Here is a 144,179-nt window from a genome sequence, read left to right as displayed (position 1 = left end):
AAAAGTTCTTCCTCTACGGCTCCACAGCTGTGTTACGACTTGATTTGCTGTAAACCTGTATTTTTTTCTCTCCTTTGCTTGCTGGCCTGCTCTGCTTTCTGTTTGTTTTTCTCAAGGACACACTTCAAAAAATAATTAAATTAAATTGGGGATTCAGTGACGCACTCTGAACTTTAGATAAAATCTGTGAACTGATTTTAATTAAATATTTTTCCCCAGTGAACAACCTGACAGAATCAAACATGGCTACAGTGTGGGGCGGGTTTTCACTTTTGCCAGTGGCCGCCCATTATACATTCTGTCTGATTTTCCTTTCTACTTAAGGCAATGGGAAGGAAATTCGGGCTGGGTTTATAACGGGTGGCCAATCCGCATGGATTGTGTGATCAGATTTGCCCGTGCTAACCGCCTGACACTGTTTGCATGGCCAGCACAGACCAGTCAGCAACAGAAAGAGATGCTAGAGTCATGTATCTGTAGGGAGTCATAAATATAAGATAATCACTAATAAATCCACCAAGAAATTCAGGAGAAACTTCTTTAAAGGTTTCTTTATGGCTTCTCCTCTCCCCCTACCCCCATCACATCCCAATTCTCTCCTCGCCTCTCCTCCTGGGTCTAGTTCCACCTGCACCCTCACTCAATCAGCCATTAAACATATGTGAGCTTAACAGTGACCCGCCATTGGGCTATTCATCCATAGAGGCATCACAGCAGAGCCCCTTCCTGCCATCAACCGACGTGCACTCATAGCTAGAGTCACTCAATTACCTACATTACACCAGTGACTGCACTTCAAAAGTACTTAATTGGCTGTGGAGCGCCTTGGGACGTCCTGAGGTCGTGAAAGGTGTTTCATAAATGCAAGTTCTTACTTTCAGACAACCAACAGACTCATGAGCCCTGGCCAATGGTGCTGGCCAGTTGGAGCCCCTAGTCACTCCGCAGCTGAGATCAGCTGTCAGCACAGACTGGAGACCAAACCCAAGGCTTTACGGGTCTATCATGTTTTTGGTCATACATTGTTACCTCTCACTGTAATAGATCTTCCTTTGAGTGATGACCTTGCTCAAATGGATCTCCACAATCACCATCACTACCAATCTGAGTAACAGACGGTTCACAACTGGCTTGAGAAGGACACCAATGAAAGGAGGGACCGCACTTCAAGGGAATTCCCTCAGCCCAGTCACTGAAGCTTGCCTTTATCTTGGATGACTGACTGATCACATTTTTCATAATTTAAAAAAAACCACATGGACACATTTAGAAAATAGGAACAGGAGACGACCATTCAGCCCCTTGAGCCTGTTCCACCATTCAATTAGATCATGGCTGTTTTGTACCTCAACTCCATTTCCCTGCCTTTGCTCCATATCCCTTGATACTCATATCCAACAAAAGTCTACTGATCTCAGTCTGGAAATTTTAATTGACCCCTAGCATCCACAGCCTTTCGGGGAGATAGGGTAGTGAGAAACTTTTTCCCCTGGCGGGGAGTCAAGAACAAGGGGACATAATCTTAAAATTAGAGCCAGGCCATTCAGGAGTGATGTCAGGAAGCACTTCTTCACACAAAGGGTAGTGGAAATCTGGAACTCTCTTCCCAAGATGCTGTTGAGGCTGGGGGTCAATTGAAATATTCAAAACTGAGATTGATAAATTTTTGTTGGGTAAGGGTATTGAGGGATATGGAACCAAGGCGAATAGATGGAGTTAAGATACAGATTAGCCATGATTTAACTGAATGGCAGAATAGGCTCGAGGGGCTGAATGGCCTCCTCCTGTTCCTAAGTTCCTCTGTTCAATTCCCAGTCTCTGCTGAGTTAGGTGATCCAAAACAGGATAATGGTTGGGCATCAACTGATATTGGTGCCCACACGGAGCGAAAAAGAGAAAATCAGCCAGGGTTGCCGAATGCTGATCATTACCCTTGTCCCTCTCCATAAATAACTGGCTGGCGCTCAACGCCCTAGGGTCACTCATTAAGAAAGACCTCTTGGAGCAAAGTACCAGAAACTGGCACCGATGGAGTCCGACGTTAGTCAGCCAGCAGTTTCAGGGGAGGAGCGCTGAAATCGGAAAAAACAAAAGCCTCATGCCCACCCCCCTCCCGAAGAAAGACAGATTTATATTTCTATAGCACCTTTCACGATCTCAGGACGTCCCAAAGCGTTTTACAGCCAATGAAGTACTTTTTGAAGTGTATTCACTGTTGTAATGTAGGAAACATGGCAGCCAATTTGCACACAGCAAGCTCCCAGAAACAGCAATGTGATAATGACCAGATCATCTGTTTCAGTGATGTTGATTGCAGGCTAAATATTAGCTGCGACACTGGAGAGAACTTCCCTGTTCTTCTTCCAATAGTGCCATGGGATCTTTTACTTTCACCCGAGAGGGCAGACGGTTTATTATCTCATCCAAAAGACGGCACCTCCGACAGTGCAGCACTCCCTCAGTACTGCACTAGAGCGTCAGCCTGGATTATGGGCTCAAATCTCTGGAGTGGGACTTGAACCCACGACCTTCTGACTCAGGCGAGAGAGCGACCAACTGAGCCATGGCTGACACTACAAACAAAATGAATGAAGGTTCCTGATCTGGACAGTATACAGGAACAATTCTTTACAATTGGTTAAGGAATACTACGTATTTGTGCTCTCTTACCCAGGACTAACGGAAGGCATTGGTTCTGGTTCATTATCGTCCATTGCTCCAGATCCGGCCCTATCCCTTGTGGAAGCTGCAGTCTGAGCATTTTGACATATTATTTCTCCTTCTTCAAACATAACGTGCAGCCGATAATTAATCGTCTTTATCACAGTAAAAAGGAGAGCTACCATACTACAGTAAATCCCAAGTGCGATTTTGCTGGGAGATGCAGCCTGCAAACAGATCAGAAAAACGGATTTTAAGAGATTAGTTGTAACTTAAAAGTTCATTGATACATAAAACGCGTTCTTCTCATGGGGTTGAAAACCTGCAAATTAAACTGAGGAAGGGGTCTCACACTCGATACGTTTACTCTGTGTCTCCCTCCACAGGGGCTGCCCGACCTGCTGAGTGTTTCCAGCATTTTCTGTTTTTGTTTCCGATTTCCAGCATCCGCAGTATTTTGCTTATTGAGCTTTAACTCGTCTCTCCACAACAATACCTTGCTCTCATCACTTTGTCTTCAGTCCAGATATCCAAAACTTTACTAGGCCTCCCCCATGAAAATCTGACCATGTTGATGTCAATATTACAAGGGAGGGGGGAAATATATATTAAGCCAGGGCTCCCCTTGCAAAAGTTGTACAGCGCCTTGGTCAGGCCCCATCTGGAGTACTGCATTCAGTTCTGGGCACCGCACCTCAGGATGGCTATATTGGTCTTTGAGGGGGTGCAGCAGAATCATACCAAGACTTATAAAGGGTTACACTATGAGGACAGGTTGCATAAACTTGGCTTGTATTTCCCTGAGTTTAAAATTGAGGGGTTATCTAATCGAGGTGCTTAAAATGATAAAGGGATTCGATAGGGTTGATACAGGGAAGCTATTTCCTCTGGTGGGGGGAATCCGGACTTAAAATTAGAGCCAGGCTGTTCAGGAGTGAAATTAGGAACCACTTTTCACGCAAAGGATACTGGAAATCTGGAATTCTCTCTCTCAAAAAGCTGTGGATGCTGGGGGTCAATTAAAATGTCAGGACTGAGGTCAATAGATTTTTGTTGGGTAAGGGTATCAAGGGATACGGAGCAAAGGCAGGTAAATGGAGTTGTGGTACAGATCAGCTGTGATCTAATAGAATGGCAGAACAGGCTCAAGGTGCTGAAGGGCCTGCTCCTGTTCCTAATGTTCCTATGCAGTGACAGCTGCCACAAGCGCTTGTGTGAGGACACTGGTTAAGGAGGTATAACCCTCACTGGTCGAACAGCCCACTGTAACATGAATCGCTCCTTGGCTGAAGTATTACTGACACGATATGGAGCTAAACTGCAGCACAAGTCATTACCCTCAGAATAGGGGGAAAGGAGGACATTTGAGAAGGAAATTAAACCAGTGAAATTGGTGACAGGAAATTACACCAGTGAAATTGGTGGCAGGAAATTATACCAGTGAATCTGGTGGCAGGAAATTACACCGGTGAAACTGGTGGCAGGAAATTACACCAGTGAAACTGGTGGCAGGAAATTACACCAGTGAAATTGATGGCAGGAAAGTACACCAGTGAAACTGGTGGCAGGAAATTACACCAGTGAAATTGGTGGCAGGAAAACACTTTTTGTTGGTGTTACCCCCTCCATTTGAATCATTGGCTTATGTTATATTAAAAGAAGCATGTGTGCACACAAATGGAAAATGTGCTTTCAGTTTTTTCTCCCTTGTGGTATCGCAGAACAGCTCGTTTAATCATTTAGCTCCCGGGGGAAGGGCAGCAGCGTGTGAATACTCTCCTAGATCTGTATTTCATACTGCTCTTCCTTCAGGGTGGATATTTATACACTAAAACAGTTCTTACCTGATCACATTTATTACATAGATTTTACAACACAGAAACAGGCCATTCGGACAAACAGGTCCATGCCGGTGTTTATGCTCCACACGAGACGCTTTCCACCATACTTCAACTAATCCTATCAGCATATCCTTCCTTTCTCCCTCATGTGTTTATCGAGCTTCCCCTTAAATGCATCTATGCTATTCGCCTCAACTACTCCCTGTGGTAGCCAGTTACACATTCTCACCACTTTCTGGGTAAAGAAGTTTTCCTGAATTCCCCATTGGATTTATTAGTGACTATCTTATATTTATGGCCCCTAGTTTTGGTCTCCCCCACAAGTGGAAACATCTTCTCTACATCTACCCTATCAAACTTTCATAATTTTAAACACTTCTATCAGGTCATCTCGCAGTCTTCTCTTTTCTAGGGAAAAGAGCCCCTCCCTGTTCCGTCTTTCCTGAAAGGTATAACTTCTCCGTTCTGGTATTAGAGGGGAAAACAATGCATTTCGCACAAGGATATTCAAGCTTCTTGCAATCTATTTATTCTGTAAATCTGTCTGAGTGGTGTTAACTTGGACACAAATACAGAGAAGTTACGCACGGAAACAGGCCATTCGGCCCAACCAGTCCGTGTTGGTATTTATCCTCCATATGAGAAAACTGTCCTAATCACATTTAACCGCCCTGTTCCCATATCCCTGCATCCCTTTTTCTTTTATCCACCTATCCATCCAATCTAATCTTGAATCGTCAATGATTTAATGTGTGAATCTATTTCTATCTCAAATTTTGCAGTACACAATATACTAACATCAGTACAGATGTTGTACATGTCCTTGCAGATAGGAAGCAAAGAGTTGGAATAAACGGGTCTTTTTCCGAGTGGCAGGCAGTGACTAGTGGGGTACCGCAGGGATCGGTGCTAGGACCCCAGCTATTCACAATGTATATTAATGATCTAGACGAGGGAACTAGATGTAATATCTCCAAGTTTGTAGGCGGCACAAAGCTGGGTGGGCGTGTGTGCTGTGAGGATGATGATTTGGACAGGTTGGGTGATTGGGCAGATGCATGGCAGATGCAGTATAATGTGGATAAATGCGAGGTTATCCACTCTGGTGGCAAAAACAGGAAGACAGATTATTATCTGAATGGCAATAGATTGGGAAAAGGGGAAGTGCAACGAGACCTGGGTGTCCTTGTGCATCAGTCGCTGAAGGTAAGCATGCAGGTGCAGCAGGCGGTTAAGAAGGCAAATGGTATGTTGGCCTTCATAGCGAGAGGATTCGAGTACAGGAGCAAGGATGTCTTGCTGCAGTTATACAGAGCCTTGGTGAGACCACACCTTGAGTATTGTGTGCAGTTTTGGTCACCTTATCTGAGGAAGGATGTTCTTGCCATGGAGGGAGTGCAGCGAAGATTCACCAGACTGATACCTGGGATGGCAGGAATGACGTATGAAGAGAGATTGGGTCGATTAGGCTTATATTCGCTAGAGTTTAGAAGAATGAGAGGGGATATCATTGAAACTTATAAAATTCTAACAGGACTAGACAGACTAGATGCAGGAAGGATGTTCCCGATGACGGGGGAGTCCAGAACCAGGGGTCACAGTCTAAGGATAAGGGGTAAGCCATTTAGGACTGAGATGAGGAGGAATTTCTTCACCCAGAGAGTGGTGAACCTGTGGAATTCTCTACCACAGGAGGCAGTTGAGGCCAACTTATTAAATATATTCAAGAAGGAGTTAGATATATTTCTTAAGACTAAAGGGATCAAGTGATATGGGGAGAAAGCAGGGACAGGGTACTGAATTTGGATGATCAGCCATGATCTCGTTGAATGGCGGAACAGGTTCAAGGGACAGATGGCCTACTCCTGCTCCTATCTTCTATGTTTCTATGTAATAGTACTCCAAGGACAGTAGTTTTCTCAGTGGGTGCAATGTTCCATTTTTATTTCTGCGCATGCAAATCTATTTTCCCGTGTGTGCAAGTGCAAATGTTGCTCACAGCTTCACACTATGTTTTTTCCATGATACACAACTTTACCCATATTCCTTCTGAGTCTGTGATAAGCCACGGTGTACAGTCACCTTTGGCACCTCACGCATGTTTTAAACAAGTCTCCTTGCCACTTTACGCTTTTTTCCTCTTCAATGCTGTGTGTAAACCAGGTGCTGAGTTGCTTCTATCAGGTGTCCTACGCAAAGTAGGTTGACGCACATTTGGTCACCTGTCCTAATGTCTCCTTCTTTGACTCGGTGTCAAATTTTCTTTAATTTACGCTCCCGTAAAATGCCCTGGGGATGTTTTACTATGTTAAAGGCACTATATAAATGCAAGCTGTTGTTGTTGCTGCACTCCTGTGATTGCCTATCCCAGAAATATGGGGATTGTGGTCATTTTAACTATTTCAAAAATCCCAACTTGAAAATCCAGGGATTTCAAGATTCCAGAAGAAAATAGTTTATAGAGACATAGATTACAGCACAGAATCAGGCCATTCAATGATGGTGGGCCTTCTGCTTGGGCCTTTGCAGTCCCTATGGTAACAGTACTCCCTCAGTGCTGTTAGATAGGAAATATGTGACTGTTAACTTAGTGAAGCGGTCAAGAGCCAGTACTTCACTATATTAAATGGCCCCCTCAGCCTCACAGCGACATGGGCTGCAGTGTAATCTGGGGTGGCAACTACTGTATGTACTTTGTTCATGTGTATAGTCTCTCCTGCTTGTTCAAGCACAAAGATATCCCAAAACAAATTGTGAGGGAAGAGGAGTGACAGAAGAATCAGAACTTGTTGGATGAATATTTCCCCTGGGGCAATATTGTTTCAGTGTTGTCACAACCAACCTTTATCACATCCACACCAGCAACTCCTTCTGGTGGAAGTGACTTGGCAGCTGTCTGCTCCATCAGCATCAGGCTATTCTTGGCTCCTTGACCACTCCCCGAAGCCTTCAAGAAGTGCTCGATATCAGCCAAAGCTTCCTCAGCATGCCACATAACATCACTAACGTCCTCTGCACTGCTTCTAGGTCCAACTCCAGAAGGAGCATTAGACATGTCAGCAATCCCTTCCCAAAACAAGACATGCCTCTCTAGCCCCAAGTGTCTTATTTTAATGATAAAAGTTTCTGCAACTAATTCCAACTCTTTGCCCTTGAAGCTTTTCTTCTTTGAGCTTCTCCCCATTTCTCTTTACCTCGACTCGCCATTTTCCCACTAATACACACCAATGCACACTTATGTCTGTTACGCCTTCGAGAGAGAGCTGTGCAGAGATCGCATCATACCAGAGGCAGGTACCAAGTGATGCAAGTCACAGTCAATGTGGTCTCCTGGACTAGTCTCGATCGCATAGAGGGTTCGGGGAGGAATTTTCCAGATTTCTCTTCCCTGGGGTTCCTGATCTACTTTTTCGCCTCTCCCAGGAGACTACATGGCACCGAGGGAGTAAACAGTCCATTGCTAAAATCCATGGTCTTTTTCCATCTGACATTTTCGTATGTTCGTATGTGTAATCCATTGCTTTCCTGCATTTTGCAACTATTTGATGTTTGCAAAATTGTACACGTGCAATTTACCCACCAGTCGGGATCTAACTGAATGGCGGATCAGGCTGCTCCTGCTCCTATGTCCCTATGAACTGACTGCCATTTTCTACCAATCTTCACAAAACCCTCCTCTCCTCTCCCATGGTCCCTCCCCTATATCCATCTTCTGCTCCAACATCACCATTCCTCCTCCCCTAAACTCCTCTCGCCCTCTTCCCTATCTCTCTTCCTCCCAAACCCCTTTTATCATCCTCTCCTTCACCCTCTAACCCATCCCCATCTCCACCCTCTGTTTCCCGCCCCTTCTATACCCACCCTAACCCCTCCCAAATAAAACAGCCACGGGGTAATACGGCAAATGAAAATAAAGAAATGGCTGACTTGTTGAATAATTACTGTGTGTCAGGCTTCACAGTAGAGGAAGAGGATAATATACCTGACATTCCAGGGAAATTAATAATGAATCAAGGACTGGAACTCACTAAAGTTAACGTAAGCAAGAAAACAGTATTAGAAAAAGTAATGGCACTAATGACTGATAAATCCCCAGGACCTGATAGTTCCCACCCCAGAGTTTTCAAAGTAGGTAAGGAAATTGCAGATGCTTTAGCCATAATCTTGCAAAACTCTCTCGATTCAGGAACTGTCCCTTTAGATTGGAAAATTACAAATGTAACTCCATTATTTAAGAAAGGTGAGAGGGAGAAACCAGGAAATTATAGACCTGTTAGTCTAACATCTGCTGTGGGGAAGTTATTGGAATCTATAATTAAGGACAGAGTGACTGAGCACGTAGAGAAATTTGAGCTGATTAGAGAGAGCCAACATGGATTTGTAAAGAGTAGGTCATGTCTAACAAACCTAACTGGATTTTGTGAGGAAGTAACTAAAATAGTAGACAGGGAATATCTATGGATATAGTTTATATAACGCTCCACATAAGAGACTGTTAGAACATAAGAATGTAAGAAATAGGAGTAGGAGTAGGCCATTCGGCCCTTCAAGCCTGCTCCGCCATTCAATAAGATCATGCCTGATCTTCTACCTCAACTCCACCTTCCTGCACTATCCCCATATCCCTCGAGTCCCTTAGTATCCAAAAATCTATCGATCTCTGTCTTGAATATATTCAATGACTGAGCCTCCACAGTCCTCTGCGGTAGAGAATTCCAAAGATTCACAACCCTTTGAATGAAGAAATTTCTGCTCATCTCAGTCCTAGATGGCCAATCTCGTATCCTGACTGTGACCCCCCCAGTTCTGGACTCCCCAGCCAGGGGAAAACATCCTCCCAGTATCTACCCTGCAAGTCCCTTAAGAATTTTATATGTTTCAATGAGATCACCTCTCATTCGTCTAAACTCTAGGGAATATAGGCCTAGTCTACTCAAACTCTCCTCATAGGACAATCCCCTCATTCCAGGAATCAGTCTAGTGAACCTTCGTTGCACTCCCTCTAAGTCAAGTATATCTTTCCTTAGGTAAGAAGACCAAAACTGTACATAGTGCTTCAGGTGTGGTCTCACCAGGGCCCTATATAATTGTAGCAAGACCTCTTTACTCTTATACTCCAATCCTTTTGTAATAAAGGCTAACATACCATTTGTTTTCCTAATTGCTTGCTGTACCTGCATGTTAACTTTCTGTGATTTGTGTATAAGGACACCCAGGTCCCTCTGAATACCAACAGTCTCTCACCATTTAAAAAATATTCTGCTTTTCTATTTATCCCACCAAAGTGGTTTAACTTCACGCTTCTCCACATTATATTCCAGCTGCCATGTTCTTGCCCACTCACTTAACCTGTCTATATCCCTTTGCAGCCTCTTTGTGTCCTCCTCACAGCTTACTTTCCCACCTAACTTTGTGTCATCAGCAAACTTGGAAACATTACACTCAGTCCTCTCATCTAAGTCATTGATATAGATTGTAAATAGCTGAAATTAAAGCTCATGGAATTGAAGGCAAATTATTAACCTGGTTAGGAGATTGGATAGGCGGTAGAAGACAGAGAGTAGGGATAATGGGTATGCACTCGAATTGGAAGGAAGTGACTAGTGGTGTCCCACAAGGATCTGTGCTGGGGCCTCAACTATTCACTATATTTATTAATGACTTGGATAACAAAATAGAGAGCCATGTATCCAAGTTTGCCGATTACACAAAGATTAGTGGCATAGTAAGTAGTAGATGGGAGCTTAAAATTACAAAGAGACATTGATAGATTAAGTGAGTGGGTGAAACTGAGGCAGCTGAATTTCAATGCAGTTAAGTGTGAGGTCATTCATTTTGAACCAAAAAAGGATAGATCTGAGTATTTTTTAAATAACTAGAGGGCTAGAGTATAAAAGGGGAGGAAATCTTGCTACAGCTATACAAAGCCCTGGTTAGACCACATTTGGAGTACAGGGTACTGTGTAAATTATGAGGACTGATTACATAAACTAGGCTTGTATTCCCAGAAATATAGACGGTTAAGGGGTGATTCGATTGAGATTTGTAGGATTTTGAAAGGAATTGATAGGATAGATAGAGAATGTTGGGGAGTCTAGGACAAGGGGACAGAACTTTAAAATCAGAGCCAGGCTATTCAGAGGAGAAGTTAGGAAACATTTCTTCACGCAAAGGGTGGTAGATGTGTGGAACTCTCTCCCCCAAAAAACAGCCATTATCTCAATGAACAGCAAAACAGGTTTGAGGGACTGAATGGCCTCCTCCTGTTTCTACATCCCCATTCCCTCCTAACCCCATCCCTTCTCCATGATCCCACCCATTAACATGATCCTTTCCTTATTATAATTACCCTGTCCCTTCTTCCGCTGGCTCCACCCCACTTCTCACCTCCCCTCTCCCAAGCCCCAATCCTTCTCCCATACTCATGCCGCTCCCGACTCCACCCCAACCCCGGCCCCTCTCCCCTGGCCTGCCTATCTCTCTTGGCCAGCCCCCTCACGCCCCGCCCCGGGCCCACCCCGCTCTCTACCCCCTGGCCCCACCCCCTCTCTCTCTGCCCCCCCCCCCCCGGGCCCAGCCCACTCCCCCTCCCCCACTCTCCCGCCCCCTCCCCCACTCTCCCGCCCCTTCTCCACCTCGCCCCGCCCCCTCCCCTGGGCCCCGCCCCCACTCTCGCACCCCCTGGCCCCGCCCACTCTCCCTCCTCCCGGGCCCCACCCCCTCTCTCTCTCCCCACCCCCCGGGCCCGGCCCACTCCCCCACTCTCCCGCCCCCTCTCTCGCACCCACTGGCCCCGCCCACTCTCCCTCCTCCCGGGCCCCACCCCCTCTCTCTCTGCCCCCCCCCCCGGGCCCGGCCCAGTCCCCCACTCTCCCGCCCCTTCGCCACCTCACCCCGCCCCCTCCCCTGGGCCCCGCCCCCACTCTCGCACCCCCTGGCCCCGCCCACTCTCCCTCCTCCCGGGCCCCGCCCACTCTCCCTCCTCCCGGGCCCCACGCCCACTCTCCCTCCTCCCGGGCCCCACGCCCACTCTCCCTCCTCCCGGGCCCCACCCCCTCTCTCTCTGCCCCCCCCGGGCCCGGCCCACTCTCCCGCCCCTTCGCCACCTCGCCCCCCCCCTCCCCTGGGCCCCGCCCCCACTCTCGCACCCCCTGGCCCCGCCCACTCTCCCTCCTCCCGGGCCCCACCCCCTCTCTCTCTCCCCACCCCCCGGGCCCGGCCCCCTCCCCCACCCCCCCCAGGGCCCATCCCCTCTCCCTCCCCCCCAGGGCCACGCACCTTCTCCCCCCCCGCCCCGTCTCTCCTCCCCCGGCCCCCGCCCCCTCTCTCCATTGCCCTGGGCCCTGCCCCATCTCCCTTCCCCCCCCTCTCTCCCGCCCACCCCGGGCCCCGCACCCTCACCCTCACCCCCCATCTTTCTTCCCCCCAAGCCCCCCTCCCCCGGGCCCGCCCCCTCTCTCCCCCCCACTTTCTCTCTCCCCTGGGCCCCATCCCCTGGACACAACCCCTCTGTCTCTTGGCCCCGTCTCCTCTCTCTCCCCACCACACCGGGTCCCACCCACTCAAATTCAAATTCAAATTCAAATCGCTTTATTGGCATGATAAGGTACATCTTATGTTGCCAAAGCATCAAAATACATTTATGGTTGAACACATAAACGCAGTTCTATTCATACAGTGTATAAACAGGTATATCCCTGAGTGTATAAATATACATTCGCATTATTTATATATACTCTTTTCTTAGGTTTACTGGTTGTCCCTCTGTTCATGGCAAGCTGTAACATAGTGTGCCGCCAGTGCTACACAGCTTCTCTCCTCCCCCCGTAGGTATGGGAGTTTTTGGTCGTCATTCAGATTTCTGAATTCAGGGCATATTTGTGAGAATTTTTGGTAGAAATTCTCCCTGATGCCCTGATATTTTCCACAGGCTGTGAGGAAGTGCATCTCTGTCTCCACTACTCCCTGACTGCAGTGAGAGCATATCCTGTCCTCTCTTGGCAGCCTGGTCTGCCTTTTTCGATCGCTAGGCTATGTTCGCTAAGTCTGTACCTTGTCAGGGTTTTTCTCAGTTTGTTATCCTTTACCATGGTCAGGTACTCAGCCATGTTGTATTGTCTGTTTAGGGCCAAGTAGCAATTGAGTTTGCTTTGGGTTTTTGTTGTTTCTGCCCAATATGTCAGATATTTTTCCTTTTGCTTAGCGACGATTGTGTTGGGTCGAATTCTTTGTGTTACGATGTCACTGTCCTGGGGCTGGTTATTGTTAGTAGTGTTAGCAGTTACTTCACTGAGTCCCAGGACTAGTTGACTGAGGGTATTCTTCTTCATGGTCAGCTCTTGGCATTTCAGGGCGTCGTAGTGATAGCATTGGGGGTTGCTCATTTGTAGGTGATTCCAAAATTTGGTGGCTCTTTTTTGGATAGTGATTATTAATGGATATTGGCCTAGTTCCGCCCTGCATGCATTGTTTACTGTTTTCCTTTGAGTCCGGAAGATACTTTTACAGAATTCTGCATGTAGGATCTCAATTGGGTGTTTGTCCCATTTTGCAAATTCTTGTTGTGTTAGCGGTCCCCATACCTCACTGCCATAGAGTGCAATTGGTTCAATTACTGATTTGAAAATTTTTAGCCAAATGCTAATTGGGATTTCCATTTGGATTGATTTTTTAATGGCATAGAAAGCCCTTCTTGCTTTCTCTTTCAGTTCATTCACAGCCAGTTTGAAGTTTCCCGTAGAACTGATTTTTAAGCCCAAGTATGTGTAGTTAGTGGTTTGTTCAATTTTGGTTGTTCCTAGTGTGAAATTTATTTTGGGTCCCTGATGTCTGGATCTTTGCTGGAACACAAGGACTTTGGTTTTTTGGGGATTTATTGTCAGGGCCCAAGTCTGGCAGTACGACTCCAGCAGATCCAGGTTCTGCTGCAGACCCTCCTTAGTTGGTGACAGCAGAGAACCAGGTCGTCTGCATAGAGGAGGAATTTAACCTTGAATTCATATAGGGTGAGGCCGGGTGCTGTAGATTGTTCAAGTAGTTTTGCCAATTCATTTATGTAAACTCCCCGCACCGGTTCCCTGCCTCCTCTCACCCCACCCCCCTCCCCCCGCCCTCTCCCCCCACCACCCCGGGCCCTGCACCCTCACCCTCTCCCCATCTCTCTTCCCCCCCAAGCCCACCCCCTCTATCCCTCGCCCCACTTTCTCTCCCCCCCGGGCCCCGCCCCCTGTCCCCTGGACACGCCCCCTCTGTCCATTGGCCCCGCCTTCTCTCTCTCTCCACCCCCTCTCTCCTACCCACCACTCTCTTCCCCTCTCGGTTCCCCACCCCCCTCTCCCCCCCTCCTCCCCCCCGGGCACCGCCCCCTCTCCTCTCCCCCCCCGGGCCCGCCCCCTCTCTCTCTCCCCCAGGCCCTGCCCCACCCCACATCCCTCTCCCCCCCTGGGCCCCGCCCCCTCTCTCCCCCCCCCAGGCCCCGCCCCCTCTTTCCCCCACCCCCTCTCTCTCTCACTCACTCCCCCCGCCAGGGCCCCCGTCTCTCTACCCCCCCTCTTTCTCCCCACCCCTCTCTCTCTCCTCCCCGCCCCCCACCCCGGGCCCCATCCCCGTCCCCTCCTAGCCCCGCCCCTTCTCTCCCCCACCCACTCTCCCCCCCCCGGTCCCCGCCCCTTCTCACTCCCCGTCTCTCCTCCCCCTGGGCCCCGCCCCCTCTCCCTTCCCCCCCAGGCCCCGCCCCAATCTCACCCCACCCCGGGTCCCGCACCCTCACCCCCCATCTCTCTTCCTCCCAAGCCCACCTCCTCCCCCCACACTCTTCCCCCCGGGCCCTGCCCCCTCTTCCCCACCCCCAGCTCCCCGCCCCCTCTCCCTCCCCCCTCTCTCCGCCCCGATTCCCCGCCCCCTCTCCCGCACGGGACCAGCCCCTCTCCCCCTCCTACCCGGGACCAGCCCCTCTCCCCCACCCCACCTCCCGACACCAGCCCCTCTCCACCCCCCTCCCCCCAAGACCAGCCCCTCTCCCCCCCCCGCCCCCCGAGACCAGCCCCTCTCCCCCGCCTCTCCCCCCTGCTGAGACCAGCCCCTCTCCCCCTCCCACCCGGGTCCAGCCCCTCTCCCCCCCCGACCCCGAGACCAGCCCCTCTCCCCCCCCCGCCCCGAGACCAGCCCCTCTCCCCCCCCGCCCCGAGACCAGCCCCTCTCCCCCCCCCGCCCCGAGACCAGCCCCTCGCCCCCCTCCCCCGTCCCGAGACCAGCACCCCTCCCCCGTCCCCCCAAGACCAGCCCCCTCCCCGCCCCACCGAGACCAGCCGCTCTCCCCGCCCCCCTGGGACCAGCCCCAACCCCCCCACCCCGGGAACATCACCCCCCCCCCACCCAAGACCAGCCCCTCTCCCCCCCCCCCGGCCAGCCCCTCTCCCCACCCCGAGACCAGCCCATCTCCTCCCCCCCCCCCGAGACCAGCCCCTCTGGCCCCCCAAGACCAGCCCCTCTCCCCACCCCCCCGAGACCAGCCCGTCTCCCCCACCCGAGACCAGCCCCTCTGCACCCCCCCGAGACCAGCCCCTCTCCCCCACCCCCCCCCGAGACCAACCCCTTTCCCCCACCCCCCCCCCGAGACCAACCCCTCTCCCCCCCCCCCCCGAGACCAACCCCTCTCCCCCACCCCCCCCCCCCCGAGACCAACCCCTCTCCCCCAACCCCCCCCCCGAGACCAACCCCTCTCCCCCACCACCCCCCCCGAGACCAACCCCTCTCCCCCCCCCCCCCCCCCCGAGACCAACCCCTCTCCCCCCCCCCCCCCGAGACCAACCCCTCTCCCCCACCCCCCCCCCCCGAGACCAACCCCTCTCCCCCACCCCCCCCCCCCGAGACCAACCCCTCTCCCCCACCCCCCCCCCGAGACCAACCCCTCTCCCCCACCCCCCCCCCGAGACCAACCCCTCTCGCCCACCCCCCCCCCCCGAGACCAACCCCTCTCCCCCCCACCCCCCCCCCCGAGACCAACCCCTCTCCCCCCCCCACCCCCCCCCCGAGACCAACCCCTCTCCCCCCCCACCCCCCCCCGAGACCAACCCCTCTCCCCCCCCCCCCGAGACCAACCCCTCTCCCCCCCCCCCGAGACCAACCCCTCTCCCCCCCCCCCCGAGACCAACCCCTCTCCCCCACCCCCCCGAGACCAACCCCTCTCCCCCACCCCCCCGAGACCAACCCCTCTCCCCCACCCCCCCCGAGACCAACCCCTCTCCCCCCACCCCCCCGAGACCAACCCCTCTCCCCCACCCCCCCCGAGACCAACCCCTCTCCCCCACCCCCCCCGAGACCAACCCCTCTCCCCCACCCCCCCGAGACCAACCCCTCTCCCCCACCCCCCCCGAGACCAACCCCTCTCCCCCACCCCCCCCGAGACCAACCCCTCTCCCCCACCCCCCCGAGACCAACCCCTCTCCCCCCCCCCCGAGACCAACCCCTCTCCCCCCCCCCCCCGAGACCAACCCCTCTCCCCCCCCCCCCGAGACCAACCCCTCTCCCCCACCCCCCCGAGACCAACCCCTCTCCCCCACCCCCCCGAGACCAACCCCTCTCCCCCACCCCCCCGAGACCAACCCCTCTCCCCCACCCCCCCGAGACCAACCCCTCTCCCCCACCCCCCCGAGACCAACCCCTCTCCCCCACCCCCCCCGAGACCAACCCCTCTCCCCCACCCCCCCGAGACCAACCCCTCTCCCCCACCCCCCCGAGACCAACCCCTCTCCCCCACCCCCCCGAGACCAACCCCTCTCCCCCACCCCCCCGAGACCAACCCCTCTCCCCCACCCCCCCGAGACCAACCCCTCTCCCCCACCCCCCCGAGACCAACCCCTCTCCCCCACCCCCCCGAGACCAACCCCTCTCCCCCACCCCCCCGAGACCAACCCCTCTCCCCCACCCCCCCGAGACCAACCCCTCTCCCCCACCCCCCCGAGACCAACCCCTCTCCCCCACCCCCCCGAGACCAACCCCTCTCCCCCACCCCCCCCGAGACCAACCCCTCTCCCCCACCCCCCCGAGACCAACCCCTCTCCCCCACCCCCCCGAGACCAACCCCTCTCCCCCACCCCCCCGAGACCAACCCCTCTCCCCCACCCCCCCGAGACCAACCCCTCTCCCCCACCCCCCCGAGACCAACCCCTCTCCCCCACCCCCCCGAGACCAACCCCTCTCCCCCACCCCCCCGAGACCAACCCCTCTCCCCCACCCCCCCGAGACCAACCCCTCTCCCCCACCCCCCCGAGACCAACCCCTCTCCCCCACCCCCCCGAGACCAACCCCTCTCCCCCACCCCCCCGAGACCAACCCCTCTCCCCCACCCCCCCGAGACCAACCCCCTCTCCCCCACCCCCCCGAGACCAACCCCTCTCCCCCACCCCCCCGAGACCAACCCCTCTCCCCCACCCCCCCGAGACCAACCCCTCTCCCCCACCCCCCCGAGACCAACCCCTCTCCCCCACCCCCCCGAGACCAACCCCTCTCCCCCACCCCCCCGAGACCAACCCCTCTCCCCCACCCCCCCGAGACCAACCCCTCTCCCCCACCCCCCCGAGACCAACCCCTCTCCCCCACCCCCCCGAGACCAACCCCTCTCCCCCACCCCCCCGAGACCAACCCCTCTCCCCCACCCCCCCGAGACCAACCCCTCTCCCCCACCCCCCCGAGACCAACCCCTCTCCCCCACCCCCCCGAGACCAACCCCTCTCCCCCACCCCCCCGAGACCAACCCCTCTCCCCCACCCCCCCGAGACCAACCCCTCTCCCCCACCCCCCCGAGACCAACCCCTCTCCCCCACCCCCCCGAGACCAACCCCTCTCCCCCACCCCCCCGAGACCAACCCCTCTCCCCCACCCCCCCGAGACCAACCCCTCTCCCCCACCCCCCCGAGACCAACCCCTCTCCCCCACCCCCCCGAGACCAACCCCTCTCCCCCACCCCCCCGAGACCAACCCCTCTCCCCCACCCCCCCGAGACCAACCCCTCTCCCCCACCCCCCCGAGACCAACCCCTCTCCCCCACCCCCCCGAGACCAACCCCTCTCCCCCACCCCCCCGAGACCAACCCCTCTCCCCCACCCCCCCGAGACCAACCCCTCTCCCCCACCCCCCCGAGACCAACCCCTCTCCCCCACCCCCCCGAGACCAACCCCTCTCCCCCACCCCCCCGAGACCAACCCCTCTCCCCCACCCCCCCGAGACCAACCCCTCTCCCCCACCCCCCCGAGACCAACCCCTCTCCCCCACCCCCCCGAGACCAACCCCTCTCCCCCACCCCCCCGAGACCAACCCCTCTCCCCCACCCCCCCGAGACCAACCCCTCTCCCCCACCCCCCCGAGACCAACCCCTCTCCCCCACCCCCCCGAGACCAACCCCTCTCCCCCACCCCCCCGAGACCAACCCCTCTCCCCCACCCCCCCGAGACCAACCCCTCTCCCCCACCCCCCCGAGACCAACCCCTCTCCCCCACCCCCCCGAGACCAACCCCTCTCCCCCACCCCCCCGAGACCAACCCCTCTCCCCCACCCCCCCGAGACCAACCCCTCTCCCCCACCCCCCCGAGACCAACCCCTCTCCCCCACCCCCCCGAGACCAACCCCTCTCCCCCACCCCCCCGAGACCAACCCCTCTCCCCCACCCCCCCGAGACCAACCCCTCTCCCCCACCCCCCCGAGACCAACCCCTCTCCCCCACCCCCCCGAGACCAACCCCTCTCCCCCACCCCCCCGAGACCAACCCCTCTCCCCCACCCCCCCGAGACCAACCCCTCTCCCCCACCCCCCCGAGACCAACCCCTCTCCCCCACCCCCCCGAGACCAACCCCTCTCCCCCACCCCCCCGAGACCAACCCCTCTCCCCCACCCCCCCGAGACCAACCCCTCTCCCCCACCCCCCCGAGACCAACCCCTCTCCCCCACCCCCCCGAGACCAACCCCTCTCCCCCACCCCCCCGAGACCAACCCCTCTCCCCCACCCCCCCGAGACCAACCCCTCTCCCCCACCCCCCCGAGACCAACCCCTCTCCCCCACCCCCCCGAGACCAACCCCTCTCCCCCACCCCCCCGAGACCAACCCCTCTCCCCCACCCCCCCGAGACCAACCCCTCTCCCCCACCCCCCCGAGACCAACCCCTCTCCCCCACCCCCCCGAGACCAACCCCTCTCCCCCACCCCCCCGAGACCAACCCCTCTCCCCCACCCCCCCGAGACCAACCCCTCTCCCCCACCCCCCCGAGACCAACCCCTCTCCCCCACCCCCCCGAGACCAACCCCTCTCCCCCACCCCCCCGAGACCAACCCCTCTCCCCCACCCCCCCGAGACCAACCCCTCTCCCCCACCCCCCCGAGACCAACCCCTCTCCCCCACCCCCCCGAGACCAACCCCTCTCCCCCACCCCCCCGAGACCAACCCCTCTCCCCCACCCCCCCGAGACCAACCCCTCTCCCCCACCCCCCCGAGACCAACCCCTCTCCCCCACCCCCCCGAGACCAACCCCTCTCCCCCACCCCCCCGAGACCAACCCCTCTCCCCCACCCCCCCGAGACCAACCCCTCTCCCCCACCCCCCCGAGACCAACCCCTCTCCCCCACCCCCCCGAGACCAACCCCTCTCCCCCACCCCCCCGAGGCCAACCCCCCCGAGGCCAACCCCTCTCCCCCACCCCCCCGAGACCAACCCCTCTCCCCCACCCCCCCGAGACCAACCCCTCTCCCCCACCCCCCCGAGACCAACCCCTCTCCCCCACCCCCCCGAGACCAACCCCTCTCCACCACCACCCCCCCCCTCGGCCCCCCCCATCGCCCCGCCCCCTCGGGCTGTGCCTACTTCGTCTCGCCCCGCCACCATCACTCACCAGGTGCAGCACAAACGGGGCTCCGAGCAGTGCTATCCACAGGTAAAGATGGAAGATATTAGAGAAGCCGCTCTGCTGGGGCTCCAAGTAACAGCCGCCGGTCAGCGCCGCCCACACCCTCCGCCGGAGGAGGCTGATTAACTGCCAGCCCATGCCGGACTCTCCCCTCAGGCCCGCTCCTGCTCCCTGGTCACAGTCCGCGGCCGCCCGTCGCCATCTTGCTCGCTCTGTTCTCCCTTCCCATCATCCTCTTGGCCGCAGGTGGGCGGGGTTCTCCCCAGGCCCGGGAGGGCAGCGTGTCGCGGGGTTCCCCCCAGGCCCGGGAGGGCAGCGTGTCCCGAGGTTCCCCCCAGGCCCGGGAGGGCAGCGTGTCGCGGGGTTCCCCCCAGGCCCGGGAGGGCAGCGTGTCGCGGGGTTCCCCCCAGGCCCGGGAGGGCAGCGTGTCGCGGGGTTCCCCCCAGGCCCGGGAGGGCAGCGTGTCGCGGGGTTCCCCCCAGGCCCGGGAGGGCAGCGTGTCGCGGGGTTCCCCCCAGGCCCGGGAGGGCAGCGTGTCGCGGGGTTCCCCCCAGGCCCGGGAGGGCAGCGTGTCGCGGGGTTCCCCCCAGGCCCGGGAGGGCAGCGTGTCGCGGGGTTCCCCCCAGGCCCGGGAGGGCAGCGTGTCGCGGGGTTCCCCCCAGGCCCCGGAGGGCAGCGTGTCGCGGGGTTCCCCCCAGGCCCGGGAAGGCAGCGGGTCGCGGGGTTCCCCCCAGGCCCGGGAGGGCAGCGTGTCGCGGGGTTCCCCCCAGGCCCGGGAGGGCAGCGTGTCGCGGGGTTCCCCCCAGGCCCGGGAGGGCAGCGTGTCGCGGAGTTCCCCCCAGGCCCGGGAGGGCAGCGTGTCGCGGGGTTCTCCACAGGCCCGGGACAGCAGCTTGTCCCGGAATTCTCCACAGGCCCGGGACAGCAGCGTGTACCGGGGTTCTCCCCAGGCCCGGGGGAGCATTATGTACCATGACTCGCCCCAGGCCTGGGACAGCAGCGCTTACTGGGGTTACCCCCAGGCCCGGGACAGCAGCGTGTACCGGGGTTCTCCCCCGGCCCGGGGGAGCATTATGTACCATGACTCGCCCCAGGCCTGGGACAGCAGCGCTTACTGGGGTTCCCCCCAGGCCCTATAGAACAGCGTGTACCGAGGTTCCCCCCCAGGCCCTATAGAACAGCGTGTACCGAGGTTCCCCCCCCAGGCCCTTAAGCAGTGATTACTGGGGTTCTCCCTGGGCCCGGGAGAGCAGCGATTACTGGGGTTCCCCCTAGGCCCCGGGACAGCAGCGATTACTGGGGTTCCCCCTGGGCCCCGGGAGAACAGTGATTACTGGGGTTCCGCCCAGGCCTGGGCGAGCATTATGTGCCATGGTTCGCCCCAGGCCCGGGAGGTCAACCTGCAGCTGGTGTTCCCACCAGGGAGGGGAAATTAGCAACCACTGGGGTTCACCCCCAGGCTGGGGAGAACAGTGAGCACAAGAGTTCACTCCGGGCAGGTGACCACAGCAAGCAACAGGATTCCCCCCAGCCCTCAGGTACTCTTCTGGGTTTTATGGACTCTCCTTCAGCCTCTAGTTAGTTCTGTGTGGATTAATGTCACTCCTGGATCTTTTGAACCAGGTTTGCAACCTGTATCGCTCCAACTGATCACATAAATATTACCTCTGACAGTTTCACAGTCCCCCTCCCACACACTCGCTCTCATTCACACACCCAAACTCTCACTTCAGCCCCAAATCTAGGCTGACATTCCCAGTGCAATACTGGAGGAGTACTTTTGGCGATGACGTTAAACTGAGGTCCTGTCTGCCCTCTCGGGTGATGATAAAGGATGGGATAAAGACAGTAGAGAGAAAGGATCTTAGTTCCGAAAATAAAGTAGAAGAATCAGTTTGGGTGGAGCTAAGAAACAGCATGGGGTAGAAAACATTGGTGGGAGTTGTTTATAGGCCCCGAAACAGTGGTTGTAATTGTTGAATCCGTGGTTCAGTGGATATGCTATTATTAAATAATCACACGGATGCTGTACATTAACAAATAACAGGTCTTTACTGGAGGAGGGTAGTCTCTAGACTGGGGGTACAGAGGCATGCGCAAAGCTTATATACCGGTGTGGTCACTGCCGGTACTACAGTATACAGGAGCTGTAAAAGTAGTTCTGACTTAAAGGCACATACACTACAATTCCTCCCCTTTTAGATTAGTAATACCCCTAATATTCAAATAACAATTAACATTTCAACATGTACATTAAACAACAAAAGTCCATTTATAGATTCAGTCTTTGGGGCGGCTTCCTGACCCTTTTCGGGATAGCACCTTTCCAGAGGTTCTTGTTCTTGGTGCAGAGGCGATTCTGACCCCTTTTCATCGGGTTCCACTGCTACTGGGTCTGAAGTAGATGCTACCGGTATGTCGGGTTCATCCCCAGGTACTCGAGACATGGGGTTGACGCGTTCCTGCGACGCTAAGATCTGATCGACGTGGTGTCTCACAATGTTCTCCCCGACATCCACTGTGTACATTAATGGCCCCTGCCTTGTACATATCGTTCCAGGTTGCCACTTCTCTGTTCGATAGTCACGGCCCAAGACTGGTTGCCCTACATTGAAGCTCCTTGTCGGCTTCTCATTGATGTGCTGGAATTGTTTGTCCTCAACATTTCTTCGCACATTTGGTCTGAGCAAGTCCAGACGAGATCTCAACCTTCGGTTAAAGAACATCATGGCCGGGGTCTGGTTGGTAACTGCATGTGTCGCGTTTCGGTAGGCTAATAAGAAATTGTCCATCTTATGCTGTAGTGGAATTTCATGGTCGCACATGGCCTTTATCGCCTTCTTAAAGGTTTGTACGAACCTCTCGGCCAATCCATTTGTGGCTGGATGATACAGGGCAGATGTGTAATGCCTTACCCCATTCCTTTTCATGAATTTTTGGGACTCGTCGGACACAAACTGTGGTCCATTATCAGAACAAATCTGCTCTGGCAAACCGTTTCTGCGTAGGACTGCAATCGTTTTCTCTGTAGTGGTTGAAGACATTTTTATCACCTCAGGCCACTTTGAATGAGCATCCACTGCTATTAAGAACATTGAGTCCATGAATGGACCAGCAAAATCAATATGCACCTGTTGCCATGGAGAGGAGGGTCACTCCCATGGGTGTAGAGGGGCATGTGGTGGTGCATTTTGGACCTTCTGGCATCCTAAGCAGCTCTTAGTTAGGTCTTCGATTTGTTGATCGATTCCCGGCCACCACACATAAGCCCTAGCAAGGCTTTTCATTTTCACTCCCCCCAGATGACCTTCATGTAGCTCATTTAGCACTCTCTCCCTTAACTTGGGTGGAATCACCACTCTGGATCCACACATCACTGTCCCCTGGCATACTGACAGCTGTTCTCTTCTGGATGAGAATGCTGGCAACAGTGAGTCGCCATGTGTTGGCCATCCCCTCACCGTCAATTCATATACCCGTGACAGCGTCAGATCATTGCGGGTCTCTTTCTCTATATCCGCGTTTGTTACTGGCAATCGTTCAATTATTGACGAATAAAATATCTCGATAGGGTCCACTGCTGGTGCTTCCTCTACAGTAGGCAGTGGCAGGCGCGATAGCCCATCAGCGTTCCCATGCTGTTTCGTGCCTTTATATTCTATTTCATATTGAGTCGCCCCTAGAAACAGGGACCATCTTTGTAACCGCTGTGCAGTCATCACTGGAACGCCCTTCTTAGGATTAAAGATGGAGACAATTGGTTGGTGGTCAGTCAGCAAGGTGAACTTCTGCCCATGCAGATAGTGGTTGAATTTTTTTACTCCCCATACTAGGCTGAGGGCCTCCCTGTCAATCTGGGCGTAGTTGCGCTCGGCTGAGGTTAGTGACCGAGACGCAAAGGCTACTGGCCTCTCCAACCCATCTGGGAATTTGTGCGACAGCACCGCTCCAATACCGAGCCAAACGAATTGGTAGTGCTGGGTTGAAATGGGCAAACACCTCTTTTGATGTGATCAATTCTTTACACTTCTGGAAAGCTCGTCTACGTTCGTCATCCCACTTCCATGGTACCCCTGTTTGCAGTAGGGTGTTCAGCGGGTGTAATACCGTAGACAAATTTGGTAAGAACTTGTGGTAATAGTTTACCAGCCCGAGGAACGACCTCAGTTGTGACACATTTTCCGGTGCTGGAGCCTTGACTACTGCCTCAATCTTGTCAGGGGACTTATGTAACCCCTCTTCATCGATGACGTGGCCACAATACGAGATCTGTTTCTGGAAAAACTCGCACTTGTGGCGATTAGCTCGTAGCCCATACTCCTTTAATCTGGTGAGCACCTTCTCCAAGTTGGCGAGGTGATCACCGTCATTTTCGCCCGTGACCAAGATGTCGTCCAAATAACACTGGGTCCCTGGAATCCCTTGCAGGACCTGATCCATCGCCCTTTGCCAGATAGCCGGAGCCGAGGCTACTCCAAACACCAGCCCGTTGTATTGATAGAGACCTTTATGAGTGTTGATCGTAAGGTAATGTTTTGAAGCTTCTTCTACCTCCATTTGCAAGTACGCCTGGGCTAGATCAATTTTGGTGAAGTGTTTACCTCCAGATAGCGAGGCGAAAATATCCTCAATTCGTGGAAGCGGATATTGCACCGTGTGAAGGACTGGGTTCACTGTCACCTTAAAATCCCCACAGATGCGGACCTTCTTTGGTTCACCAGGCGTATTACTCAACGACCTCTTTATTACAGGAACGATGGGTGTAGCCCACTCACTCCAGTCCACTTTGGACAGTACTCCTGAACGTTCCAACCCTTCCAGCTCTGCTTCAACAGCTGGTCTGATCGCAAAAGGCACTGGTCTGGCCTTCAGAAACTTTGGGCTTGCATTTTCCTCTTATTTTAATCGTTGCTGTTATTCCTTTTAGTGTTCCTAGTCCCTCCTGGAACACTTCTTTTGCGTAAGTTAGCATTTTTGACAGTCGTCCAGGTGTGACGTCGTCATCCTTTTTGGCCTCAACCTTCAGTGCCTATATGGAATGCCAATCTAATTGTATCTTCCGGATCCATTCACGTCCTAGCAGTGGTGGTCCTCCATTTGGCAATACATAAATATCCATTTTAGGTATTTCCTGGCCTTTATATGTCACTTTCACCCTTATTTTTCCTTTGGGGTAGACTTTTTGCCCCGTATACATCTTCAAGACAATCTCTGTAGCTTTCAAGGGTATGTGTGAAAATAGCCGCTTGTAGTCTCTTTGATTTATGACTGTTAAAGCTGACCCTGTGTCCAATTCCATTTCCACTTGGACTCCGTCTATCTTGAGTGTAACCCAGATAGTCTGGTGATCCTCCAGTTCGGTTACCTTATGTAGTTTCAGACAACCCAGCTCCTTGCTTCCGGAGTCTGTGTCACTTTTCTGTTCGTCTGAACCACTGTCCATCACCTGGTGTACCTTTTTGTACTTCTCCTGTGGAGATTTCTTACTGTTGGTTTTCTTCCCAGACCTGCAGACTCTTGCTATGTGTCCTGCTTTCCCACACTGTCTGCACACTTGGTCCTTGAACCAACAATCTTTCTGGTCATGTGTTGTTCTGCCGCAGCGATAGCACTTCCCTGTTCCATAGGACATTTCATTGGTGCCATATTCTTGCGGTCTCCGTTGTATCTCTGCAGCGCCCCTTGCGGCTGCTTCGTGTGATACTGCCATACTGAAAGCTTTGTCCAGCGTAAGGTCCTTTTCTGATAGAAGCTGTTTCTGGGTTCCTTCACTTTGTAGCCCACACACAAACTTGTCCCTTAACGTGTCTGCTAGTCCCGCTCCAAACTGGCAGTGTTTCGATAGCTTGCGCAGTTCCGTTAGGTACTCAGCATTGCTTTTGTGTTGGTTCCTTTTATGGAACTTAAATCCCAAACTAATCCCCCTGACCCGCTCTCTCCCCATAGCCTGTTTCAATCCCAAACTAATGCCCCTGACCTGCTCTCTCCCCATAGCCCTGTATCAATCCCAAACTAATGCCCCTGACCTGCTCTCTCCCCATAGCCCTGTATCAATCCGAAACTAATCCCCCTGACCCGCTCCCTCCCCATAGCTCTGTATCAATCCCAAACTAATCCCCCTGACCCGCTCCCTCCCCATAGCTCTGTATCAATCCCAAACTAATCCCCCTGACCCGCTCCCTCCCCATAGCTCTGTATCAATCCCAAACTAATCCCCCTGACCCGCTCCCTCCCCATAGCTGTGTATCAATCCCAAACTAATCCCCCTGACCTCTCTCCCCATAGCCTGTATCAATCCCAAACTAATCCCCCTGACCCACTCTCTCCCCATAGCTCTATCAATCCCAAACTAATCCCCCTGACCCGCTCTCTCCCCATAGCTCTGTATCAATCCCAAACTAATCCCTCTGACCTGCTCTCTTCCCCATAGCTCTGTATCAATCCTAAACTAATCCCCCTGACCCGCTCTCTCCCCATAGCTCTGTATCAATCCTAAACTAATCCCCCTGACCTGCTCTCTCCCCATAGCTTTGTAGCTTTAAATATTTATCTACTTTCTACCCTTAAAGGATGGAACTATCTGTACTGCGATTTCTCCCTGTGGGGAGCACTGCTACAACCTTGGTGTTGGTCAGGGGGCCTATGTTTGATTTTCAGCCTATTTTTGGTTTGTAATATTTACCCTGCTAATCTGATCTTGCGGCGAAGCAAGTACTGTATGTTGTGATGTGCAAGGTGTGGAAGTTAGACAAAATGGCTGGGATGCTGCGGTATCACTGTGCACCCATGAGAGGGCAGCAAGCTGCAGTGTTCAAGGAGGATGTGCGAACAAGCAGGGAGGAGAGGAGAGGTTTGTGGTCTCGCACAGACTGGACAACGTATTGGCCTTGGAGCTGGGAACAGTGATCGAGGAGACCCCCCTCTTTGTCTTATATTTCTTTAGGGAAAGAAACTTAGGAGAATAGGAAAGGAAAAGCTAAACATTGTTAAACAAAAGACTTATTTATCTTTTCCAGTCAGGGAATGTGGCAGCTATAGCTGGGGGGAGAAGGTGCAAATTGGAGACCAGAAGGGCGGGGAGGGGACGGGACGGACGTGGAAGGCTGGGGACGTGGAGAGGGTGTGACGCAAGGGCACGGGGCGCAGAGGGGCATCTGTGTTCCAGAGAATCTGAATTTTGTTTTGCTATAAAATAGAAACATGTTTTCTCTGGGATGCGACTCCAATAGAGGGCTGGTTGGACAGGCCTCGGTGTGACTTCACTGGGAGGGCTGGTTAGATGGGCCTCGGCAGTAAAACAATCAATGGATTGTCCTCATTCACTGAATGTACCAGGCTGTGAAGTCTCCCGTTCCCATTCAGATTATCCTTTATAAATGCAACCACCCTTGACCTTTTACCGCTGACCTCTGCTGATTCAATCTTTCACCCTGCCCAGTACCAGAGATGCCAACATGGACGATGTCAGAATGCCAGGGCTCTGAATTACCTTGGCCATAATTTCTCCGCAGGTTCGGGGAACCCCCCCCCCCACATATGCAATAAACGGGGTTCCCGCCACATCTCCAGTTATGCAGCATTGGACAGTCTGAGGAGATTCAGGTCCTCGATTTACATCCCTTTGAAAATGGTGGTCAGGGTCGAGAGTCAGGGGGCTGTGGGATCACGTTGGGCCTTCGAAAATAGTTCCAGGGCCCACCCCCCTGCAACCCAGAAGACTATTCCATGCACTGATCACTCGCTGAGAGGAAGTGCTTCCCGACATCAAAAGGTGTCAGCCATGGCTCAGTGGGTAGCATTCACACATCGAGTCAGAAGGTTGTGGGTTCGAGTCCCACTCCAGAGACCCGAGCACATAATTCAGCCTGACACTCCCAGTGGGAGTGCAGCACTGTCGGGGGTGCCGTTTTTCAGATGAGACGTTAAACTCAAGTCTGTCTTTCCATCAGTCCCGAACTTGTCTTTTCCTGGTTTGTACCGATGTCCCCTCGTTGCTCAGTCACGGTTTAAGCCAAGACCGCTCTCAGGATGAACCTTGCCAATTCTGCTCACTATCTGATCTGCCTTTACCAAGGTGCATTCTGTCTGGGCATTAGGCCTTTCTCCATACTGATCCCAGGGTTCAAGGTTGTCCACCCAAGGAGGGCAGCCCACAGTGTCAAATACATAAACCTTAATTCTCCAGCTAGCTGAGTCTGAGTTTCTGCAACAGCCACCTCAGCAATGCCCCCTTCCCCATCAACATGCCATAGATGTGCCGTGGGCGATGAATGCCTGATTGTTCAGAAGCTGCAAACACGTATGTGAACATCAATAACAGGAAGCAACTAGGTTGAGCAGGTTGGGCAGATGAGCCGGATGGTGGATGGGCTCACCCCACCGTGCAAAGCTGGTGTCCGCATGTGTGCCAACATACATCATGCATGTCAGTTTGTACAAGTGTGTGCATACACAATAAATGTTTGTCCATATATGCAAGTGTGCTTATGCATGATACAGGTGTGTCGTGTGTACATGATACAAGTTTCTGCACGTGCATGATCCGTGTATGTCCACACATGCATGCGTGCGCACATACATGCTTGTGCCCATGTGTGTACATATATGGTACATGGGTCTGTGTATTCTATCTGATGTTTAAAAAATTATCTGAATTATATTTTTTTGTTTGTTGCTGCCCCTGCAATCTACTCTAAACATGTTTTTAGCACTGGCGAAGCATTATTCAGAACATGCAGTGTGACTAAAGTTAACTGGTTCATCTTTCCTACCAATAAGAAATAGGAGCAGGAGTAGGCCATTTGGCTCTTCGAGCCTGCTCCGCCATTCAATAAGATCTTCTACCTCATGTCCACTTTCCTGCACTACCCCTATATCCCTTGAATCCTTTAATTTTCAAAAATCTATCGACCTCTGTCTTGAATATACTCAACAACTGAGCCTCCACAGCCCTCTGGGGTAGAGAATTCCAAAGATTCACCACCCTCTGAGTGAAGATATTTCTCATCTCAGTCCTAAATGGCCGACCCCTTCTTCTGAGACTGTGACCCCTGGTTCTAGACTCCCCAGCCAGAGGGAAACATCCTCTCTGCATCTACCCTGTCAAGCCCTGTAGCAATTTTGTATGTTTCAATGAGATCACATCTCATTCTTCTAAATGCTATAGAATATAAGCCTAGTCTACTCAATCTCTCCTCATAGGTCAACCCCTCATCCCAGGAACCAGTCTCTTTCAAAACCCTAGGATGTAGGCCATCAGGTCCAGGGGATTTATCGACCTCCAGTACTATTTTTTTACTAATAATTTCTTTCAGTTCCTCATTCTCGCTAGAGCTTTGGTTCTCCACTATTTCCGGGAAGTTTTCTGCGTCTTCTTCCGTGAAGACAGACACAAAGTATTTGTTTAATTTCTCTGCCGTTTCCTTATTCCCCATTATAATTTCTCCTGTCTCAGCCTGTAAGGAACCCACATTTATTTTTGCTAACTTTTCCCTTTTTACATACCTATAGAAGCTTTTACAGTCTGTTTTTATGTCTCTCCCATATTCTATTTTCCCTTTCTTTATCAATTTCTTGGCTGAATTCTAAAATCCTCCCAACCCTCAGGCTTACTACTCTTTTTGGCAGCATTATAAGCCTCTTCCTTTGATCTAATATTATCTTTAACTTCTCTTATTAGCCACGGTTGGACCACTTTTCTTGTGGGGTTTTTGTGCCTTAAAGGAATGTATATTTGTTGTAAATTATGTATTAATTCTTTAAATGCTAGCCATTGTTCGTCCACTGTCATACCTTTTAATGTAATTTCCCAATCTACCTTAGCCAACTCGCCCCTCATACCTACGTAGCCTACTTTGTTTAGATTTAAGACCCTAGTTTTGGATTTAACTAAATCACTTTCAAACTCAATATAAAATTCTATCATATTATGGTCACTCTTCCCTAAAGGCCCCTTTACTACTAGGTTATTAATTAACCCTTTCTCATTGCACAATATTAGATCTAAAACAGCCTGTTCCCTAGTTGGTTCCTCATCATACTGATCTGGAAAACTATCTTGCATATATTCCATGAATTCGTCCTCCACACTATTACTGCAAATTCAGTTTGCCCAGTCTAGATGTAGATTAAATTCCCCCATGATTACTGTATTACCCTTTTTACATGCACCTCTAATTTCCTGATTTATACTCTGCCCTACATTACAACTACTATTTGGGTGCCTATAAACAACTCCCACCAATGTTTTCTGCCCTTTGCTGTTTCTTAGCTCCACCCAAACTGATTCTACTTCTTGATTTTCGAGCTAAGATCCTTTCTCTCTACTGTCTTTATCCCATCCTTTATTATCAGGGCTACCCCCCCTCCTTTTCCATTTTGCCTATCTCTTCTAAAAGTTAAGTATCCTGGAATATTTAGTTCCCAACCTTGGCCACTTTGCAACCACATCTCCGTTATGACTATTAGATCAAACCTGTTCATTTCTATCTGCGCTATTAATTCATCTATATCGTTGCGAATGCTTCGCGCATTCTGATATAGTGCCCTTAGCTTTGACTTAATTCTATTTTTCCCTGATGTCACCTTTGTCACTGATGCCTTTGTTACTCTGTCCCTTCCTGGCCCACTCTGCTTATTTTTACCCAAAACTCTACTCTGCTCTAGAGCGTTGACATTTCTCGCTGTTTTTAAATTTACTCATTCCTGAATCCTCCCATCCCCTCCTTCATTAGTTTAAAGCCCTGTCTATTCCCCTAGTTATTCGGTTCACCAGGACACTGGTCCCAGCCCGGTTTAAGTAGAGCCCGTCCCAATGGAACAGCTCCCTCTTTCCCCAGTACTGGTACCAGTGCCCCATGAACTGAAACCCCTTCCTCCCACACTACTCTTTGAGCCATGCATTTAAACCTCTAATCTGTTTGCCCCTATGCCAATTTGCACATGGCTTGGGTAACAATCCAGAGATTATTACCTTTTGAAGTTCTGCTTTTTAATTTGGGTCCTAGCTCCTCAAACTCCCCCAGCAGAACCTCATTCCTAGTTCTACCTATGCCGTTGGTTCCTACGTGGACCACGATAACTGGATCCTCCCCCTCCCACTCCAAGTTCTTCACCAGCCACGAGGAGATTTCTTTAACCCTAGCACCGGGCAGGCAACACAACCTTTAGAACGCTTGGTCGCGACTGCAGAGAACAGTATCTATCCCCCTGACTATACTGTCCCCTACCACAACTACATTCCCTTCCACTCCCCCCACTTGAATGGCCTCCTGCACCATGGTCAGCTTGCTCATTCACACAGGCAGCAAGAACCTCATAAATGTTGGACAAGAGCAAAGGCTGAGGCTCCTCCAGCACTGCACCTGGGGTCCCCTTACCTGCCTGAGTTGCAGTCACACCCTCCTGTCCCTGACCACTAACCAGACTTATACCGCTACCTAACCTAAGGAGTGTGACTGCCTCCTGGATCAAAGTGTCCAGGTAACTCTCCCCATCCCCGATGCCTTGCAGTGTCTGCACCTCAGACTCCAGCTCAAAAACTCTGAGCTGAAGTTGCTCAAGATACAGGCACTTACTGCAAACGTGGTTGTATGGGATCACAATGCTCTCCACAAACTCCCACGTGCTGCAGTTGGTGTTTTTTTGTGTCAGCCGTGACTCAGTGGGGTAGCACCCTTGCCTCTGAGTCAGAGGTTTGTGGGTTCAAGTCCAACTCCAGAGACTTGAGTACAAAAATCTAGGCTGATACTCCAGTGCAGTATTGAGGGAGTGCTGCACTGTCAGAGGTGCCGTCTTTTGGATGAGACGTTAAACCGAGGCCACGTCTGCTCTCTCAGTTGGACGTAAAAGATCTTATGGCACTATTTTGAAGAGGAGCAGGGGTGTTATTCCCTGTGTCCCAGCCAATATTTATCCCTCAATCAACATCACTTAAAAAAAAAAATTCTGGTCATTATCACATTGCTGTTTGTGGGAACTTGCTGTGCGCAAATTCGTTGCCATGTTTCCGACATTACAACAGTGACTACACTTCATAAAGTACTTAATTGGCTGTAAAGCACTTTGGGATGTCCGGTGGTCATGAAAGGCGGTAGTCTTTTTTTCTTTTCAACCCGCTACATTCACTGATAAACCTCGCTCACCCACATCAACTCCCGGTCCACAACACCTCCAATTTAAAATTTTCAGCCGTGTGTTCAAATCCCTCCATGAAATCGCTGCTCCCTAATCTGTGTAATCTCCCCCATCCCTACAACCCTCCCCAAACTCTGTTCCATTAACTCTGACCTCGTGTACCCTTCCCCTCCCTTTGCTCCACCATTGGCGGCTATGCCTTCAGCCACTTGGGTTCTAACTCTAATTCCCTCGCTAAATCCCACCCTTTCTCCACCATCCTCTTCCCCCCCCCCCACCCATCTCTTTTAAGACCCTCCCTAAAAATATTCTGTACAGTTCCCAATATGCTAAATCGTACAGAAGCTTTAAAATTAATGTTCAGAAGGACTCCAGATTTGTAAATCAGGATATATTTGTACTTGGCTGGTCTGGCTAGGATTTCGTGTTATGTCGACACTGCTTTTTCAGGTGATTATGTTTAATTATTAATGTATACTGTTGCTGTGTTTGTGTAAAACAGAACAAGTCTCCACATCACAGAACCTTGATGGCAATTAAGGAATCAAATTACTACACCACAGTTGGAGCAGGAGCGATCCGGGGGAGGGGGGTGAAGGACTCGGAGACAGAGGAATGGGAAAGGACAACGGAACCAATCTGAGGGGCTGAGTGTAGAGAAGGAGGCAGGCACACAGAAAGCAACGCAAGGCAGAATGAAACCTGCCCGTCGAAGCATTCCCGAGGCCTTCTTTCCCAGCCTGGCCTGTCAACTCATGTCTCTTGTTTAGTCTGGATCCTGGGTTTTGAAAACTCAACAAAATCTGGTTTCCACATCAGAGGAAATCCAGCGTATGATGTGCGTGGAATTCTAATCTTGGGATCTGCTATTTATTGCTGGTGGAACACCCTTTATTGCTTTAGCAACACAGGTAGCACTGGGGAATTTGGATGTTCTGCCTCCATCTTGTAGAGAGACATTTGGAAGGGGAAAAAATTGCAGGGCTATAGGGAAAGAGATGGGGAAGTGGGACTAATTGGATAGCTCTTTCAAAGAGCCGGCACACGCATGATGGGCCGAATGACCACCACCTGTGCTGCACCACTCTGATTCTATGAACAGACAACCTTTCCGTGCATCATTGTGTGACACTGGTGAGTGAGAAAGTGAAGCGTTAGTGAAAAGCCTGTGGGGGTGAGTGGACTCCTGGCCATTGGCCGGCCAGACCTTATTTGCATCGGGGGGGGGGGAGGGATTCAAGTGGACGAACTTCGAGCACCCATTGGTTCTGTGCCTCCCGCAATATATGAAAGAAAAGGTCACTAATCTTACCCGTGAATTGGTTATTTAATCTTAGAAAAACATGCAAGCCATTTTTGCCACACAGCTGTGGCATTCTATCTGGCGTGGATATTCCACTCAAGTCTGGGTGCTGGGAATTTTCAGTTACCGCTGAGAAATTCCATCTGTACATGAAAATTGACAGGAAAGAAAAAACCAGCTAGCCTATCGAGCTTGCCCCACACTCATGATGGCCAGAGCATCATAACTAAATATAGAATCATACAGCACAAAAAGGAGGCCATTTGGCCCATCGTGCCTGCTCTTTGAAAGAGCTATCCAATTAGTCCCACTCCCCTGCTCTTTCTCCCTTCAAGTATTTATCCAATTCCCTTTGAAAGTTACTATTGAATCCCCTCCACCACCCTTTCAGGCAGCACATTCCAAATCATAACTCACGGCATAAAAAAAAAATCTCATCTTGTAATGTATGTACCTTTAAGGGGGGGAACTACTTTCTACAGCTCATGTGTACTGTAGTACCGGCAGTGACCACACCTGTATATAACGCTGAGTAGTAATTTGTTGTTTCAGTTGCAGTTTGAACCACGTTGAGTAAACACCTGTTGTACCGTTCTCTGCAGTCCTTTTCTTATTATTACACGGACGTAACACATCTCGCCTCTGGTTCTTTTGCCAATTACCTTAAATCTGTGTCCTCTGGTTACCGACCCTCCTGCCACTGGAAACAGCTTCTCCGTATCTACTCTATCAAAATTCCTAAAAAAAAATTGAACATCTCTTATTAAATTTCCCCTTAACCTTCTCTGCTCTAAGGAGATAACCCCAATCTCTCAATGTAACTAAAATTACTAATCCCTGGTACCATTCTAGTAAATCTCCTCTGCACTCTCCTTGTTAAAGTGTGGTGCCCAGAATTGAACACAGTACTCCAGCTGAGGCCTAACCAGTGTTGTATAATGGTTTAGCATATCTTGCATTTGTACTCTCTCTATTTGTAAAGGCAAGGATCCCATATGCTTTTTAACAGCCTTCTCAAAGACTTGTTTACGTACACCCCCAGGTCTCCCTGTTCCTGCACCCCTTTTAAAATTGTACCATTTAATTCATATTCCCTCTACTCATTCTTCAAACCAAAATGTATTACTTCTGAGTTACATTTCATCTGCCATGTGTCTGCCCATTTCACCAAGTCTGTCTCTATCCTCCTTACTGTTTCCATAAGAAAATAAGACGTAGGAGCAGGAATAGGTCATTTGGCCCCTCGAGCCTGCTCCGCCATTCAGTAAGATCATGGCTGATCTGATCTTGGCCTCAACTCCACTTCCCTGCCCGCTCCCCATAACCCTTGACTCCCTTACCATTCAAAAATCTGTATCTCCATCTTAAATATATTCAATGACTCAGCCGCCACAGCTCTCTGGGGAAGAGAATTCCAAAGATTCACAACCCTCAGAGAAGAAATTCCTCATTTCCGTTTCTGAAATTATGCCCCCTAGTTCTAGATTCCCCCACAAGGGGAAACATCCTCTCTGCATCTACCCTGTCCAGCCCCTTCAGAATCATATGTTTCAATAAGATCCCCTCTCCTTCTAAACTCTATTGAGTATAGGCCCAACCTTTCTTCATAAGACAACCCTTTCATCTCCACCTCAGGAACCTTCTCTGAACTGCCTCCAATGCAAGTATATCCTTCCTTAAATAAGGAGATCAAAATTGTATGCAGTACTCCAGGTGTGGTCTCACCAATGCCCTGTACAGTTGTAACAGGACTTCCCTACTTTTATACTCCATTCCCTTTGCAATAAAGGCCAACACACCATTTGCCTTCCTAATTACTTGCTGTACCTGCATGCTAACTTTTTGTGATTCATGTACAAGGACCCCCAGATCCTTCTACCTCAGCATTTTGTAATCTCTCCCCATTTAAATAATAATTTGCTTTTTTATTTTTCCTACCAAAGTGGATAACCTCGCATTTTCCCACATTGTACTCCATCTGTCAGATTCCTGCCCACTCACTTAGCCTATCTCTGTATCCCTTTGGAGATTCTTTGTGTCCTCCACACAAATTGCTTTCCCACCTATCTTTGTATCAGCAGCAAATTTGGCTACATTACACTCGGTCCCTTCATCCAAGTCATTAATATAGATTGTAAATAGTTGAGGCCCCAGCACTGATTCCCTGCGGCAGCCCACTAGTTAACAGTTTGCCAACTTGAAAATGACCCATTTATCCCGACTTTCTGTTAGTTAGCCAATCCTCTATCCATGCTAATATTACCCCCAACCTCTTATCTTGTGCAGTAATCTTTTATGTGGCACCTTATCAGGTGCCTTCTGGAAATACACGACATCTACTGGTTCCCCTTTATCCATCCTGCTCGTTACATCCTCAAAGAACTCCAACAAATTTGTCAAACATGATTTCCCTTTCATAAAACCATGCTGACTCTGCTTGACTAATTATGATTTTCTAACTGTCCTGCTACCACTTCCTTAATGATGGACTCCAGCATTTTCCCAATGATAGATGTTAGGCTAACTGGTCGATAGTTGCCTGCTTTCTGTCTCCTTTTCTTAAATAGGGGCATTACATTTGCGGTTTTCCAGTCCGCTGGGACATCTCCAGAATCCAGGGAATTTTGGTGGATTCCAACCAATGCATCCACTATCTCTGCAGCCACCTCTTTTAAGACTCAAGGATGTAGGCCATCGGATCCAGGGGACTTGTTCACCTTTAGTCCCATTAGTTTGCCTAGTACTTTCTCTCTAGTGATAGTGATTGTTTTAAGTCCCCACCCGCCCCTTGATTATCCATTATTGGGATGCTTTTAGTATCTTCTAACGTGAAGACCGATACAAAATTTGTTCAAAGTTTCTGCCATTTCCCAGACTCTTCCTCTAGGGGACCAAAGTTTACTTTAGCTACTCTTTTTTATATACCTGTAGAAGCTCTGTCTGTTTTTATATTTCTTGCTAGCTTACTCTCATAAACTATCTTCTCCCTCTATCAATTTTTAGTCATCCTTTGCTAGTTTTTAAAAATTTCCCAATCCTTTAGCCTTCCACTATCCTTCAACATTGTATGCCTTTGTTTTTAATTTGATACCATCCCTTACTTCCTTAGGTAGCCACGGATGGTTCATCCTTCTCTTAGTCTTTCTTTCTCTCTGGAATATATCATTGCTGAGAGTTATGAAATATCTCCTTAAATGTTTGCCACTGCTTTTCTAGTCTCACCCTGTAATATATTTTCCCAGTCCACTTTAACCAAGTCTGCCTTCATACCTTTGTAATTATCTTTATTTAAGTTCAGGACACTAGTTTGAGACCTAGCTTTCTCACCCTCAAACTGAATTTGAAATTCTACTATGCCTTGATCATTCTTTGCAAGACGATCCTTCACTTCAAGATCATTAATTAATCCAGCCTCGTTACACATTACCAGATCTAAAATAGTCTTCTCCCTGGTTGGTTCCACAATGTATTGTTCCAAGAAACCATCCCGCATACACTCTAAGAACTCTTCCTCAAGTCTACCTTTGCCAATTTGATTTGTCCAATCAATATGAAGATTAAAATCTCCCATGATTATAGTCATACCTTTCTTACAAGCCTCTATTATTTCTTGATTTATACTCTGTCCTACAGTGTGGCTGCTGTTTGGGGGCCTGTAGACCACTCCCACCAGTGACTTCTTACCCTTATTATTTCTTATCTCCACCCAAACTGATTCTACGTCTTGATCTTCTAGGCCAATATCATTTCTCACTACTGCATTGATCTCATCCCTTATTAACAGAGCTACACCACCTCCTTTTCCTTTCTGCCTATCCTTACAAAATGGCAAAAACCCCTGAAGATTCAGTTCCCAGCCTTGGTCACCTTGCCTCTGTAATGGCTATCAGATCATACCCATTTATTTCTATTTGTGCTGTCAACTCATCTTATCTTGTTACAAATGCTGCATGCGTTCAGATATAGAGCTTTTAATGTTGTCTTTTTACCATTTTTCCCTACTCTGACCCCTCTTTCTGGTGCACTCGTGTGTACACACTCTGTCCCTTCCTGTCACACTTTGGTCATCGCTGCCCTGCACTTTTTGCCTTCTCATTTTTCTTTTGACTTTTTAAATTTCCGCTCAGCGTATCCCTCCCACCCCCACTACTATTTAGTTTAAAGCCCTATCTTCCGGGGGTCCTGCGCAGGGAGGGGCCGATCCTGTCTCGGGGACCCCAGCTGTGCAGTGACCCCTGGGAATTGTATGTCATATTGGAGCCCGGAGGTTAGCCTGTGGTGTTTTCTCCCCACAGTGATGATCGACTCTTCCACATTTCGCTCGTTAGTATCGGGACTTCAAATGTTGGCAGTCAGCTGGATGAGTGGGATTGTGAAGCATTTTTGGGGGTAGGGGTTATCGGAGGGGGTTGTACCCAGAGTCTAAGATATTCAGATGCCGTCAGACTAGAAATACACGAGAGATGCAAGGACTTTTATTATAAAGATATATACACAGGATAATGGGTATCCTGGAGTGATTGTGATATTATAAGCTCACCGCAGTGTTCAGATAACATCACGAACTGAGCACCAGCTTCTTAGAGCAGCTGAACTTAGGAAACATGCTCTGATTTTGAGGCACCGAGACTGTCCGCACCCCTCCTGCTCAAGGTACCTCGTACAGGACAACGGCCAAGTAGTAGCCAGAGCGGGAATCCTGTGGGAAGCACCACTGCTCGGCCGTACGGTGTATTTCGTGGAATACCGTTAGTCATGTTATGCTCCCTGGGGGAACGAACCAACCAATCGCAATCCTCCAATGATCAACTCTCCTCCCCATCTCATTTCCTCTTTGCAAGGTGCTGACCGACTCTTTTAGGGGTCAAGGGCACCTGCAGCTCGCTGGTGCTTTGGTCACCGATGAGGCAACAGCAGCCCTTTCCAAACCTCCAGCCACAGCGGGATCATGGTAGCAAGTGCCAGTAGGCTATTCCACCATGTGAACAGTCCTATCCTGTGCTCATTGAACATCTGCATGCACACCCGCACCACCCCCAAACCCTAGCAGGAGTCAGCTGAACGATGGACGATTTTTCCTTCTCCCTGCTTTTACTATGGACCAGGGGCCTGGATTAATAATTCAGAGAACTCAAGTTCAAATCCCACCATGAATTTGAATTTAGTTTTAAAAAAAGGAATAAAAAGCTGGTGTCAGTAAGAGTGATCATGAAGCTGTTGGATTGTTGTAAAAACCCAACTGGTTCACCAATATTCCTTTTAGGGAAGGAAACCTTCAGGACTGGGTGTACGTAACTCCAGTTCCACACCAACGTGGTTGACTCGGAACTGCCCTTTGAAGTGGCCGAACAAGTCACTCAGTTGTGGCAAAACCGCAAGCAGCGGTTCAAGAAGGCGGTTCAAGAAGGCGGCTCACCACCACCTTCTCTGGCAATTAGGGATGGGCAATAAATGCCAGTCTTGCCAGTGACGCCCACATCTCAAGAATTAATAAAAAAGGGCTATCGCATTCCAAGAGAAACTTTAAGGGACACATGACCATGGAAGGCTTTACACATCATGGTATATTCACGCATCGTCACATCCACACTGATCTTTTCCCGGGGTCGATGGCTGGGCGGTATACCAAACCAATGAACCACCTAGGACGAACATAGAAATAGGAGGAGGCCATTCTATTAGATGATGGCTGATCTGTAGCGCAATCCTGCCAGCCTGTGCCCTTTCGTATATACTAAATCCCTAAACCTTTGCCACCACCAGTCACTGCTCAAAGTACCAGCTGGTCACTTGTGAAAGGCTAATTTCAAGCAATTCCAAACAAAAGTCCCGAGACATAAAACAGCAGAACTAAAAAGAAAACAACTTTGTAAATAAAACCCAAAGTTTAATACTTTCAGGAGAAACAGTGTAATGTCTGTGTGGCAGTGAACTGACACAACTATCGTACCACCAGTGAGTATAATGGGCTAAACCTGTGACTGGTTAAAGTCTAAGGATGTGGGCGGGTGGGGGGGAGAAATCATGGAAACAACAGTACAGTTTACGCACTTCCTTCTCTCCTCATGGCACCTCAGTCTGTTCCTGATGAAAACTGTCCCATATATTAACCAGAACAAAAAAACCATAGGAGAAAGGTTGTGAGATCACACTGAGATTTGGCCAGTTTGAAGCTGGGGGTTGGTGAATTTGAAGCGTTCCTTAGCTGACCAGCGATCTCTTCCAACACTCTTTACGTGATCCAATTTTACTCCTGGATTACAAATTTGTTCACAAAAAAAATAAGCAAACTAGATACGGCCCCTTTCCGTGATTTGGAGCAGGTTCATGTACCGTACTTTTCACGTGGCGAATCTTTGCTCGTCAACTTCTCTGCTCAGTCTTTACAAAGTAGGTTATTTATTTTAAATACAAACCAGCCTTACGATTACAGTGAAATGTGGTTACAGGTGGGGGGAGAATTTGGTGATTTTTTCTGAAGTAACCTCTCCCACTTCTTCCCCCTTGGGTGTGCGGTGGTGAAATGGAGCCTTAATGGGCTGGAATGACTGTTCATGCCCCCTCTCTTCCCTCGCGAGTTGGTTGGGGGGGGGGGGGGGGGCGGGGAATAAAAGAGTCCTCAGATGAATTTGAAGCACTTGGTCTTGTCGTGCGGCAGACGTGTTTTGAACAGCACGGAGTCCACGCGGAACTGGGTGTAGAGCAGCGGCATGTACCCGTAGACCTTCACAAAGAAGTTGATGCACTTGTGCCTCTCGTGAAAGTGGGAGTCATCATGTGACAGTGCCTGGGGGCATCCTGGGCATCTGAAGGTCCAGCGCGACGTGACCTGGTGGGTGGAGAACGGGGGTACAGGTTAGAGGCCTGGACTCTCAACTGAGGCGGCGGGGAAACAAGCAAAATGGACTGGAATCTCTGGTTTCGCTGTGAAGAAAAAAGTCTCTTAGTGGTGCAATTTATTTTATGGTGCCACCCCCCTCTCCAGTTTTGTACACCAGAGTCTGAAAAGAAAGAACTTGTATTTATTTATATTTATAAAAGCACCTTACACAACCTCAAAAACGTCCCAAGGCGCTTCACAGGTACGTTAGAAGACAAAAACTGACACCGAGCCGCATAAGGAGATATTTGGGCAGCTGACCAAAAGCTTAGTCAAAGAGGAGAGAGAGGTAGAGAATTCCAGAGCTTAGGGCCTAGACAGCTGAAGGCACAGCTGCCAATGGTGGAGCGATTAAAATCGGGGATGCGCAAGAGGCCAGAATTGGAGGAGCGCAGAAATCTCGGAGGGTTGTAGGGCTGGAGGAGGTTACAGAGATAGGGAGGGGCGATGCCATGGAGGGATTTGAAAACATGGATGAGAATTTTTAAATCGAGGCGTTGCCGGACCGGGAGCCAATGTAGGTCAGCGAGCACAGGGGTGATGGGTGAATGGGATTCGGTGCGAGTTCAGATACAGGCAGCAGAGTTTCGGATCCCCTCAAGTTTATGATGGGAGGTGGGACAGGAGAGCTTTGGAACAGTCAAGTCTAGAAGTAACTATGGGATGGATGAGGGTTTCAGCAGCCGATGAGCTGAGGCAGGGACAGAGGTGTGTGATGTTACAGAGGGCATCCCAAAGCACTTTACAACCAATTAAATACTTTGAAAATGTAGTCACTGTTGTAATGCAAGAAACGCGGCAGCCAAATTACGCATAGCATGGTCCCACAAACAGCAATGTAATAATGATCAGATCATCATATTTTTGTGATGTTGGTTGAGGGATAAATATTGGCCAGGACACCAGGAAGAACTCCTCCTGCTCTTCTTCAAATAGTGCTGTGTGATCTTTTACACCCACCCGAGAGAGCAGACAGGGCCTTGGTTTAACATCTCATTTGCAAGACAGCACCGCCAACAGTGCAGCACTCCCTCAGTACTGGCACTGCAGAGTGTCAGCCTGGATTCTGTGCTCTGGAATGGGACTTGAAACCACATTATGAGAAACCATACACAAAACTGTCATTACTGTAAACCAATCCTCCCTCATTCGGTCCAGAACTCCATTGTAAAGCACCTGACCATACTCCCATTACACACACAGCACCTTCACTCTAAACCTTCCCTTCACACACCCAAAACACACGTAGTAAGGTTCCTTGCTGTGGTCCCGGTAGCACTGACCTTTATCGGTGGTTTCCTGGTGATGTGGGAGACAAGGAAGTTCATGGCAATATCCTCGCAATTAATGTACTCATCCACCATGTCGCGAATAGCCTGTGGCATAACGTAGGAGTAGAGGTACGCATAGTACTGGAAGAGAAGAACAAAACCTTCAGGAGATGGCCTGATATCCACCTGAAAGATCTAGTGGAGAACAGGGGAAGGGAAGAGATGATGCCTCAGAGCTAGACAGGAGATGAAGCTCCCTCCCTAAACCCCTCCACGCCTCCTTCTTAAAACCTACCTCTGACCAAGCTTTTCGTCATCTGCCCCAATATCTCCTTCTTTGGCTCGGTGTCAATTTTGTTTGATAACGCTCCTGTGAAGCGCCTTAGGACAGTTTACTACATTAAAGGCGCTATATAAATGCAAGTTGTTGTTGAAACTGAATTTCAAAACCCTGATCTTCAGGACTAGAACCATTTAATCTATTAGCTTCAGTGAAATTGGGTCAGTGCACAGAAATATGTAACAAAGGTACTCAATGCTCCAACTGCAGCTCGACAAGCGGCGATAGAATGATTGGTATGTTCAACATCATTGCTATTCCTAAAGGGACCCTGATCGACTTCGACCCTGACCCCGATCAACCCTGACTGACCCTCCCGTGGACCCCTGAGGATTGTAGAGCCGCTGAAATACTGTTGACGCAGTGTGAAAAGAGTCCCCGAGTGGTAGCCCAGTATCTTCAAGTGGGTGCTGGATTCCAAATCATGCGAGTGCCAACCTCACCCGTCCCAGCTGGGAGAGTGCCGAGGAGGATTAAAATGGATTTGCAAGATCCCCTTTGATTTCTCAAATGGTAAGTGCAGTGCCCAGTGTGGGACTGAGCACACACACTAGGAAAGACCCACATTCAACACCCAGGCTGTGCTGCAGCAACAACAACTTGGATTTATATAGCACCTTTAATGTAGTAAAACATCCCAAGATGCTTCACAAGAGCGTTATCAAACAATATTTGACACCAAGCCACATATTATGACAGGTGACTAAAAGCTTGGTCAAAGAGATAGGAACGTCTTAAAGGAGAGGCCGAGAGGTTTAGGGAGGGAATTCTAGACCTTGGTGTCCAGGCAGCTGAAGCCACGGCCACCAATGTTGGAGTGATTAAAATCGGGGATGCTCAAGATGCCAGAACTGGAGGAGCGCAGATATCTCGGAAGGAAGTGGGGCTGGAGAAAATTACAGAGATAGAGAGGGGCGAGGCCTGGAGGGATTTGGAAACAAGGATGAGAATTTTTTTAATTATGGTGTTGCCGGATTGGGAGTCAATGTATGTCGGCGAGCACAAGGGGTTTTGAGCAGTTGGTTTGGAAGGGGAAAACCAATCTGGATTTCCACTCCTGACTGCATAAGACGATTTATCCTGGGCCATTTTGCTGGTCTGTGTTGTTGGACGAGGGAGAAGGTAACAGAAATATCAGGACCTCCACTCCGAACCATCCTCCATAGACCCTCATTGCAAAATATCTGGGTGTGAATGTAGTGGAAATTTGGAACTCTCTCCCCCAAATGGCTGTTGAGGCTACGGTCAATTGGACCTGTGGATCAGTTGGTAGCACTCTCAACTCTGAGTCAGAAGTTTGTGGGTTCAAGTCCCACTCCAGAGACTTGAGCACAAAATCTAGGCTGACACTCCAGTGCACTACTGAGGGAGCGCTGCCCTGTTGGAGATGCCGTCTTTCGGATAAGAAGTTAAACCAAGGCCCCGTCTGCTCTCTCAGCTGGACGTAAAAGATCCCATGGCACTATTTCGAAGAAGAGCAGGGGAGTTATCCCTGGTGTCCTGGCCAATATTTATCCCTCAATCAACATCAGCAAAACAGATTATCTGGTCATCATCACATTGCTGTTTGTGCACAAATTGGCTGCCGCATTTCCTACATTATCACAGTGCTATACTTCAAAAAGTACTTAATTGGCTGTAAAGTGCTTTGGGACGTCCTGAGGTCGTGAAAGGCACTGTCTGTCTTTCAAAACTGAGAGAGATACATTTTTGTTGGGTAAGGATATCAAGGAATATGGAGCAAAGGTTGGTAAATGGAGTTGGGGCACAGATCAACCATGATGACCGAGCAGGCTTGAGGGGCTGAATGGCCGCCTCCTGTTCTTATGAGAAAAGAGGCAGGCTGGGCCAGTTGAGTGGCCTGCTAACATTCAGCCTCTAGGCTCACACATAACCAGGCAGTCAGGAGAGGTCCTGTGGAGGGCAAGCACTGACTGTGGATCGATCTTAACGAGTAATTTTGGTAGGGGAGGAATTTGAGATATCTCTTGTGGTCAGTTATAAAAGGAAATTAGAGGAGGGCAGGTTGGAAAAATCCTTTTTATATAATCCAATCTGCCCTCCCTTAATTTTCTCCTATAACTGACCACAAGAACTACATCGTACCTTCATCTCTCCGCACCCCAACTAATGGATAGCACGCTAAGGAATGTAGATGGCAAAACGAGACAACTGGAGAAGAGAAAGGTCACCTTGACAACATGGACAAACCTTGTGAAAGAAGGCAGCACCAGTCAGCACCATGGAGAGTTCACAGGAGTAGTTGGAGTTGTAGAGCCAGGACTGGTGGGCCAAGTCCCAGGCATGGTACCTGCCAGGAAAACCCACAATCCGATCTCTCGCTTCTCGCCAAACCCTGAGGAGGAAGAATACAAATCTCAGGACCGATGAGGAAGTGAAAGGCCAGTACAATGCCACAGTCTTCAGGACAGACAATGAACAAACCTATTCAGATTTTTACTAATTGCTCTACATGCTGACCAAATAGCAGATTATAAAATTTCACTGTACTCACCGAAAGCCAAACATGATCTCATCATGGCGAAGGTGGGCGTCATCATCAATAGAAAGAATTGCCTCAGTTTCAATAGTATCCCAGGGTAAGAAACGATTATTTAAACTATTCTTCTCTGTGTGAACAACCTAAAGGGAAAATAAACCATCTCAATGGAGTGTTCCAGACCTCAGCATCTCAGCCAATCGAACGATTCGCCCAGATCATCACAGCCAATTGAACGATTCGCATCTCAGCCAATCGAACGATTCGCACCCCAGAGCATCTCAGCCAATCGAGTGATCTGCACCCCAGAGCATCACAGCCAAACGATTTGCCCAGAGCATCGCAGCCAATCGAACGGTTCACCCAGAGCATCTCAGCCAATCGAACAACTCACCCAGAGCATCTCAACCAATCGAGTGATTTGCACCCCAGAGCATCGCAGCCAATCGAACGATTCAAACGACAAGGATCACAACCAACAGGACGATTGAACCAACAGAGTGACGCATGACAGGAAGCCTCTCTGCACACTCTTAGGCCATTACATGAACCTTCCCGTTGCTGTCTACTCCTCCGTTTTGACTTCCCCCTTTTTATTGCTCCCAGGTGACATCCCTGTGGTTGAGAGAGGGGGATCTGCTCCCAACCATATTAACTCGTTTAAGGACATCCAAAGCGAGGTGCAAGAGCTGACTATTGCTCCAATTTCCCCCTCTGCCCATCTCTTGCTCTCTGCAGCACCCCGACTCTGCTCCTCACCTTCTTGCAGTGACACGAGATCAGAATCTAGCTCGAGTGGCGTAGGGACCTGCAGGTGGGCCCCTCTGCACATCACCACGTGTTGGCACAGCATCCATCCACAGCGTCACACCCCCAACAGCCTGCAGAGGTTTAAAATCTACCTCCCTGCTCATGCAGTCAGTTCAGGGGGCCTGCAGCCAGCCCAGGACTGAACCCCACCAGCTGACAGGAGCTGGACTCCCCTTTTACATGGAGCATTCCCACAGGAAGCTACAAATGATGTGATCAGATAGCACTTGCGTGTTACCCCATGGCTCAGTGGGTATCACTCTCACCTCTGAGTCACAAAGCTGTGGGTTCGAGTCCCACACAACAGACTTGTACCCATAATCTAGAATGGCACACCCAGTGCAATACTGAGGGAGTGATGCACTGTTATCGGAGGTGCCATTTTTTGGATGAGACATTAAACCAAGGCCCCTTCTGCCCTCTCAGGTGGATATAAAAGATCCCATGGCACTATTGGAAGAAGAGCAGGGGAGTTCTCCTCTGTGTCCTAGTCAATATTTATCCCTCAATCGTCACTAAAAACAGATTATCTGGTCATTGTCATTGCGGTTTGTGAGAGCTTGCTGTGCGCAAATTGGCTGCTGCGTTTCCTACATTACAACAGATACTAAGATACTACACTTAAAAAATTACTTAATTGGCTGTGAGGCGCTTTGGGATGTCCAGACGTGAAAGGCGCTGTATAAATGCAAGTTCTTTCTTTCCAAGTTGACTTTGTTATCTCTGCATTAACCGTGACTTGCTTACTTCACCCATTAAAACGGGCTCTACTTTGTATTCCCTTCATGTTGCCAGCTCCTCTACTAACTAGTTCTGTGCCCCTCACTTGATAACAAACCTGAATGCAATGATTTAGATGCTCACCCGAACCAACTCTTCCTCCTCCAGGTATAGGGGGCTGCACAAATTGCTCACAATTTCTTTCACCTCGCATGCAGTTTCTTTCTTAGTTTTCTTTCTGTAGTGTATGTACCTTTAAGGGGAGAACTACTTTTTACAGCTCCTGTATACTGTAGTACCGGCAGTGACCACACCTGTATATAAACCCTGAGTAGGGATCTGTACGTTTAGTTTTAGAGTAACCCTCATCCAGTAAATACCTGTTGATTGTTCCTGCAGTCTCGTGTCTAGTTATTGAAGGACACACATCAAAAATACACGGATCTAACAGTGGCGAAGAGGCAGATTCGAACCTACCTGCAACTCTGCATTACCTCCCAAGGATTTGCTCCTGGAGAACAGTGGAAGAAAGTTGAGGCCAGAAGCACGGGCGTCGACCACGAGCAACCGCCCAGTCATCCAGTAGAGATTGAGCATCGCAGGGGAGGCTGTTGAGAGCTGGGCTTGGTTCTCCAGTCACGGTGGTCCAGCGAAACAGGCTGGCAACAGGTACGGCGCAGACCCTTCCCGGACAGCGGCGGCTAGAGCCGACCGACGGCACAGAAAAAGCCGAGCAGCATCGACGGGAGAAGAGAGAGGGTAGAGCACACAGGGCGCAGCCGGTGTTCAGGACCGAACGGCGTCGACGGGAGAAGAGAGAGGGTAGAGCGCACAGGGTGCAGCCAGTGTTCAGGACCGAACGGCGTCGACGGAAGAGAGAGAGGCGCGAAAGGAAACGCGCAGAGCGCAGCCGGTGTTCAAGGGACGAGCAGCGTCAGCGGGGAAGAAAGGGAAACGCCATTTTGAGCCGCAGCGGAGAAGAAGCGAGAGAACGCCATTTTGAGCCGCAGCAGAAAAGGGAGAGCGCGGGAAAACGCCATTTTGAGCCGCAGCGGAGAAGGGAAGCGTGGGAAAACGCCATTTTGAGCCAGTCTAACCACACCCAGGGATGCCGAAGAGTGGCAGTATCACAGCGTTCGATAATGAAGTCGAAGATTGGACGACATATGTCGAACGCATAGAAGTGTACTGCAAGGCGAATGAAGTGCCAGATGAGAGGAAAGCGCTGGTATTGTTGAATTCCATGGGTGCAAAAACGTATGGTTTACTGCGAAACCTAGTAACCTCAGAGAAGCCAATGGACCAGGATTTTGGAAACATAGTGTCAATCCTACAGAACCACTTAAACCCCACACCGCTGCTGATAGCAGAAAGATTCAAGTTTCACAAAAGGAACCAGCATAAAGATGAAAGTAATGCTGAGTATTTAACGGAACTGCGCAAGCTATCGAAACACTGCCAGTTTGGAACGGGGCTAGCAGATACTTTAAGGGACAAGTTTGTGTGTGGGCTTCAAAGTGAAGGAACCCAGAAACGGCTTCTATCAGAAAAGGATCTTACGCTGGACAAGGCTTTCAGCATGGCAGTATCACACGAAGCAGCCGCACGGGGCGCTGCAGAGATACAACGGAGACCGCAAGAATATGGCACAAATGAAATGTCATACAGTGAAGTGCTATCGCTGCGGCAGAACAACACACGACCATAATGATTGCTGGTTTAAGGACAAAGTGTGCAGAGAGTGTGGAAAAGTAGGACACATAGCAAGAGTCTGCAGGTCGGGAAAGAAAACCAGCAGCAAGAAATCTCCACAGGAGAAGTACAAGAAGGTACATAAGGTGACGGAGAGTAGTTCAGACGAACAGAAAAGTGATACAGACTCCGGAAGCAAGGAGCTGGGTTGTCTGAAACTACATAAGGTGATCCAAACGGAGGATCATCAAACTATCTGGGTCACGCTCAAGATAGCTGGAGTCCAAGTGAAAATGGAATTAGACACAGGATCAGCCCTAACAGTCATAAACCGAAGGGACTACAAGCGGCTATTCTCACATATACCCTTGAGAGATACAGAGATTGTCTTGAAGACGTACACGGGGCAAAAAGTCTACCCCAAAGGAAAAATAAGGGTGAACGTTGTATATAACGGCAAGGAAACACCAAAAATGGACCTATATGTATTGCCAGATGGAGGACCACCACTACTAGGACGTGAATGGATCCGGAAGATACAGCTAGATTGGCATTCCATACAAGCACTGACTGTAGATGCCAAAAAGGATGACGACGCCACACCTGGACGACTGTCAAAAATGCTAACTGACGCACAAGAAGTGCTCCAGGAGGGACTTGGAACGCTAAAAGGCATAACAGCGATGAGGAAAATGCAAGCCCAAAGTTTTTTTTTTTTTTTTTTTTTTTAAGGCCAGATGCGATACGCCCAGCCGTCGAAGCAGAGCTGGAAGGTTTGGAACGCTCAGGAGTACTGTCCAAAGTGGACTGGAGCAAGTGGGCCACACCCATCATTCCTGTAATGAAGAGGTCGTTGAGTAATACGCCTGGGGAACCAAAGAAAGTTCGCATCTGTGGGGACTTTAAGGTGACAGTGAACCCAGTCCTTCACACGGTACAATTTCCGCTTCCGCGGATTGAAGATATTTTCACCTCGCTATCTGGAGGGAAACGCTTCACTAAGATTGATCTGGCCCAGGCGTACCTGCAAATGGAGGTAGAAGCCTCGAAACAGTACCTCACGATCAACACTCATAAAGGTCTCTACCAATACAACCGGCTGGTGTTCGGGGTAGCATCAGCTCCGGCTATTTGGCAAAGGGCAATGGATCAAGTCCTGCAAGGGATTCCAGGGACCCAGTGTTATTTGGATGACATCCTGGTCACGGGCGAAAATGACAGTGCTCACCTTGCCAACCTGGAGCAGGTGCTCACTAGATTAAAGGAATATGGGCTCCGAGCAAATCGCCACAAATGCGAGTTTTTCCAGAAGCAGATCTCGTATTGTGGCCACGTTATTGATGAAGAGGGGTTACATAAGTCCCCTGAAAAGATTGAGGCAGTAGTCAAGGCTCCAGCACCGGAAAATGTGTCACAACTGAGGTCGTTCCTCGGGCTGGTGAACTACTACCATAAGTTCTTGCCAAATTTGTCTACAGTACTACACCCACTGAACACCCTACTGCAAACGGGGGTACTATGGAAGTGAAATGATGAATGTAAACGAGCTTTCCAGAAGTGCAAAGAATTGATCACATCAAAAGAGGTGTTGGCTCATTTCAACCCAGCACTACCCATTCGGTTGGCATGTGATGCATCACCCTATGGCATTGGAGCAGTGCTGTCGCACAAGTTCCCGGACGGCTCGGAGAGGCCGGTAGCCTTTGCGTCTCGGTCACTAACCTCAGCCGAGCGTAACTACACCCAGATTGACAGGGAGGCCCTCAGCCTAGTGTGGGGAGTGAACAAGTTCAACCACTATCTGCACGGGCAGAAGTTCACCTTGCTGACGGACCACCAACCACTTGTCTCCATCTTTAATCCAAAGGGCGTGCCGGTGATGACTGCGCAATGGCTACAAAGATGGTCGCTTTTTCTAGGGGCGAACCAATATGAAATCGAGTATAAGGGCACGAAACAGCATGGAAACGCTGATGGGCTATCACGCCTGCCACTGCCTACTGCGGAGGAAGTACCAGCAGTGGACCCTGTCGAAATATTTCATTCGACTATAATTGAACGCTTGCCAGTAACTAACGCTGATATAGAGAAGGAGACCCGAAATGACCCGACACTGTCTCGGGTATATGACTTGACGGAGAAGGGATGGCCAACACATGGCGACTCACTGTTGCCAGCATTCTCATCCAGAAGAGAACAGCGGTCAGTATGCCAGGGGACCTTGATGTGTGGATCCCGAGTGGTAATTCCACCCAAGTTAAGGGAGAGAGTGCTCAATGAGCTTCACGAAGGCCATCTGGGAAGGGTGAAAATGAAAAGCCTTGCTAGGGCTTATGTGTGGTGGCCGGGGATCAATCAGCAAATCGAGGACCTGACAAAGAGCTGCTCAGGAAGCCGGAAGGTCCAAAATGCACCACCACATGCCCCTCTACACCCATGGGAGTGGCCTCATCTCCATGGCAACGGGTGCATATTGATTTTGTTGGTCCATTCATGGACTCAATGTTTCTAATAGCCGTGGATGCGCACTCGAAATGGCCTGAGGTGATCAAAATGTCCTCCACCACCACGGAGAAAACTATTGCAGTCCTACGGACCATATTTGCCAGGAACGGCTTGCCAGAGCAGATTTGTTCTGATAACGGACCACAGTTTGTGTCCGAAGAGTTTCGAAGATTCATGAAAAGGAATGGGGTACGGCATTACACATCCGCCCCGTATCATCCAGCCACAAATGCATTGGCTGAGAGGTTCGTACAAACCTTTAAGAAAGCAGTAAGTGCCATGTGCGATGACGACATTCCACTGCAGCATAAGGTGGACAATTTCCTGTTAGCCTACAGAAATGCGACACATGCAGTCACCAACCAGACCCCGGCCATGATGTTCTTTAACCGAAGGTTGAGATTTGCTCAGACCAAATGTACGAAGAGATGTTGAGAATAAGCAATTCCAGCACATCAATGAGAAGCCGACAAGGAGCTTCAATGTAGGGCAACCAGTCTTGGCCTGCGACTACCGAACAGAGAAATGGCAACCAGGAACGATATGCACATGGCAGGGGCCACTAATGTACACAGTGGATGTTGGGGAGAACATTGTGAGACGCCATGTCGACCAGATCCTAGAGTCACAGGAACGAGTCAACCCCATGTCTTGCGCACCTGGTGATGAACCCGACATACAGGTAGCATCTACCCCAGAAGCAGTAGCATCGGAAGCTGATGAACCAACTGACGACAAGGGGCCTCCGCACCAAGAACAAGGCACTCAGGAAAGGCGCTATCCAGAAAGGATCAGGAAGCCGCCCCAAGACTGAATTTATAAATGGACTATTTTCAGTTAATGTGCATGTTAAAAGTGTTAATTGTTAAATGAATGTTATGGTACTGTCAATCTAAAAGGGGAGGAATTGTAGTGTATGTACCTTTAAGGGGAGAACTACTTTTTACAGCTCCTGTATACTGTAGTACCGGCAGTGACCACACCTGTATATAAACCCTGAGTAGGGATCTGTACGTTTAGTTTTAGAGTAACCCTCATCCAGTAAATACCTGTTGATTGTTCCTGCAGTCTCGTGTCTAGTTATTGAAGGACACACATCAAAAATACACGGATCTAACACTTTCCACCTCGGCAAATTATTTTACTCCCTTCCTTAGATCCCCTCATCCCCCTCCCCCGGCAGGGTACAGGGAGGTAATCTGCTCTCCAACCTCAGTCTGACACCCCCTCCCTCGGAGCAGGAAATTGCAAAGAGACATTGATAGATTAAGTGAGTGGGAAAAGGGCAAGGTGTGAGTTCATCACCTTGGACCCAAGAAAGACCAATCAGAATATTTTCTTAACAGTGGGAGACTACGAGCTGTGGATGAGCAGAGAGATTTAGGGGTTCAAGTACAGAAACCACTAAAAGCTAGTGAACAGGTACAAAAAATAACGAAAAAGGCTAATGGAATGTTAGCCTTTATCATAAGAGGGCTGGAATAGAGCTATAAAGCTCTGGAGTACTGTGTTCAGTTCTGGACACCGCACCTAAGGAAGGATATACTGGCCTTGATGGGGATGCAGCGCAGATTCACCAGAATTATACCAGGGTTAAAAGGGTTAAATTATGAGACCAGGTTGCATAAACTAAGCATGTACTCCCTTGAGTTTAGAAAATTAAGGGATGATCTAATTGAAATGTTTAAGATGATTAAAGGAGTTGATAGGGTAGATAAAGAAAAACTATTTCCTCTGATGGGGGAGTCCAGAATAAGGGGCATAACCTTAAAATTAGAGCTAGGCCATTCATGGGTGACATCAGGAAGCACTTCTTCACAAAAGGTAGTGGAAATCTGGAACTCTCTCCCTCAAAAAGCTGTTGAGGCTGGGGGGGTCAATTGGAAATTTCAATACTGAGATGGATAGATTTTCGTTAGGCGAGGGTATTAAGGGTTACACAACAAAGGTGGGTAGATGGAGTTAAGATACAAATCAGCCATGATCTAACTGAATGGTGAAAAAGGCTCGAGGGGCTGAACAGCAGATAGCCTTTTGATTGCAACTCCGCAACTTCCCAGTTAATTGGGCTGAGATCCATCTATGTGTGGTCCAGTGAGTCAGTGCACAGGCATGCAGTGCTGCGGTAGTCACGCTGTGTTTAACAAGGGCTCGGCGAACATTATGTAGTTAAGGAATGGGGCACGACGGGGAGTATCTGTTGGCTCCCTCGACAGCTGCGAGCACTTTGTGCAGTGTTTGCCCCTCCCCAGCGCAGTTCACTAGGGGTACAGAAAAGAGCAAAGAAAAACGTGCAAACAATTAGAAGGAAAACATTCCTGGGAACTGCTGGCTGGCGAATTATGTGTGTAGCCCACGGTCTGCGCCATTCAGACAAGTCAGGCTAAAGAGACCCCGACAATTGGATACAGCCCGAGGCTACAGTGACACATAGGACAAGCAATGGAACCAAAACCATAATGCACAGAGGTTCGAACTGCTTTCAATACCAGCTTTGCTTACAAGCTGACAGACCATATTTCAGAAAGAGAGTGAGGGAGGGAGGTTGAGGGAGAGGGAAAGAGAGACAGGTGGGAGGGGAAGAGAGAGAGAAGGAAGAGAGAGAAGGGAGAGAGGGGAGAGAGAGAGGGGAGGAGAAGAGAGAGATGGAGGAACAGGGATGGGAAGAGAGGGGGATAGGGAGGAAGGGAAGAGGGCAAAAGAAAGGAATCATGCACGACGGGGGCAGCATACATGGCAGAGAAAGCAAGATCATCAGAGTATATGATAGAAAGCAAGTGAGAGCAGAGCATGGGTGATATAGGGGGAGGAAGAGAACACACACACTAGAATCACAGCGCACAGAAGGAGGCCACTCAGCCCATCATGCCTGTGCTGGCTATTTGAAAGAGCTATCCAATTAGTCAACTCAAATTTCTCTCCACGGATGTTGCCTGACCTGCTGAGTTTTTCCAGCATTTTCTGTTGTTAGTCCCACTCCCCTGCTCTTTCCCCGTAGATGTATCAAATATATATCTAATTCCCTGTTGCGGTGAGCTCTCACTAGTGAGTGAGCAACAGAACGAGAGTACAACAGAGATAGTGACAGAGAGAGAAAGGGAAAAAGAACGGAGGCCTACAGAGGTACAATGTCCAATATCCCTCACCCACTACGTGCCTGCGTAACATATCCGAGGTCAGAAACTCAGGGAGCACGGACTCAAACCATGTTCCTCCATTCCCAGGTACAGTACTGCACTTTACCCAAGTCAAATAAAATTAGCCCATGTGTGAGCAATGTGGAGGAGTGGGAGGGGCATCCCATGTAGTGTCAAGATCACTAAATCCTACCATCTGTTGCAAATAGCATGTGGGCAGCTGGGGTTAACAAGTAATCAAACTTATGCTGTGTTTAAACATTTTTCAGTTCATTCTGGGGATGTGGGCGTCGCTGGGAAGGGCAGCATTTATTGCACATTCCTAGTTGCCCTTGAGAAGATGGCGGTGAGCCGCCTTCTTGAACTGCTGCAGTCCGTATGGTGAAGGTAAAATCATAGAATCTTACAACACAGAAGGCCATTTGACCCATCGTGCCTATGCCGGCTCTTTGAAAGAGCTCTCCAATTAGTCCCACACACTTGTTCTTTCCCCACAGCCCTACAAATTTTTACCCTTCAAGTATTTATTAATTCCCTTTTGGGCAGTGCATTCCAGATCACAACAACTTGCTGAGTAAAAATAATTCTCATCTCCCCCTGGCACTTTTTGCCAATTACCTTAAAACTGTGTCCTCTGGTTATCAACCCTCCTGTCACTAGAAACATTTTCTCCCTATCTACTCTCAAAACCGCTCATAATTATGAACAACTATTAAATCTCCCCTTAAACTTCTCTGCTCGAAGGCAAACAACCCCAGCTTCTCCAGTCTATCCACATAACTGAAGACCCTCATCCCTGGTACCATTCTAGTAAATCTCCTCTGCAACCTCTCCAAGGCCTTGACATCCTTCCTAAAGTGTGATGCCCAGAATTGGACACAACATTCCAGCGGAGGTCTAACCAGTGATTTACAAAGATTTAGCATGACTTCCTTGCTTTTGTACTCTATTCCTCTATTTATAAAGCGTAGGATCCCATCTGCTTTTTTTTTTTTTTTTAAAAACAGCTTTATCAACGTATCCTGCCGCCGTCAAAATTTGCACCCCCTTAAGCATTGTACCTCTTTGTTTATATTGCCTCCCTTCATTTTTCCCACCAAAATGCATCACTTTGCACTTCTCCCACAGTGCTGTTAGGGAGGGAGTGCCAGGATTTTGACCCAGTGACAATGAAGGAACAGCGATATATTTCCAAGTCAGGATGGTGTGGGACTTGGAAGGAAAATTGGAGGTGATGGCGTTCCCATATACCTCCTGCCCTTGTCCTTCTAGGTCGTGGAGGTTGCAGGTTTGGGAGATGCTGTCGAAGAAGCCTTGGTGAGTTGCTGCAGTGCCTCTTGTAGATGGTACACACTGCAGACACAGTGCGCCGGTGGTGGACGGAGTGAATGTTTAAGGTGGTGGATGGGTAGTAATCAAGCGGGCTGCTTTACCCTGGATGGTGTCAAGCTTCTTGAGTGTTGTTACAGCTGCATTCATCCAGGCAAGTGGAGAGTATTCCATCACACTCTTGACTTGTGCCTTGTACATGGTAAAAAGGCTTTCAGGAGATAGAAGGTGAGCCACTTCTTGCAGAACTGGGCAAACCAAATTTGCAGTAATAGTGTGGAGGACGAATTCATGGAATGTATGCAAGATAGTTTTCCAGATTAGTATGTTGAGGAACCAACTGGGGAACAGGCTATTTTAGATCTAGTATTGTGCAACGAGAAAGGGTTAATTAATAACCTTGTAGTAAAGGGGTCTTTAGGGAAGAGTGACCATAATATGATAGAATTTTATATTGAGTTTGAAAGTGATTTAGTTAAATCTGAAACTGGGGTCTTACATCCAAACAAAGCAAACTATGTAGGTATGAGAGGCGAGTTGGCTAAGGTAGATTGGGAAACTACATTAAAAGGTATGACAGTGGACGAGCAATGGCTAGCATTTAAAGAATTAATACATCATTTACAACAAATATACATCCTTTAAGCCACAAAAACCCCACAGGAAATGTGGTCCAACCGTGGCTAATAAGAGAAGTTAAAGATAGTATTAGATCAAAGGAAGAGGCTTATAATGTTGCTAAAAAGAGTCGTAAGCCTGAGGATTGGGAGGATTTTAGAATCCAGCAAAGGATTGATAAAGGGAAAATAGAATATAAGAGTAAACTAGCGAGAGACATAAAAACAGACTGTAAAAGCTGTTAGGTGCGTATAAAGGAAAAGATTAGCGAAAGTAAATGTGGGTCCCTTACAGGCTGAGACAGGAGAAATTATAATGGGGAATAAGGAAATGGCAGAGAAATTAAACAAATACTATTTCCTTCAGGTACTTATCCAACTCCTGTTTGAAAGCCACAATTGAGTCTGCCTCCACTACCCTTTCAGGCATTGCATTCCAGATCCTAACAACTTGCTGAGTAAAAAAGTTTTTCTTCATGTCGCCTTTGGTTCTTCTGCAAATCACCTTAAATCTGTGCCTCTAGTTCTCGAGAGAGAGAAAAAAGAGAGAGAGGGCGGGCACCGGGGGGGGGGGTGCAGGGGGCGCGAGTGGGTGGAGCGAGGGGGGAGAGCGTGGGCGCAAGAGCGAGGGGGAGATCGATGGAAGGGGAGAGATTTGGGGGGGGGGGGCGCAAAGAGAGACTGGTCGCATGCTTCACCTTTGCTTTTCCTAACTTTTCACCCTGTAGGAATTGGTTCTTACTTTACACCAAGGAAAGAGTCCGAGAGCAGGAGTAGTCAAACAACAATAACAACAACAACTGCAAAACCGATAAAGTGACGTCACAACCAGGGAAGGAGCTGATTGGTAAGTAGGACCTGGTGAGTATTTCTACAGTCCAGTCGTTAAAGTAAAAGTAAGGTCTGTAGATTAGAGAAAGTAATGTGCAAAGTAAAGTAAGGTCCCTAGTGTATTTAATATTCTTTAATTTAGAGGAAGCAAAGGGAGTAAATTAAGGGTAGGACATGGCAGGGCAGCTCGGCAGTGAGGAGTGCTCCTCCTGTGCTATGTGAGAAGTCAGGGACACTTTCGGTGTCCAGGGAAAACATGTGTGCAGGAAATGTCTCCAGCTGCAGCTACTCGAAATCCACATTTCGGATCTGAAGCTGCGGCACTGTAGAGCATCTGCGAGGCTGAGATCTATGTGGATAGCATGTTTAACGAGGTGGTCACACCGCAGGTAAAGAGTGCACAGGTAGAAAGGGAATGGGTGACCACCAGACAGAGTAAAAGAACTAGGAAGGTAGTGCAGGAGTCCCCTGGGTCCATCTCCCTCTCCAACAGATTTTCCATTCTGGATACTGCTGGGGGAGATGGTTTCTCAGGGGAATGCAGCAAGAGCCAAGTCCGTGGCACTACTAGTGGCTCAGCTGCACAGGAGGGGAGGAAAAAGAGTGGAGAGCAATAGTGATGGGGGATTCTATCGTAAGGGGAACAGATAGACGTTTCTGTGGCCGCAGATGTGACTCCAGGATGGTATGTTGCCTCCCTGGTGCCAGGGTCAAGGATGTCACTGAGCGGCAGCAGGATATTAGGAAGGGGGAGGGTGAACAGCCAGAGGTCGTGGTCCATATCGGTACCAATGACATAGGTAGAAAGAGGGACGAGGTCCTGCAAGCAGAATATAGGGAGCTAGGAAATAAATTAAAAAGCAGGACCTCAAAAGGTAGTAATCTCAGAATTACTCCCAGTGCCACATGCTAGCGAGAGCAGAAATAGGAGAATAGACCAGATGAATGAGTGGCTGGAGAGATGGTGTAGGAGGGAGGGATTTAAATTCCTGAGGCATTGGGACCGATTCTGGGGAAGGTGGGACCTGTACAAGCTGCACGGATTACACCTCGGCAGAACCGGGACCAATATCCTCTCAGGGGGGTTTGCTAGTGAAGTTGGGAAGGATTTAAACTAGTTTGTCAGGGGGCTGGAAACCTAAGTGTGGGCCCAGAATGGAGAGAAATAAAGCTGGAGGTACAAGTTAGAAAATTAGTCAGCAAAACTAGTAGGGAGCAGAAACAAAGGCCAACAGTAAAGAGGGTCAAAGTGCAGAAAAAAATTAAACAGGCATAGTTGAAGGCACTTTGTCTAAATGCACGTAGCATTCGCAACAAGGTGGATGAATTAATGGCACTAATAGAAGTAAATGGGTATGATGTAATTGCCATTACAGAGACGTGGTTGCAGGGTAACCAAAGCTGGGAACTGAATGTTCCAGGGTACTCAACATTTAGGAAGGACAGACAAAAAGGAAAAGGAGGTGGCGTAGTGCTGTTAGTAAGGGATGAGATCAGTACGGTAGAGATAAAAGATCTTGGCTCGGCAGATCGTGATGTCGAACTGGAATCAGTTTGGGTGGAGCTAAGAAACAACAAAGGGTGGAAAACATTGGTGGGAGTTGTGTATAGGCCACCAAACAGTAGTGGTAATGTAGGGCACAGTATCAATCAAGAGATTAGAAGAGCATGTAACAAGGGTAATACGGTAGTCATGGGGGACTTTAATCTACATATTGACTGGGCAAATCAAATTACCAATAATGGTGTGGCGGACGAATTCTTGGAATGCATGCGAGATGCTTTCCTGGATCAGTATGTGGAGGAACCAACCAGGGAACAGGCTATTCTGGATCTGGTACTGTGTAACGAGAAAGGGCTAATCAATAATCTTGTGGTAAAGGGGCCTTTAGGGACAAATGAGCATAATATGATTGAATTTTACATTAAGTTTGAGAGGGATGCAAGTCCAATCTGAAACTAAGGTCTTCAATCTAAACAGAGGAAACTACAAGGGTATGAGGGACAAGTTGGCCATGGTAGATTGGGAGACTACACTAAAAAGTATGAAGGTGGACATACAATGGCTAACATTCAAGGAAATAATGCATAATTTGCAACAAACATATTCCTCTAGGGCATAGAAACCCAAAAGGAAAAGTGATCCAACCATGGCTAACAAAAGAAATTAAAGCTTGTATTAAGTCAAAGGAGGAAGCTTATAAAGATGCCAAAAAAGCGGTCAGCCGGAGGATTGGGATCTTTTTAGAAATCAGCAAAGGGGGACCAAGAAATTGATAAAGAAAGGGAAAATGGAATATGAGCACAAACTAGCGAAAAGTATAAAAACGGATTGTAAAAGCTTCTATAGATATGTGAAAAGGAAAAGACTGGTGAAGGTAAATGTAGGTCCTTTACAGTCAGAGATGGGAGAATTTATAATGGGGAATGAGGAAATGGCAGAGAAATTAAATAAATACTTTGTTTCTGTCTCCACGGAAGAAGACACAAAAAACCTCCCAGAAATACAAGAAAATCAAGGGTGTAACAAGAATGAGGAACTTAAAGAAATTATTATTAGTAAAACAGTACTAGCAAAATTAATCAGACTAAAAGTCGATAAATCTCAAGGACCAGATGACCTACATCCTAGGGTTTTGAAAGAGGTGGCCATTGAGATACTGGACGCATTGGTTGTCATCTTCCAAAATTCTATAGATTCTGGAACAGTTCCTGCAGATTGGAGGATAGCAAATGTAACCCTGCTATTTAAGAAAGGAGGGAGAGAAAACGGAGAACTACAGACCTGTTAGCCTCACATCAGTAGTTGGGAAAATGCTGGAATCTATTATAAAGAATGCAATAACTGGGCACTTAGAAACTAATAGTAAGATTGGGCAGAGTCAACATGGATTTAGGAAGGGAAAATCCTGTTTGACAAACCTATTGGAGTTCTTTGAGGATGTAACTAGTGGAGTAGACAGAGGGGAACCGGTAAATGTGGTTTATTTGGATTTTCAGAAGGCCTTCGATAAGGACCCACACAAGAGGTTGGTGAACAAAATTAGGGCACATGAAATTGGGGGTAATATACTAGCATGGATTGAGAATTGGTTTACAGACAGAAAACAAAGAGTAGGGATAAACGGGTCTTTTTCAGGATGGCAGGCCATGATTAGTGGGGTACCGCAGGGAACGGTGCTTGGGCCCCAGCTATTCACAATCTAGATCAATGATTTGGATGAGGGGACTAAATGTAACATTTCCAAATTTGCTGATGATACAAAGCTAGGTGGCAGTGTCAGTTATGAAGAGGATGTGAAGAGGCTTCAGGGGGATCTCAACAGGCTCAGTGAGTGGGCGAGAACATGGCAGATGGAATATAATGTGGATAAATGTGAAGTTATCCACTTTGGTAGAAAAAACAGAAAGACAGAGTATTTCCTAAATGGTGAAAGATTGGGGAATGCAGATGCTCAAAGGGACCTGGGTGTCCTTGTACGTGAGTCACTGAAAGTGAATGTGCAGCAAGCCATTAGGAAGGCAAATGGTATGCTGGCCTTCATTACAAGAGGATTTGAGTACAGGAGTAAAGAAGTCTTACTCCAATTATATAGGGCCTTGGTGAGACCACACCTGGAGTACTGTGTACAATTTTGGACTCCTTACCTAAGGAAGGATATACTTGCCATAGAGGGAGTGCAACGAAGGTTCACGAGATTGATTCCTGGGATGGCGGACTGTCGTATGAGAAGAGATTGAGTAAACTAGGTCTGTATTCTCTTGAATTCAGAAGAATGAGAGGGGATCTCATTGAAGCATACAAAATTATTACAGGGCTTGATAGGGTGGATGCTGGGAGAATGTTTCCCTTGTCTAGGGAGTCTAGAACCAGGGGCCACAGCCTCAGGATAAAGGGTAGGCCATTCAGGACCGAGATGAGAAGAAATTTCTTCACACAGGTGGTGAATCTTTGAAATTCTCTACCCCAGGGGGCTGTGGAGGCTCAGTCATTGGGTATATTCAAAACAGAAGTCAATAGATTTCTGACTAGTGAGGGCATCAAGGGATATGGTGATAGGGGCGGTGAATGGAGTTGAGGCAGAAGATTAGCCATGATCTCATTGAATGACAGCAGGCTCGAAGGGCCGAATGGCCTACTCCTGCTCCTATTTCATATGTTTTCCCTCCCCTTTTCTCAAATGAAACCACGGAGGGGAGAATGATCGTCGAACTGGGGCTTCTGGCCCAGGTACAAACGGGTGTCAGACAATTACTGACCTTCCCCCAACAGCTCCGTCAGTTTATCCAGCAAGTAGCAGAGTTAAGCAGATCACAGAGATTCCAGGTCCCACACCCACTACCCTCTGTGTCAGGTTAGCTGGTCTCTGCCAGGCACCAGCAAGGGACCACAGAGAGAAAAATCAATCAGGGTTCCTGCTCCTGATTGCTTTCAACCGACACTGGCTAGCATTGCTTGAACATTGGGAGATCGTGTGCAGCTGTGATGGACCCCCCCCCCCCCCCCGCCAGCCAAACAGAATGTTAACAGACACCATTAAACCTCACACATGTTTAGGGGTCAGTCTACTGTGATTCTGCTCAGGCACCTGAGGGACCAAAACTAACCCAGGAGTCGGCACCCAGGAAGGGAGAAAATTAGCAAGGGAAAGATCTTATATAGAATTTACAGCAAAAAAAAACAGGCCATTCGGCCTAACTGCTCTGTGCCAGTGTTTGTGCTCCACACGAGCCTCCTCCCACCCTCTTCATCTAACCCTATCAACATATCCTTCTATTACTTTCTCCCTCATGTACTTATCTACCTTCCCCTTAAATACATCTATCCTATCCGCCTCAACTACTCCATGTGGTAGCAAGTTCCACATTCTCACCACTCTCTGGGAAAAGAAGTTTCTCCTGAATTCCTTATTGGATTTATTAGAGACAATTTTATATTAATGGCCTCTAGTTTTGGTCTTCCCCACACAACTGGAAATATCTTCTACCCTATCAAACCCTTTCATAATTTTAACAGCCACTATCAGGTCATGTCAGTCTTCTCTTTTCTAGAGAAAAGAGCCCCTGTTCAGTCTTTCCTGATGGGTATAACCTCTCAGTTCTGGTATCATCCTTGTAAATCTTTTTTGCACCTTCTCCATTGTATTTACATATTGCCTTTCATGACCTCAGCGCTTTACAGCCAATTAAGTACTTTTGAAATGTAGTCACTGTTGTAATTTGGGCAACAACAAAAAAAGACGCATCAGACATATTTCTGGACAGAGCAAGGATTAAGGGGTATAGTGGGGTTAATCTATCAAAAGGAGAGGATATGTTGGGTCTATCTTCCTAAAAATTCCTGTTCATCTGCTGCAGTCTGTGCAGTTCCCCAAGGGGCAGTTTCAGACCAGACTGATGCTATAATATGACAAAACATTTGTAGCAACTCACGCTAGTCTCTCTGTGGTCCGCTTTCAGTGAGTCTCCACCTCAGTGTGGCACACAATTAGCAAAATGTACCAGAATAGAACGGCACCATAGCAACCAACGATCGGTGCCTGGAGACAGTTCCCAGGACACCCTTGGCGTTGGAGCATTTCCAGGTAAAAATGCCACAAAAAAGCTTTCACTAATGAGGTTGCTAGAATCAAATGGAAGCCATTCACTCCTTCAATTTCTTTGTAGCAGACGACACACAGGTGAAGGGGCAGAGCTATCCTCAAGCAATTTGGCTGTCTATCTATATCTTGTACCCAATAGTATCACACCTCTCAAATGCAGCACAACTCACATAACCACAGTCTCGAGTTAACCAGGGTCATTACTTTGCATCGAGTCAAGTGGATATCAAACAAGAGCCAATCAAACAAGAAATGAAAGAAAGAACTTGCATTTATTTAACACCTTTCATGTCCACAGGATGTCCCAAACTGCTTCACAGCCAATGAATTTCTGAAGTATAGTCTCTGTTGTAATGTAGGAAACGTGGCAGCCAATTTACCCACAGCAAGATTCCACAAACAGCAATGGGATAACCAGATAATCTGTTTCAGTGATGTTGATTGAGGGCTAAATATTGGCTCGGACACCAGAGAGAACTCCCCTGCTCCTCTTCGAAATAGTGCCATGGGATATTCTACATCTTTTGACTGAGGTGATCGTGCTACCCACTGAACCACAATTGATGCATCTTTGCAACAAGTTTCTGTTGTGACACTTTTATCAAACATTTTTTTAAACATGCACTGCTTTTGCTTTGTCTATACGCTCAGTGATTCTCTCAATTAATTCATTAAAATAAGACAGCTTCACCTACCCTTTTACAAACCCTCACTGATTATCCACGATTACCTCTTAACCCTTCAAAGAATTTGCAGTTTACTAATTCACAGTGTTTAGCCCTGAACAGAATGGATTTCCACAAGATAGAAATAGAAGGGCCTGGCACAGCAAGTCCAGGCCTTGGCTGTTCAATCCGGTAGGTGCTAAACTCAAGCTCTTTCCCACAGCAGGGGAACAGCATCAATTCCCATTCACGCTCTTGCTGCCTGGGAAACTGCATGACATGGAGGGGGTTGTAGGAGTCTGCTGCCCATATCCTAACTCGCACCAAGTCCCGTTCAGCCATCATCGCTCTGCACCCACTCGCTGACCTACATTAGCTCCAGGTTGAGCAAAGCCTCAATTTTAAAATTCTGATCCTCATGTTCAAATCCCTCCAGGGCCTCACCCCGCCCTATCTCTGTAACCTCCTCCAGCCCGACAACCCTCCGAGATCTCGGCAATCCTACAATTTTAATCGTTGCACCATTGGCGGCCATGCTTTCAGCTGCCTAGGTCCTAAGCTCTGAAATTTCCTCCCTAAGTCTCTCCGCCTCTCTCTCTTCCTTTTAAGATGCTCTTTAAATCCTACCTTTTTGACCAAGCTTTTGGTCATCTGTCCTAACATCTCATGGGGCTCGGTGTCAATTTTTGTTTGATTACGCTCCTGTGAAGCGCCTTGGGACTTTTTACTACTTTAAAGGCGCTATATAAATACAAGTTGTGGTTCCTGTTGTTGAGTCAGTGGGAGAAAAGTTTAAAAGAGGAGGAAAACCACTTTCTTCTACCCCATTTGTAAAAATAAGTAATGGAAACAAAGATGGTTTCTCTCTTGTATTGGATTGACTGCAAATGCTTCACCTGGAAACCCAATCAACTGATTGTAATTTAGATCAGTGCGTCCAAATAGGCAGAACTGAAAATGGGTATCAATTTTATTTACATCAAAGAGAATTATCTATTTGTTAGTCGGGCATTTCCAATATTCCCGTGCTCTAGAAACCCCAGAGGAAGTCGAGGAAAATAGAACGCAGTACATCCAAGTGACATTGTGACTTTAGATTGTACAAATTCAGCCCACGATATTACAGAGGGTTTACCAGTGGCAACATAATTTACACTATGTATGGGCAATCGACCCTGGAGCCTCATCAATTGGCGAGACTACTAACTCATTGTACAGATCTCAACTCTTCTGGTAAGGGGAGACATAAAATAACATGAAAAAACATGCAAGGCTCTGCAAAGACTTCTTGAAAGTCAGTATTTGATTTACCTGCACAGTTCCAAGGAGATCCTTCCTGGGTCTGGGAAGCCTGGTCCTTTGTCACTTTTTAAACATGCTACATAGAACATTACCAAACTGGAATGCACGCGCACGTGCACGAGATGGTTATCCGTCATAGAAGTATACCAGAGAAAAGAAAATATCCTTACCACAATGGGCACTCCGATATCAGGCCAAATAAGGTCCTCAGATGGTGGCTTGGGAGAGTTCCACACGACAACGACTTTATTTAAGTAAGGAAGGCCATTCAGCCTCTCCAAAGAGTTCATCAGGACTTCCTCGCGCTCATAGGTCAACATTACGACTGTAAACTGTTCCCTGGGAACATTCCCGCCCAGCGCAGCCTGGAACTCCTTCCCAGAGCCCCCGGCTCCTGCGCCTATTGGCCGGAATCCTGTCCCGGACCCAAGGAACTTGGCCTCTGAGGGTAAAGTGGGGTCAAGCGGGGTGTGTGGAAAGAGGTGGAATGGTCCTGGGGCGGTGTTCCAGGCTCTGTAAGTATCCCGGACGGTAACCGTGAAGTTCCGCAGGTATTTGGGGGAGGCATAGGGTGGCTCAGTCTCAACGGGCCCCAAATCCAGGTCTCCAGTGTCCGCCATGTTGGGATCAGTGCCAGCGGCCTTTCCCGTCTTGTGAGGGATCTCCTTGGACGGCTCTTCCGCGATGGGAGCGGCAGGGATTTGTATCCGGGTCCGCACGGTGGACAGGATGGTGCTCAGCACATTGTCCGAGGTGGAAAAGTAGGTCTCCCACAGGAAGCGGCCTTGACGTCTCATGTTGAGGAGATCGCTGTCAGAGATGCTTCTCAGGAGGAAGTGGACTTCCGTTATGCGTGGTTTTGGCACCACCAGAGCTGCCTCGCTCCAGTGTATCGTGTCATGATAGGGCAACTGCACATGTTCCCCGAGGATTACCGGGATGGCTCCAACTTCCAAGGCTTCAAAAAGCCTCATGGAACAACCAGCGGAAGCGATGAGACGGCTGTTCCCTGGTGTTATGATTAAGACAAAAGACGACAATTTCAGCAACTCTAGTCTGTCACCCCTCTCGCCACAAAGCGCCCACTCAGTAGGCAAGGCGGGCAGAGGCTGGTTCTTGCAGGTGAACTCCACAAGGACCAAGTCCAACTTGCTGTCCTGAACAGCCTTCAAGGTGGCGATGATCCGATCGTCATAATCGGCTGGAGCGTTGCCCTCCATCTCCTCCTCAAAGGAACGGGCCTCCTGCAAGCTGGACATGAGTGACTCGATCTTCTCTCCCTGGAAGCTGAAGAGATACTTCCTTTTGACGGGGACCTGGGGAGGGATCTCTAGGAAATTGGGCTCGGACATGGCGTGGATAAGCGGCGAGGGGATGAGATCGAACCCAGGACGATACTGCATGTCGTAGAAGTTAGACTGGGCAACCATGGCCCTGCCTGTGCTGACATTGTAGAGCAGGTTCTGTGTCTGCGACTTCCTGGACAAGTTGATGAGGAGATGATTGTGTCCATCTGACCGCCAGTAAGGGAGGGAATGCAACTGCTTTTCAAGGTCAATGGATTTCAGTATCGATGAGTCCTCCAGCTCCCCAACCAAGACCACGTAGACACAGGCAACGTGAGGATTGTCTGTAATGTAGATGTTAGTCCGAGCAGTCGCCTGGAATGCCTGTTTGATTAATGGATCGATAAAACCGCTGAATTGGTACTGATCCAGTAAGTAGATGTAAACGGGAAATCCAGATGTAAGCGGACACCGGGAGTAATCAAAGCAAGAGTGCAAGCGGCAGCTGTTGGGGGACTTTGGCAATGGGAAGTTGGTCTCGTCTTTCTCTGGCAAGAGGCGGATTGGCAGCGATAGCTTGGGCTGGTTCTGAGCCACCAGCTCTTTGTACGAGTGCTCGGTTTGGCTGATGACATTCTTGAGCTGAAGCAGGTCCTGCTTGGCATTCTCAATGCTCTTCTTGCAAGACTCGATCTTCAGATTGAGTTTGGCGATTTCGCTGTTGAGCTCCTGCCGCTTGGCCTCGAGCTGGAGCAGCTCCTCGCTGACAGACTCTCGGATGCGGCACAAGTCCTGCACGTGCTTGACCTCGCACAGGGCGTTGCCCGAGCGCGGCTCGAAAATACGCGGACCCGAGTCGTCCAGGTTGTCGATGGTGGTCAGGTAGTAATGGGCAATCAGCGGGAAGAAGACCAGTATGATGAAGAGGGTGAAGCTGAGCCAGGTTAACCGGATGCGATTGGACCATCGTAGCATGCATGGCTGCCCTACATTCCCAACACCTCCGTTCCGGAGCATGATATAAACCGGCAAGAGTTAGGAGAAAAAAACGTTTTTAAATTTAAAAAAGAGAGGGGGAAAGAAACCCTCTCACAATCACGTTTGATCAGAAGCCATGATGGGGAAATCTAATCTCACTCACTGCCCAAAGGCTCATTGTGTACTTCCCTTCAGATAGTTCCCATAAGCCGTTTACAACTTAACACCGATAGAATGGAAATTTCATTTTCTCTCTCCTGCGTCCCACGAAATGTCTCTCTCTCTCCACGCGAGGCTGCCCAGCAAACCGGAATCAATCAGCGTACGCCTTCAGCTCACTGTTGCCACTGGAGGTGCCATTGCCATGACGATGAGAGGTCTCCGAGGACCACAGCAGACGCCTGTTAAGCCGGCAGTCTCCATCAGTGGCCCTCAGCAACCTATATTGGCACCCGACAAGATATTCACGACCCACGGCCACAGCAATGAGCAGGAAGCGACGGGTAATCTTGTCCTTTTCTCTCTCGCTCTTCTCACAGCACTTCAGCTTCCATTAGCGCCATCACCAGCTGCAATACAAGAGGTTTCAAGTTAGTGGCTTCATACAAATCAAACATTTTGTACATCACTGAGGGCGGGAGCATCTGTCGATGCTGCTCATTAGTTTTAAATCACCAGAGCTGGGAGTTTATAAACTGTGGTTCTCAACCTCGTCTTCAAATCCCCCCATGGACGCGCCCCTCCCTATCTCTAACCTCCTCCAGCCCTACATAGGAACATAGGAGGCCATTCAGCCCCTCGAGCCTGTTCTGCCATTCAATGAGATCATGGCTGATCTGCGATCTAACTCCTGAAAGGTCTGGCTCTAATTTTCAGATTATGCCCCCTAGTCCTAGAATCCCCAACCAGCAGAAATATTTTCTCTCTATCTACCCTATCTGTTCCCCTTAATATCCTGAAAACTTCGATCAGATCACCCCTTAACCTTCTAAATTCTAGGGAATACAACCCTAATTTGTGTAATCTCTCCTCATAACTTAACCCTTGAAGTCCTGGTATCATTCTGGTAAACCTACGCTGCTCTCCCTCCAAGGCCGATATATCCTTCCTGAGGCGTGATGCCCAGAACTGCTCACAGTACTCCAGGTGTGGTCTAACCAGGGTTTTGTATAGCTGTAGCATAACTTCTACCCCCTTGTATTCTAGTCCTCTAGATATAAAGGCCAGCTTTCCATTAGCCTTTTTGATTATTTTCTGTACAACCCTCCCCATCTCTGTAACCTCCTCCAGCCCCACAACCCTCAGATCTCTGTTCTCCTCTAATTCTGGCCTCTTGAGCATCCCTGATTTTAATCACTCCACCACTGGTGGCCGTGCCTTCAGCCGCCTTGGTCCAAAGCTCTGGAATTCCCTCCCTAAACCTCTCCGCCTTCCTTTACACCTACCTTTTTGATCACCTGTCCTAATATCTCTTTATGTGAGGGGGGGGGGGGGGGCGGCGGCGGGGAGAAGAAGAGGAAAGAGTCTCAAAAGGGTATCATCTTTCCTGAATGTGTTCAGCAAACTACGGTATCTGGAGGCGTTGAGTGAAGCCAAACCACCAATATCAATGTCATGGAAGTTTCCAGCCAATCGTGTCTATTGAGGAAAGTCAGTAATCCGAAGCTAATCCCATAGCCCTGCATTTCATCTGGTTCAAATCTTTATCCAATTCTCCCGTCAAGCCTCTGCCTCACATTCCTTCGATGCAATGACTAGTTTCCAAATTCATTCAAATGCATCATTTATTTGCAAACAAATAAAGTTGGCCAAACTCTTCTTTTAAAAAAGGTATTTGTATTTCTCTGGACTTGTGTCATTCCCGTGGAAACGCAAGCTCGGTTTGAGTACAATCCCACGCGAACTAGCCGGGTCCACTGCCCGAGGAAATATTCTTCATGCAGGAGCCCTGAATTAATTTTAATTAAGAACAGACTTACAGAGTACATCATTGGGCAACTGCGATGAGAACAGATATCTTGTGGCTGTTTTCCATGTTTTTGGTGGGATTTTTTTTCCCCTTTTAGCTCCCAGTCCGAATCCTGCACTGATTAGATAGAGAGAGAACGAAAGAGACAGACTGAGACGGGGAGCGAGGGAGAGAGAAACAGGGGGTGCGGGAGAGGGGGAGAGCGAGGGGGAGAGGTGAGAGAGAGGGGAGGTGAGAGAGAAGGGTTGAGAGAGAGATGGGAGAGAGGGGAGAGAGGGGGGAAGAGAGAGAGGGGGGGAAGAGAGAGAGGGGGGGAAGAGAGAGGGGGGGGAAGAGAGAGGGGGGGAAAGAGAGAGGGGGGGGAAGAGAGAGGGGGGGGGAAGAGAGAGGGGGGGGAAGAGAGAGGGGGGGGGAAGAGAGAGGGGGGGGGAAGAGAGAGGGGGGGGGAAGAGAGAGGGGGGGGGAAGAGAGAGGGGGGGGAAGAGAGAGGGGGGGGAAGAGAGAGGGGGGGGAAGAGAGAGGGGGGGGGAAGAGAGAGGGGGGGAAGAGAGAGGGGGGGGAAGAGAGAGGGGGGGGAAGAGAGAGAGGGGGGAAGAGAGAGAGGGGGGAAGAGAGAGAGGGGGGAAGAGAGAGAGGGGGGAAGAGAGAGAGGGGGAAGGCGGCGGGGGGGAAGGCGGCGGGGGGGAAGGCGGCGGGGGGGGAAGGCGGCGGGGGGGGGAAGGCGGCGGGGGGGGAAGGCGGCGGGGGGGGAAGGCGGCGGGGGGGAAGGCGGCGGGGGGGAAGGCGGCGGGGGGGGAAGGCGGCGGGGGGGGAAGGCGGCGGGGGGGGAAGGCGGCGGGGGGGGAAGGCGGCGGGGGGGGAAGGCGGCGGGGGGGGAAGGCGGCGGGGGGGGAAGGCGGCGGGGGGGGGAAGGCGGCGGGGGGGGAAGGCGGCGGGGGGGGAAGGCGGCGGGGGGGGAAGGCGGCGGGGGGGGAAGGCGGCGGGGGGGGAAGGCGGCGGGGGGGGAAGGCGGCGGGGGGGGAAGGCGGCGGGGGGGGAAGGCGGCGGGGGGGAAGGCGGCGGGGGGGAAGGCGGCGGGGGGGGAAGGCGGCGGGGGGGGAAGGCGGCGGGGGGAGAAGGCGGCGGGGGGGGAAGGCGGCGGGGGGGGAAGGCGGCGGGGGGGGAAGGCGGCGGGGGGGGAAGGCGGCGGGGGGGGAAGGCGGCGGGGGGGGAAGGCGGCGGGGGGGGAAGGCGGCGGGGGGGGAAGGCGGCGGGGGGGGAAGGCGGCGGGGGGGGGAGGCGGCGGGGGGGGGAAGGCGGCGGGGGGGGAAGGCGGCGGGGGGGGAAGGCGGCGGGGGGGGAAGGCGGCGGGGGGGGAAGGCGGCGGGGGGGGAAGGCGGCGGGGGGGGAAGGCGGCGGGGGGGGAAGGCGGCGGGGGGGGAAGGCGGCGGGGGGGGAAGGCGGCGGGGGGGGAAGGCGGCGGGGGGGGAAGGCGGCGGGGGGGGAAGGCGGCGGGGGGGGAAGGCGGCGGGGGGGGGAAGGCGGCGGGGGGGGCGGCGGCGGCGGCGGGGGGGAGGCGGCGGGGGGGAGGCGGCGGGGGGGAGGGAGAGAGGGACGGAGAGAGAGACGGAGAGAGAGCGTGAAACAGACAGAAAGAACAGGCAGAGAAAGAACAAAGAGAAACACAGACAGAATGAAAGAGAAACAGGCAGAGAGATGGAGAGAGAAACAGACAGAGAGACGGTAAGAAATAGAGAGAGAGACAGAGACAAACAGAGAGAGATGGCAAGAGAGACAGACAGACTGAGAAGGTAATTAAGAGTCAAATATGTGGTGAGTAACTGGAGTCACGTATGGGCCAGACCGGGTATGGACGGCAGGTTTCCTTCCCTAAAGGACATGAGTGTACCCGTTGGGTTTTTATGACAATCAGACAGCTTCATGATCACTTTACTTGTTTTTATTTCCAGGATTTTTTTAAAAACTGAATTCAAATTCTCTAACTTGTGAGATTTGAACCTGCGTTCTCTAAATCATTAGTCCAGTAACATAACCAACCCACAAAACCAAAATTATTTTTTTTGAACCACACAGGTCTAGAACTTGAAATCAGCCCAACCGTTGAACTGGGTTATCCCACCCCTCAGACATGGCTCGATTCGGAGGGGAGAGAGAGAGATTGGTTACTCTCTTTCTTCCTCTGATCAATAACTTTACAACAAGATCGTCTGAAGCCACAGTGACCAGCAGTCACAGTACCACCTCATGGTGGAGAGCAGACACTTTGCTGCTTCCTCTCATCACTCACTACACTTCACCCAAAAGTTTCCAAAACACACAACTCCCACCCTGACAATAACCCACAGGTCTTGCTCCTTTCAGCCTGATTGAGGTAGATGCATTTAGATGAGCACTTGAAACGCCATAGCATACAAGGCTACGGACCAAGTGCTGGAAAATGGGATTAAAATAGACAGGGCTTGATGGCTGGCGCGGACTCGATGGGCTGAAGGGCCTCTTTCTGTGCTATCTAACTGTATATGCAGGTTTAGTATTTCACTCTGCTGATTCTTGGCAGATGCAACATACACTGCTTTTCTTGATATATATTAATGACTTGGATGTGGGTGTACAGGGCACAATTTTAAAATTTGCAGATGACACAAAACTTGGAAGTATAGTGAACAGTGAGGAGGAGTGATAGACTTCAAGAGGATATAGACAGGATGGTGGACTGGGCGGACACGTGGCAGATGAAAGTTAACGCAGAAAAGTGCGAATTGATACATTTTGGTAGGAAGAACGAGGAAGAAAGAAGAAAAACTTGCATTTATATAGCGCCTTTCACGACCACTGGATGTCCCAAAGCGTTTTACAGCTAATGAAGTACTTTTTGAAGTGTAGTCACTGTTGTAATGTAGGAACCACGGTAGCCAATTTGCACACAGCAAGCTCCCACAAACAGCAATGTGATAACGACCAGATATGTTTTTGTGATGTTGATTGGCAATATAAACAAAACGGTACAATTCTAAAGGGGGTGCAGGAAGAGAGATACCTGGGGGTATATGTGCACAAATTATTGAAGGTGGCAGGGCAGGTTGAGAAAGCGGTTGAAAAAGCATACGGGATCCTGGGCTTTATAAATAGAGGCATAGAGTACAAGCACAAGGAAATTATGATGAACCTTTATAAAACACTGGTTCAGCCTCAACTGGAGTATTGTGTCCAATTCTGGGCATCGCACTTCAGGAAGGATGTGAAGGCCTTAGAGAGGGTGCAGAAAAGATTTACAAGAATGGTTCCAGGGATGAGGGACTTCAGTTACTTGGATAGACTGGAGAAGCTGGGGTTGTTCTCCTTAGAGCAGAGATGGTTGAGAGGAGATTTGATAGAGGTGTTCAAAATCATGAGGGGTCTAGACAGAGTAGATACAGAGAAACTGTTCCCATTGGTGGAAGGGTCGAGAACCAGAGGACACAGATTTAAGATGATTGGCAAAAGAACCAAAGGCGACATGAGGAAAAACTTTTACGCAGCGAGTGGCTATGATCTGGAATGCACTGCCTGAAAGGGTGGTGGATGCAGACTCAATTGTGGCTTTCAAAAAGGAATTGGATAAGTACCTGAAGGAAAAAGAATTGCAGGGCTATGGGGAAAGGGTGGGGGAGTGGGACTAGCTGAAGAGCTCTTGCAGAGAGCCGGCACGGGCTCGACGGGCCGAATGGCCTCTGATGTGCCTTGAATAACCACAAAACTAGAAGTTATAGACTTTAACAAGTTGGCTTTTAATCACTAAGATCAGAGCTAACATCTCAACACACTGACTGGCTCGCAGGAATGAGTCATACAGGTTAGTCAGGAAAGAGGAAGTGAAACTATACACCGTGTGGGGGAGGGTAATATACATGAGTGCAAAACGAATACAGGCAAGAACAAATACAGGCAAGAACAAACAGATTTCATTACATTCACCCCTTCTTTAGATTTAGTCCATCGGGGTGATGTTTCTTAAAAGTTGGTATAAGTGAGTCTGTCAGGAGGTTTTGCAGTTCTCAGTGATCGGCGCAAAGCCGGTTGGGGTGCCTCTAGGGGAGTGGATTCTGGTTCCTCCACTGTCCGGGCCTCCGCAGTGTCTTCCAGGTTATCTGCAGTGTCCTCCAGGTTAAAGTTGGGTATTGATACCTCTGGGCGTCCTGTCTCTTTGTGTAGGTCTTCCTCGGGTAGTCTCTCATCGTTCTCTCCGCTCCCCGAGGGAGCGAGGTCTTTTATGGAAACCGTGTCCTCTCGCCCGTCAGAGTATTCGATATAGGTGTACTGAGGGTTTGCATGGAGGAGCTGTACCTTTTCCACAAGGGGGTCCGTTTTATGGCCTCTCACGTGCTTCCGCAATAGTACTGTCCCCGGGGACGTCAGCCACGCGGGTAGAGATATGCCCGAGGTCAATTTCCGGGGGAAAAACGAACATCTTTTCGTGAGGGGTAGCGTTAGTGGCTGTACATAACAGAGACCTTATGGAGTGGAGCACGTCTGGGAGGACTTCCTGCCAGCGGGAGGTCGGAAGGCCTTTTGACTTTAAGGCTAACGTGACAGCCTTCCAAACAGTAGCATTCTCCCTTTCCACTTGCCCATTACCCCGGGGGTTGTAGCTAGTGGTTCTGCTAGTGGCTATCCCCTTTGAGAGCAAGAACTGGCGCAGTTCGTCACTCATAAATGACGTCCCCCTATCGCTGTGTATGTAGTTCGGCATGCCAAACATGCAGAATAGATTACCGAGACACTTGATGACCGTGGCACTGGTCATGTCTGGGCAGGGAATGGCGAAGGGGAAGCGGAAATATTCATCGATGATATTGAGGAAGTATACGTTATGGTCGGCAGAGGGAAGGGGTCCCTTGAAGTCCAGACTTAGGCGCTCGAATGGCCGTGTGGCTTTGATAAGGTGTGCACGGTCAGGCCTGTAGAAACGAGGCTTGCATTCCGCACAGATGCGGCAGGTTCTGGTCATTGCCCTGACCTCCTCGATGGAGTGGGGCAGATTGCGGGACTTTATAAAATGGTATAGTCGGGTGACCCCTGGGTGACAGAGGTCGTTGTGGAGACCCTGTAATTTGTCCGTATGAATGCTGGCACACATTCCCCGCGATAGGGCGTCTGGGGGTTCATTAAGGGCTCCCGGCCTGTACATAATATCATAGTCAAACGTGGATAGTTCGATCCTCCACCTGAGTATTTTGTCATTCTTGATTTTCCCCCCTTTGTTATTAAACATGAAAGCCACCGACCGCTGGTCGGTGAGCAGGGTGAAACGTTTGCCGGCTAGGTAGTGTCTCCAGTGCCGCACTGCCTCCACTATAGCCTGTGCCTCCTTCTCGACAGAAGAGTGCCTGATTTCAGGTCCCTGAAGGGTTCGGGAGAAGGCGGCCACAGGTCTCCCAGCCTGATTGAGGGCCGCAGCTAAAGCAAAGTCTGACGCATCGCTTTCGACTTGAAAGGGAATGCTTTCGTCCACTGCACACACTGCAGCCCTTTCAATGTCCTGTTTGATACTGGTGAAAGCCTCCCGAGCTTCAGCTGATAGTGGGAAGGACGTCGATTTAATGAGGGGTCGGGCCTTATCAGAGTAATTGGGCACCCATTGGGCATAATACAAAAAAAATCCCAGGCACCTTTTTAAAGCTTTGGGATTGTGTGGCAGGGGCAGTTCCTTTAGGGGGCGTAATCGGTCAGGGTCCGGTCCAATTACCCCATCTTCCACCACACAGCCGAGGATACAGAGACAGGTTATGTTGAAGACACATTTGTCTTCGTTGTAGGTTAGATTCAGCTTTAGGGCAGTTTTTAAAAATCTCGCAAGATTTAGATCGTGGTCTTGCTGGTTGTGCCCGCAGATAGTGACATTGTCCAGATAGGGGTAGGTAGCTTGTAGTTTATTCTCGTCAACCATGCGGTCCATCTCACGTTGGAAGACCGAGACCCCATTTGTTACCCCGAAGGGCACTCTGAGAAAATGGTAGAGGCGTCCGTTCGCCTCAAAGGCGGTGTATGGGCGGTCCTCCGTTCTAATGGGGAGCTGGTGATACGTGGATTTGAGGTCGATAGTCGAGAAGACTCGGTATTGCGCGATCTGGTTGACCATTTCTGATATGCGGGGTAAAGGGTAGGCGTCCAGCTGGGTATAAATATTAACAGTCTGGCTGTAGTCAATTACCATCCGTTTCTTTTCGCTATTTTTAACTATGACTACTTGGGCACGCCACGGACTGGTACTGCATTCAATAATGCCTTCCCGCAGGAGTCTGTCCACTTCCGCCTTGATAAAGTGTCTGTCTTCCAGACTGTACCATCTACTTTTGGTCGCTATGGGCCTACAGTTCGGAGCGAGATTAGCGAATAAAGAGGGCGGGCTGATTTTTAAGGTTGATAGGCCACAGACTGTGAGTGGCGGCTGGGACCCGCCATATGCCAGCGTGACACTTTTGTGGTGGCACTGGAAGTCCAGGCCCAAGATTACATTAACAGAGAGTTCTGGCATCACGAGGAGTTTAAAATCCTTGTAGTCCGTGCCTTTTACAGTCAGTGTTACCACACAGTAGCCCAAAATGTCCGAAGTGTGGGGCTTAGCAGCCATAGCAATTCTGCTCCGTGTAGGGGTTACCGTTAATGAGTGCTGCCGTACCAGGCTAGGGTGGATAAAACTCTCGGTACTCCCAGTCAATTAAACATTTCGTTAAATTCACGTTTACCTGTATGTCCATCATGGATTTTGTCAACGGGTGTGGCCTGGATTGATCCACCGTGATCGAAGCCACTGTTGGGCCCTGGGCGGCCGTTGAGTCGGGAAAAGATGGCGGATCCCAAGATGGCGGCCCGCACACGGCGGTGACGGAGTTGAAAATCGGATTCCCCCTGCAGACTTTGCTAAAATGCCCCTTTTTCTTACATTTGAAGCATGTAGCGTCCTTCGCTGGGCATCGTTGTCTGGGGTGCTTGGCCTGGCCACAGTAGCAGCATTTCATGCCTCGAGACATTGCCGCTGTAGTAGGACTCCTGGGTGAACTTCTGTGTGGGGACTCCGGCGGTGTAGAGCTGGTCTGAGACCTGGATGGGGAAGATGGCTGATTCCAAGATGGCGGCCCGCTCGGCGCGCACGAGGCGGTGAGGGCCGCATGGCCGGAAGAATAAGAGTCAGAGTTTTTCTGGGCCACGTCCAGCGATCGCGCAGTGGCCACTGCCTTTTTTAAGTCCAGGACCTCCTTCTCCAGCAGTCTCTGCCGGATATAATTCGATTTGAGGCCCGTGATGAAGGAATCGCGGACCAATTCGTCAGAGTACACGTTGGCCGTCACGGCCTTGCAGTTACAGTCCCGGACCAGGTCCTTTAGGCCCTGTAAGAAATCGTCCATCGATTCCTCAGGTCGCTGCCTGCGTGTAGCCAGCAGATGTCTGGCGTACACTTCGTTTACTGGCCTCTGGTATTGGGCCTTCAGGATAGTGATGGCCTCCGTGTAAGAGGTGGCGTCCCGGATGAACGAATAAATCCGATGATTAACGCGAGTAGTCAGTAGACTCAGTTTATCTACCTCGCTAGCGGATGAGGCCCTCGCGAAGAGTTCGAAGCATTTGAGCCAGTGTCCAAATTGATTTGATGCTTCAGCAGAATGTGGATCCAAGTCCAGACGCTCTGGTTTTAGGAGTCGATCCATCCTAGTATTCTTTAGTGATTAAAATTGATGTGCCTTCAATAACCACAAAACTAGAAGTTATAGACTTTAACAAGTTGGCTTTTAATCACTAAGATCAGAGCTAACATCTCAACACACTGACTGGCTCGCAGGAATGAGTCATACAGGTTAGTCAGGAAAGAGGAAGTGAAACTATACACCGTGTGGGGGAGGGTAATATACATGAGTGCAAAACGAATACAGGCAAGAACGAATACAGGCAAGAACAAACAGATTTCATTACAGCCTCCTTCTGTGCTGTAACCATTCTATGATTCTAAAGATCTGTCACCAGTGAAAGCTAGAACAGAACAGCAGTTTCACAGAATAATGAGGTGTTAAACCGAGGCCCCGACTGCCCTCTCAGGTGGATGTAAAAGATCCCACGGCACTATTTTGAAGAGCAGGGGGGTTCTCCAAGGTGTTTCTCAACCAACATCACTAAAACAGATGACCTGGCCATGATCATGTTGCTGTTTGTGGGATCTTGCGGTGTGCAATTTGGCTGCCGCGTTTCCTACATTACAACAGTGACTGCACTTTAAAAGTACTGCATTGGCTGTAAAGCATTTTGGGACGTCCTTTGGTTGTGAAATGAGTTACATAAATATAATAAGTGCTTTCTTTAACTTTGGGGATTAGTGAGCGTATGTTCTGTACAACAAACAGGCTTAATGTTGTTTCTCATTCTATGCCTTCCTATGTAAATACACTGGTAACACCAAGTGACATCATTAATGCTGTAGCCGATTTATTTTGATATATTAACACTGATTGGCCATAACATGGACTCCTTATACGCCACATGCCTCATTGGAATGTCAAGTATTTATGTTTATGGGATGTGGCCGTCGCTGGCATGGCCAACGTTTATTGACCATCCCTAATTGCCCTCGAGAAGGTGGTGGTGAGCCGCCTTCTTGAACCACTTCAGTCTGTGTGGGGAAAGTACTCCCATAGTGCTGTTAGGGAGGAGTTCCAGGATTTTAACCCAGTATTGGATTATTAAACACGTATTAGATCTAACCCTGGCCATCCACTTGTGACAAGGTTAGCACTAACCCATCCTGAATCAACACTTCCCTGGTACTCCCTAATAGAATATAGAAGGCTGGGTGACTCAATGGGTTAAAAACCATTGACCAAGACTTGTGTTTGAATCCAGCCTGGAAAAGTCCCTTCTGTAAAAGTCCTAAGTGAGTTCGGACAGTCTCAAACCCAGTACTACAGCACAAAGCTACCTGTAGCTTGGCATTAAACTGGCAATCTCACTCAAAGGCCACAATAAGAGGCTGATCCGAGAAGTGTCAAGGAACAGTCAAAACGGTTTCAGGAGTGGAGGCTGCTGTTGATAACAAGGTCAGATGCAGATTGTGCTTTTTGGTCAGCTGTGTCCAAAACACATGGAACCTCAAGATAATCAAGGACAACGGAGGCCATTTGGCCCAGCATTGCTCATCCATGCAGAATGACCCTGAAGTTCCACCATTGCAGCATCCAATTGGTTCTTAAATGATTCCAGGAATTTCACCTCCACTGCTTGATCACTGAATCCATTATCACTGTGAATAAGGTTTTAAAACTCCCATTATTGTTTTCAAACCTCCCCAGCTCTGTAACCTCCTCCAGTCCTACAACCCTCAGATATCTGCACTCCTCCAATTCTGGCCTCTTGTGCACCCCAATTTTAAATCGCTCCACCATTGGTGGCCTTGCCATCAGCTACCTGGGCCCTAAACCTCTCCACCTCTCTCTCCTCCTTTAAGACTCTCCTTAAAACATACCTCTTTGACCCAGCTTTTGGTCATCTGTCCCAATATCTCCATACGTGGTTTAGTGTCAAAGTTTGATTGATAACACTCCTGTGAAGCGCCTTGGGACATTTTATTAAGTTAAAGGCGCTATATAAATGCAAGTTGCATTGATATCAGTTCTAAATTTGCCTTTAACTAGTTTAAAACCGTGATACCTGGTCTTACACAACTTAAAGTAATTTTTGGATTTACCTTTTCAATACCATTTACTATCTGATAAAGTCACCCCATCAGACCCTTCCTTTCTAGGCTTAAAAGTCCAGTCTTTTCTCATAACTCAGGCCTCTAACACTGGGGATCAGTCTCGTGGCTATTGTCTGTAATATCCCCCTTGTGTCTAGGTGACCAGTGCTGATGCAGGACGTCAGGTGAGGTCTGGACAGAACACCATACAATTTGATCACGACTTTCCCCAAATTACTTTCGGCCCTTTTGGTTATAAAGTTCAACGTTCTATTGGCGTTGTTGCATTGGTTGGACACGTTTAGCGTTGCTTCTACCAAGACTTTCTTTCAACTTCATCCTTAGCTGTTTGGCATTTTTCTGTCCTTGAAGAAAGGAGTAAAATCACCCACGGCATTTTCCCCAAAGACCTGTGCCCAGGCTCCAATTCGTGTCAGCCAGGACTGCCAGCTGAGGACATGAATCAACAATCGGAACAAAAGGCCCCCTGTACCTGCCAACCAATACCTTCAACACCCCCTTGATATCTGTGCAAAGCTGCTGCACCACAAGTGGAGAAATGAGAAAGTGTTCCTCGCTTTTATTAATAGAACTTTCCCCACAAAAATAAATAGAATTGGTTTATGTCCTGTCCTGTCTCCTTTCTAGATATTACAGTTTGCCAACACCAAACACATGTGGAACAGGCCTAAGTCCTAGTCATGGAAGATCGCCTGGCAACCTACCGTCCAACACTTTTAGGAAATCTGTATCAGATCGGACTATAAAATGAGTCCAATCTGGTGGCAAAAAGGCCACCCCCATTTGCTTTGCTTCAGCTGGGTCACCATATGAACAGAACTAGTGCACCACAAAAAAATCCATTAGTAAGAAGGCTCACTCGCCCCACAGGACAGCCTCATTTAAAAGAAAACAAGTGTTGGGTCATGATCGCTACAGGCTGACTTATGAACATGACTTTTTTTGTACTAAATTACACTTAATCAGTGAAGCAGATTATAATAGAATATTTAAAAGAAAGACTCAAACATGATGGGCCAAATGGCCTCCTTCCATGCCGTAAATTTCTATGATTCTATGACTTGTAATTATATAGCACCTTTCACGACCTCAGAATGTCCCGAAGTCCTTTACAGCTAATGAAGTACTTTTTTTTTTTTTTTTAAAGTGTAGTCACTGTTGTAATGTAGGGAACGCGGCAGCCAATTTGTGCACAGCAAGATCCCACAAACAACACGAAGATAATGACCAGATAATCTGTTTTTTCTTTAAAAGTGATATTGATTGAGGGATAAATATTAGCCAGGACACCGGGGAGAACTCCCCTGCTCTTCTTCAAAATAGTGCCACGGGATCCTTTACATCCAGCTGAGAATGCAGACAGGGCCTCGATTTAACATCTCCTCTGAAAGATGGCACCTCTGACAGTGCAGCACTCCCTCAGCATGGCACTGGCAATGTCAGTTTATTTCTGCTCAAGTCTCTGGGGTGGGACTTGAACACACAACCTTCTGACTCAGAAGCGAGAGTGCTACCCAGAGCCACAGCTGACACCAGCCATCTGGGAAAGGGAGTGCGACCCAGGGACCTTTAACAACAATGCTCAACGAAACACGATGCAGTGACATAAACGGCATCTATACACACATCAGATTACTGGCAGACAGTAATATCCTAACCCAGGACAATGGTCGCTCTGCAGGACTCTCTCCACACACGCTCACAGATAGAGCCCCTAAAGTCTCCCATGGGCCCTGACGCCTTAATGAGACCTGGCAACACTAATTTAAGTGTTTCCTGAAAGACTCTGTTCCCCAGTGAGTTCTGGTTTATTACTGCACCAATTCTACAATGGCCGCCTGCCAGCTTCCTGACATGTCATCATTTCAGAATTCCTCAGAATCAAAAGACTGCATTCGGGGAAAAAAAGTGTTGCAATATTAGGAACAGGAGGAGCCTGTTCCACCATTCAATTAGATCATGGCTGATCGTTATCTCAACTTCATAGGCCTTTGACACTGTCAACCGTGAGGGATTATGGTCCTCCTCAAATTCGGCTGCCCTCAAATGTTTGTCACCATCCTCCACCTGCTTCACAACAACATGCAAGCCGTGATCCTGACCAACGGTTCCACCACAGACCCAATTCACATACGAACCGGGGTCAAGCAAGGCTGTGTCATCGCACCAACGCTCTTCTCAATCTTCCTTGCTGCAATGCTCCATCTCACCCTCAGTAAGCTCCCTGCTGGAGTGGAGCTAATTTACAGAACAAACGGGAAACTGTTCAACCTCCGTCGCCTCCAATCCAGATCCAAGGTCATCCCATCCTCTGTCGTCGAATTACAGTATGCAGACGACGCTTGCGTCTGCGCGCACTCGGAGGTCGAACTCCAAACCATCGTCAACACCTTCACCGAAGCGTATCAGAGCATAGGCCTTACACTAAACATCCATTAGACAAAGGTCCTCTACGAACCTGCCCCCGCCACACAGTACTGCCCCCCGATTATCAAAATCCACAACAAGGCCTTGGACAACGTGGACCACTTTCCATACCTCGGGAGCCTACTGTCAACAAGGGCAGACGTCGACGACGAAGTCCAACACCGCCTTCAGTGTGCCAGTGCAGCCTTCGGTCGCCTGAGGAAGAGAGTGTTTGAAGACCAGGACCTCAAACCCGGCACTAAGCTCATGGTCTACAGGGCAGCAGTGATACCCGCCCTGCTGTATGCCTCAGAGATATGGACTACGTACAGCAGGCACCTCAAAGCACTGGAGAGGTACCACCAATGCTGCCTCCGCAAGATCCTGCAAATCCATTGGCAGGATAGGCGCATCAACGTCAGTGTTCTTGCTCAGGCCAACATCGAAGCTTTGACCACACTCAATCAGCTCCGATGGACGGGTCACATTGTCCACATGCCCGATACGAGACTCCCAAAACAAGCGCTCTACTCGGAACTCCGACACGGCAAGAGAGCCCCAGGTGGGCAGAGGAAATGCTTCAAGGACACCCTCAAAGCCTCCTTGAAAAAGTGTAACATCCCCACCGACAACTGGGAATCCCTGGCCCAAGACCGCACAAAGTGGAGGAGAAGCATCCGGGAAGGCGTCGAACACCGAGTCTCTTCGCCGGGAGCAAGCGGAAGTCAAGCGCGGGCAGCGCAAGGAGCGTGCGTCAACCCAAGCACCCCACCCACCCGCCCCTTCAACCACCGTCTGCCCCACCTGTGACAGAGACTGTAGGTCCCGCACTGGACTCATCAGTCACCTGCGAACTCACTTTTAATGTGAAAGCAAGTCATCCTCGGTTCCGAGGGACTGCCTAAGAAGAAGATTTACCCGCCTTTTCTCCATATCACTTAATACCCTTGCCAAACAAAAATCTATATCTCAGCATTGAAAGCTCCAAATGATGCCCAGCATTCACAGCCTTTTGCAGGAGAGAGTTCCAGATTTCCACGACCCTTTGTGTGAAGAACTGCCTTGAACAGCCTAGCTCTAATTTTAAGATTATGCCCTCTTGTTCTGGATTCCCCACCAGAGGAAATAGTTTCTCTCTATCTACTTTATCGAATCCCTTTATCATTTTAAAGACCTCAATTGGATCACCCCTCAGACTTCTAAACTCAAGGGAATACAAATCAAGTGCAACCTGTCTTCAATTTTCGGAGACGCTGATCTGATTGAATGGGGGAACAGCCTCCTCTTCCTATGTTCTGGCCTGATTACACAAATAAATACAGAGAAATTGTTGCTAATGTCTGGACTGACTAACAAGTTCTATGTTGAGGCAGAGTCTAATTTCCAACTAGGAGTAGTGTGTCTGTTGGCAGCTGTGCTTTCAACTGCCTAGGCCTTAAGCTCTGGAATTCCCTCCATAAAACTCTCCGCCTGGCTCTCCTCCTTTAAGACGCTCCTTAAAACCTACCTCTTTGATCAAGCATCTATCCTAATATCTCCTTATGTAGCTCGGTGTCAAATTTTTGTCTGATAACACTCCTGTGAAGCACCTTGGGATGTTTTACTAAGTTAAAGGTGCTATATAAATGCAAGTTGTTGTTGTTTGGAGGGAGATCCGTAAACACCAACTGCGATTCCATACATTGTCCTAGATTGCTGCTCACCTCCTCGGCCACTTCTGGGCTTGTCTGCTGCTGCTCGCCAGACACTTTGCCCCCGACTCCATCCCCTCCCTGGCTGCTCACTCAGGTTGAATCTAACGGTGCGCAATCCCTGTGCTTACTGGAGCTTGAGCTGAGCTCCCAACCTGGTTCACCACCTGGACTGCTTAGCCCTACCTCCATTTTGCCCTACCGTCATCAAAACCCTCACCAACATGTGTTATGTGGAAAGATTCGAGAAGCGGGGGCGGTTCTCCTTAAAGCAGAGAAGGAGATTTAATAACGGGCATCAAAATTATATCGGGTTTTAATAGAGTAAATAAGGAGAAACTGCCTCCTGTGGCAAGAGGATCGGTAACCAGAGGACACAGATTTAAGTTAATTGGCAAAAAATCCAAAGGGGAGATGAGATTTTTTTTTTTTTTTTTTATAAATACAGTGAGTTGTTGTGATCTAGAATGCACTGCCTGAATGGGCGGTGGAGGCAGATTCAATAGTAACTTTCAAAGGGGAAAAAGACATTTTTTGCTGGGCTATGGGGAAAGAGCGGGGGAGTGGGACTAATTGGAGAGAAGTACTGGGCTATGGGGAAAGAGCGGGGGAGTGGGACTAATTGGAGAGCTCTTTCACAGAGCCGTCACAGGCACGATGGGCCAAATTGTCTCCTTCTGTGCTCTAAGATTCTATGATTCTATAACACCTTCATCATCTTCAGGCTGAACGTCTGCAATTCTCTATTAGCCTTCCACCCACATCCCGTCTCTAAGCCCCCCCCTCACCTGTGTCCTCGCCAAACTCCACTAGCTTCCCATTCCCCAGCACATTTATTTCAAAAGTCTTGTGCTTGGCTGTAACCCCCACCCCATGGTTTTGCCCCACCCTACCTCTAACCTCCTCCAGCCCTATATCGCAGCTCACACCCTCTGCTCTCTCATTTTCAACTGCCCCCTTCGTGGCTCCTGCTCTCTGTCTTGTTCTTCAGTGTTCAACACCATGGGACACTTCACTATGTCAAAGGTGCTACAGAAGTGAGAGTTGCTGCATCAGCTGCTACTTTTATCAAACGGGGGCAAGGAGAGGGGAAGAGAAAGAGAGACAGACACAGACTGAGAGGACAAGACACAAGTTAACAGAGCCAGAGAAAAACACATTCATTAACATTGAGCAGGGATCCAACATGCAAGTAGAAAATTCCTCTTGGACATTCAAACAAGTAGCAGAGACCAGTAGAAAGCACGAACTGACAGGCAAACCATTTTGCTACATGCTGCAATGTCGCTTCAGTCAGTGGTGTCAGAGTTAGGAAAATCCAGCCCAGGAGCAACTTGGTTCTTTCACACAATCAGAGGTCTCGTCAGTGCTACTGATGCATAGACTACTTTGACCACACCTGCACATACACGTCAGGTACAACCGAACACTGCACAGGGCTAGAATACTGTCACAAAGATGAACAATAAAGAATTAAAGAAAGAAAAACTTGTATTTATACAGCATCTTACATGTCCTCAGGACATCCCAAAGTGCTTTACAGCCAATGAAGTCTTTTGAAGTGTAGAAACTGTTGTAATGTAGGAAACACAGCAGCTAATTTGAGCACAGCAAGATCCTAAAACAGCAATGTGATAATGTTCAGATCATCTGTTTTTGGTGATCTTATTTGATGTTACTCTCCCCCAACTCTCTGTCCACCTTTAAAACCCATCTCTTCAACCTGGCTTTTGGTCAAACCTCCTAACCGACCCATTCCTCTCTCACGGTCCATTTTCTTGGGAAGCTTTCTTTATGCTAAAGGTGTTTATATTATAAATTCAAGTTGTTGCTCGCAATCACTGTCCCACACTGACCTTTCCAGCTACTGACTGAAGGTACATTAGTCAGAAAACATAGCCATGAACTGCAACTTAAATGAACACTTGTTTTTCAGTTCCTATTCAACAAGACTTGCATTTATATAGCCCCTTCAAAGTAATGCCATTGGATCTTTTACATCCACCCGAAAGGGCAGACGGGGCCTCGGTTTAACGTCACATTCGAAAGATATCTTTAAAATTATGAAAGGGTAAACGTAGAGATGTTTCCACATGTGGGCGAGAGCAGAAATAGGGGCCATAAATATAAGATAGTCTCTAATAAATCCAGTAGGGAATTCAGGAGAAACTTCTTTACCCAGAGAGTGGTTAGAATGCGGAACTCACTACCACAGGGAGTGGTTGAGGTGAAAAGTATAGATGTATTTAAGGGGAAGCTAGATAAACACACGAGGGATAAAAGAATAGAAAAATATGTTGATAGGGTGAGATGAAGAGGGGTGGGAGGAGGCTTAAGTGGAGCTTAAACAGCAGCACAGACCTGTTGGGTCGAATGGCCTGTTTCTGTGCTGTAGGCTCTTAGTAAAGAACAGGCAGCCTCGAGCCCAAAGGGATTCAGAATCTCGTATCCACACACTGGTTGGATTAGCATTTTTACAAATAGGTAGTAAGTTGCTTTTATTGACCTGCTCTCTCCTTCATATCGTCATGAGCGGAATTCTTAAAAGTTTTTAATCCGAGAGACACACTGTTTCGTGACAAGGTCACAACATACATTGTGTTTTATATTTGTTATCGCCAAAGCACAATACAATGTGTGAAATTGCTGTCTCCTTTAGATGTGCTGCCTGATCTTCATTGCGAAACACCCATTATGTGAACATATAGACTTCAAATCTGTTCCGGCAAGCTCGCAGTTGGGTCTGAATTACAATCAGAAAAAAAAACAAAATAAGATCTCATCTAACAAGGATTTCTTCTACCGGTGAATAGTTCCTATTTGACCCTGAGTTGAGCTTCCGACCCAATATCCTCTCCATCACCAAGACCGCCCACTTCCACCTCTAACATCGCCCGACTCCGTCCCTGCCTTAGCCCATTCTGCTGCCGAAACCCTCACCCATGCCTTTATTACCTCCAAATTTTGACAATTCCAACGCACTCCTCGACGGCATCCCATCTTCCACAGTCCATAAACTTGAACTCATCCAAAACACTGCTTCCCGAATCTTAACTCGCATCAAGTCCCATTCACCCATCACCCATGCTCGCTGACCGACACTGGCTCCCGGTCCAGCAATGCCTCAATTTCAAAATTCTGATCCTTGTTTTAAAATCCCTCCATGGCGTCGCCCCTCCCCATCTCTGTATCTGTGTTCCTCCAATTCCGGCCTCTTGATTTTAATCGCTCCACCATTGGCTGCCGTGCCTTCAGCCTCCGATGCCCTAAGCTCTGGAATTCTCTCCCTAAACCTCTCCGCCTTTAGAAGGAATTGAAGGATATGCTGATAGGGTGAGATGAAGTACAGTGGGAGGAGGCTCGTGTGGAGCATAAACAACAGCATAGGCATGTAGGCGAATGGCCTGTTTCTGTGCTGTAATATTCTATGTAATGCTACACTTACCTTAGGACATGTCTCAAATTGCTCATATACTGTATCCCAAAATGTTATTTTCTGAAGAAATCGATCGAATTTGCATTTGAAGGAATCGATACCAACTGCTTCTGTGTCTCCCTAGGGAGCCTGTTCCATAGATTGACCACTCGCTCACTGAAATATTGTTTCTGCAGATTAGTTTTGAATTTCCCTCCTTCAAGCGCAGGCCGTGTCCTCTGGTTCTACTGTTCCGGACAAGGTGAAACAGCTTGTTTTGGTCGACATTATCTAATTCCTTTAGGATCCTAGAAACCTCTGCAGGAAAAGTTTAGGTGGGGATGAGGACAGGATTGATTTTGGCTATGACGCGTTCTGGGTTTGAACAGCCTGCCTACACAGGCGGTCAAGGGTCACACATGAATCACGGCCATAGCGACACTCAGAAAAGAGTCAATGCCACAGATTGGGGGGTGGGGGGGGGTGGGATTTAAATGGGAGGGGAAACAAACAGTAGTGTAGGGTAGTGGTGCAAATCTCTCAACATTCCTAGGGGACCATCATGAACGTCCTCCTCCTCCCACAGTTTCATTCTCTCTTCCCCTGACTCCTTGCTGAAGTGCAGTCCCCATTGGTGCCAGCATCCCTCTAAGTGCCTCACTAAAGTGGCCATGCTCCATGTGCGAGCATAGTCTGCGTTGGCAATCCATTGAACCGTGAGCAGCAGCATCACATGGAAATGATCAGAGTCTCCACGCTTCGAATCTTCCCCCAACAGCTTTCCCCGCTCACCATCTCTCGCAGAGATTGGGGGATCAGTGGGTAAAGAACTACATCGGGCCACAAAGGGGGAATATATTCCAAACATGAGTGACTCTGTGGCGATTAGAAGCAATCTCATCGCCTCCGACTTTAGGCTCCCTTCACACTGTTCCTCCACCTGTGCATTACAATCGTCGCACACACGATGCCAGAACTTATCTTCCTGTCTCCCGGGACTGCTACAACCCACCAGCTTTCAAAATCCAAGCATTGCTCGATTTACCGGAGCCACTCTCCTACCTGTTACAGTTATCGATTTATTTGGTAATGTAGCCCACTGGGAGGGTTCCCGTCAATTCTGCTCACTTCTTATTCGTTCCCTGGTTGTGATTAAGAATTGCCAAGGGGGGGGGGGGGGAGAAGAGAAATATCCAAGATATTTCCACGAACTCAAAAGAACGAACTTGCTTTTATATAGCACCTTTCATGACCTCGGACGTTCCGAAGCATTTTACAGCCAATGAATTACTTTTGTAATGTAGGAAACATGGCAGCCAATTTGCACCCAGCAAGCTCCCACAAACAGCAACTAGATAATGACCAAATAATCTATTTTAATGATGTTGCTTGAGGGATAAATATTGGCCAGGACACCAGGGAGAACTCCCTGCTCTTCTTCCAATAGTGTCTTGGGATCTTTTAAGCCCACTTGACGGTGCAGATGGGGCCTCGATTTAACGTCTCATCCGAAAGACGCCACCTTCCACAGTGCAGCACTCCCTCAACACTGCACTGGGAGCGTCAGCCTGAATTATATGCTCAAATCTCTGGAGTGGGACTTGAACCCACGACCTTCTGACTCAGAAGCGAGAGCGCTACCCACTGAGCCACAGCTGACACTCGCACGATTGCCGTTTCTATATAAAAACGGCCAGATCATGAACTAGTGGCAATGGGAAAAGTCTTGAGATTGGTTAGTAAATACACTCCCCAGTTTGTAACTGAACTGTACAAATGGGAAATGCTCCGAGGTTTGATGCCCAGTCTGTGCTGTGGTCCGTTCGACAGGGGCATCTTTCGGGGGCCCTTTACTGTTGGTCGTTATGCCCCAGCAGCGGATGACTGTCCAGTGACTCTTGCTGAAAGACGCTGGTATTACAAAGTATTTACAGCACAAAAACAGGCCATTCGGCCCAACTGGTCCATACCAGTGTTTATGCTCCACACGAGCCTCCTCCCACCCTTCTTCATCTAACCCCATCAACATATCCTTCGATTTCTTTCTCCCTCATCTAGCTTCCCCTTGAATGCATCTATACTATTCACCTCAACTACTCCCTGTGGTAGCGAGTTTCACATTCTAAACACTCTGGGAATTACTTGTTAGATTTATTGGCGACTATCTTATGATACAGCAAAGACTATGGGCCCCGACAACATCCCGGCTATCGTGCTAAAGACTTGTGCTCCAGAACCAGCCGTGCCTCTAGCCAAGCTGTTCCAGTACAGCTACAACACTGGCATCTATTCGACAATGTGGAAAACTGCCCAGGTATGTCCTGTCCATAAAAAGCAGGACAAATCCAATCCGGCCAATTACCGCCCCATCAGTCTATTCTCAATCATCAGCAAAGTGATGGAAGGTGTCATCGACAGTGCTATCCAGCAGCACTTACTCAGCAATAACCTGCTCACTGATGCCCAGTTTGGGTTCCGCCAAGACCACTCGGCTCCCAACCTCATTACAGCCTTGGTCCAAACATGGACAAAGGAGCTGAATTCCAGAGGTGAGGCGAGAGTGACTGCCCTTAACATTAAGGCAGCATTTGACCAGGTCTGGCATCAAGGAGCCCTAGTAAAACTGAAGTCAATGGGAATCAGGGGGAAAACGCTCCACTGGCTGGAGTAATACCTAGCACAAAGGAAGATGGTTGTGGTGGTTGAAGGTCAATCATCACAGCCCCAGGACATCGCTGCAGGAGTTCCTCGGGGCAGTGTCCTAGGCCCAACCATCTTCAGCTGCTTCATCAATGACCTTCCCTCCAACTTAAGGTCAGAAATGGGGATGTTTGCTGATGACTGCACAGTGTTCCGCACCATTCACAACTCCACAGATAATCAGGCAGTCCATGCTCGCATGCAACAAGACCTGGATGACGTTCAGGCTTGGGCTGATAAGTGGCAGGTAACAGTCACGCCACAGAAGTGCCAGGCAATGACTATCTCTAACAAGCAAGAGTCTAACCACCTCCCCTTGACATTCAACGGCATTACCATTGCCGAATCCCCCACTATCAACACCCTGGGGGGTCACCATTAACCAGAAACTTAACTGGACCAGCCGCATAAATACTGTGACAATAAGAGGTCAGAGGCTAGGTATTCTGCGGCGAGTGTCTCACCTCCTGACTCCCCAAAGCCTTTCCACCATCTACAAGGCACAAGTAAGGAGTGTGATGGAATACTCTCCACTTGCCTGGATGAGTGCAGCTCCAACAACACTCAAGAAGCTCGACACCATCCAGGACAAAGCAGCCTGCTTGATTGGCACCCCATCCACCACCTTAAACATTCACTCCCACCACCACCGGCGTACTGTGGCTACAGTGTGTACCTTCTACAAGATGCACTGCAGCAACTCGCCAAGGCTTCTTCGGCAGCACCTCTCAAACCCGCGACCTCTTCCACCTAGAAGGACAAGGGCAGCAGGCGCATGGAAACACCACCACCTCCAAGTTCCCCTCCAAGTCACACACCCTCCTGACTTAGAGGTATATCGCCATTCCTTCATCGTTGCTGGATCAAAATCCTGGAACTCCCTACCTAACAGCACTGTGGGAGTACCATCAGCACACGGACTGCAGCAGTTCAAGGCAGCGGCTCGCCACCGCCTTCTCAAGGACAACTAGGGATGGGCAATAAATGCTGGCATTGCCAGTGACGTCCTGATCCCATAAACGAATTTAAAAAAAATTTATGGCCCCTAGTTCTGCTCTCGCCCATAAGTGGAAATATCCTCTACGCTATCAAACCCTTGCGTAATCTTGAAGACCTCTATCAGGAGGTGGGTGTGTGGCCAGGATGTGTCTCCCATGGTTGAGCAGTCTGTCAACACTCGGTGCTTAGAACTGCCCATTTTATTTTGATTGTGGCAGGGAATAAGAAGGGGTGATGGCAAGGGTGGTGAGGGTGGGGGGGAGGGGGAGGAGTAAGAGGGGAGTGGAAATGAAAAACTCTCAACTATCTGCAAGATTTTACACACACATTTGCTTCAAATAGTTTAGCAGCATAAAAGCAAGCAGGAAGAGTCTGTGAAGGTCATTAGTGAAGGTGCGATGGGCAAACCTGGGATCACGAGGCTATACAATCTCTTAAGGACAAGCGTCCAGAGGTTGTTTCTGAAAACATTATGAGCCATTAAGAAGGTTACTGTTCCTTTAAGATGCAGTTTACGTTCTCAATTCACAGCATGGGGCCCAACAGCTGCTGCAATGACGGGGAGCAGTTGTTTACTTCTCACGCTCTCTACCCCTGAAGGAAACCCAGCCTTCTGTCTCCTGTTACAAGGACTGAAGGCTCGGGTAGAGGAATACCTCACATGTAGTAATCACACACAGGCCAGATTTCCCGAAAAGGAGCCCGAATAATAGCACGCCTTATAGAAGCAAAATACCAAAACACTGACCAAACTGCCCAATCATTTTACTGATGCTGCTTTATACTGGAGTGATCCTCTCCGTTCATTATTTACTTAAATTCTGTTGCATCGATGTAAAACCCGAGTCAGAAGGCTGTGAGTTCAAGTCCCACTCCAGAGACTTGAGCACAGAATCTAGGCTGACACTCCCAGTGCAGTACTGAGGGAGCGCCGCACTGTCAGAGGGGCAGTACTGAGGGAGTGCTGCACTGTCCTGTCGAAGGGGCAGTACTGAGGGAATGCTGCACTGTCGGAAGAGCAGTACCGAGGGAGCGCTGCACTGTTGGAAGGGCAGTGCTGAGGGAGCGCTGCACTGTCGGAAGAGCAGTACCGAGGGAGCGCTGCACTGTTGGAAGGGCAGTACTGAGGGAGCGCTGCACTGTTGGAAGGGCAGTACTGAGGGAGCGCTGCACTGTCGGAAGAGCAGTACCGAGGGAGCGCTGCACTGTTGGAAGGGCAGTACTGAGGGAGCGCTGCACTGTTGGAAGGGCTGTCTTTCTGATGGGATGTTCACAATGTAATACAGATGAGGGAAGTCATTCAGCCCGTCTTGGTTCACCCATTCAAAGATCCTAAACTTCCTGCCACCCCCCTATTGTTTCATCCAATTGATTTTTTAAATGATTCCAGGGTTATTGCCTCCACTCTTCTGTCTGGGAGTCTACCCCATGTGTTGGTCACTCTGTTTATGAAGATCAGTCCTAAATTTGTCCTGTACTAGTTTGGACTCATGACCCCTTGTTCCATCGCAATTTGGAGAGGGTGCAAAGGAGATTTACTAGAATTTTTTTTTTATTCGTTCATGGATTGTAGGCATTGCTGGCAAGTCAGTATTTATTGCCCATCCCTAATTGCCCTTGACAAGGTGGTGGTGAGCTGCCTTCTTGAATTGCAGTCCGTGTTGGGATGGTACTCCCACAGTGCTGTTAGGGAAGGAGTTCCAGGATTTTGATCCAGCAACAATGAAGGAATGGTGATATACCTCTAAGTCAGGAGGGTGTGTGACTTGGAGGGGAATTTGGAGGTGGTGGTGTTCCCATGCGCCTGATGCCCTTGTCCTTCTAGGTGGAAGAGGTCGCGGGTTTGAGAGGTGCTGCCGAAGAAGCCTTGGCGAGTTGCTGCAGTGCATCTTGTAGAAGGTACACACTGTAGCCACAGTACGCCGGTGGTGGTGGGAGTGAATGTTTAAGGTGGTGGATGGGGTGCCAATCAAGTAGGCTGCTTTGTCCTGGATGGTGTCGAGCTTCTTGAGTGTTGTTGGAGCTGCACTCATCCAGGCAAGTGGAGAGTATTCCATCACACTCCTGACTTGTGCCTTGTAGATGGTGGAAAGGCTTTGGGGAGTCAGGAGACGAGACACTTGCCACAGAATACCTAGTCTCTGACCTGCTCTTGTTGCCACAGTATTTATGTGGCTGGTCCAGTTAAGTTTCTGGTCAATGGTGACCCCCAGGATGTTGATGGTGGTGCATTCAGCGATGGTAATGCCGTTGAATGTCAAGTGGCGGTGGTTAGACTCGCTCATGTTGGAGACAGTTCTTGCCTGGCACTTGTGTGGCGCGAATTTTAGTTTACTAAAATGGAACCAGGGATGACGGGTTTCTGTTATGTGGAGAGATTGGAGAAGCTGGGATTGTTCTTAGAGCAGAGAAGGTTAAGGGGAGATTTAATAGGAGTGTTCAAAATTATGAAGGGTATTGACAGAGTAAACTGTTTCCACTAGCAGGAGGGTTGGTAACCGGAGGACATAGATTTAAGTCAATTGGCAAAAAGAACCAGGGGTAGAGATGAGGAGAAATATTTTCACACAGTGAGTTATGATGACCTGGATTGCACTGCCTGAAAGGACAGTAGGAGGAGATTCAATTGTAACTTTCAAAGGGGAATTGGATAAATACTTGAAAGGGAAAAATTTCCAGGCTATGGGGACAGAGCAGGGGAGTGGGACTAATTGGATAGCTCTTTCAAAGAGCCGGCACAGGCACGATGGGCCGAATAGCCTCCTTCTGTGCTACGATTGGATGATAATTTAGTTTAAAGCAGTTTTCCAGATTTAACTATCTTCTACCCTTCTACAAGATCTCAAGCGTCTCCTTCCCAAACAGAGAAGCCCAAAGTTTTTCCAGTCGTTCCTCATAACTCGAACTCTCGGGGTTAGCTTGTGACCTTGCAAGGTGTCTCAGCTGCTTAAATAAAAGTTGTGCTACGATGATAGCCTGGCCTGGAAATAGAATGCTGTCAGAAGCTGGTTCCGATCAATCACGTAAAACATTGAGTAAGACTCTCATATTATGCAGCATTGGGTAACCTGAACCGCTGGACGCCTACTGCATAGGCAGACAGGAACATGTCTGTTTGTAAGGCAGCAGCTTCTTAGCAAGTATGTGCACGCACATGTCGGGAGGGCGTCATAATATTTAATGTTGCTAAAGGTTGAGGAAAAATCAGGATGACCTCCTTCAATTGAGGCTCTTTTCTCTAGAAAAGAGAAGACTAAGAGGAGACCAGATAGAGGTCTTTAAAACTATGAAGGGGTTCGAGAGGGAGGATGTGGAGAAAGTGTTTCCACCTGTGGGTGAGTCCAGAACAAGGGGGCATAAATATAAGATAGCCACCAACAGATCAAATGAAGAACTTAAGAGGAATTTAGTTACACAGAGTGGTGAGAATGTGGCACTCACTGTCACATGGAGTGGTTGAAGCAAAGAGCACTGGTGCATTTAAGGGGAGGCTTGATGCATACACGAGGGAGAGGGAAGGAGAGGGATATTGGGGGAGTGCAGAGTGGGAAGAATTCATTCGGGTGGAGTATAAACACCGGCTTAGACCAGTTGGGCCGAATGGGCCGGTTTCTGTGCAGTGCATTCTATGTAATTTTGCGCAGTGCGGGTCTCCATCTGTCTGGACTCGGCCTCAATGACTGTTGCAGTGGGGTCAAACTGCTGATTTACACAGACTGGAGGGGGTGCAGCGCAGATTCACCAGAATGATACCGGGACTAAAAGGATTAAATTATGAGGACAGGTTACATAGACTAGGCTTGTATTCCTTTGAGTATAGAAGATTAAGAGGTGATCTAATTGAGGTGTTTAAGATGATTAAAGGATTCAATAGGGTAGAGACACAGAAACTATTTTCCCTGGCGGGGAGTCCAGAACAAGGGGGCATAACCTTACAATTAGAGCTGGGCCATTCAGGGGTGATGTCAGGAATCACTTCTTCACACAATGGGTAGTGGAAATCGAAGAAAAGAAATCTGGAACTTTCTCCCACATAAAGCTGTTGAGGCCGAGTGTCAATTAAAAATGTCAAAACTAAGGTGGATAGATTTTTGTTGGGTGAGGATATTAAGGGTCATGGAACCAAGGTGGGTAGATGGAGTTAAGATACAGATCTGCCATGGTCTAAGTGGCCTCCTCCTGTTCCATGTTCCCAACTGTAGGGAGCAGGTTGAAGATTTTTGATGCACTGAATTTACAAAGCAGCTGTTGGACCTCACTCTTTGTTTTTAAATGACAATCAACTTTGATTTTTTTTAAATCAAAGAGAAAACCCCATAAACGCTGGATGTCTGGTGAAAGTTTGTCCCCGAGACATCAGCCGATTTTTCACTTGAACACGCTGACCAACCTGATGTTCATGATCAGCAATTTCTGGAAAACTAAGATAAGTGTGCCAAGGATCCTGGTAGGCACTGAGCATAGAACACTTTACTTAGAGTTCCTATCTATTATGCATCAAAAGAAAATTACAGAGTAACCTGACCCGCTGAAGAATGTAGGGAACATTATAGAACCGCGAATCAGCAAGGATTGGAATTTAAAAACTGCAACGCAAAAAATTGGACATTTAATAATACCAGGCTTTTTGGTGATTTTTTTGTGCATTCATTAAGATCAGAGAAATTAACTTTGGGGACACAATAGCAACACAGCAAAGTAATTTAATGGTTGACGTGATATTGTAAAACCGCAATAGTTGCAGTTTTTTCTCCCTAACTCGCCTGCAGCTATTGTTTAAGAATAAGGGACAACTGCCTGTTCTGTGCTGTACTGAAATGCAATTACACTATTCCCTGGCAACTGTCAACAACAACTTGCATTTATATAGCATCTTTAACCTAGTAAAACATCCCAAGGCTCTTCACAGGAGCGTTATCAAACAAAATTTGACACCGAGCCACATAAGGAGAAATTAGGGCAGGTGACCAAAAGCTTGGTCAAAGAGGTAGGTTTTAAGGAGCGTCTTAAAAGGAAGAGAGAGAGGTAGCGAGGCCAAGAGATTTAGGGAGGGAATTCCAGAGCTTAGGACCAAGTCAGCTGAAAGCACAGCCGCCAATGGTGGAGCAATTAAAATTGGGGATGCTCAAAAGGTCAGAACTGGAGGATTGCCAAGATCTCGGAGGGTTGTAGGACTGAAGGTTAGAGAGATAGGGAGGGGCGAGGCTATGGAGGGATTTGAACACAAGGATGAGAATTATAAAATCAAGGCCTTGCTGGACCGGCAGCCAATGTAGATCAGCAAGCATAGGGGTGATGGCTCACGGGACTTGGTGCGAGTTAGGTTACGAGCAGCAGAGTTTTGGATAAGCTCAAGTTTATGAAGGGTGCAAGATGGGAGGCCGCGCAGGAGGGCACTGGAATAGTTGAGTCTGAAGGTAACAAAGGCATGGGATGAGGGTTTCAGCAGCAGATAAGCTGAAGCTATAGGTCAAATTCGCCTTTGCTCTGCTCCATCAATTCCCAATGCAGTCCAGGAAGAACATATTGGTCCGTAATTTGCGGTCAGCAGCAAAGTAAAGGTGTTCGCCGCTGGCCCCAAAGAAAGCTTCCTACAAAGATCTTGCGATCTCTGTAGCGAGAAGTTCGGCTTTTCGGATGATCAATTGACATCATTGTAGATTAGTAGGAATTCCATAGCACAAGTTGCTGCAACATCAACAAGGTGTCTAAGCAGCCAACCACAATGCAGAATTCTCAGACAGGAATTTTCACAAACCAGGAGTAGCTAGGGGCTAAATTAAAAAGCAGAACCAAAGGTAATAATCTCTGGATTACTACCTGAGCCACGTGAAAATTGGCATAGGGTAAATAAGATCAGAGAGATGAACGAGTGACTCAAAGATTGGTGTGGGAGAAATGGGTTTTAATTCCTGGGGCACTGGCACCAGTACTAAGATAGGAGGGAGCTGTTCCGTTGGGACGGGCTTCATTTGGACCAGGCTGGGACCAGTGTCCTGGCAAATCGAATAACTAGGGCTGTAGATAGGGCTTAAAACTAAATAGTGGGGGGAGGGCTATGCTGAGCGGAAATTAAAAAAGTTAAAGAAAAAAGAGAAGGCAAAAGTGCAGGGTAGTGATGGGGGTAATGATAACCAGTGTGACAGGAAGGGACCGAGTGTATAAACATAAGAGTGCATCAGAAAGTGGGGTCAGAGTAGGGAAAAATGGTAAACCGACAACATTAAAAGCTCTATATCTGAACGCACGCAGCATTTGTAACAAGATAGATGAGTTGACAGCACAAATAGAAATAAATGGGTATGATCTGATAGCCATTACGGAGGCGTGGTTGCAAGGTGACCAAGGCTGGGAACTGAATATTCAGGGGTATTTGCCATTTCGTAAGGATAGGCAGAAAGGAAAAGGAGGTGGTGTAGCTCTGTTAATAAGGGATGAGATCAATGCAGTAATGAGAAATGATATTGGCCTAGAAGATCAAGACGTAGAATCAGTTTGGGTGGAGATAAGAAATAATAAGGGTAAGAAGTCACTGCTGGGAGTGGTCTACAGGCCCCCAAACAGTAGTCACACTGTAGGACAGAGTATAAGTCAAGAAATAAGAGAGGCTTGTAAGAAAGGTACGACTATATTCATGGGAGATTTTAATCTTCATATTGTTTGGACAAAGCAAATTGGCAAAGGTAGCCTTGAGGAAGAGTTCTTAGAGTGTATACGGGATGGTTTCTTGGAGCAATATGTTGTGGAACCAACCAGGGAGAAGACTATTTTCAAGATTCAAGATATTTTATTTGCCATATGTAACAAGTACAATGGAATGCTTACTCCCCACTCACTCCCACAATAAAGCTGTGGGAGCTCAGAGACACGTCAGCTATTCTCCAGCGTCGTGTTCTGAAAATGTCAATTTAATGGCATCTAATGGCAGTGGGAACGCGATGTCCTTCAGCCGCTCCGTCCACCCCGTCACCTCCTCACTGTCGCCGGCTCCACAATGTGGTGGCCTGCTTCTCCTGCTCACGGTCCAGCCTCTGGCCGCCATGCCCGGCTCCCCCTCCTCCCAATCGGACTGCGAGCTTCCCGCCGAGGAGCTGCCGGCCGACGTGCTGTAACGGGTCATTGTCGCTGCTGCTGGTAATGTGTAACGAGGCTGGATTAATTAATGATCTCGAAGTGAAGGATCCTCTTGGGAAGAGTGATCATAGTATGGTAGAATTTCAAATTCAGTTTGAGGGTGAGAAAGCTAGGTCTCAAACTAGTGTCTTGAACTTAAACGAAGGTAATTACAAACTTATGAAGGCAGACTTGGTTAAAGTGGACTGGGAAAATATATTACAGGGTAAGACTGTAGAAAAGCAATGGCAAACATTTAAGGAGATATTTCATAACTCTCAGCAAAGATATATTCCAGTGAGAAAGAAAGACTCTAAAAGGATGAACCATCCGTGGCTAACTAAGGAAGTAAAGGATGGTATCAAATTGAAAATAAAAGCATACAATGTTGCAAAGAATAGTGAAAGGCCAGAGAATTGAGAATTCTTTTTAGGATGACTAAAAGAGAAGATAGTTTGAGCGAGTAAGCTAGCAAGAAATATAAAAACAGTAAGAGCTTCTACAGGTATATAAAAAGGAAGAGAGTAGCTAAATTAAACGTTGGTCCCCTAGAGAATGAGTCTGGGGAATTAATAATGGGAAACAGGAAAATGGTGAAGACTTTGAACAAATATTTAGTATCGGTCTTCACAGTAGAAGTCACTAAAAGCATCCCAATAATGAGTAATCAAGGGGCTATTGGGGTTGGGGGGGGGGGGGGGAGAACTTAAAACAATCACTATCACTAGAGAGAAAGTACTAGGCAGACTAATGGGACTAAATGAGCACAAGTCCCCTGGACCCAATGGCTTAAAAGAAGTGGCTGCAGAGACAGTGGATGCATTGGTTGTAATCTACCAAAATTCCCTGGATTTTGGAGAGGTCCCAGCGGATTGGAAAACCGCAAATCTAACACCCCTATTTAAGAAAGGAGGGAGACAGAAAGCAGGCAACTATCGACCAGTTAGCCTAACAACTGTCATTGGGAAAATGCTGGAGTCCATCATTAAGGAAGTGGTAGCAGGACATTTAGAAAATCATAATATAGTCAAGCAGAGTCAGCATGGTTTTATGAAAGGGAAATCATGTTTGACAAATTTGCTGGAGTTCTTTGAGGATGTAACAAGCAGGATGGATAAAGGGGAACCAGTAGATGTCGTGTATTTGGATTTCCAGAAGGCATTCGATAAGATGCCACATAAGAGGTTACTGCACAAGATAAGAGCTCACAGGGTTGGGGGTAATATATTAGCATGGACAGAGGATTGGCTAACTAACAGAAAACAGAGTCGGGATAAATGGGTCATTTTCAGGTTGGCAAACTGTAACTAGTGGGGTGCCGCAGGGATCAGTGCTGGGGCCTCAATTATTTACAGTCTATATTAATGACTTGGATGAAGGGACCGAGTGTAATGTAGCCAAATTTGCTGATGATACAAAGACAGGTGGGAAGGCAAGTTGTGAAGAGGATGCAAAGAATCTCATAAGAACATAAGAAATAGGAGGAGTAGGCCAATCGGCCCCTCGAGCCTGCTCCACCATTCAATAAGATCATCGCTGATCTGATCCTAACGTCAAATCTACTATCACTCTCCATCCCACCCGAACCCATGTGATCTCCCGGGAGAGGCGAAAAACCAGATAAAAAACCCAATGGCCAATTTGGGAGAAAAAATCTGGGAAATTCCTCTCCGACCCATCTAGGCGATCGAAACTCGTCCAGGAGATCACTCTGTCCCTGTATTTCCTACAGTACTTACCTTCTGTAAAGTGATCTCCACCCCGGCCAGGAACAGGCCCAATTTACTCTTGAAGGACACCTAGCTGGCAGCCTGTTCAATGTCTCCACTAATCCCTGTGAATAGAACCATCCCCTGAAATCTAACACAGAATTAGAACACAAGTAGTAGGAGCAGGACCAGGCTACACGGCCCCTGGGCCCGCTCCACGACCCACAGGGCCATGACCGTTCCCAACCTAGACTCATGTCCAATTTCCTGCCCGCTCCCCGTAACCTCTAATTCCCTTTACTTCTAGGAAACTGTCTATTTCTGTTTTAAATTTATTTAATGATGTAGCTTCCACAGCTTTCTGGGGCAGCAAATTCCACAGACCTACTACCCTCTGAGTGAAGAAGTTTCTCCTCATCTCAGTTTTGAAAGAGCAGCCCCTTATTCTAAGATTATACCCCCTAGTTCTAGTTTCACCCATCATTGGGAACATCCTCACCGAATCCACCCGATCAAGCATAGTGGTTAGCACTGTTGCCTCACAGCGCCAGGGACCCGGGTTCGAATCCGGCCTCGGGTGACTGTCTGTGTGGAGTTTGCACATTCTCCCCGTGTTTGCGTGGGTTTTCTCCGGGTGCTCCGGTTTCCTCCCACAGTCCAAAGATGTGCAGGTTAGGTTGATTGGCTATGATAAAAAAAATTGACCCTTAGTGTTAGGGGGATTAAATACGTGGGGTTACGGGGATAGGGTGGGATACGTGTTGGTGTAGGGGTTACGGGTGGGATATGTGTCGGTGCAGGCTCGATGGGCCGAAATGGCCTCTATCTGTACTGTGAGGTTTCTGTGATTCTGTGATTCACAATCTTATATGTTTCAATAAGATCGCCTCTCATTCTTCTGAACTCCAATGAGTAGAGTCCCAATCTACTCAACCTCTCCTCATATGTCCACCCCCTCATCCCCGGGATTAACCGAGTGAACCTTCTTTGTACTGCCTCGAGAGCAAGTATGTCTTTTCTGAAGTATGGACACCAAAACTGTATGCAGTATTCCAGGTGCGGTCTCACCAATACCTTGTATAACTGCAGCAATACCTCCCTGTTTTTATATTCTATCCCCCTAGCAATAAAAGCCAACATTCCATTGGCCTTCTTGATCACTTGCTGCACCTGCATACTAACTTTTTGAGTTTCGTGCACCAGGTCCCCCAGATCCCTTTGTACTACTGTACTTTCCAGTTGCTCTATGATTTTTCCTGCCAAAGTGCATAACCTCACACTTTCCAGTATTGTATTCCATCTGCCAAATCTCTGCCCACTTACTTAGCCTGTCTATGTCCCTTTGCAGGTTTTTTATGTCCTCCTCACTCACTACTTTCCCTCCCATCTTTGTATCATCTGCAAACTTTGATATGTTACACTCGATCCCCTCCTCCAAATCGTTAATATAGATTGTAAAGAGTTGGGGACCCAGCACTGACCCCTGCGGAACACCACTAGTTACTGATTGCCAGTCTGAGAATGAACCATTTATCCCAACTCTCTGCTTTCTGTTAGATAGCCAAGCCTCCACCCATGCCAGAATATTACCCCCAATCCCATGATTTTTTATCTTGAGCAATAATCTTTTGTGTGGCACCTTGTCAAATGCCTTTTGGAAGTCTAAATACACTACGTCCACTGGTTCCCCTTTATCCACCCTGTATGTTACTTCCTCAAAGAACTCAAGCAAATTTGTCAAACATGACTTCCCCTTCATAATGTGGAGATGCCGGAGTTGGACTGGGGTGGACAAATGTAAGAAGTCACACAACACCAGGTTATAGTCCAACTGCTTTATTTGAAATCACAAGCTTTCGGAGCGCTGCTCCTTCGTCAGGTGAAGTGGAGAAATGCATAAAGACACAGCTTATATAGTCAGAATAATGTCAGATGTTTACAGGTAATCTTTCCAACTGCCATTTATCACACCTCGGCAGAGAGATAATCACAGCAATCAAAGGTGTGAATGGTGTCCAAACAGGTCAGTCAGGAAAACATTACATCAAAGAACAATGAGGTGGGGTCACAAGGGGTCAAATATTGCAGATGCTGGGGTCTGTATGAAAAACAAAAAAAGACAAAAAACATTTTTTTTGCTGGAAATCACAGCAGGTCCGGCCGCATCTGTGTAGAGAGAACAAGCCAATGTCGACTCGAGTCTGGATGACCCTGCATCAGGTGGGGTTACATGTAGCGTGACATGAACCCAAGATCTCGGTTGAGGCCGTCCTCATGGGTGCGGAACTTGGCTATCAGTTTCTGCTCGACGATTTTGCGTTGTTGTGTGTCTCGAAGGCCACCTTGGAGAATGCTTACCCGAAGATCGGAGGCTGAATGTCCTTGACTGCTGAAGTGTTCCCCGACTGGGAGGGAACACTCCTGCCTGGTGATTGTTGCGCGGTGTCCGTTCATCCGTTGTCGCAGTGTCTGCATGGTCTCGCCGATGTACCATGCTCCGGGGCATCCTTTCCTGCAACGTAGGAGGTAGACAACGTTGGCCGAGTCACATGAGTATGTACCATGTACCTGGTGGGTGGTGTCCTCACGTGTGATGATGGTATCTGTGTTGATGATCTGGCATGTCTTGCAGAGGTTGCTGTGGCAGGGTTGTGTGGTGTCGTGGTCGCTGTTCTCCTGAAAGCTGGGTAATTTGCTGCGAACGATGGTCTGTGAGGTTAGGCGGCTGTTTGAAAGCGAGTAGTGGAGGCGTGGGGATGGCCTTAGCGAGGTGTTCGTCATCATCGATGACATGTTGAAGGCTGCGAAGAACATGGCGTAGTTTCTCCGCTCCGGGGAAGTACTGGACGACGAAGGGTACTCTGTTGGTTGTGTCCCGTGTTTGTCTTCTGAGGAGGTCTATGCGATTTTTCGCTGTGGCCCATCGGAACTGTCGATCGACGAGTCGAGCGTCATATCCCGTTCTTACAAGGGTGTCTTTCAGTGTCTGTAGGTGTCCATCGCGTTCCTCCTCGTCTGAGCAGATCCTGTGTATTCGCAGGGCTTGTCCGTAGGGGATGGCTTTTTTAACGTGGAAGCTGGAGAAGTGAAGCATCGTGAGGTTGTCCGTGGGCTTGCGGTAGAGTGACTGACCTGTTTGGACACCATTCACACCTTTGATTATCTCTCTGCCGAGGTGTGATAAATGGCAGTTGGAAAGATTACCTGTAAACATCTGACATTATTCTCTGACTATATAAGCTGTGTCTTTATGCATTTCTCCACTTCACCTGACGAAGGAGCAGCGCTCCGAAAGCTTGTGATTTCAAATAAAGCAGTTGGACTATAACCTGGTGTTGTGTGACTTCTTACATTTCCCCTTCATAAAACCATGCTGACTTTGTCCTATTAAATTATGTTTATCCAAATATCCCGTTACTGTCTCATTAATAATGGACTCTAACATTTTACCTACCACAGATGTTAGGCTAACAGGTCTATAGTTTCCAGCCTTCTGCCTACTACCCTTTTTAAATAAGGGTGTTACATTAGCAGTTTTCCAATCTGCCGGGACCTTTGCTGAGTCGAGGGAGTTTTGGAAAATTACCAATGCATCCACAATCCCTACCGCCACTTCCCTCAAGATCCTAGGATGTAAGCCATCAGGGCCAGGGGATTTATCCGCCTTGAGTCCCATTATTTTACCGAGTACCACTTCCTTAGTGATTTTAATCGTATTTAGCTCCTCCCCCCCCCAGAGCCCCCTGTTTGTCCAGTGTTGGGATATTCTTAGTGTCCTCTACCTTAAAGACTGATACAAAATATTTGTTCAGCGTTTTTGCCATCTCCATGTTTCCCACCGTTAATTTCCCGGTCTCATCCTCTAAGGGACCAACATTTACTTTAGGGATATAGACAGGCTAAGTGAGTGGACAGGAATCTGGCAGATGGAGTATAATGTGGGAAAATGCGAGGTTATCCACTTTGGTAGGAAAAATAAAAAAGCTAATTATTATTTAAATGGGGAGAGATTACAAAACGCTGAGGTACAGAGGGATCTGGGGGTCCTTGTACATGAATCAAAAAAATTTACCTTGCAGGTACAGCAAGTAATTAGGAGGGCAAATGGAATGTTGGCCTTTATTGCAAAGGGGATGGAGTATAAAAGTAGGGAAGTCCTGTTACAACTGTACAGGGCGTTGGTGAGACCGCACCTGGAGTACTGCGTACAGTTTTGGTCTCCTTATTTAAGGAAGGATATACTTGCATTGGAGGCAGTTCAGAGAAGGTTCACGAGGTTGATTCCCGAGATGAAGGGGTTGTCTTATGAAGAAAGATTGAGCAGGTTGGGCCTATACTCATTGGAGTTTAGAAGAATGAGAGGGGATCTTATTGAAACATAAGATTCTGAAGGGGCTTGACAGGGTAGATGCAGAGAGGATGTTTCCCTCGTGGGGGAATCTAGAACTAGGGGGCATAGTTTCAGAATAAGGGGTCGCCCATTTAAATCGGAGACGAGGAGGATTTTCTTCTCTGCGGGTCGCGAGTCTTTGGAAATCTCTACCCCAGAGAGCTGTGGAGGCCGAGTCATTGAATATATTCAAGGCAGAGATAGACAGATTTTTGAACTACGGGGGAGTCAAGGGTTATGGGGAGCAGGCAGGGAAGTTGAGGCCAAGATCGGATCAGCCATGATCTTATTGAATAGCGGAGCAGGCTCGAGGGGCCAAATGACCTACTACTGCACCTACATCGTATGTTCTTATGTAGGAAGGAAAGAAGTGGTTTTATTCTGACTTTTTAAAAATGTTACAGGCAGCAAAAAAAGATTGTAGCCCTCACATGGGGAAAAGGTAACTCGGAAATATATATGAACAAACTTATAAAAAATATTTTTTTTTAAATTTCTTAAAAATTGTAATTTTTATTAAAATGTTGAAATTTGACACTCCACAAAATTAATTTAGCAGTCAATATGCTGTTAAAACCCCAGTTACACCTAATCCAACAAGGCCTAATTTTTAATGCGTTGTTTAACAGCGATATTACCACGGAAAAGCCGAAGTATGTCAGTTTCACCGATTTCCCTGATGACACTGATCGCCAGTGGGGGGGGGGTGAAATCGGGCAGCCAGTGTCGGAGCAATGAATGGCTGACCACAACTCAAGGATTTCCGTGTTAGAATGCGCTAAATCCTGAAGTTGCAGTCAGTTTCAATGGGATAACGTTCGCTGTTATTTTACATCGCAAATTCCGAGCCAATATTATTTCACTCACAGTTTCAGTCACATCTTTTTCTGAAATTGTTGCAACTTTCAAAGAAGGATCATCACCCCTGGGATTCAAACTCCAGAGGGGTGAAAACTTTAAACTAAAGTCAACTACTAACTTGTTCTTTTAAATATATATATTTTACAAATTTTAAGTTCGGTAAGTTTGCTGGCTAGTCGCAAGTATCGAACGATTTTCTATAAAATCATTTCAGGACTGAATTCTTCACACAGAGATCAATGTGCGGAATGACCACTCAGATTTGCAGCAAAAACCCTGGAATCGTTAATTGGATAAGTTTATGTTTTTGGTGTCGCCCCTTCTGGAGAACTCCTAGTTCTGATAGACTCTCCACTCGATGCGTAAACCTGCCTATTATCTCAACGGATACTGACTGTGTGTTTCCAGCACTTTGGATTTTGTTGCTGGCTGGATACACCCTTGGCTGTAGGACAAGAAGCAAAAAGAAAAATCTAAAAAGCCTGTAGAATACAACTAGTCTCCTGGGGTAGAGACTCGAACATCTGTGGACAGCCAAGGGACAATCTTTCAGAGCCAAATACCCCAGTGAGGAAACAGTCCTCCCCATTTTCAAACAAAACATCTATCCCAACCTCCAGGCGAGTTTGCAAATTGGCCAGTTTAATTTGTTTACTGATGTTTGAGACTTTACTCGAAGGGTTTAACCTGAGGTTCCAACCCTTTGCAAATAATTAGCATTGTGTCCCAAACAAACAGCAAGAAGTTAAATTACAGCGATTTCACCGAGTGCGTCAGGTTCGATGTGAGAACTGGATAGTGATTTCACCGAGTGTGTCAGGTTCGATGTGAGAACTAGATAGCGATTTCACCGAGTGTGTCAGGTTCGATGTGAGAACTGGACAGTGATTTCACCGAGTGTGTCAGGTTTGGTGCAAGAACTGGATACTGATTTCACCGAGTGTGTCAGGTTTGGTATGAGAACTGGACAGTGATTTCACAGAGTGTCAGGTTCAGTGCGAGAACTGGATAGTGATTGCACCGAGTGTGTCAGGTTCAGTGCAAGAACTGGATAGTGATTTCACCGAGTGTGTCAGGTTTGGTGCAAGAACTGGATACTGATTTCACCGAGTGTGTCAGGTTTGGTGTGAGAACTGGACAGTGATTTCACCGAGTGTGTCAGGTTCAGAGTGAGAACTGGATAGTGATTTCACCAAGTGTGTCAGGTTCAGTGTGAGAACTGGATAGTGATTTCACCGAGTGTGTCAGGTTCGGTGACAGAGCTGGTCAGCGAGTGCCAGATATTTATACCAAGGAGAAACTGTTACAACTATTAGTTTTTTTTAAATTCCGCTTCTTTCACTGATGCCCAATTTGTAAAGTGACAGTGCTGCCTTTTATTTTTGACCCCTAGCCTCCACACTATAAATGTACACTTTGTGTCAACGTGACCTCGCCTGTGACTCAGCCCGCCATTGCTGTACGGCATGTCCATTTAACACTTGACAACGATTCAAGGACAGTGACTGTTCTGTGGGAAAATTCTGCCATTCTGCAACAGAAACTTTCCACCTTCAGCAGTGAGATGAATTGATCGAGTTTTTTTTGGTGGTATTTGCTGGGGGTGGGATGAGAAGCAGGTTCACGATAAAACTCCCCGCCTTCCTTTGAACCATGCCACCACATCTTCAACATCCACCAGAACTACAGAAGCAGGCAGGCGGGGCCGCAAGTTTAACGTCTCATCCGAACAACGGCACCTCCAACAGTGCAGCACTCCCTCAGTGCTGCCCCTCCAACAGTGCAGCACTCCCTCAGTACTGCCCCGACAGTGCAGCGCTCCCTCAGTACTGCCCCTCCGACAGTGCAGCGCTCCCTCAGTACTGCCCCTCCGACAGTGCAGCGCTCCCTCAGTACTGCCCCTCCGACAGTGCAGCGCTCCCTCAGTACTGCCCCTCCGACAGTGCAGCGCTCCCTCAGTACTGCCCCTCCGACAGTGCAGCGCTCCCTCAGTACTGCCCCTCCGACAGTGCAGCGCTCCCTCAGTACTGCCCCTCCGACAGTGCAGCGCTCCCTCAGTACTGCCCCTCCGACAGTGCAGCGCTCCCTCAGTACTGCACTAAAGTGTTGGCCTAGATTATGTGCTCAAGTCTCTGGACCAAAAGGTGGAAATCACAACCTTCTGACTCAGAGGTGAGGATCCTACCAACTGAGCAAAGCTGACACACGTCAGAAGCCGGTCTAAGACAGGCTTAAACAACCAACTGTGCATAAACCTTTGATTCCCAAGCTGCTTAGTTTCACATAACTGGGGGGTTAAAGCTACCAGCATAGAAATATAAAAGACTTGCATTTCTATAGCGCCCGTCACGACCTCAGAACGTCCCAAAGCACTTTACAGCCAATTAAATACTTTTTGAATTGAATCTTACCGTTCACTCCCAGAGCTACTGTCTCAGCTTTTAAATGTTAAAGAAGTAGAACATTTCATTTACTCCGTTTGTAAAGGAATATTTTAGCTACATATAGAATAGAAAGAACTTGCATTTCTATCACGCCTTTCATGAGCTCAGAACATGCTAAAGTGTTTCACAGCCAATGAAGTACTTTTGAAGTGTAGTCACTGTTGTAATGTAGGAAACGCGGCAGCCAATTTGTACACAGCAAACTCACAAAAAGCACTGTGATAATGACCAGATAATCTGTTTTGGTGATGTTGGTTGAGGGATGAATATTGGCCAACTAGCCATCGAACCAGGGACATTGGGATCTTTTACGCCCACCTGAGGGCAGATGGCACCTCGGTTTAATGTCTCATCCAAAAGACAGCACCTCAGACAGTGCAGCACTCCCTCAGTGTCACGCTGAAGTGTCAACCTGGATTACATGCTAGCCTAAATTATGTGCTCAAGTCTCTGGAGTGGGTCTTGTAAATATACAAATAGACTGGCTCAGCTGCTAAGTGCATTGCTCAGTATGGAAATGAGCTGGGATGTCCCTGGTTCGATGGCTAGCTGGAGTTAGTCGATACCAGTCGGAGCAGCAATGGCGGTGCTGCATTGGCTTCAGCGCCCCCTTGGATTGAGGGGGGGAGATGGATAAGGTAGCCGATTGCTGGAGAATGGAGGTGTATGGAAATGAGGGGAGGTCTGTAATCAGTCTGGCCTTTCAGATAAGCTGCCAGCACTCACTGCCCACACTCCCTTCGAAACAACCCGTCCACACGCACCCGTCACCCACACCACCCAGCCCACAGCACCCCCAGCCCACACGCAGCAACAGAATTGTATTCCACCACAATCTGTAACCTCATGGCCCGGCATATCCCTCACTCAACCAGTACCATCAAGCCAGGGGACCAACCCTGGTTCAACAACGAGTGTAGAAGAGCATGCCAGGAGCAGCACCAGGCGTACCTATAAATGAGGTGGCAACCTGGGGAAGCTACAACATGAATGCTAAAAAGCGGAAGCAGCATGCTATAGACAGGGCTAAGCGATCCCACAATCAACGGATCAGATCAAAGCAAAGCTCTGCAGTCCTGTCACATCCAGTCGTGAATGGTGGTGGACTATTAAACAACTAACGGGAGGAGGAGGCTCCATAAATATCCCCATCCTCAATGATGGTGGAGCCCAGCACGTGAGTGCAAAAGACAAGGCTGAAGCGTTTGCAACCAACTTCAGCCAGAAGTGCCAAGTGGATGATCCATATCGACATACTCCCCAGGTCCCCACCATCACAGAAGCCAGTCTTCAGCCAATTCAATTAACTCCACATGATATCAAGAAACGGCTGAGCGCACTGGATACAGCAAAGGCTATGGGCCCCGACAACATCCCGGCTATCGTGCTGAAGACTTGTGCTCCAGAACTTGCCGCGCCTCTAGCCAAGCTGTTCCAGTACAGCTACAATACTGGTATCTATCCGACAATGTGGAAAACTGCCCAGGTATGTCCTGTCCACAATAAGCAAGACAAATCCAACCCGGCCAATTGCCGCCCCATCAGTCTACTCTCAATCATCAGCAAAGTGATGGAAGGTGTCATCGACAGTGCTATCAAGCGGCACTTACTCACCAATTACCTACTCACTGATGCCCAGTTTGGGTTCTGCCAAGACCACTCGGCTCCCGACCTCATTACAGCCTTGGTCCAAACATGGACAAAGGAGCTGAATTCCAGAGGTGAGATGAGAGTGACTGCCCGTGACATCAAGGCAGCATTTGACCAAGTCTGGCATCAAGGAGCCCTAGTAAAACTGAAGTCAATGGGAATCGGGGGAAAACGCTCCACTGGCTGGAGTCATACCTAGCACAAAGGAAGATGGTTGTGGTGGTTGAAGGTCAATCATCACAGCCCCAGGATATCACTGCAGGAGTTCCTCAGGGCAGTGTCCTAGGCCCAACCATCTTCAGCTGCTTCATCAATGACCTTCCCTCCAACATAAGGTCAGAAATGGGGATGTTCGCTGATGACTGCACAGTGTTCAGCGCCATTCACAACTCCTCAGGTAATGAAGTAGTCCATGCCCGCATGCAACAAGACCTGGATGAGGTTCAGGCTTGGGCTGATAAGTGGCAGGTAACATTCGCGCCACAGAAGTGCCAGGCAATGACTATCTCCAACAAGCGAGAGTCTAACCACCTCCCTTTGACATTGGATGGCATTACCATCGCCAAATCCCCCACTATCAACACCCTGGGGGTCACCATTAACCAGAAACTTAACTGGACCAGCTACATAAATACTGTGGCAACAAGAGCAGGTCAGAGGCTGGGTATTCTGTGGCGAGTGTGTCATCTCCTGACTCCTCAAAGCCTTTCCACCATCTACAAGGCACAAGTAAGGAGTGTGATGGAATACTCTCCACTTGCCTGGATGAGTGCAGCTCCAACAACACTCAAGAAGCTCGACACCATCCAGGACAAAGCAGCCTGCTTGATTGGCACCCCATCCACCACCTTAAACATTCACTCCCTCCACCACCGGCGTACCATGGCTGCAGTGTGTACCATCTACAAGATGCACTGCAGCAGCTCGCCAAGGCTTCTACGGCAGCACCTCCCAAACCCGCGACCTCTTCCACCTAGAAGGACAAGGGCGACAGACACATGGGAACCACACCACCTCCAAGTTCCCCTCCAAGTCACACACCATCCTGACTTTGAAGTATATCGCCAATCCTTCATCGTCGTTGGGTCAAAATCCCGGAACTCCCTCCCGAACAGCACTGTGGGAGCACCATCACCACACGGACTGCAGCGGTTCAAGGCGGCGGCTCACCACCACCTTCTCAAGGGCAACTAGGGATGGGCAATAAATGCTGGCCTTGCCAGCAACGCCCAGATCCCATAAACAAATTTTTAAAAGCCCCTCCCCCACCAATAAGGGAAATATGCTCGGGAAATTCCTCTCCGACCTCCTCAGGCGACTGAAACCAGTCTAGGAGACCAAGTGTTCTCTATAAAGACATTTACCATTCTGCACTGACACCTGTTCCTAAACCGATGTTTGCATTTCTAAGATACTGTGTTCAAGCCATCGCTGCCCAAAGTCAACACTTGTGGATCTCTCTTCTTCTGTCCCTCAAATTAAAAACAAAATTCCTGACACCAAACAACTTGTATTTATATAGCGCCTTTAACGTAGTAAAATGGCGCAAGGCACTTCACAGGAGCATTATCAAAAAAACAAAATTCGACACCGAGCCACATAAGGAGCTATCGGGTAGATTTTAAGGAGCGAGGGGTATAAATGTTTAGGGCCTCGGTAGTTGAAGGCACAGCTGCCAATGGTGAGGTGATGAAAATCAGGGATGCGCAAGAGGCCAGAATTGGAGGAGCGCAGAGATCTCTGAGGATTCTAGGGCTGGAGGAGGTTACAGAGATAGGGGAGGAGCGAGGCCATGGAAGGATTTGAAAACAAGGATGAGAATTTTTAAATCGAGACTTTACCGGACCGGGAGCCAACGTAGGTCAGCGAGCACAAGGGGTGATTGGTGAACGGGACTTGGTGCAAGTTAGGATAAGCATGTAATTGGAAAGCACCCAACACGATCTCAATCTGTGCATGCCATTTTACAACAAGAGATCACCAGACCAGAGATTCTGGGGCATTCCTGGGAAGAATGATTCATTCCAGCGTTTATCACGTGCCAGTAGGATCATTTTTTGTACTTCATTAAAGCTCACTAACTTGGGTGAGAAATTAGCCAGGGTTCCTCCTCTAGATCAGCATCCAGTGACCACCCTCCTGCTTACAAGTGGATACTACCCCGGGACAGGATCGGGCTTGGCTGGGCTGCTGCAGGGTTGCCCAACCCCATGGACCATTGCCCAGCAAGGAGTCAGCTCCGACCGGAGAGGAGGGAGGAGGAGGCCGGAAGGAGAAGATCATGCACATCCCCACGTTAGCGTTCAGCTCTCCCAGGTTGGGTACAACACGAGTGAGAGAGATCTTTACTCTACCCGACAATGTGTTGCCACAGTTCTATTCGTCAGCTTCCTTACAGTCTACTTTATCAAAGTATCAGCCATGGCTCAGTGGGTAGTACTCTCACCTCTGAGCCAGAAGGTTATGGGTTCAAGTCCCACTCCAGAGACTTGAACACAAAATCCAGGCCGACACTTCCAGTGCAGTACTGAGGGAGTGCGGCACTATCGGAGGTGCCGTCTTTAGGATGAGACGTTAAACAGAGAGCCCATCTGCTCTCTCAGGTGGATGTAAAAGATCCCATGACACTATTTCGAAGAGGAGCAGGGGAGTTATCCCCGGTGTCCTGGCCAACATTTAACCCTCAACCAACATCACTGAAACAGATTATCTGGTCATTATCACATTGCTGTTTCTGGGAGCTTGCTCTGCGCACATTTGGCTGCCGCGTTTCCTTCATTACAACAGTGACAACATTTCAAAAGTACTTTGTTGGCTGTAAAGCGCTTTAGGATGTCCTGAGGTTGTGAAAGGCGCTGTAGAAATGCAAGTTTTTTCTTTCCTTTATCACTTTATAAAGAAGTTATAACAAATCATTTCCTTGCATAAATCTCCAAGCCATCTGGGCCCAGGAAGAGATTGGGCGGACGCTGGCTGACGGAGCTGGTGAAAGTGCCAAGGGCGGCTCATGACGAATGCCAACATTCCTTCTCAAACATCCACACACATCTGTTCCTCCAACATCATTCGTGCTCCATAAAAATCTAATGGTTGTCATTAGCAGATAAACTATGCGTTTAACATGTTCGGATTGGCCGTGAGTCACTCAGCCTTTGTAGGGTCCCATGTTTTAATAACCTTATTCCAATTTGATAGCAGTATCACGAGTCATCGCTCCACTAATGGCTATAGTCAGGGGAATCACAAGATTATTTTTTTTAAATGAATTCGCACCAGAATAAGTACTTTTCTGATTTGTTTTAGATCATCTTTCTGCACATGCTCAGGAATTATTGCAACAAAAAAACAGCTACAGTAGTTGTAATTTCAATACTGAAATTGGAGTCTATTTTTCCCCCCCGAGCATTTTTATAAAGTTCTTGGGGACAGTTTAACATAAACATCATAGTTGGACTCAGGTGTTGTGTATGTAATATGTGTGCTACTTTGAACCTATGGACAGGACTGCACTACTTGTAGGGCGTAGTGATACGCAGTACCACTCCTGGCCATAGGGGTATAAATAGTACTGTGGGTACTGATCTCCCCTCAGTTCCCGCCTGTGGGCATGAAGTAAAGACCTACGTGCAGTCCCTACCTCCAACCAGTAAAGACCTGTTTGAGTTATACGTTTAAGTCTTTGTGTTAATTGTTCAATACAATACACATACTTAACACTGGCGACGAGTCGGTTCGAACCCTGCGGCAGTTATTCCACGGCGGCTTCGTCCAAAGACAGGACGTTGAAGAGAGGTTTCAATCCTCAACACCCCACTCAAAACTGAAGGGCAGGAGAAATCCTGACAGCTTCCAGTGACTGGAAGCGACAGGCATTAGGACCCTGAAGCCTCCATAACCTCGTGGGTAAGCCGAGCAGTGTTGGCTGCAAAGACAGGGCCACCGATCGGGAGATAAGGGCGATCGCAATCCCTGATAAGAGCCGCGGTGAAACGCGCGAGCGGGTAAGCCAGAGCCCGGGAGGGAGCGAGCAAGAGCCGCGCGAGCGGGTGAGCCAGAGGCCGGGAGCCGCTTCAAGTGCGAGGCGCAGCGCGGGCCAGCGATCGGGACCAAAGCTAAGGGCCGCACTCGGACTGAAAGGCGCGGCGGCTGCAGAAGCTCAAGGTGCGAGAGCCGCGGTGCACAGCGCGGGCTATCGATCGCACAGAAGATAAGGGCCGAGAGCCGCTTCGGTCGGGAGCCACTTCGCGATCCAGCGATCGCATCCGCTGATAAGGGCCGCACTCGGGCGATCGCGGCGAAGATAAGGGCCGCACTCGGGGGCTGAAGGGAGACGGCGTCGGGGGACGGGTGAAGACCGCCAAGCGCGGGAAAACCGCCATTTTGTGGGCGGAGGACGACGGCAAGAGCGGGAAGCCGCCATCTTTGATAACAAGTAAAGAAAATAAAATCTGAGAAATTGCAAATCTACAATGCCTAAACACGGGAATATTAGCACCTTTGATAGTGACCTCGAAGATTGGGCCATATATGTTGAAAGTAAAAAATTATTGTAAGGCCAATAAAATTCGTGACCAAGATAAAGCTCTAACATTATTAAATTTAATGGGTGCGAAGACATACGGGCAATTGAAACACCTGTTATCACCAGATGAACCGGCGGATAAGACGTTCGATGAGATTGTTACTGTCCTGAAAGATCATCTAAACCCCACGCCGCTGATGCTAGCGGAACGATTTAAATTTTACGACAGAAGGCAGCTACAGCATGAAAGCAATGCTGAATATTTGCTGGAATTGCGTAAATTAGCGAAATATTGCCAGTTTGGAACGGGACTGACAGATGCACTACGAGACAAATTTGTGTGTGGTTTATTTAAACAGGATACACAAAAGCGACTGCTCGAGGAGAATGAGCTGACGCTTGAGAAGGCGGTCACTATGGCAGCAGCACACGAAGCCGCAGCGAGAGGCACGGCAGTAATGCAGCTACGGTCACCGGAGCTCAGTGCACACAAATTGGGTGTGAGTTCTGGCAAATGTTATCGTTGTGGAAAGACAACGCATGATCAGAACCAGTGTTGGTTTAAAAACCAAGAATGTAGAACTTGTGGTAGGCTTGGACATATAGCTAGAGTATGCAGGTCAGGGAAGAAGACCAGCAACAAGAAGTCACCGCAAGGAAAATACGCAAAGGTACACAAGGTGACCGACCAGGAGTCCGATTCAGACGCTAGCAGTAATGAACTGGCTAGCTTAAGCTGTAATGAACTGGCTAGCTTAAGAGTACTCAACGCTGGTAAGGGTGCAGACCTCCAGACAATTTGGGTCACTCTTCAGATAGAAGGAGTCCAAGTAAAACTGGAATTGGACACTGGATCGGCATTGACGGTCATAAATAAGAAAGATTACGGAAAGTTATTCCAACATATTCCCCTACAGGATACGGGGATTATATTGAAAACATACACGGGGCAAAGAGTGTACCCCATCGGGAAAATAGAGGTTGCAGTGGTCCACAAGGGCGAAGACAGTCAAATAATGGACTTATATGTGATATCTGAAGGAGGTCCTCCACTACTAGGACGGGAGTGGATTAGGAAAATGAATATGGACTGGCATTTCCTACAAACAATAACGAGTGAGAACTCGGTGAAGATAGTCGGCCCAGACTCTGGAACGGATGATGGTAAGCCCAACTCAGGTGCAAAAGACAAAGTTTCAGCACAGAATTCCACTGAGCAACAACAACATAGTTTAACTGTGGATTCTGAGTCTGGCAAGTCTACTGATGTGCCCATTTCTGAGGGACACCGGGCTCAAACTCAACTCCATTTCAAACTACAACAGTAATTAGAACAAATGCTTCGCTGTTTTGAGCAAGAGTTGAATGCAACGAAAGAGTTCTTTGATATAGAGTTGGAGAATCTGGAAAGACAACAGAAGCAGCTGATGGAGAAAATGGAGCAGGAGCACACAAAACGTCTGATGTCAGAGGAGTTAACGGTCAGCCAACTCCTGCATATGCTGAAGGACAGGACTCTGAAATGGGAAAAACTTGAACACGAACTTCAATATTCAAACGAAAGGGGTTCGGAGCTCTCAAAGGTTATTGGAAGAGCTGAGGTGGCAACACAGACTGAGATGACTGCAACAGAGCAGCCCTTGGACGCCAAAAGTACGCTGACTCACGTCAACATAGAACAACAGACCGCTGAAACAGCTGCTCCGGTAGAGGGATTGAATAGTCCGATCAATCAATCTCCAAAAGAAGTTGAAGTAGTAAAATCTCAAATGAGGTCATTAGTAAACGACTTGCTGAAAGCCCAGAAAAAGCTGGATGAAGAGGTACGCATGAAGAAGTCTCTTCAGGAAAGATGTCTGGACTTGGAACAAAAGCTGGCTAACGCCCAGCTGGGTATGGAGGAAATAGAAGACCCTCTCGCTGGCTTAGATCAGGACGACACCGAATATTACTATGTCCTGTCCTGCCCAACTTGTAACTTCGACTCCCACCATACAGAAATCATGGAGGAGCACCGAAAGTCTACGGAACATCGGGAGAAGGTGGCTCTACTACGGAAAAAGGAGGAAGAGAAGGAGGAACTGCGCATGCAGCTGGCAGCGGAGCCCAGAGAGTCTCCAAGAAGCAGAAAACGAAAAGTCGAAACAGAAGATGACCCATCTGAACCATTATTACCTCTACCAGATCACACACGTGGTCCCTCCGAACGGAGCCAATTCAGTTCGGAAGTTCAAACTGTTAAATCCATGGAAGGACTATTGAAGGAGTCACTCCAGCAACGTGAACCGACTACACCACAGAGATTGAATCTGTGAACTGTTTTCCGCAGAGACTGAATCTGTGATCTGTTTTGACATGAAGTTATCTATGTATCTATGTTATTCTGTTATGTAAACCTGAAGTTATATATGTATATATGTTATTACGTTATGTTAAATGGGGAGATGACTGTAAAGCTAAGAAGGGAGGAATGTTGTGTATGTAATATGTGTGCTTTGAACCTATGGACAGGACTGCACTACTTGTAGGGCGTAGTGATACGCAGTACCACTCCTGGCCATAGGGGTATAAATAGTACTGTGGGTACTGATCTCCCCTCAGTTCCCGCCTGTGGGCATGAAGTAAAGACCTACGTGCAGTCCCTACCTCCAACCAGTAAAGACCTGTTTGAGTTATACGTTTAAGTCTTTGTGTTAATTGTTCAATACAATACACATACTTAACATCAGGGAAAGGGGAAGAGGAAAAAAACACAGCTAGAGGTCATGCTCTCAATCACAAACTCCTGCTGGAAAGTAGATATGTAAACGTGAGGATCAGGCTTGGGTGAGATTCCCCCTCCCCACCACCCTGCCAACCCACAATGGGAGATGTACCACAGGTACCAACAGGACTGATAACAGATCAGCCATGATCTAATTGAATGGCAGGACAGGCTCTGTCCTTATAACCGTATCTCAGCAAGTGTGTACAAGCACAAAAAGATGAGCATCAAATGCTCCACATGCACATTTCAAGTTAATTTTCCCCAACAGAATAAGGTACAAATTAACCCCATACAGTTTGGTTGCGACCTGCTTCTATTTTAGAGAATAAGCATAATTCAGCATTATGTTAGCACATGGTGTTAGGGTACGGTGATATAGTGGTTACGTTGCTGGACTAGTAATCCAGGGAACGCGAGTTCAAATCCCTCCATTACAGTTTGAGAATTTGAATTCATGTTTATAAAAAGCAGGCATCAGTAAAAGTGACCATGAAGCTGTCGGATTGTCGTAAAAACCCAACTGGTTCACAAATGTCCCGTTAGGAAAGGAAACCTGCCGCCCTTACCCGATCTGTGTCTATATGTGACTCCAGTCCCGCACCAACATGGTTGAGTCTTAGCTGACCACTGAAGTGGCCTAGCAAAGCCGCTCAGTTGTGGCAACTAGGGATGGGCAATAAATGCCGGCCTTGCCAGCGACGCCCACATCCCGAGAAACACAATATATCAGAGAGAGTCTTAATGTAACAGTCAAACTGGTTTAAGAAAATAAACAATAAATTTTTTGGGGTGGTAGGGTCAAGAGTCTAATAGTTTTTTTTAAATCAACACTTTCAAGTCTTTTCTTTCTTTATCTTCACGAGTCACTGAAGTGACCTGCTTCTCTGGCCTAGGCACAGGCAGATACTTTGCCTGAATGGATGCTGTGATTACATAGGATATACAGCACAGAAACAGGCCATTTGGCCCAACCAGTCCATGCCGGCGTTTATGCTCCACACGAGCCTCCTCCAGTCTTTCCTCATCTAAATCTATCAGCATAACCCTCTATTCCCTTTTCCCTCATATGCTTGTCTAGCCTCCTCTTAAATGTATCTATACTATTCGCTTCAACCACTCCCTGGGTAGCGAGTTCCACATTCTCACCACTCTTTGGATAAAGAAATTTCTTCTGAATTCCCTATTGGATTTCTTGGTGACTATCTTATATTGATGGCCTCTAGTTCTGCTCTTCCCCACAAGTGGAAACACTCTCTCTGTATCTACTCTATCAAAACCTTTCATAATTTTAAAGACCTCTATTAGGTCACCCCTCAGCCTTCTTTTTTCAAGAAAAAAGAGACCCAGCCTGTTCCTCCTTTCCCGATAGGTATACCCTCGCATTTCTGGTATCATCCTTGTAAATCTTCTCTGCACCCTCGCCAGTGCCTCTACATCCTTTTTATAATATGGCGACCAGAACTGTACGCAGTACTCTAGGTGCGGTCTAACCAAGTTTGATACAGGTTTAGCATAACTTCCCTACTTTTCAATTCTATACTTCTAGAAATAAATCCTAGTGCTTGGTTTGCTTCTTTTATGACCTTGCTAACCTGTGTCGCAACTTTTAGTGATCTGTGTATTTGTACTCCTAGATCTCCTCATTCCTCTACCCCACCTAGACTCGCACCCTCCAAGTGATGTGACCTCCCTATTCTTCCTACCAAAATGTAATACCTCACATTTATCTGTGTTGAACTTCATTTGCCAATTATATGCCCATTCTGCAAGTTTATTAATGTGCTCCTGTAACTTGTTGCAGTCCTTCTCAGTATTGACTGTCCTCCCAATTTGGGGTCATCTGCAAATTTAGAAATTGTGTTTTTGATTCCCAAGTCTAAATCATTAATGTAAATTGTGAATAACAGTGGTCCCAGCACTGATCCTTGTGGAACACCACTACCCACCTTCTGCCACTGTGAATAGCTACCCTTTACTCCTACTGTCTGCTTTCTGTCCTGAAGCCAGCCAGCAAACCATTCTGCTACTTGTCCCCTGACTCCGCATTCTCTGACCTTGTTCATTAGTCTATTATGGGGTACCTTAATCGAAGGCCTTTTGTAAATCCAGATAAATTACATTGTCTACTCTCTCTTACCTCTTCAAAAAATTCAGTAAGGTTGGTGAAGCAAGACTTTCCCTTTTGAAATCCATGTTGACTATTGATTATTATATTTTTGGTTTCTAGATGTTCTTCTATATTCACCTTTAGTAGGGATTCCATTGTTTTGCCTACCACCAATGTTAAGCTGACTGGTCTATAATTACTCGGACATGTTCTATCCCCCTTCTTAAATATTGGTATTACGTTAGCTATCCGCCAGTCCTCTGGCACTATACCTTTTTTCCAATGAATTTTTAAATATGCATAGTAATGCTTCTATCATCTCTTCCCTAGATTCTTTTAAAATGTGTGGATGCAATCCATCTGGACCAGGGGTTTTATCCTCTGAGTTTGATTAATTTATTTAATATATCCCCTTTTTGTTATTTTAAATGCACTTATCTCATTACTAATCTCAGCATCCAATGTCATGTCCACCTGTTCTATCTTCCTGGTAAATACTGAAGCAAAATAATTATTTAATATTTCTGCCATCTCTCTATCGTTACCTGTGGTATTATCCTGACTATCCCTTAATGGCCCTATTCCCATCCCAACAAGTGATGGCAGCTATAATAAAAATAGAAAATGCTGGAGAAACTCAGCAGGTCAGGCAGCATCTGTGAAGAGAGAAACAGAGTTAACGTTTCTGGTCGATGACCGTTCGAGTGTATAATTACATTTCTGATTGCCATCCAGGACTATAGCAATGGAGAACCTATGGACCAATGGAAACCGGTTTCCTTTTTAAAATCAATGGAAAACTGGAGAGAAAGCTAAATAAAGGAGGTCCTTGAACTAAGAAAACACATTAATTTCTTTTAAAGAGAAACTCTTGCTTACAAACTGGGTGGGTTATCAAAGATCCACTGTCTTGGAAGGCTCTCCCACTGAAACCACACGTGCCTCTGGCAGGCTTTCCCCCACACTGTTATTGCGTGGATTTCTATACAGGTTTTTTTGCAAACACACACTTGAAGCACGTGGCCATAGATTGTGGATTTCGTGGTCACAAAAGGCAACGTTAAATTTTAAAAATCCAGGTTAATAATTTGCTAACACAGTGCACTGACACACAGAGCATTCAGACATTGCAACGGTCCACACATTGCAATGCTGCTCCCAACCTCGAATAAATTTCAGGTCTCATACCAACCAACAAACTAGGGCCTCATCTTTGCCCTAGTTGGTAGGAGAGGAGCAGGGTAGTCACGGATAGAATGATGGTCCGAGTTTTAATGTTATCTTCACTGCTCATGAACATGAACTGAAAGACAATGAAAGCTTCAATAACTAATGGCTCCACATCACAAGAGGCAGAATCGGGGGGTGGGGAGACAACGGACTTCAAATTACAAGAAATGGGCTTTCGGTATTTGAGCTTATATTTGTCATTTCTGAATGGTCCGCTCCAAAACACGCTAGTTGTATTTCTACACCCGAGGGGGGTCACTAAAGAGGAGACGGATGATACACTGTGCTGACACACACAGCATTCAGATACCTCCATAAGGACAGAGAGCAACCAACTTAAGGTCACTCTCAACACCTTCCAATGAGTGGAATTGGAAGAGAACTGCAAGCAGGTGACCACAATAATAATAGTTAAATCCACTCCCCATAATAATAGTTTAGCCATCAGTGAGTTTGGTTTTCTCCCCTTCTCCCAATTTCTAGGAGTGGAGCTGCTGTCTAATACCTTGCCCAAGCTTCATGCAAGAGCCAGGAAGCTGCTTGTCCATAGACAACTGCACAACACAACATATGGGTGCACACACGCTCAATGCTTTTTTAAAAAATGCAAATGCTATCCCAGATGGAGCCCAGATGGAAGTATCTGTCAGAGTTTCCTCAGCCTAACCTCACTGGCTACCTACAGGTCACGTGAGATCCTTTCAATTCTAGGGCCTGGATTTGAATCCAGACAGACTAATAGAAAGAACTTGCATTTATTTAGCGCCTTTCACAACTTCAGGACATCCCAAAACACTTTACAACCAAAGAAGTATCGCAGCAGCCAATTTGTGGAGAGCAAGATCCCACAAATAGCAATGTGATAATGACCAGATAATCTGTTTTAGTTACGTTGGTTGTAGGATAAATATTGGCCAGGACACTGAGAATAACTCCCCTGCTCTTCTTCGAAATAGTGCCATGGGATCTTTTACGTCCACCCAAGAGGATGGACAGCCTATGTAGCGGCTTCTGTCAACACGAGGACATCATATCGGAGGCAGGTTTCGTCCCCTCTAAACATCAGCACTTGTACTTTCAGCACAGGTCACGAGACAGCAGTCAGGAATGGGGAAGCTGTCTGCCTTTCTTTCTGCCCCCCTCCCCTCACGAAACCATTCAGGGACGCTGATCTTTATTGTAACCCCCCCGCCCCCCCAAACTAAAACTAACTCCACATAGATCAAACTGCAGATCACAGCTGGGACTTACTAATCTGTGGTCAGTCTGAGCATGAACATCTAAGCGGTCGCTCCAGTGTAGTACCGAGGGAATGCTGCACTGTCAGAGGTGATATCTTTCGGGCGAGACATGAAACCAAGGTCCCGTCTGCCTTCTCAGACAGACGTAAAAGATCCCGCAGCACTATTTGAAAGAGCTAGGGAGTTCTCCCCAGTTTCCTGGCCAATATTGATCACTCAACCAACATTATTAAAACTGATGATCTGGTCATTGCCGCATTGCTGTTTGTGGGAGCTTGCTGTGCGTATATTGGCTGCAGCATTTCCAACAGTGACTACACTTCAAAATAATACTTAATTGGCTGTAAAGCACTTTGGGATGTCCTGAGGTCATGAATGGCGCAATAGAAATGCAAGATGTTGCTTTTTATCAATGTTTGCTGTATGTTATTTCAAAATAAATTGCTTCGCTCATACTTTCCACCAAGTACTGTCTACTGCATCCGTGTGATATTTTCCATTTCCCACATGAGCTATCCTGTGGCGTCTTGGCACGAGATAGGTTGCCAATTGGTGCCATATCATTCGGAGCAGATGTGTACTCTCGACCCTTGCGAAAGGGCTGTACCTGAGCCGGCACAAACTCATTTCACAAAGGAACCCTCACAGCCGGCAGACAGAGGCGACTTTCATCCCATCGTGCGGGGAAAATAAATCAAAAGAAGAGAGCCTCCCACATCACACTGGGAGATCCCAGTAGGGTTGCATTGTCATATAAGAGTATTTGTGTTACTAAGGAGGTCGCAGATGACGCAGCAAGGCCTTCCTGTACTTGGCCTCAAGAACCCAAACCCTGCAGTGAACAGATAGATTATTACAAAAACTAACATCCAGTGTGTATGTGGAGTAGTTGAGGTTACATCATTCCAGAGATCTCCCGCCCTCTATTCCCCGCACCCCCACCTCATTGCTCACTCGTGTCTAAGCCCCTCCGAGATCTCTGCGCTCGTCCAATTCTGGCCTCTTGAGCATCCCTGATTTTAAATCACTCCACCATTGGCGCCTGTGCCTTCAGCTGCCTCGGTCCGAAGTTCTGGAATTCTTTCCCTAAACCTCTCCGCCTCTCTCTCCTCCTTTAAGACACTCCTTAAAACCTACTACTTTGACCAAGCTTTTAGTCATCTGTCCCTATATCGCCTTGTGTGGCTCAGTGTCAATTTTTGTTTGATAATGTTCCTGTGCAGCGCAGAGGGACGTTTTACTAGGTTAAAGGCGCTATATAAATGTAAAGTTGTTGTTGATTAAAGCAAAGCTTTGGTTTTGTTAAACAGAGCGAGAGCCTCAATTTGAGTCTTGCACAGAAAAGAAGATAATCAGGACAAAGTAAACAATGGGTCCTGCCGAGAGTGTAAACAGCACTGGCTCACTCCAGCGCTTTTTAAACTGACACCTGAACTACAAAATTAGATTGCAGCCTCAAAAATCACCACAGATTAGAGAGACAGAAACAGATTTGCATCTATATAGGGCCTTTCACAACCACCGGACATCCCAAAGTGCTTTACTACCAATGAAGTACTTTCTGAAGTGTAGTTACTGTTGTAAGGGGTAGAGGGGCCGGGGGGAGGGGGACGACAGAGAGGCCGGGGGGGGGGGGGGGGACGACAACAGAGAGGGGGGGGGGGGGGGGAAACGACGGCAGAGAGGCCGGGAGGGGGGACGACGGCAGAGAGGCCGGGGGGGGTGGGGTGGGGAGACGACGGCAGAGAGGCTGGGGGGGGGGGCGACGACGACAGAGAGGCCGGGGGGGGGGGGACGACGACAGAGAGGCCGGGGGGGGGGAGGGGGGAACGACGACAGAGAGGCCGGGGGGGGGGTGACGACAGAGAGGCTGGGGGGGGGGGCGACAGAGGCTGGGGGGGGGGGGGGGCGACAGAGACTGGGGGGGGGGACGACAGAGCAGAGACGGGGGGGGGGGACGACAGAGACGGGGGGGGCGACAGAGACTGGGGGGGGGACGACAGAGCAGAGACGGGGGGGGGGACGACAGAGACGGGGGGGGGGGGGACGACAGAGACAGAGGGGGGGCATAATATATCCACTCTAATAAAACTTTTCATAATTTTAAAGACCTCTGTTAGGTCACCCCTCAACCTTCTTTTTTCAGGAGAAAAGAGACCCAGCCTTTTCATCCTTTCCTGATATGTATACCCTGGCATTTCTGGTATCATCCTTTGTAAATCTTCTCTGCACCCTCTCCAGTGCCTCTATATCCTTTTTTATAATATGGCAATCAGACTGTATGCAGTACTCTAAGTGAGGTCTAACCAATGTTCAATACAGGTTTAGCATAACTCCCCTACTTTTCAATTCTATCCCTCTAGAAATAAACCCTAGTGCTTGGTTTGCTTTTTTTATGGCCTTGCTAACCTGTGTCACAACTTTTAGTGATCTGTGTATTTGTACTCCGAGATCCCTTAGTTCCTCTACCCCACCTAGACTCGCACCTTCCAAGTGATAACTGACCTCCCTACCAAAATGTAATACCTCACATTTATCTGTGTTGAACTTCATTTGCCATTTATTTGCCCGTTCTGCAAGTTTATTATTGTCCTCCTGTAATTTGTTGCAGTCCCCCTCAGTATTGACTCTCTCCCCACCACCCCCCAATTTGGTATCATCTGCAAATTTAGAAATTGTGTTTTTGATTCCAAAGTCTAAATCGTTAATGTAAATTGTGAACAACAGTGGTCCCAGCACTGATCCTTGTGGAACACCACTACCCACCTTCTGCCACTGTGAATAGCTACCCTTTACTCCCACTCTCTGCTTTCTGTCTTGAAGCCAGCTGGCTATCCATTCTGCTACTTGTCCCCTGACTCCACATTCTCTGACCTTATTCATTAGTCTGTTATGGGGTAGCTTATCGAAGGGCTTTTGAAAATCTAAATAAATTACATTTACTGTATTACCATTGTGCCCGGGGTTTTTTTTTGGTGGGGGGGGGGGGGGGGTGGGAGCAGAGAGAGAAGGGCAGGTGCTCAAGGTGGGGGGGGGGGGGTGGTTGGTGGAAGAGGGCAGGGCAGGAACTTGTTGGGGGGGCAGCACAGTGGGAACGGGGGGGGGGGGGGGGGGTGAGGAACATGATCCAGGTCTAAAAGCGGAGGTGGGGGGTGAGAGCAAGAACGTTATCCAGATGGGGGGAGAGATCATGCCCTCAGTTGGGCCTGGATCACGTTCTTCCACCCCCACACACCTGTATCACCTTCTTCCTCTCTTCCCCCCGCCAGACCGCAGTGGTTCAAGAATGCAGCTCATGATGAGCCTCTCGAGGGCAACTAGGGATGGGCAATAAATAAATGAATTTGAGAAAATGAGAGCATATTCTGAGCTGGTCCTACCAACATGTATAACATTACATTTTATGTGTTATTTGCCAGACTCGATTATTCCAATGTTCTCCTGGTCAGCCTCCCATTTTCCACCCTCATTGAACTCTGTATCCCAACACGCAGCAAGTCCCATTCACCCATCACCCCTGTGCTCGTTAACCTACCTTGGCTCATGGTCCACCAACAACGTTCCCGCTAGGCTGCACAACCTCGCAGCTGTCTGGAGGTCCCACTCAGGCCATTTACCGGCTATTGAACGGTAGATTTTGCCAATGCGCGAAATTTGGATGGGCCATTAAAGGGACTGCGCAGCCAAAAAAAAAAATTAGGCCGAACATTGTCCACTAACACATTGATTTTAAAACTCTCATCCTCATGTTAAAATCCTTCCATGGCCTCACCCCTTCCTATCTGAACTCGGCAGCGTGAGTGCTCTTAACCCGGGAGGCTAAACCCCGTCTGTTCTCTGAAAGCAGTAGTGTTGGCAGAGAGTTCTGGAGCCTGGCTGTCACAATGAATAGATCAAATTACACATTGCAAAGATAGTGATTACTTTCCAGCAAGCAGAATATAATTACACATTCCAGACAAACTGTTAGGTGTGTTTTGTCCTTCAAGGGGACCAATCAGAAATCTGATCATTTTCTCCAAGGCGACCAATCAGAAATCTGGTGTTGCAAATAAACACAACCCAAAATGACACCGCCCTCTCAAAATCTTGGGTCTGTCGGCAGATAACATAGTAATTGAAATTACCATTATATATACACAAAGGCATTAGATGTGGTTGCACAAAGGCTGCACAATAAGCCTGCTGCATGTGTCACTCAATGCAGGAAACAGGCTCGTTGTGTAAATACACTGACTATTCAAATGAACCAGCTACAATCTTATCTTAACTGCCTTCTGGTGAATGCAATGCACACACAGAATAGAAGAGATAGAGAACATGAATGAGAAAAGACCACTCGTAACAACAACTTGCATTTTTATAGCATCTTCAACGTATTAAAACATCCCAAGGCGCTTCACAGGAGTGTTATCAGACAAAACTTGACACTGAGCCACATAAGGAGATATTTGGACAGGTGCCCAAAAGCTTGGTCGAAGAGGTAGGTTTTAAGGTGCGTCTTACAGGAGCAGAGGTGGCGAGGCGGAGAGGTTTAGGGAGGGAATTCCAGAGTATAGGGCCTCAGCAGCTGAAGGCACAGGCGCCAACGGTGGAGCGATTAAAATTGGGATGCACAAGAGACCAGAATTGGATGAGTGCAGAGATCTTGGAGGGTTGTAGGGCTGGAAGAGGTTAGAGATAGGGAGGGGCGAGGCCATGGATGCTCACCCAACCTACACCCATTTGCAAACTACATCAGCATTACATTATCCCTGTTGTAACATCATCAAAAACAATCAAGAATGCTACTGAGTAATAGGATGTGGGTTTGCACCCACAACTCTAGGTTTCAAGCTGCTGACACCTGACCAACGACACCCTTATGAAAAGCAAAGCACATGGGTATGGTAGTGTGATGGTTATGTTACTGGACTAATAATGCAGAGCTTTGGACTTAATCCAGAGAACGAGAGTTCAAATCCCACCAGGGAAGTTAGAGAATTTTAATTCAGTTTAAAACAAATCTGGAAATAAAAATATTCAGTACTGAATACTGGTGAGGGCGATGGTTCCTCTGGGGAGTACAGCCAGAGCCAAGTCCACGGCACCACTGGTGGCTCAGCTGTACAGGGAGTGGGGAGAGGAAGATCGGGAAAGCAATAGTGCTAGGGGATTCAATAGTTAGGGGAGCAGACAGGCGTTTCTGCGGCCACAGACATGATTCCAGGATGGTATGCTACCTCCCTGGTGCCAGGGTCAAGGATGTCACTGAGCAGCTGCAGGACATTGAGGAGGGAGGATGAACAGCCAGAAGTCGTGGTCCATATCAGTACCAATGACATAGGTAGAAAAAGGGATGAGGTCCTGCAGGCAGATTTTAGGGAGCTAGGAAAGAAATTAAAAAGCAGGACCTCAAAGTTGTAATCTCTGGATTGCTCCCAGTGCCATGAGCTGGTGAGTATAGAAATTAGAGGATAGAGCAGATGAATGCGAGGCTGGAGAGATGGAGCAGGAGGGAGGGCTTCAGATTTCTGGGACATTGAGACTGGTTCTGGGGGAAGTGGGACCTGTATAGGCCGGACGGGTTGCACCTCAATAGAGCCGGGACCAATGTCCTCGTGGGGGGACAGGGCATTTCCTAGTGCTGTTGGGGAGGGTTTAAACTAATTTGGCACGGAGATGGACACCAGGATATAGCATTAGAAAGGAGAAACAAAGTGCACAAAGGATGGGGAGAGACAGATAGCACCAGAGTAAGAAATAGTAAGGTATTAGGCAGGGTCAGACTAAGAGGATACAAAAAGGTCCAAGACAAGTTTACAGTACATGTGTGTAAATGCACAAAGTGTGGTAATTATGGTTGGTGAGCTGCAGGCACAAATAGCCACATGGAAATAGGATGTCGTGGCGATAACGGAGACCAGGCTCAAAAAAGGACAGGATTGGGTTTTAAATATTCCTGGATAGAAGGTGTTCAGGAAAGGTGGTGTGGCAGTATTGGTCAAGGAGAATGTTATAGTGCTGGAGAGGGAGGATGTCCTGGAGGGGGAGGATGTCCTGGAGGGGTCAAAGACAGAATCTATTTGGCTAGAGTGAAGAAATAATAGAGGTGCCATTACATTACTAGGTGTATTCTATAGACCACCAACTAGTGGGAAAGTTAAAGAGGAGCAAATTTGCAGTGAAATTACAGAGAGGTGCAAGAACTATAGAGTAGTGAGAATGGGGGACTTCAAATACCCTAATATAGACTGGGATAGTAATAGTGTAAAGGTCAGAGAGGGGGGAAGACTTTCTGAAGTGTGTTCAGGAGAACTTTCTTGATCAGTACGTTTCCGGTCCAACGAGAAGGGTTCGACCCGAAACGTCAACTCAAATTTCTCTCCACGAATGTTGCCTGACCTGCTGAGTTTTTCCAGCATTTTCTGTTGTTATTTCAGATTTCCAACATCTGCAGTATTTTGCTATCGAGGAAGGAGGCATTGCTGGATCTGGTTCTGGGGAATGAAGTGGGTCAAGTGGAGCAAGTGTCTGTAGTGGAACATTTAGGGAACAGTGATCATAGCATCATAAGATTTAGATTAGCTATAGCAGGGAACAATCTGGAGTAAAATATTTAATTGGAGGAAGGCAAATTTAAGAACATAAGAAATAGGAGCAGGAGCAGGCCATTTGGTCCCTCGAGCCTGCTCCGCCATTCAATAAGATCATGGCTGATCTGATCTTGGCCTCAACTCCACTTCCCTGCCCGCTCCCCATAACCCTTGACTCCCTTACCATTCAAAAATCTGTCTATCTTCACCTTAAATATATTCAATGACCCAGCCTCTACAGCTCTCTGGGGAAGAGAATTCCACAGATTCACGACCTTCCGAGAGAAGAAATTCTTACTCATCTGTTTTAAATGGGTGACCCCTTATTCTGAAACTATGCCCCCTAGTTCTAGATTCCCCCATGAGGGGAAACATCCTCTCTGCATCTAGTTTGTCAAGCCCCCTCAGCTTATATGTTTCAATAAGATCACCTCTCATTCTTCTAAACTCCAATGAGTATAGGCTCAATCTTTCTTCATAAGACAACCCCTTCATCTCAGGAATTAACCTAGTGAACCTTCTCTGAACTGCCTCCAATGTAAGTATATCCTTCCTTAAATAAGGAGACCAAAACTGTACGCAGTACTCCAGGTGTGGTCTCACCAATACCCTGTACAGTTGTAGCAGAACTCCCCTACTTTTATATTCCATTCCCTTTGCAAGAAATGCCAACATTCCATTTGCCTTCCTAATTACTTGCTGTACCTGCACGCTAACTTTTTGTGTTTCATGTACAAGGACCCCTAGATCCCACTTTACTGCAGCATTTTGTAATCTCTCTCCATTTAACTAATAATTTACTTTTTTATTTTTCCTACCAAAGTGGATAACCTCACATTTCCCCACATTATACTCCATCTGCCAAATTTTTGCCCACTCACTTAGCCTATCTATATCCCTTTGTAGATTCTTTGTGTCCTCTTCACCTATCTTTGTATCTTCAGCAAATTTGGCTACATTACACTCGGTCCCTTCATCCAAGTCATTAATATAGATTGTAAATAGTTGAGGCCCCAGCACTGATCCCTGTGGCACCCCACTAGTTACAGTTTGCCACCCGGAAAATGACCCATTTATCCCGACTCTCTATTATCTGTTGGATTGACGATTGACTAACTGTGCTAATATATTACCCTCGACCCTGTGAGCTCTTATCTTGTATAGTAACCTTTTATGCGGCACCTTATCGAATGCCATCTGGAAATCCAAAAACACTACATCTACTGGTTCCCCTTTATCCACCCAGCTCATGATATCCTCAAAGAACTCCAGCAAATTTGTCAAACATGATTTCCCTTTCATAAAACCATGCTGACCCAGCTTGACTGTATTATGATTTTCTAAATGTCCTGCTATTACTTCCTTAATAATGGACTCCCAGCATTTTCCCAATGACAGATGTTAGGCTAACTGGTCTATAGTTTCCTGCTTTCTGTCTCCCTCCTTTCTTAAATTGGGGCGTCACATTTGCGGTTTTCCAATCCACTGGGACCTCTCCAGAATCCAGGGAATTTTGGTAGATTGCAACCAATGCATCCACTATCTCGGCAGCCACTTCTTTTAAGACCCTAGGATGCAGGCCATCAGGTCCAGGGGACTTCTCCATCTTTAGTCCCATTATTTTACCAAGTACTTTTTCTCTAGTGATAGCGATTGTTTTAAGTTCCCCCCTCCCTATAGCCCCTTGATTATCTATTATTGGGATTCTTTTAGTGTCTTCTACCGTGAAGACCGGTACAAAATATTTGTTCAAAGTCTTCGCCATTTCCCGGTTTCCCATTATTAATTCCCCAGTCTCATCCTCTAAGGGACCAACATTTACTTTAGCTACTCTCTTCCTTTTTATATATCTGTAGAAGCTCTTACTGTCTGTTTTTATATTTCTTGCTAGTTTACTCTCATAATCTCTCTCTATTATTTTTTTAGTCATCCTTTGCTGATTTCTAAAAAAAATTTAGATCGTCTGGCCGACCACTAATCGTCACAACATTGTTTTCAATTTGATACCATCCTTTACTTCCTTTGTTAGCCACGAATGGTTCATCCTTCTCTTAGAGTCTTTTCTTCTCACTGGAATACATCTTTGCTGAGAGTTATGAAATATCTCCTTAAATGATTGCCTCTGCTTATCTACCGTCTTACCCTTTAATCTATTTTCCCAGTCAATTTTAGCCAACTGTGCCTTCACACCTTTGTAATTGCCTTTAAGTAAGTTCAGGATATTGGTTTGAGACCCAATTTTCTCACCCTCAAACTGAATTTGAAATTCTATCATGCTATGATCACTCTTTCCTTTGATCCGCTATGATCCTTTACTATGAGATCATTAATTAATCCTGTCTCATTACACAGTACCAGATCCAAGGTAGCCTGCTCCCTGGTTGGTTCCACAACGTATTGTTCTAAGAAACCATCCCGAATGCACACTATCAACTCTTCCTCAAGGCTACCTTGGCCAATTTGATTTGTCCAATCAATATGAAGATTAAAATCGTCCATGATTATTGCAGTGCCTTTCTTACAAGCCTCTATTATTTCTTGATTTATACTGTCCTACAGTGTGGCTACTGTTTGGGGGCCTGTAGACCACTCCCACCAGTGACTTCTTACCCTTAATATTTCTTATCTCCACCCAAACTGATTCTATGTCCTGATCTTCTAGGCCAATATCATTTCTCACTACTGCACTGATCTCATCCTTTATTAACAGAGCTATCCCACCACCTTTTCTTTTCTGCCTATCCTTCCGAAATGTCAAATACCCCTGAATATTCAGTTCCCAGCCTTGGTCACCTTGCAACTTCGTCCCTGTAATGGCTATCAGATCAGACCCATTTATTTCTAATTGTGCCGAGAACTCATCTATCATGTTACGAATGTTGCATGCATTCAGATAAAGAGCTTGTAATTTTGTCTTTTTACCATTTTTCCCTACTCTGGCCCTATTTGCTGGTGCACTCTTATACGCTTTGTCCCTTCCTGTCACACTCTGGTCATCATTATCCCTATCACGACCCTGCAATATTGCCTTCTCCTTTCTCTTTGACGTATTAAATTTCCGCTCACCTGAACCCTCTCCTCCACTATTTAGTTTAAAGCCCTAGTTATTCGATTCGCCAAGACACTAATCCCAGAATGGTTCAAGTGAAGCCTGTCCCAACGGAACAGCTCCCTCTTACCCCAGTACTGGTGCCAGTGCCCCATGAATCGAAACCCATTTCTCCCACACCAATCTTTGAGCCACGCGTTCATCCCTCTGATCTTATTTACCCCATGCAAATTTGCTTGTGGCTCCGGTGGTAATCCAGAGATTATTACCTTTGTGGTTCTGCTTTTTAATTTAGCCCCTAGCTGCTCATACTCCCTCAGCAGAACCTCTTTCTTTGTCCTACCTATGTCATTGGTACCTACGTGGACCACGACAACTGGATCTTTCCCCTCCCACTCAAAGTTTCTCTCCAGCCCAGAGGAGATGTCCTTAACCCTGGCACCAGGCAGGCAACACAGCCTTCGAGACTCATGCTCTCAGCTGCAGAGAACAGTATTTATTCCCCTAACTATACTGTCCCCCACCACTACATTTCTTTTTACTCCCCCCACTTGAATGGCCCCCTGTACCACGGTGCCGTGGTCAGTTCGTTCATCCTCCCTGCAGTCCCTGCTCTTGTCCACACAGGAAATTTCAGTGGGTTGAGAACGGATCTGGCCTGGGTAAATTGGAATCAAAGATTGGCAGACAAAACTGTAACCAAACAATGGGCTGCCTTTAAAGAGGAGATGGTTCAGCTACAGTCGAGGTACATTCCCACGAGGGGGAAAATTAGGGCAACTAAAGCCAGAGCTCCCTGGATAACGAAAGAGATAGAGAGTAAGATGAAGCAGAAAAAGAGTGCGTATGACAGATGTCAGGTTAAGAATACCAGTGAGAATCAGGCTGAATATAGAAAGTTCAGAGAGGAAGTGAAAAAGAAAATAAGAGGGCCAAAGAGATTATGAGAATAGATTGGCAGCTAACATAAAAGGGAATTCAAAAGTCTTCTATAGGCATATAAATAATAAACGGGTACTAAGAGGAGGGGTGGGGCCAATTAGGGACCAAAAAGGAGACCTATACATAGAGGCAGAGGGCATGGCTGAGGTACTAAATGAGTACTTTGCATCTGTCTTCACCAAGGAAGATGCTGCCAAAGTCATAGCGAAAGAAGGTAGTGGAGATACTATATGAGGTAAAAATTGATAAAGATATACTAGAAAGGCTGTCTGTACATAAAGTTGATAAAGTCACCAGGTCCAGATGGGATGCATCCTAGGAGGAAATCGCAGAGGTACTCACCATAATCTTCCAATCCTCCTTAGATACAAGGGTGGTGCCAGAGGACTGGAGAATTGCAAATGTTACACCCTTGTTCAAAAAAGGGTGTAACAGGATAAACCCAGCAACTACAGGACAATCAGTTTAATGCCGGTAGTGGGGAAGCTTTTAGAAACGATAATCAGGGACAAAGTTAACAGTCAGTTGGACAAGTGTGGATTAATTAAGGAAAGCCAGAACTGATTTGTTAAAGACAAATCATGCTTAACTAACTTGATCGAGTTTTTTGATGAGGTAACAGAGAGGGTTGATGAGGGCAATGCAGTTGACGTCATGTACATGGACTTCCAAAAGGCGTTTGATAAAGTGCCACATAATAGGCTTGCCAGCAAAGTTGAAGCCCATGGAATAAAAGGGACAGTGGCAGCATGGATATGAAATTGGCTAAGTGACAAGAAACAGAAAGTAGTGGTGAATGGTTGTTTTTCAGACTGGAGGAAACAGTGGTGTTCCCCAGGGGTCGGTACTCGGACCACTGCTTTTCTTGATATATATTAATGAGTTAGACTTGGGTGTACAGGGCACAATTTCAAAATTTGCAGATGACACAAAACTTGGAAGTATAGTGAACAGTGAGGAGGATAGTGGTAGACTTCAAGACAGACAGGCAGGCTGGTGAAATGGGCGACACGTGGCAGATGAAATTTAACACAGAAAAGTGCGAAGTGATAAATTTTGATAGGAAGACTGAGGAGAGGCAATATAAACCAAAGGGCAGAAGGGTCGAGAACCAGACGACACAGGTGATTGGCAAAAGAACCACAGGCGACATGAGGAAAAACTTTTTTACGCAGCGAGATGTTAGGATCTGGAATGCACTGCCTGAAAGGGTGGTGGAGGCAGACTCAATCGTGGCTTTCAAAAAGGAATTGGATAAGTACCTGAAGGAAAAATTGCAGGGCTACGGGGAAAGGGCGGGGGAGTGGGTCTAGCTGAAGTGCTCTTGCAGAGAACCGGCATGTGCTTGATGGGTCGAATGGCCTCCTTCTGTGCTGTAACCATTCTATGATTCTATGAAAAATCTGGTATCAGTAAAAGTGACATGAAGCTGTCGGATTGTCTTAAAAACCCAACAGGTTCACTGATGTCATTTAGGGAATGAAACCTGCCGTCCTTATCCGGTCTGAGCCTATACATGACTCCAGTCCCACACCAACCTGGTTGACTCTTAACTGCCCTCTGAAGTGGCCTAACAAGTCACTCAGTTGTATCAAACCACTACCAGGGGTTCAAGATGGCCACCACCACCTTCTCAGTGCAACTCGGGATGGGCAATAAATGGCAGCCTTCCACATCCAGCAACGCCCACATCCCGAGAATGTTTTTTTTAAATAACTGTATACAGTATGACGTAGAGTTGGAGATCAGTTACTCACGCGCACACATCACCTAAACTGACACATACTCTTCTTATGCACTTGTAATTCAGGCCGTGTCAACTATTCCTCCACATCTTATACTAAACTCTCAACAAAAAAAAGCAGCGCACCTCAGCTGCTGATACAATCTCTTGTCTCAAGTTTGTTGCTAAAACAGAACAGGATCTTGACCTGTTGCTAATTTTCCACTATCAGGAAAACATTCAACCTCATAAGATAGATCGGGCTGCTGGCACAGATGATATCCACCTGGGCCCTTAAAGGAGATAGGACAGGTGCTGTGCGATTCCCTTGCCCATATCATTATGGTCCTTTGGAGTCAGGGGTTGTTCCCCTAGACTGGAAAGAGACTAATGTTCCAATTTTTAAAAAGGGGGATAACAGAGCCAGGTAACTATAGGCCCATTAGCTTAACGTCAGCAATAGGGAAGATGCTCAAAGGTATCATTAGAGATGCCCTATATGACCACAGATAGAGAAGATCTCATCAGGGATACTCAACAAGGCTTTCGGAAAAGAAGGTTGTGCATGACCAGCCTGATTAAATTGTTTGAAGACGTCACCAGGATGAGGGTAACCTGGTTAAACATTGTCTACCTGGAGTCACAGAAAGCCTTTGATAAGGTACCGCACAAGAGGCTTCTCTGTGAGATAGATTCTTTGGGATTAGTGGTAATCTGCTGTGGTGGACTGAGAATTGGCAGAATGACCTCGGGCAGAAAGTTGTAGTCAATGGATTTGGATCTGGTTACCAGTGGAGTCCCGCAGGGATCGAGGCTGGGACCGTTGCTATTTACATTGATGATCTAGACGTAGGGGTCGGGGGAATGAACTGTAAGTTTGCAATCAATACCAAGATATGAGAGAGTCAGGACTGTAGAGGATGCTTGACTACTGCAGGCAGCTCTGGGTGAGTTGGGGGATTGGGCCCATGTTTGACAAATGATGTTTAACATAGAAAATGTAGTGTCATGCACATGGGCAGGTCAAATGCTAAACATACATACACCCTACAGGGAAAAGAATTAAAGTCAGGTGAGAGAGAGATCTAGGTGTTTTAGCCTTAAGGTCTGTGACCAATACTGTGAAGCGATAGCCAAAGCAAAGAGTTCTAGGATGTATTCACAGGACAATTCATAGTGAGAAGGAAAATTTAACAAAAACATATTTTTTTTTTTTTAAAAAGGAGAAACAGGGAAAAAAAGGAAATAAAGATTTTTTAATAATGGCTAGTTAGTAACCATAGACAGTGGTTCTAAAACTTTTCTGTGTAGCGAATCCCAAACAAATATTGATATATTCCAAGGACCCTGTCGCAACATCCAAAAGACAAGTGTCAGCTGCTCAAAAGGAACACAGTGTTACCATTACACAAAACATTTCTATTATTCAAACATATACAGCAACAGATATAGCAAGTCAACAAACACACAAATCTGATGATGGACAGAGAGAAATGTGATGACCTCATCAACCCTGGGATTCGTAGGAGGAGGCCATTCAGCCCCTCGAGCCTGTTCCACCATTCAATTAGATCACGGCTGATCTGTATCTTAACTCCATTTACCCGCCTTTGCTCCATATCCCTTGATATCATTACCCAACAAAAATACAGCTGCCTTAAAAATTTCAATTGACTTCCAGCATCCACAGCCTTTTGGGGTTTTGGGGGGGGGGGGGGGGGCGGGGGTGGTTTCCAGATTTCCATGACCCTCTGTGAGACAAACTGCTTCCCGATTTCACTCCTGAACAGCCTAGCTTTAATTTTAAGGTTATGCCACCTTGTTCTGGATTCCCCCACCAGAGGAAACCATTTCTCTCTATCTATCCTATTGAATCCCTTTATCACTTTAAATACCTCGATTAGATCACCCCTCAACCTTCTAAACTCAAAGGAATACAAACCAAGTTTAACCAAATTATCCTCACAATTTTACCCTCTAAGCCCTGGTATGATTCTGGTGCATCTGCACCCCCTCCAAAGTCAATCTATCCTTCCTGAGGGGCAGTGCCCAAAACTGAACACCGTACCGTACCCAGATGGGGTCTGACCAAGCCACTGTACAACTGAAGCATCACTTCCTCATTTTTGTATTCCAACCCTCGGAGATAAAGGCCAACATTCCATTAGCCTTGTCTTTGACTGCTTTTTGTACCTGTGCACTAGCTTTTAGCGATTTGTGTACATGGACAACCAAATTCCTTTGCTCCTCCACAGCTCCTAGTCTCTCACCATTAAGAAAACATTCCGAATTGTCTTCATTCAAGGTTCCTCGTTTGAAAGCCAATGGCTATGATAAAATGTGCTTCATATATTATGCAACAATGAAGCCAACATTAGCACTGATTTAGCAACATTAACATTCTACTACATGAAGCACAGAAATGATCTTCCTGAAGTAAAATCTTAAAGCAGAGGCTGGCATAGAGGATGGACAATAGTCAGGAGCGGGTGATACACCCAAAGGTTTGTGACTATTAAATGAGCATTCAAGCTGTATCAAGTGAATTAACAATTATCAGATCATTCTGGCTGTGTCCTTCAATAAACTAGGCCTTCTGGGATTCCCGAGAACTGAGCAGGCAGAATTAATTATCATAAATTAGTCACATTTCAGGCTGTTATTTTGTGCCACTAGCCATTTTATTCCAGGTTTTTCACAGCTGTGAAATATCAACTAACTGGAGTCAAACAGAGACAGAGAATTCTCCTTTACTGCTGAAACACTGACCAATTGAACCACTCGCAGAGATTCCAGACAATTAGCATGCAGTCATGTGGCACTACTCATACTACATTAAAGATCCTATGTCCGTGTGTACTTCCTGTCAACTTTTCTGATTATACATTTCAATGCCCATATTTGTAATGGAAACTACCTACAGTATATAAACTTGTCACACTGTATTACAGCCTCCTGCTAGTGGTGGTGCTGCAGCAACTCAGTTTGTGTCTCCTAGCTCCTCAGTCTTCTCCTTAAAGCAACATAGCTTTACTGCTTCCCAAATTGCTGTACATTTTGTTATTTAACTATAAACTCCTTTGTAACTTACTCCAGCCCTACAACCCTCCAAGATCTCTGCACACCTCCAATTCTGGCCTCTTGCGCATCCCCGATTGCCATCGCTCCACCATTGGTGGCCAAGCCTTCAGCCGACTAGGCCCTAAGCTCTGGAATTCCCTCCCTAAACATCTCCGTCTCTCTACCTCTCCTCCTTTAAGTTGCTCCTTAAAACCTATTTCTTTGACCAAGCTTTTGGTCACCTGTCCTATTATCTCCTTATGTGGCTCAGTGTCAATTTTTGTTTGATAATGCTCCTGTGAAGTGTCTTGGAACGTTTTACTCAGTTAAAAGGTGCTATATAAACACAAGTTGTTGTTAAATAAGGCAAAGCTTTGGTTTTGTTAGAGTCTCAATTTGAGTTTTACATAGAACAGAAGATAACCAGGACAATGTAAAGAAGAGTTGGAGAGGATAAGGGAGTGAATTCCAGAGATTAAGGCCCAGGCAGCTGAAGGCACGGCCACCAGTGGTACAGCGATTAAAATTGGGGATGCGCAAGAGCCCAGAATTGGAGGAGCACAGAGATCCGAGGGTTGTAAGGAGGTTACAAAGAGACCATGGAGGGATTTGAACACAAGGATGAGAATTTTTAATTCGAGGCATTGCTGGACCTGGTGCCAATGTAGGTCAGCAAGCACAGGGGGTGATGAGTGAACAGGACTTGGTCTCTTGTACAATTTTCAATTTTATTTTTTTTAGAATCATAGAATGGTTACAGCACAAAGGAGGCCATTTGGCCTATCAAGCCCGTGCCGGCTCTCTGCAAGAGCACTTCAGCTAGTCCAAACTCCCCCACCCTTTCCCCGTAGCCCTGCAAATTTTTTTCCTTCAGATACTTATCCAATTCCCTTTTGAAAGCCGTGACTGAATCCGCTTCCCCAACCCTTTCAGGCAGTGCATTCCAGATCATAACCACTCACTACGTTAAAAAGTTTTTTCTCATGTCGCCTTTGGTTCTTCTGCCAATCACCTTAAATCTGTGTCCTCTGGTTCTCGACCCTTCCGCCAATGGGAACAGTTTCTCTCTACGCTGTCTAGACCCCTCATGATTTTGAACACCTCTATCAAATATCCTCTCAACCTTCTCTGCTCTAAGGAAAACAACCCTAGCTTCTCTAGTCTATCCACGTAACTGAAGTCCCTCATCCCTGGAATCATTCTTGTAAATCTTTTCTGCACCCTCTCTGAGGTCTTCACATCCTTCCTAAAGTGCGGTGCCCAGAATTGGACACAATACTCCAGTTGAGGTCAGATCAGTGTTTTATAAAGGTTCATAACTTCCTTGCTTTTGTACTCTATGCCTCTATTTATGAAGCCCAGCATCCTGTATGCTTTTTTAACCACTTTCTCAACCTGCCCTGCCACCTTCAATGATTTGTGCACACATACCCCCAGGTGTCTCTGTTGATGCGCCTTCTTTAGAATTGTACCCTTTAGTTTATATTATCTCTCCTCGTTCTTCCTACCAAAATGTATCACATCGCACTTTTCTGCATTAAATTTCATCTGCCACGTCTCCGCCCATTCCACCAGCCTATGTCGTCTTGAAGTCTATCACTATCCTCCTCACTGTTCACTATACTTCCAAATTTTGTGTCATCTGCAAATTTTGAAATTGTGCCCTGTACACTCAAGTCTAACTCATTAATATATATCAAGAATAGTTGTGGCCCGAGTACCGACCCCTGGGGAACACCACTGTATACCTTCCTCCAGTCCGAAAAACAACCGTTCACCACTACTCTCGGTTTCCTGTCACTTAGCCAATTTCATATCCATGCTGCCACTGTCCCTTTTATTCCATGGGCTTCAACTTTGCTGCCAAGCCTATTATGTGGCACTTTATCAAATGCCTTTTGGAAGTCCATGTACATCACATCAACCGCATTGCCCTCATCAACCCTCTCTGTTACCTCATCAAAAAACTTGATTCAGTTTGATCAGTTACTGACGCAGGTGGCAACAAAAAATATAAATGAGGTGGCACAAAGAATGACATAAAAAAGTATTTTCCCCTCAGACTGCTGTGTACACAAATGACTGATGTTATTTTTGGCCAAGGGTAGGTGTGAGAGCCATCCGACCATCCATTTACACAGCCCAGTAGTTCCACTGTTTACAATGCTGGCCTGAAGGAACTTCTTTCCCCCCCACCCCAAAACAGCTGCCAAGCTCCAGAGCCAGAAAACTTCCATCAGTGTGCATGTAGAAGAGGTCAACTTTAGGAAGAAAATCCCACGGCCGTGACAACTGAAGGAGAGGGAAGTGGGGACGGGAGATGGGAGAGCCAACACACAGTACGCTGGACTCAGAAGAACGGTTGGAGGGCGTGAGCTTAGATGTAGGACCAGGGGAGCTTCCGACATTGCAGCACTCACTCAGTACTGCCCCTCTGACAGAGCAGCACTCCCTCAGTGCTGCACTGGGAATGCCAGCCTGGATTATGTGTTCAAGTTCCTGTAATGGGACTTGAACCCATGACCGTCTAACTCAGGTGAGAATGTTGGCACCGAGTCACTGGGAGCAGTGACGGTGGGAGTAATGAGAAGCCTCCTGGCTCAAGAGTGAGGTGCAATTTTGGCATTAAAATATTTGTAAGGAGGTGGTTAATCATGCAGCGGAAATGAAAATAGCAAGGGTTATGCAAATCATGCTATACATGCTAGGACAGCAAACAGTATATAGAGGAAGGAAATTCCATGTGCCAAATCACTGTCTCAAGACACACTGCTCTCCTGTTTAAATACTAAACCAGCAAGTAGCCAGAAGTTAACTGCGTGCAACAGATTGGGGGACGGGGGTTGTGACAGCCATAAAACCACTCAATCTTCAGGAAGTTATGGTTTGGGCAGGAGAGCTTGTGGCTATCAAGAACTAGAGGAGAGTGCTGAACTTGTGCTAAGTACCGTAATATTCAGGTATTTCATGACTTGCAGGATGTCACATCATAATTAGTAATACACATGACCATAACACAGTATCTAATGACAAACGGAAAAAGGTGCTTACTCATAATATGCGATCTAGAAAAGGACAAAAGCACCACGCACATGGGAACACCACCACTTCCAAGTTACACAGCATTTCAACTTGGAAATATATCACCGTTCCTTCATCGTCGCTGGGTCAAAATCCTGGAACTCCATGGGACGGGGTGGGCAATAAATGCCCCTCTTGCTCGCAACACCCATACCCCAAGAATGTTTTTTCTTTTAAATCTGCCCTATACCCAGAGCAAGGAGATCCCAAAGCAGATTTGAGCTGAATCTCAGCAGCACAATCTATGGCACCAACTATCAATCGCCACACATGATCAGGAATAAGCAATGACATGCACCCCTGGGCATTCTGATAGGAATGCTGAGGAGGAAGCACAAGGTGAACACTAAAACTGAACATTGGTGATGAAGGGACACCACTGGTGGAGGTTGGTGAAGGGGCATCTGATGTGGAGCAGGGTGTAGCGTGCTTTGTGCCACCCTTGAACTGCATGTTGATGGATCTTTAGTTGGCTGGCTTTAACACTGAAACTACCACAGCCTGTACTAAAGAGTTACTTGCCCCAGGCAAAGCAGTGGGAGAAGGTACCATTGGGTACGGTAGCATAGTAGTAATGTAACTGGGCTAGTAATCCAGAGACGCGAGTAAAATCCCACCACGGCAGCTGGAGAATTTAAATTCAGTTAATTAAATAAAACAGGAATAAAAAGCTAGCATCAGTAATGGTAACTATGAAACTACCGGATTGTCGTAAAATCCCATCTGGTTCACTAATGTCCTTTAGGAAGGGAAATCTGCCGTCCTTACCTGGTCTGGCCTATATGCGACTCCAGACTCTTAACTGCCCTCTAAATCACAATAAGAATAAAACCGGATGGACCACCTGGCATCAAACTTGGCACCGGCTACAGACACGGCAGCGGCACACACCAGCCCAGTCGACCCTGCAAAGTCCTCCTCACCAACATTGGGGACTTGTGCCAAAATTGAGAGAGCTATCAAGCAACAGCTAGTCAAGTAACTGCCTGACATAGTCATACTCACAGAATCATACCTTTCAGCCAATGTCCAACCGGCACTACCACTGTGCTAAATGGGATAGATTCAGAACAGATCTAGCAGCTCAAAACTGGACATCCATGAGGCACTGTGAGCCATCAGCAGCAGCAAAATTGTATTCCACCACAATCTGTAACCTCATGGCCTGGCATATCCCTCACTCTACCATTACCATCAAGCCAGGGGACCAACCGTGGTTCAATAAGGAGTGTAGAAGAGCATGCCAGGAGCAGCACCAGGTGTACCTAAAAATGAGGTGCCAACCTGGGGAAGCTGCAACACAGGATTATATGCATGCTAAAAAGCAGGAGCAACATGCTATAGACAGGGCTAAGCGATCCCACAATCAACAGATCAGATCAAAGCTCTGCAGTCCTGCCACACCCAGTCGTGAATGGTGGTGGACCATTAAACAACTAACTGGAGGAGGAGGCTCCATGAATATCCCCATCCTCAATGATGGTGGAGCCCTGCACATGAGTGCAAAGACAAGGCTGAAGCGTTTGCAACCATCTTCAGCCAGAAGTGCTGAGTGCATGATCCATAGCGGCCTCCTCCTAAGGTTCCCACCATCACAGAAGCCAGTCTTCTGACAACTCGATTCACTCCACATGATATCAAGAAACGGCTGAGTGCACTGGATACAGCAAAGGCTATGGGTCCCGACAACATCCCGATTGTCATGCTGAAGACTTGTGCTCCAGAACTAGCCGTGCCTCTAGCCTAGCTGTTCCAGTACAGCTACAACACTGGCGTCTATCATTAGGTACGGAAAACTGCCCAGGTATGTCCTGTCCTCAAAAAGCAGGACAAATCCAATCCGGCCAATTACCACCCCATCAGTCTACTCTCAATCATCAGCAAAGTGATGGAAGGTGTCATCGACAGTGCTATCAAGCAGCAATTACTCACCAATAACCTGCTCACTGATGCCCAGTTTGGATTCTGCCAAGACCACTCGGCTCCCGACCTCATTACAGCCTTGGTCCAAACATGGACAAAGGAGCTGAATTTCAGAGACGAGGTTAGAGTGACTGCCCTTGACATCAAGGCAGCATTTGACAGAGTGTGGCATCAAGGAGCCCTTGTAAAACTGAAGTCAATGGGAATTGGGGGGAAAACTCTTCACTGGCTGGAGTCATACCTAGCACAAAGGAAGATGGTTGTGGTGGTTGAAGTTTAATCATCACAGCTCCAGGACATCGCTGCAGGAGTTCCTCAGGGCAGTGTCCTAGGCCCAACCATCTTCAGCTGCTTCATCAATGACCTTCCCTCCAACATAAGGTCAGAAATGGGGATGTTTGCACAGTGTTTAGTGCCATTCACAACTCCTTGGATAATGAAGCAGTCCATGCCCGCATGCAGCAAGGCCTGGACGACGTTCAGGCTTGGACTGATAAGTGGCAGGTAACATTCACGCCACACAAGTGCCAGGCAATGACTATCTCTAACAAGCGAGAGTCTCACCACCGCCCATTGACATTCAACGGCATTACCATCGCCGAATCCCCCACCATCAACATCCTGGGGGTCACCATTGACCAGAAACTTAACTGGACCAGCCACATAAATACTGTGACAATAAGAGCAGGTCAGAGGCTCGGTATTCTGCGGCAAATGTCTCACCTCCTGACTCCCCAAAACCTTTCCACCACCTACAAGGCACAAGTAAGGAGTGTGATGGAATACTCTCCACTTGCCTGGATGACTGCAGCTCCAACAACACTCAAGAAGCTCAACACCATCCAGGACAAAGCAGTCTGCTTGATTGGCACCCCATCCACCACCTTAAACATTCACTCCCTCCACCACCAGCGCACCATGGCTGCAGTGTGTACCTTCTACAAGATGCACTGCAGCAACTCATCAAGGCTTCTTCGGCAGCACCTCTCAACCTCGCGACCTCTTCCACCCAGAAGTACAAGGGCAGCAGGTGCATGGGAATACCACCACCTCCAAGTTCCCCTCCAAGTCACACACCATCCTGACTTAGACGTCAGGCGGCTCACCACCACCTTCTCAAGGGCAATTAGGGATGGGCAATAAATGCTGGCTTTGCCAGACGCCCACATCCCATAAACAAATTTTTAAAAAGGTCCGAGGCTCGTGCAGTCCAACTCCAGGTCTGCACTGACATGAAGGAGCAATTATCTGCACTGCAGCCTGTCACTGAGGATACAGCAACACCAAAGGCACCTGCAGTTATAGCCTGAGTTACAAAGGTTATAGGCACAGTGTAAGTATCTCTCATAAATGTAGTGTCAGTCGTGGCTTTGTGGTAGCACTCTCTCATCTGAGTGAGAAGGTTGTGGGTTCGAGCCCCACTCCAGTACTTAAGCACAAAATCCAGGCTGACACTCCCAGTGTAGTACTGAGGGAGTGCTGTGCTGTGCTGTCGGAGGTGCCTTCTTTCGAATGAGACATTAAACCTTCTTGGGTAGATGTAAAAGATCCCATGGCACTATTTCAAAGAGAAGGCGAGTTCTCACCAGTAATATTGAGCCCTCAACCAACATCACTTCAAAGAGACATTATCTGGTCATTATCACATCACTGTTTGTGGGCGCTTGCGGCGCGCAAATCGGCTGCCGCGTTTTCTGCAATACAACAGTAACTACGCTTCAAAAGTACTTCAATGACTAAAGCATTTTGGGACGTTCTGGAAAGGCACTGCATAAATGCAAGTCTTAATAAATAATCGCACTACCGTTACAGATGTTTATGGGTACTCTGAAGTCCTGGGGAGGAGTGACAGCGGGGCTTCAAGTCTCGGAGAATGGTTGTGGCCAAACATGTGGGAGAGATTTCGAGACCACTGTCCATACATAGTATTTATACAGCACAGAAACAGGCCATTCGGCCCAACAGGTCCATGCTCGGTGTTTATACTCCACTCGAGCCTCCTCCCACACTTCTTCATCTCGCCCTATCAGCGTATCCTTCTGTTCCTTTCTCCCTCATGTGTTTATCCAGCTTCCCCTTAAATGCATCTATGCTATTCACCTCAACTACTCCATGTGGTAGCAAGTTCCACATTCTCACCACTCTCTGGGTAAGGAAGTTCCTTCTGAGTTCCCTATTGGATTTATTAGTGCCTATCTTACATTTGAGGCCTCTAGTTTTGGTCTCCCGCACAAGTGGAAACATCCTCTCTACGTTTACCCTATTGAACCCCTTCATAATCTTAGTACGATAGCAAAATACTGCGGATGCTGGAAATCCAAAACAACAACAGAAATAACATTTTCTGTTGTTATCCCTTCATAATCTTGTCCTCCATCAGGTCACTGCTCAGTCATCTCTCTTCTACAGAAAAGAGCCCCAGCCCGTTCAGTCTTTCCTGATAGTTATAACCTCTCAGTTCTTGTAACATCCTTGTAAATCTTTTTTGCACCTTTTCCATCTCTATCATGTTATGTAATATGGAAATCAGAACAGTGCACAGTACTCCAAGTGTGGTATATACCACTACACCCATGTTCTGACAAAAATAAACTGCTGTGGATTATCCACCCACTGTTGTGCTAATTGGTACAAGTGATCCCGTTCGTTCAACTCAGTGATTGCAGGGTTTGGCATTGAGTAAAATATTTATTTGCCCATTAGATTGTGCAGCTATGAAATGCTGCACGAGTTGATCAGCAATGACCTTAGCCAGCAAAGAAAACAGCTCCACTCCACTAACTTTTGGCTGGTTAGCTGCTATTTGGAGATTCGGCAGACTAAGCAATATACTCTCGGTGTTACTCGCAGCGCCGATATCGCCACAGTTGGCCAACAGCTAACTCCAGCCCAGGAGCAATCACAAACCCAAACCAAGCAGGCAACGCAGGCAATCACCGAGCACTGGGGTTCGCCTGCCGGCTAACCCAGAAGCTTACATTTTTTAAAAATCGCCGATTCTAGAAAGCACCACAAGAAGTGATTTGGTGTTACGGTACAAAACACACACAAACAAACACGGATTGCGAGTTTACCTGGGGGGTGAGAAAGCCCAGGCCTCGAACATGACAAGAGACCGACTGCATTTCCCAAGCAATGGAGGAGCTGGGGAGCTACATCAGGGAGGCTCGCTGCAACACTGTATCCGACATTGTATCGGATAATGTATCGGATGTGTTGCAGCCAAAAGGAAGCCGCTGTAGCGACTTGCAACCGCTGCTCACAGGCCTGTGCCTAGGCACCAGTTCACGGCTGTGTTTCTCTCACACAACCTGCCTTAAACAACACAAAAAACACTGGATACAGAAAAACAAAATGACTTACATGTTCCGGGCCGTGCTCCTTTTTAAAGGCTTCAGTTCTTCTGTTTATTTTATATTTATTTTGTTAATGCACAACTGAAGCTTTTCTTCAATGAAAAAACAACACACTCAGACCAGTGGCTGGAGGAAATGCACTAAAAACTGCGCGCCCGCTTCCAGCCCCGCCGCATTGTTGGAGCCGCTCTCCACACAGGGCGCAGGGGCATTGTGGGAGCCGCCCGCCCCCTGCCGACCGCACTGCCCGCCAGCAGCCTCACCCCAACAGAGAGCACTGCCCGCCAGCAGCCTCACCCCAACAGAGAGCACTGCCCGCCAGCAGCCTCACCCCAACACAGCGCACTGCCCGCCAGCAGCCTCACCCCAACACAGCGCACTGCCCGCCAGCAGCCTCACCCCAACAGAGAGCACTGCCCGCCAGCAGCCTCACCCCAACACAGCGCACTGCCCGCCAGCAGCCTCACCTCAACACAGCGCACTGCCCGCCAGCAGCCTCACCCCAACACAGCACACTGCTCGCCAGCAGCTTCACCCCAACACAGCGCACTGCCCGCCAGCAGCCTCACCTCAACACAACGCACTGCCCGCCAGCAGCCTCACCTCAACACAACGCACTGCCCGCCAGCAGCCTCACCCCAACACAGCGCACTGCCCGCCAGCAGCCTCACCCCAACACAGCGCACTGCTCGCCAGCAGCCTCACCCCAACACAGCGCACTGCCCGCCAGCAGCTTCACCCCAACACAGCGCACTGCCCGCCAGCAGCCTCACCCCAACACAGCGCACTGCCCGCCAGCAGCCTCACCCCAACACAGCGCACTGCTCGCCAGCAGCCTCACCCCAACACAGCGCACTGCCCGCCAGCAGCTTCACCCCAACACAGCGCACTGCCCGCCAGCAGCCTCACCCCAACACAGCGCACTGCCCGCCAGCAGCCTCACCCCAACACAGCGCACTGCCCGCCAGCCTCACCCCAAAACAGAGCACTGCCCGCCAGCCTCACCCCAACACAGCGCACTGCCCGCCAGCCTCACCCCAACACAGCGCACTGCCCGCCAGCCTCACCCCAACACAGCGCACTGCCCGCCAGCCTCACCCCAAAACAGAGCACTGCCCGTCAGCCTCACCCCAACACAGAGCACTGCCCGCCAGCCTCACCCCAACACAGAGCACTGCCCCCCAGCCTCACCCCAACACAGCGCACTGCCCCCCAGCCTCACCCCAACACAGCGCATTGCCTCCCAGCCTCACCCCAACACAACGCACTGCCCGCCAGCCTCACCCCAACACAGCGCACTGCCCCCCAGCCTCACCCCAACACAGAACACTGCCCGCCAGCCTCACCCCAACACAGCGCATTGCCTCCCAGCCTCACCCCAACACAGCGCACTGCCCGCCAGCCTCACCCCAACACAGAGCACTGCCCGCCAGCCTCACCCCAACACAGCGCATTGCCTCCCAGCCTCACCCCAACACAGCGCATTGCCTCCCAGCCTCACCCCAACACAGAGCACTGCCCGCCAGCCTCACCCCAACACAGCGCACTGCCCCCCAGCCTCACCCCAACAGAGCACTGCCCCCCAGCCTCACCCCAACACAGAGCACTGCCCCCCAGCCTCACCCCAACACAGAGCACTGTCCGCCAGCCTCACCCCAACACAGAGCACTGCCCCCCAGCCTCACCCCAACACAGAGCACTGCCCGCCAGCCTCACCCCAACACAGAACACTGCCTGCCAGCCTCACCCCAACACAGAGCACTGCCCGCCAGCCTCACCCCAACACGGTGCACTGCCCCCCAGCCTCAATCCAACACAGAGCACTGCCCCCCAGCCTCACCCCAACACAGAGCACTGCCCGCCAGCAGCCTCACCCCAACACAGCACACTGCCCGCCAGCCTCACCCCAACACAGAACACTGCCCCCCAGCCTCACCCCAACACAGAGCACTGCCTGCCAGCCTCACCCCAACACAGAGCACTGCCCGCCAGCCTCACCCCAACACAGAGCACTGCCTGCCAGCCTCACCCCAACACAGAGCACTGCCCGCCAGGCTCACCCCAACACAGAACACTGCCCGCCAGCAGCCTCACCCCAACACAGCACACTGCCCCCCAGCCTCACCCCAACACAGAGCACTGCCTGCCAGCCTCACCCCAACACAGAGCACTGCCCCCCAGCCTCACCCCAACACAGAGCACTGCCTGCCAGCCTCACCCCAACACAGAGCACTG

The 144,179-nt window shown here is 48.4% G+C and overlaps 2 protein-coding genes across 6 annotated transcripts in view; both read right to left on the bottom strand.

Annotated features, from left to right (window-relative positions):
• Nucleotides 1-19,868, bottom strand: part of pcnx2 (pecanex 2) — a 946,160-nt gene extending 926,292 nt beyond the window's left edge. Inside the window, exons 1-2 of the mRNA XM_085996657.1 lie at nt 19,382-19,868; nt 2,671-2,888 (exon numbers count right to left, since the gene is read on the bottom strand). Coding sequence (XP_085852783.1) covers nt 2,671-2,888; nt 19,382-19,534 — 371 coding nt within the window. The 5' untranslated portion in view covers nt 19,535-19,868. The remainder of the gene's footprint in view (nt 1-2,670; nt 2,889-19,381) is intronic.
• Nucleotides 19,869-37,287: 17,419 nt separating this feature from the next.
• Nucleotides 37,288-142,197, bottom strand: extl3 (exostosin-like glycosyltransferase 3). 5 transcript variants are annotated; one of them, XM_085996652.1, is made up of 6 exons: nt 141,952-142,166; nt 63,207-65,869; nt 43,841-43,968; nt 43,537-43,681; nt 40,998-41,126; nt 37,288-39,663 (listed from the first exon to the last, which is right to left on the bottom strand). In XM_085996652.1, exons 2-6 carry the CDS (start codon nt 65,337-65,339, stop codon nt 39,454-39,456), a joined length of 2,745 nt encoding a protein of 914 aa, XP_085852778.1. In that variant the 5' UTR covers nt 65,340-65,869; nt 141,952-142,166; the 3' UTR covers nt 37,288-39,453. The 5 variants fall into 5 exon arrangements, with proteins under 5 accessions (XP_085852778.1, XP_085852779.1, XP_085852780.1 ...); XM_085996653.1 differs by lacking the exon at nt 141,952-142,166 and adding an exon at nt 141,663-141,865; XM_085996654.1 differs by lacking the exon at nt 40,998-41,126 and having other exon boundaries at nt 141,952-142,169.
• Between the last annotated feature and the right edge of the window lie 1,982 nt (nt 142,198-144,179).

Source organism: Somniosus microcephalus, chromosome 9 (assembly GCF_052327205.1).
Source record: "Somniosus microcephalus isolate GS21.2 chromosome 9, FLI_Smic_1.0, whole genome shotgun sequence".
In the NCBI taxonomy this organism is placed as follows: domain Eukaryota; kingdom Metazoa; phylum Chordata; class Chondrichthyes; order Squaliformes; family Somniosidae; genus Somniosus; species Somniosus microcephalus.
The sequence above is the reverse complement of the archived record's forward strand: the minus strand, read 5'-3'. Positions and strand labels throughout refer to the sequence as shown.

What these genes read in the sequence shown, in the direction of transcription:
- extl3 (XM_085996652.1), bottom strand. Translation starts at nt 65,339, where the DNA reads ATGCTCCGGAACGGAGGTGTTGGGAATGTAGGGCAGCCATGCATGCTA. An exon ending in GTGCTGCCTTCTTTCACAAG is followed by an intron (nt 41,127 to 43,536) that starts GTTTGTCCATGT and finishes CTTCTCTTCCAG; the next exon opens with TACTATGCGTACCTCTACTC. An exon ending in CCAGGAAACCACCGATAAAG is followed by an intron (nt 39,664 to 40,997) that starts GTCAGTGCTACC and finishes TCCACCCACCAG; the next exon opens with GTCACGTCGCGCTGGACCTT.